Consider the following 144,179-nt stretch of genomic DNA (forward strand, 5'->3'; position numbering starts at 1 on the left):
TATTCACTATCGTCTACTTTAAGCAAAGACAAACGGAGGGATTAGATTAGAGCATTAACTAGTTTAGGATTCTTATTTGTAATGATTTTCTGCTTTTGTCTTCTGTGATGGTAACTAGTATTTTCATAACACTGTCATTTCATTAAACCATACATTTAATGGAATTGCCAGGTAAATACTCGCCTTTAGTTGCACACTTAATTTTTTTTTTTTTTTTTACATGATCTAATACAACTCTTGAAGCCTACAGCAGGCACATTTTTTTTTTTTTTTGCACTTAAAAAATGTTGCCAAACTTGAAAATTTCTTCAGGAACCTCCAACCTCCAAAACTGTATCTTTGTGTGTCTTTCTCTATGTGGGTTTGCTAACACATCACCTTCCAGTGTCCTTTAACCTGCAGGCAGGTATGCTGGACTCTGCAAGCTGTAGTCTGGGCAGACCTTCTGAACCAGCCTGTAGTCTGTGCTGTAGAAGGACACGTAGATGCAGATGACCTGGAAAGGTTTGGAACACATCCAGATGACTTGGCTCTGGGTGTGCTCTTGATCACACGTCTTTGAAGGGTCGTAGTTGCACAGCATCACCTTTTTGTTGCGTTCAGTTTTCTCAGAGTCCACTCTGCAGTTGAACGTCTTCGAGTCTTTGGGGTGGACCACGCTTTGGCGCTCCAAGTCGAACTCCACCTCTTTCATTGGTGGGACGAGGCTGACGGACACGTTGCCAACACCTGTGGAGTTGTGGCGGAAGTAGACACCGAGAGAGCCATTGCCATGATCCACAATCTTCCCCATTATCAGCAAATTCAGTTTGACTGTCTTGATATTTGAATAAAAGTCTCCCCAAATGAATGTCCCCGACCATTTAGACGTTCCATGAACTTTCATGATGGGCTGAAGCTTTATCTTTAATGATGGGTTGGAGTGCGGATGTGAGTTTCCTCCAAGTATTTCCCAAATTCCCTGCTTTGAAAGAGGGACGAAGGGGTTAAGGGGTGACTTGGTGTGCTGAGTCACACTGGACCGAAGCACCGAGTTGTTCTGCTGTGAAGAAGCCTCATGGGCTCTGCGGAGATGAGGTGGTGCTCTCTTGCTGAAAATAAAGTTGCTGTGTGTCTGGCGTAGTCCGAGAACCAACTAGAAAGGTAACCATGGGGTAAAGTTATACACTGACTCCATCAGGAAGAAAACAAAGTGAGTAACAGATATATTACAAGCCAAAACTAAATACTGCAGAAATATTTAGAACTTTACATTTCAGTCTTTGAGAAGCATTTTTAATATGAGTAATCTAACCACTCATAATGTTAAACCTCATACATCAGGTCGTATTTAGGCACTTAAAAATGCAAAGAAAGTCATCATTAGGGTAGTGTATTAAATCTAAAATATGCAGTACTTATATAGTACTTATGCAATAACTTGTTTAATGCTACCATTCGTTTCACTTACCAGACAAAAGGTTCCTTTCAAAAGTACCCAAACAAAGCACTGACTGGCAAACATCTCCATAGTGCATCAATATCAGGAGCCATCCACTGTGTTTTCATTCAGGCAAAGTGGACTTTTGGAAATCCAAACAATCCTTTCCTTAAACTCTTTCCCAGCAGGAAACCTTGTGCATGCTGCTGCTTCCACTCACAGCACACAGACTGGGAGGCTCTCTCAGAGCTCAAGATTTTGACACCCAGTTTTTCTCTCTCTCGTCACTCCTTCCTCACCCGCTCCCCCTTTCAAACACATAAACACATACCCTTCTGTTTGAGAATATGCAGCGTCTGCAGCATCACATTGGATCTGGCCGCCTGTAGTTCCCATCCACTTCTTTCTGTAACTGACAGTCTTCATGCATCATGTTTGGAGTAATAAAAAAAAAAATCAGCACTTGAATGTATTTTTTAACTAATTGTGTTCAGGAAATTGTGTTTATGAACTAACTTAATCCAAGGTGATGCGATACTGGCATCTTGTGGCCAAGAGGTAAGGTGCAGCGGTGATGTTTTACAGTAGGGCTGCATTAACAACCACTAATTTTTATATTTCTTTGTGCAGCAAAATGCACTAAATGTAAAAACTGGAATGCTAACATTTTCATGGTCTTCAATTAACAGATGATGGATACAGAGAGACACTGTAGGTGGAGAAATATGGAGTAACACTAAGCTGAATTAATGTACCCTTTGTAGGGTAAATAAACTTAAAGCGTTTGCTGATTGTCTCTAATTTAATTCAAAACTGAAAAAAAAAATGGGTGTGGAGCCTGAAATTTTTTAAGCTTTTTAGAAAAGTTTTGAGACAAAAAACAAGCGCAGATTAATTTCTCGGCAGTCCATGAGTTAAATATTCAAGGATTATTTGTCATGTGCATCACATTTGCATGCAGTGGAACAAAATTATGTCCTCGGGTCCCAGTGTTGCCCATGTAGTAGTTGTGACATTCAAGTAATTTAAAGAAAATAAATATAAGTAACAATAATATAAAGAAAGTATACACATATATACATGCATACCTTTATAAAACACACAATACATACACCTGTGTGTATGTAAATGCACACGCACACACACATACAAATACACACAATATGTACTATTAAATACTAATGAATGGAATGAAATAGGTCAGGATGTGTAGTGATAGTAGGGGCCCGTGGGCCACAGCAGTGACTGCAAATGACAGCAGCAAAAAGCGTGCTGAATGCATGCAGCATGAATACATGCAGAGTTGTGCAAGAACAGTCCAGCTACACAGCCCCACTAGAGTTCAGCAGACTTACAGCATCAGGGGAGAAGCTGTTCCTCAGACTGGGGGTTCTGCTTTTGATGCTTCTCAGCCTCCTGCATGAGGTGAGGGAAACAAAAAGTGTGTGTACTGGGTGTGCGGGGGTCCTTCAAGATGCAGGTGGCCCTTTTCCTGCATCTGGAGGTGTAAATGTCTATGGTGGTGGAGAAGCTGACTCCAACAGTCCTCTGTGGAGCCTTTACTACCCACTGCAGAGCTTTCTTCTCTGTTGCAGAGCAGCTTCCGTGCCACACAGTTATGCAGGAGACCAGGATGCTCTCCACCACACATCTGTAGAATGAGGAGAGGACTGAGTTTCCGAGTCCAGCATGCTTCAGCCTCCTGAGGAAGTAGACGCGCTGGTGTGCCTTCCTCACCAGACTGGAAGTGTTGTTAGCCCAGGTGAGGTCACTACTTAGGTTAAGGCCCAAGTACCTGTACCTGGGGACCACTTCCACTGCAGATCCTCCAGTGTTCAGGGGGAGGAGGGGGTGTCTGACTCTTCTTAAGTCCATGATCATCTCCTTTGTTTTTTGCCACATTGATGCAGCGATTGTTCTCTCTGCACCAACCCTCTAGGTGTTCCACTTCTTGCCTGTAGCTGGACTTACTATCGGGGTGACAGCTACTGGCCAATAGTTATTCAGGCCTGTCACTGTGGAGCACTCGGGGACCAGGATGATGGTGGCAGTCTAAGCAGGTGGGGACAGTGAAATAGTGTTACCATCCAGTTAATTTATCCGAGTAGGTCTATTTCTAGGGTTTATGGATATATAAATGTTACTCAGAGTATTTAAATGCTGTTGGTTTTGTCTGGAACTCATCCACTTTCACATTTTTACTGCTAACTTTACCAATTATTATATTATTAATATATTTAGCTGATACTAAATGCCATCTGCTGCTTGTCAAAAAGCCTTGAATTCTCAGCCTCAAGCTGTGAACAGCAAGTGAACCATCTGCTCCATTTCTGACATAGAATTCTACCTGTCAGCTGGCATACCTGTTTTGATGTATTAGCTTCAATTTATTACTACAGCTTCAACACACAGTCATGTCTGCATCAGTGGGCACTTCCTGCTGTGGCCACCAGATGCCACCAGATGGCAACATTCAGGTGTCACCAGTTGTGAGTTTGAGAAGCCAGTATTTGTTTTTACTTTTACATTTATAACATTCGTGAGAGCCAAATCAAAATTACCAGCACTGTAAAACAGCATAGATGCAAAGATTTTAGTCAAACAAGGTAATACAGACCAAGTGGCAGTCTATTTTGGAAGGGTCAAAAATTGCAGTTCCCTGGGTGGCCTCCTGAGGCTGACTGCTGCCATGTTAAAATGCTCAACATTAAAGCATAAAAAAGGGGCACATTTATAGAGGGACACAATGAGTTGGGGCTCTAAACTTATGGTTTCTTGATTAATCATGCTTTTGCATACTTCTACGACACTAAGAGAGCAGCTGCTTTTAGGGCTACAACTATTGATTATTTTAGTAATCAAGAATTCTATCGATATTCCATCGATTAATCAAATAAGAAATACTTTTGTCATATTAACAATTCCTTTGCATATTTTAACTTCCTGCCTCTTGCCCTATATCAGCTGGGAAAGGAAGTCTGTCACAGCAACAGAGAACTTTAATGCTGCTAATGCAGGTGAAACGCTCCGCTTACCTGGAGACACCTGAGCACCGCTGAATTTAAACGAAGCATTGAACCAACAAGTTTATGTTGAGCGGTTTTTATAATCAAATTATTCGAGTTACTCGAGGAATTGTTGCAGCCCTAGCTGCTTTGATTGACAAGTGAGAGCTGTTCACTGGGTGTTGCTTCTGCCAGTTCAGGTTGACTTGGATTAGATTAGATTAGATTAGATTAGATTTAACTTTATTATCATTGTACACAAGTATACAATGAAAAGTACATTCCAGAACACCCATCCAAGAAGAATACAAACAAAAGAACAAACAGGGGAGACAGGTGTCTGCGGTCATGCAGCCATTATACAGGCGTTACTGTTCGTTATACAATATTTGTTAGCCGCAGCACCTTTTTTGTTGTGTTAGTACGTCATGAACAATTTTAATAGATAGCCATGCCACTTCCCCCCATAGAATGTGTAGAAATTGGCTGAAATCTGCAGAAAGTGGGCAAAAAAACTGTTTTCACCAGAGTGATGATAATAAAACTGAGTTTGACAGAGAAGGAAACTATACCAGCTGTCCTAACACACAGTAGTGCAGAGAGTCAAGTTTAAACAGGTCTTCCTTACTTATTCAGAAGCTGCCTTATCATGATGTTTCTGAACTGAAGTAAAAGGATTATAAAGTAAGTCACTAAGTAAAGTTTTGTGTATTTAACACTTTTCAAGATAAAGAACACAAAGTGCTTCAAAACAAAGTACTAAAAACATACCATACCATTCCATACCACTTTATTTAAAAAGCACTTTTAAAAAGGGTTGATCAAAGTGCTTTTTAAATCAGTGATGGCATAGTTACCTTGAAAAAGTAATTTGATTACTGATTATCCCTTTAAAAAGTAGGTAAGGCCTTAAGTTCTGGCGGTTCACTCCTCACCAGCGCAGGTTCATTTTGGGCTTGGAAATCCCTGGAAGAGCGGGTCAAATAGACCTTTAGCTTCACAGGCTGCTCACTGTGCTTGTTTTATTTCATGGTACAGGAAATAATAGAAAACAATGTTAGAGAGTTATATACATGATAAAAGCATGTAACAGCACTCAAGTTAAAGATTGTCAAGGATGAAAGGTTGTTATAACTTAAGGTAAAGAAGTCATTCATGGTAAATCAATAAGGCAAAGGATAAGGTTAAAGGCAACATACTGTTTGAGTTACTAATGGTATTTTTATTCTGTACATTGTGTTCACATGCAAGGCAGTTCAATAAAAAGGATTGTGAACCATCAGTTTGAGAGACCATCTTTTCAACCGGGACACTACACAGTCGAAGCTCCAGAAGTGTTTGACAATCATACACCAGTATTGACTTGACATTTTTATGACACACAGGAACAATAAAAACACAATGTAAAGAGCAACAAATGCCGTACACACTGGCGCCATTTTCAGACAGACTTGGTGGACTTTGGTGCTATGACGCCCCTAATACTTACAGAAACATATCTTACTTGAATCCCATTCAAATCTGACAATTCAGCTGTTCTTATTGTTTCTATTCGACCGCATTACCACATTTGTTGGCGAGAAACAGTGTGACTTCAAAATGCACACTCCTCACTCAAGCCATACAGGAGGTGCATGGGAAAGGCAAATCAGGACATTTCGAAACATTCTGCGCTCAACAGCATCATTAAGGACATTCTTTTATGAGGCAATGGCGATTGTGAGCAGCACAATGGTAACATCATGGATGGTACTTCCTTATTTTCACATGCAGTTTACGACACAGGCTCAGTTACTGAACATGCACCAGTCATACACACTTACGTTGTAACCTCCCATACTGCTCATTCTAAGCATGGAAAAACTCAGACTTTGCTGTAAAAGGAAAAGCCCTGCTAAGCAGGACAACTTCATGAGGAGGGTCCTAAGGGAAAAGGGATCAAAGTTTGTTCTGTTTTTTTTTTTTTTTTTTAATACTCAGTCAATAAAACTTAAACTATGTTTCAATTCCAGGGCTTACCTTTATTTTATAAAGAAATGCATTAATACGTGTGTCCTTTCTCAGTAAATGAAACTGAAAACATGACAATGGGAATGTGTGTTTGTTTGTTTTACATTTCTATCAGCATTGTGGTATTTTTGCAGGTATGTGTTCATAAAGCAATTACTGTCACTGCACTGAGTCAACCGAAAGTTGTGATGTTTATAAGTGCGATTACCAGATTTGCTCAGCTGCTGTTTCATCAAATCTGCATACCAGACATTCAGACTCACAAAGTTACCATTTTAATAAAGAAAGATAAACCGAAAGAAAGAAATGCAAAATAATAAGATAAGAGTGCAAACTAAATGTGTTGAATTTATCAATGCAATCAACAAAACACAAGTATGCAGCTTAAAGCAGATAACCTGTAAGCTGGAGAGGAAATGGCATCTCATTAATTTAGAAAATCTTCATTTAGGCTGGAAAAAGAGTTTGTTGCTCTATAAAAAAAGCCCTCCGTAAAGATAGGACATCTTACTATTCATTATTAATTGAAGAAAATAAGAAGACATTCCTGCAGTTTAACTAAGTGATTTGTGTCATCTGGCTTCATTGATAGATAAAGCTGGATATCATCTGCATAATAATGAAAATGTATGCAATGCTCTTTAATAATACTGCCTATGGGAAGCATGTTTAATGTAAATAAAACTGGTCCTAGCACTGAATTAATTAATCTTAGTGTGTGAACAAAGAAGTCACGTAGCTGCGCCACTCCTTAGTCAGTCACGCTATTTGATGTGACTGGATCCCATTGTCTTTTAAGAGATGTTATTTATTTAAGCAACGTAGGGTAATTTCAGTTACCATACAACGGTGTTATAGTAAACCAGTTTCATTCTCTGAATTCTTGTAAAATATTTTCAGCATGATGATTGACTGTGAATGATGGTACACGGTGGTGTGGTGGTTAGTGCTGTTGTTCAAATCCACCTTGGTTGGGTCTTTCTGGGTGGAATTTGTATGTTTTCCTTGTGTCTGGGTGGGTTTTCCCATAGGTGTGGATGGTTGTCTGTCTCTCTGTGTAAACCCTGCAACAAGCTAGTGACCTGTACAGGGTGTCCACTGCATCTCACCCTTTGACAGCTGGGATAGGCTCCAGCCCCCTGTGACCCTAAACATAATAAATGGAAGAGAATGGATGGATTGACTGTTGCTGGGTCTTTGATGGGTGTGTTCTTGAAGAAAAAACCTCGCTGACAAAGTCTTGATGCATAGACAGAGTTTATTGCAAAACAGACAGTGTCAAACAGATGCTACGTGAGACACCTGGGAGAGGAGGCCCAATTTTCCTGACTCCCAGAGAAGAGGGTCAACAAAGGTTATATACTGTTTCCTTCTGGCCAACTCACACATTTCTGATTTCTACCATTTACAGTTATGGAGAACAGCTTCAACTGATCTTCAGGTTGTTTACCGTATGTATGTATGGTCAGTTCCTTATTTGGAGAGATAGCCCACGGAGGGGCTCTATGCTGCATACCTTTGTGGTGATGTCAGTTGGAAGCCTAAACTCAAGGCTTTCATCCTAAAGGAAGAAACCATACTTACATGCAGTTTAACATAGCAGTTTAAGTCATAGTAGATCAGACACCACTCTGTTAAGAAAAAATACCCTGCTGATTTTTTTTTTTTGTTACAATTTTAAAAACATCTTTAAAATAAATTCAAATAATGAAGTTGTTCTGGAAAAACGCTTGAATACACCTACAGTGGCTTGCAAAAGTATTCATACCCCTTGAACTTTTCCATATTTTGGCACATTACAACCACAAACATAAATAGATTTCACTGGAATTTAATGTGAAAGACCTACACAAAGTGGTATACAATTGTGAAGTGGAAAGAAAATTATACATGATTCAAAACATTCAAAACAAGTCTTTTAGGGTATGTCTCCACCAGCTTTGCACATCTAGTGACTGAAATTTTTGCCCATTCTTTTTTGCAAAACAGCTCAAGCTCAGTCAGATTAGATCAAGAGCGTTTGTGAACAGCAGTTTTCAGATCTTGCCACAAATTCTCGTTTGGGTTTAGGTCTGGACTTTGCTGGGCCATTCTAACACATGAATATGTTTTGTTTTAAACCATTCCATTGTAGCCCTGGCTTTATGTTTAGGGTCGTTGTCCTGCCGGAAGGTGAACCTCCGCCCCAGTCTCAAGTCTTTTGCAGACTCCAACAGGTTTTCTTCCAAGATTGTCCTGTTTTTGGCTCCATCCATCTTCCCATCAACTCTGACCAACTTCCCTGTCCCTGCTGAAGAGAAGCAGCCCCAGAGCATGATGCTGCCACCACCATATTTGACAGTGATTTCCATTAATTCATTTTCAGCACATTTTTATTTATGCTTGTTTTTCATCAGTTTCAAGTTATTCCAGTGACCAGTTTTTCTTTATTTAACATAAGGACGGCAACAATTTTGTCCATGTCTGTATCCAAAGGCATAAATGTACAGTTCATGCACAATAAAGGTGTTTAGGCTTTAGTCTTTCACTACATGAAAAATGTTTCCGTCCACACATCTCTGCTTTGTTTGTGTTCTATAAGATGTTTTTTGTTGTTTGTTTCTTATGTCTCTAAAATCACTGCTCATGTCTTATGTCATTGGGATTGCGATAACACAGATCTGAAAGCGCCATACCAGAAAATTTCAAATTCCTTTAATTTTTTTTTTTTTTTTTAACCTTTGGAGTTTCTGTAACTTAATTGATTTATTTAATATTTTTCTTTTGCTCTGGATTAAGGGTTTGACTGGAAATCCAAAGTCAACTCACCACACAGGTTTTCCTTGTCTCTTTAATCCCGGACAGAAGAAGAAGTCATGAGGCTGTGCCACTCCTTGTCTCTCACAGTATTTAATGTAACTAGCTCACATTTTTTTTTTTTTTTAAGAGATGTTATCTATTTAAGCAGTATACGTGCATTTCATTTGTGGCATTTCATTTCTTTTCCTAGTAAACCACAGTTTTATTCACAGAATCACAGTGAATACTGACTGGACAGATGAGACAAAACTGGAGCTTTTTGGCAAGTCACATCAGCTCTATGTTCACAGACAAAAAAAAAAAAAAAAAAGAAGCAAACCAAGAATAGAACACTGTACCTACTGTGAAAAATGGAGGAGGTTTGGTTATGCTCTGGGGCTACTTTGCTGTGTAATGCACAGGGTGTCATGAATCTGTGCAGGGCAGAATGAAATGATACTATAAAGGTCCTCCAACAGAATAATGACCCAAAACACACAGCTGTAAACACCTAAGAATGGCTGAGAACAAAACACTGGACTGTTCTGAGGTGGCCTTCCATGAGCCCTGATCTAAATCCTGTTGAGCATCTGTGGAAGAAACTGAAACCTGCAGGCTGTTCATGGCACGATTCAAACCGGAGACGGCTGGAGCAGTTTGTTCATGAGCAGTCAGCCAAAATACATGTGGATAGATGCAGAAGCCTCATTGAGAGTGCTTGCCTCACAGGATTGTGCAATAAAATATCAAGATCAAGATCAAGATTCTTTGTCTCCCTTGGGAGAACTTTGTCTTGGTTTAAAAAGAAGAAGATGGTACCCCTGCACAATAAAACAAGCAAAAACACCATTAAAATTCAATGAATCCAATAAAGACAATAAAACACAGAAAAATGTACATGGACAACAGAACTGCAAATATAAAACCCATATACAATTTATAAGAAACTATATAATTTTCCATATGTACTCCTCATGTTAGCTTGTTGATTAGCTTAATTGATAAGGATACAAAGGAATGTTTGTACCTGCTGTATTTAAAAAGCAGAACCGTATACCTCCTTCCTAAATTCAGCAGCACATACTCTGTGTGCAGAACATGGGAGCTATCAGTTAAGATGCTATTTGTGCAATAATGGCTCAGTCAAAGAGTTCCTGAAGGTTGGGCGCTTGGGTGGCTTAGTGGTGAAGCCAGCAACCACATACATACACCGCATTGCAGTGCAGGCAGTGCGGGTTTGAGTCCTGGCCTGTTACCAGTTTGCCTGCGTGTCTTCCCCTGTATCTTTCCCCCATTTCCTGTCTCTCTCCACTGCCCATAAAAGCTGCTTGGCCAAAAATGCAAAAGAAAAAAAAAAAAAAAAAAAAAAAAAGAGTTCCTGAAGGTTGGAGGGCGTGTGACCCATGATCTTGCCCGCTGTTTTTATTAGATTACGGATTTGGATTTGGATTTCCAAACCAGCTAGTGAGACCGTACCAGAGAATTGTCTCTATTGTTTCTCTATAAAAAGTTAACATTATATTTTTGCAAATGCTGAATAACCGTAGTCTGCGCAGAAAATGAAGACGCTGATGAATGCTGGCAATGTGTCTGCCAGCTCAAGTTATTGTCAGTGTGAACACCATTTGCATGAGGTCACCTGTTTAATGGCTTTATTGTGTATGATCATGGGGTTCCGGTCACTAACTGATCTGGGTTTCAACAGCATCTCAACAGTCTTGCAGGTGTTTATGTGAAGTTTATGTTTCTCACTCCAGGTCACAAACCTATCCACGGCAACTCTGTGGGTGGAATCACTGGAATCCTTGCTGAGCAGACTGAGAATGACAGTGTCATCGGAAAACTTCACAATGTACTGATTTAACACAGAACTCACACAGTCATTTGTGTACAGGGTACAAAAGAATGGTGAATTGATGCACCCCTGGGGAGCAACAGTGCTGCTTACCAATGTATCTGAAAGAGTAGAATTGATTTTGACTTGCTGCGGCCTGTTGGTGAGGAAAGAGTGTTACCACCTGATTAAAAGGGGGTTTGCATTCATCTGCACCAACTTTTCAAGGAGAATGTGTGGCTGAATGGAGTTAAAAGCTGAGCTAAAATCAACAAACAACATTCTAGTATATGTACCTGGTTTTTCAAGCTGTGCAACTCCTTTGTCTGCCAGTAGTTACTGTGACTAGCTCACATTTTCTTTTAAGAGATGTTATCTATTTTAAGCAGTGTATGCACATTTCATTTGTGGCACTGTTTCCTTTCCTAGTAAACCCTAGTTTTATTCAACTCGATCAACTTCCCTGTCCCTGCTGAAGAGAAGCAGCCCCACAGCATGATGCTGCCACCACCACATTTGACAGTGGGGATGCAGCAGTATTTGTACTGAGGTTAGATTACACACAGGTGGACTTTTTTTAGTCATTAGCAGTCATCAGGCAACTTCTGAATGCAATTGGTTGCACTCAGAGAAAAGGGGGCTGAATACTTTTGCACACCGCACTTTTCAGTATTTTCGTTGTAAAAAATGTTTTGAATCATGTATAATTTTCTTTCCACTTCACAATTGTATACCACTTTGTGTTGGTCTTTCACACTAAATTCCAGTGAAATATATTTATGTTTGTGGCTGTAATGTTACAAAATATGGAAAAGTTCAAGGGGTATGAATACTTTTGCAAGACACTGTAACTGTCACGCTGTTGCCTAATTTGATTCTGCTGCTGTATCGTGCTACAGTCATGTACTCAGAGGAAAGAATCCTGCAATCAGCTGTAAACAACAACCAGATTTGAAAGAATATGTTTTTAATAATTGGGAAGAATCTGTAACAGTGTGGTAACCGAGTGTGATTCATGAAGTAAACTATGCCAGAAAGGATGTTCTTCAGTTATGGCCCACTGTTGATAAAGTAGGAATATACTGTATGTGTGTGAGATTAAGATTCTAAAAAGAGGGCGAGGGAAGTCTTCACTGAAGCTTGGTCCTTTGACAGATCTGAAGTTGTTTATTAAATTGGTGCCTTACTCAGCCTGTTCTTCAAGTGCTATGAGGGCAATATACTGTAATATTCTCATGTGACCATTAATGGGTGAGGTAGCAGGAAATTAAGGTTGGGTGCATTGCGTTAGGCAGTAACTTACTCTAGGCTTTGTACTGAAATTTAATTGGGACATTGTTTTTGAATTGCCATTTAACAGAAGAAGAAGTCATGTTGCTGTGCCGCTCTTTTGTCGGTCACAGTAATTAATGTAACTAGGTCACATTTTCTTTTAAGAGATGTTATCTATTTAAGCAGTGTATGCACATTTCATTTGTGGCACTGTTTCTTTTCCTACTAAACCACAATTTAAGTCTCAGAATCACAGTGAGCACTGTCTGGACAGATGAGACAAAACTGGAGCTTTTTGGCAAGTCACATCAGCTCTATGTTCACAGACAAAAAACAAAAAAGAAGCAAACCAAAAATAGAACACTGTACCTACTGTAGAACATAACCAAGGAGGCTTGGTTATGTTCTGGGGCTACTTTGCTATGCAATGTACATGTGGATGGGTGCAGAAGTCTCATCGAGAGTGCTTGCCTCAGGATTGTGCAATAGAATATTGAGGATACCATAATTTTTGTCCAGGAAAGTTTAATAAGTTTAATTAATTTTCAGCACATTTTTATTTGTGCTTATTTTTGTCAGTTTCAAGTTATTTAATTTAAAATTTTTTTTCCCTCTTGATTAAGGGTTTCACTGGAAACCCAAAGACAAGTCACCACACAGGTTTTCCTTGTCTTTTTATCCCAGGGCATTTGTTTGTGTGTTTTTCTTACAGCTTCTTTCACTTCACTTCTTTCACTTTCTTTGTCATCTATCTTTGGAGATAAATTAATGTAAAAAAAATTATGTGTTGAATTGTGCATGAAATAATTGGATCAATATATAATGACACTGGAAAGGGCTTTCCATTTACCTCTAAAAATAAATAAATGTTTTTAGCTCATAGTCATGTTAATTGTTTGTGCTTGCCAAATGATAAATCATAATTTATTAATCAAATCTTTAGTGTTTAATTTTAGCAACTAATTTACAATGCCATGTTTGATTCTCACATGGATGTAGAGTCATACCTATCCTTTTAGCTAAAGCACTTGTTTTATTAATTAATTATCATCCAGATTTATATTAACATTGCTTTCATTACATGCACCTTGAAATGGTTCCAGTACAAATATTATCACATAAAGACTGCTTACGTTTGTACAGCTAATACTGGACTACACAAAACATTCTTATTGAAATTATTCATTGAGACTTTGTAGTTTTACTTGGATCTGAAGGGACCAAATGAAATTCAACTGGAAATCACACATTTTAAACCCAGTCAAGTTTTGCCTTCAATGTTTGATACATTTTACTTGTTTAGAATTATACAAAGAGATTTATGTAACTGCTGTTTTTGTACAATGTCCCAACGGTTCTTTATTTATCTAGGAAGCCAAAGATCAATTTTTTTATCTTGAAGTTTTTGAGAGTTCCGAGTAAGGAACTCATTATTGTTAAAATCTCTTTACTGGTTTATCCACATACTGTAACAGTTACATAAAAGCTCCGCGGGCAGTCCAGTGTAGGAAGTGTGCAAAAATAATGGCCATTTAAAAGGTAAACTAAAACACAAAGAAATCACATTGCTGTGCCACTCCTTAGTCGGCCACACTATTTGATGTGACCCGGTCACATCTTCTCTGTACCCTGCCTCTCACCCTATGACAACTGGGATAATCCCCAGCCCCTCCGCAATCCTGAACAGAATAAGTGGAAGACAATGGATGGATCGATGGATGGAAATTAGAGGTCATCCAGACCTTTATGTTTTTAAGACAGTCCTGCAGTTTAACTAATTGATGTGTGCAATCTGATTTTATTGATAGATAAAACTGGGTATCATCTGCATAAAAATGAAATTGTTCACAATGCTTTCTAATAATACTGCCTATGGGAACCATGTATAATGTAAGTAAAATTGGTTTTAACACTGAACCTTGTGGAACTCCATAATTATCCTTAGTGTGTGAAGAAGACTCCCCATTGACATGAACAAATTGGAGTCTATCAGATAAATATAATTCAAACCACTGCAGTGCAGTACCTTTAATACCTATAGCAAGCTCTGATCTCTGTAATAAAATGTTATGGTCAACAGTATGGAAAGCTGCACTGAGGTCCAACAGGACAAGCACAGAGATGAGTCCACTGTCAGAGGTTGTAAGAAGATCATTTGTAATCTTCACTAATGCTGTTTCTGTACTGTGATGAATTCTGAAACCTGACTGAGACTCTTCAAGTAAACCGTTCCTCTGCAGATGATCAGTCAGCTGTTTTACAACTACTCTTTCAAGGATTTTGGAGAGAAAAGGAAGGTTGGAGATTGGCCATGGTTGTTGTCAGTGGTACTATGTTAACACAGACCTGAATGCTCCAGGCCAGCAAGATTTGAGAAACTGTGTAACTGTGCAGTAGATTTTGAATTCCTTTAAGGTTTTTTAATAACTTTTTAATATTTTGTAACTTAATTTTGTAATTTTATTTTTGGTCTGGCTTAAGGTTTTCACTGGATATCCAAAGACAACTCCCCACACAGGTTTTCCTTGTCTCTTTATGCCATCTCATGTGTTTTTGTTAGAGCTTCTTTCACTTCTCTTTTTACTTTCTTTTTCAGCTGTCTTTACAGACATTAAACAATAAGAAGGCAACTATAACAGATAACAAAACAACCTGAGAAAACGGAAACCATACCAAGAAAACATAAAACACTGGGCCACCGGCTCAGGACATGACAGTGTAGAACTGTGTTTATGAAATGATTGGATCAATACATAAAGACACTGGAAATGGCTTTCCCTGAACTTCTACAAACAAATATTCTTAGCTCATATTAATGTTAATTGGAGCCTATCCCAGGTGTCATAGTGCTTGAGGCAGTGTACACCCTGTACAGGCCTCATTATTTTTAAAATCTTAATTGATGCAATTGATACTTAAAACATTTTTAGGTTTTTGATCAACTGTTAAAAAAAATATCCTGCTTAGTTTTTTTTTGTTACAATTTTAAAGACATATTCTTTAAAATAACACTCTCATTGATGCCTAAATATCGAGCGTACCATCATTTTTGTCCAGGACAGTTTCATTAGTTTGTTTTTAAAATAATTCTGTTGAACCACAATCGAAAGCAATGTCTGATTTTCATTAATTAATTTTCAGCACATTGTAACTTATTGTTACATTTATTTTTGTTCTGAAAGCACAAAAGTATGTTTCATTGTTACGAGGAAACAAGACAGAAGACATTCTTTGGAATTGTGCCAGTGCTGACAGTACAAAAACTTTCATGCAGGGAGTCCTGCAGCTCCACATGAGAGGAACGTGAGCAGATGTGAGGAGGTAATAAATTATTATGTTTCAATTAAAAATATCTTACCACTTCTCGGGGAGTGTTTATTGAGTCTATTAAATTTTAAGTTTAATAAAATGTTTTTATTTAGTCTGTTACTGTGAGCGTCTTCTGCTCTAATTTTTTTTTTGACAAATTGTGTACATTTATATACACAGATAATGCTTTTAATATTTTTGTCATTTATTTTAATTTATATACGTTTATTCAGCAGGTTTGACTTGGCAGCAATGGCAGGTCAAAGCCTATTTTCTTTGCTGCTTTTGGTGATCATAGGTAAATATTGATTAAACTCAGTCTAATACTTGTTCATTAACCTGCTTTTTAAATGATGTGAGGATTCTCAGATTTCTGTATGTGTTTATTGTATAAGTTAAAACTTGCATTTCACTATAATTTCATCACATTTTCATAAATATGTCTGTGCCCTCATATAAAAAAGTGTCCCAGAGCTATTATGTTGCTTCAAAATGATACCAAATTACCCAATATCAATGGATAAAAATTATATATTGTTGTATTCACTGTTTTCTTATTAATTGCAGCAAGTAGCTTTAAACAATATTTATTTGTGTATGTATGTATTCATTTATCTGTTTTTTGTCATACAGCAGCTCCTGTGGCATCTGGTGAGTTAAAAGACTTCTTAAGTGCTGGATTGTTACAATGAATGGCATTCAACTCAGTATTTATTTGTGTTCATTTATTATAAACTACATTATGTATATAAAGTTTTAAAACATAATTTTACAGGCATATAAAAAAGGTACAGCATACAGTGATCAATGTGTTTGAAGTATAAGACAATAAGACAAATCCTCTTTTTTTCATTCAAGATACTCTCTACCCAATTTCTGGAACAACATACGCTCACTCAGATGATGGAAGTTCTCCTCTTATTGTCCTGCAGCGACCCTTTCTGTATTTTGGACAGTCATATACTCAGATCTATGTGAGTAAATTTTAATTTGGGAAACTAAAAAATCCTTCTTTTTTTTTTCTTTTTTTTAAAGGCTGTTACAAAATGTAGAAGTATAAAATGTTCATGTTGGCAAACCACTTAAAGATCTGAGTTGTAAATGTGCATCAAAGAAAAAGGAAAAATGGATTATGGTATGAAAGGAATAATTTATTTTCAACTTCAACTTTACTTAAATATGATATTAAAGTAATTTTAACTAGGGATAAGAGACAGAGTGCATTTAGGCCCGACCGACATGGACACTGAAAACTACTCACAGGTCTTTACTCACATTGTATTGTCTGAAGGAGTCTCCTTATCATTTCCACCCAACATCTAAATAAATACTTGAATGATTTTGTGCGGTGGGATGTATTTTTTCTAATGACCAACAGGGGGCAACTTTACAAAAGGCCATGGGGCCATTTTTTACTTTGTTTACTGTGGCCATTCATCTATGGCTACAGTAAAAGTTGTCCACATCTGTGGAACATAGGCACACAGCGATAAAATAAAAAATAAATAAATAAAATCACTCTTCAGTCACTTGTCATTCATTTAAAAGGCAGCTGATCAGATAAAGTAAGATGTTAGCATCGATCAGGGCCATTGCCTTGTTGTAAAAGCTGCCCCTTAGTCTATTAGTCTGCACCTTTAGAGCCCTGAATCTCCTATTGGAGGGCAGAAGTTCAAACACCCGGTGTCCTGGGTGTGTGCTGTCTCTCAGCATGCTGTGTGCCCTCATGTAACAAGGGTGTTGTGGAGGTCCTTCAGGTAGGGGAGAGGATTTTCTGGGCATTGTTAATTACCCTCTGTAAAGCCTTCTTGTGTGCCATGGTGCAGCTGTTGAACCACACAGAAATGTAGTAAGTCAGCACACTCTCAGTGGAGCAGTGGTAGAATGCAGTCAGTAGCTCCCTCCTCAGACTGATCCTCCTGAGGACCTTCAGGAAATAGAGATGCTGCTGGGCTTTCTTCCGCTGTTGAGGTGTTAATGTTCTTCCTAAATTTTATAAATTAATACATGTCCATGTTTTTTGGTTGGGGCTTTTAATCTGTTGTTAGGTGGATGCTAGGCAGCATGACTATATCATAGTATATCATGCATAATTACATGTTTGTGGATATAAATTGGATGTTATTGTGAAATAAAAATGATACAATACTTTTTGAAGGGGTTAAAGGGGCATAAACAGTTCTAGCCCATTGGTGTGTGGCTGCTCACATTTCATGGAGAACGCTCATTGGGGCAGTGTCTTGAGCTGTCTTTTATAGGTGCATTTCAAACAATATCCTTTGCAAAAAAGATAAGGAAGGGATGCCTCTGCAGCTTCTCACAGTGATAACATTGCCTCTGTGACTTCACTTCCCAGCATCAAACACAGTGTTCAAGGTTAAGGTGCACTCCTTTGCTGCGACTTATTGCCACACCTGTATAACCTCTAAGAGAAGCAAGCAGAAAAAAGACAGAAAGAAACATACTCTAAAGTAAAGCATGACAAAAGCACAACACTCATATACTTTCACCAAAACAAATAGAGATTTCGAGCATTACAACAAGAATCTTGTTGCATTGATAGTAAAAAATAGGACAAATCATGGGCCCCTTGTGTACCATTTCTCATATCCTTCTTTGAAATCTGCCTGAAGGACAGTGTTGGGTCAATAACAAGTGATCATCACCAGTGAGTGTGCATACCTGCCTGCATTTGGTACCTGCTCTGTTTTGTTTACAAGAGTGTTTTTTTTTTTTTCCCCAGGTAAACAACAATGGACACCTGACCTTTGATGCGCCGTGGTATAGCTATGTACCCCAACAGTTTCCAATGTATGGTCCCAGAGATATCATTGCTCCATTCTGGACAGATTTGGATAACAGAGGAAATGGTGAAATCTACCACAACCAATACACCAGCGGCAGTGTTCTCCAGCAAGCTACACGGGACATTAATCAGTACTTTCCAGGGCTGAATTTTAATGCTAACTGGGTCTTTGTTGCAACATGGTATGAGGTGGCCTATTATCCATTTAGCGGAACAGTAAGTCAGCTCCTTCTGAATTAGGCAATCAATATGATGTATATGTGAATAATGGCAACCCATGATATTATACTTTAAAAACAAGAAGTCTCCTTTTTTCAGCAAACAACATTCCAGGCAGTCTTGATATCTGGTGGCAGGTACTCATTTGTACTGATGAACTACGGGGAAATAGCCCTCACATCTCGTTATATACAGGTTGGAACTGTGAAAAATATAAGCACTGTGGCCATGTCTTACTTCAAGTGAAATGCATTCATATAAATGTACAAATCCAAAAATAATCATGCAGTTATTTTTAACAATGTAAAATCTAATTTTCAGGCTGGATATGACACATTAAATTCTGCTCACCATTTTACCATCCCTGGATCATTTTCAAGCAATGCAACAGGCAGCTTCTCAGATTTTCGCCTCAGCAGCAATGTCAATGTGCCCGGTCGCTGGGCCTTCCGGACAGACTATGGATCAAGAGGTTGTACTTTCAATGGTAAGGCCAGAACTAGAATGTGATTACCATAACTGCTCAATACAAAATTCTATGAAATCTCTACTAAAAAGAGTTACTGACAATCCTCCTCTGTGTTCCTTCATTTTTGCTCTGTGAAAATAACAGAAAACCTAAAAATGAAGAATGTTAAACTGGTAAGAGTGTTTCCAAATTGAAGCAAAAACCTTTAATCTGTCCTTTTTGTATTTTCTACAAAGGTGATCCTGTGCAGCTGGGTGATTCCTTCTGGAGTGACAGGACCTGTGCGCAGAAGTGCACCTGTACCTCAACAGGCCTGCAGTGCCGCAACGAGCCATGCTCCTTTTCACAGATCTGCCAGCCAACTTCTTTCCAGTTCTCATGCCAGACAGTGCAGAGACGCACCTGCACCATAAGTGGTGACCCCCATTACTACACCTTTGACAACACAGTGTTTCACTTTCAGGGCACTTGCACCTACGTTCTCTCTGAACAATGTAATAGTGAACTGCCCTACTACAGAGTAGAGGGCAAGAATGAGCACAGAGGCAGCACTTGGGTCTCTTGGACACGACTGGTCAAAGTGCATGTTTACAATGACACAATTGAGCTTGTGAAAGGACGTCATGGTGAGGCTAAGGTTGGTAACAAGAGCTAAGTTTGTACTTATTGTGATATTTTTTTGTTACGTGTGTGTGTGTTTTAACTGTCTTTATATGCTGGTGTTTTACAGGTTAATGGAAACTTTGCAACCACTCCATTCTCCCTCAGCAATGGCACCGTGCAGGTTTATGAGTCAGGTTTTTCTGTGATTGTCAGCACTGACTTTGGCTTAGTGGTGTCTTATGACACATATAGTTATGTCCAGATCAGCGTGCCCTACACTTACCAGAATGGAACATGTGGCCTTTGTGGAAACTTCAACAATCGCCCTGAAGATGACTTTCAAACCCGCCAGCGCGAGCTTGTGAGCTCTGACGTGGTTTTTGCTAACAGCTGGCAAGCATCAGGGGATGATGAGCCTGGTTGTGAGCCACAGTGTGGAGGTCTGGCCTGTGCTGTATGCACTGCAGAACAGAGAGCATTATACAGTAATACTGCACACTGTGGTATCCTCGAGAGCAGTTCTGGACCTTTTGCTCCTTGCCATCAACAACTTCCTCCACAGACTTTTGCGGAGAGTTGTGTGTATGATCTGTGTGTAGGAGGAGGGTACCAGCCAATTCTGTGTAGAGCCTTAAATGTGTACGCAAGTCAGTGTCGACAAAGTGGTGTCCAGCTACCAAGCTGGAGGAGACCTGGCTTTTGTGGTATGTTAGTGACTTTTTTATGTTACTTCAAAACATGATTTTGGTAAAACACCAATAATCTGAACTGTGTTTTCTCCTCTACCTAGAAATCCCCTGCCCAGCCAACAGCCACTTTGAATCCGAAGGCACAGGATGTCCATCTACCTGTGTCAATCCCAACTCCACCAACAACTGCCCTCTCCCTCCTCAGGAAAGCTGCATCTGCGATTCAGGTTACGTCCTCAGTGGTGGGGTCTGCGTCCCTCATGCTGAGTGTGGCTGCAGCTTTGAGGGCCGCTACTACCGCTCTGGACAAACTGTAATTCTAGATGAAGACTGTGGGAGAAGTTGCAGCTGCAGTTATGGCTCCATGACTTGTCGCTCTCATGGTTGTGGCCCACTTGAATCATGCAGTGTGGAGGATGGAGAAAGAGGGTGCAGACCAAATAGCTATGCAGCATGTTGGATAAGGGGTCCAGGGTCATATCACATGTTTGATGGACTGACATATCAGTATCCTGGGGCATGTCAACTGACACTTTCCAAAGTTACAGGACTTTCCAGTCACCCTCACTTCACGGTGACAGCAGAAAAAGTACCAAGAGGCCAGCAAGGCTTTTCCAATGTGCTAAAGTTTGAAGCAGAAGGGACACAGGTCTCCATTCAGATAGAAATTAATGGCAAAGTTCAGGTAAATCACTGAAATATCTTAAAACAGCCAATGTAGATAAACGTGTTAAAGTGAGTTTAAGCACCCTGGAAAGGCACAACACTTTACAAAAAAGACACAATAAACTTGCTTAGAAGCTAAAGAATCAAGGAGGAACAAATCAGGAATGACCTGATCAGAGTCATACGTAGTTACCACTAATAACTCCTTCTCTGTACAGTAGACAATTATGTGCTCAAAAATGCTTAGGAAATAGGCTACTATATTAATTAATCACTAGGTAGAGATTAATCCATAATTATTTGTACATCATTCTACACTGTTTATTGTAACTGGAATATTACACCAGATGAAATGGACAAGGAAACACTTAAGTACTCTCATTCAGCTTTCCATTGCTGTTTCTATACATCTTGGGATATATTCCCTGTTTTACAGTATACTTAAATTAATAGTGCAAAAACCCGCCCTGTGGGCAATTTATTGCAAGGTCTTCAGTGCTTGTTCTCGTCACTCAGTTATGAAGATACAGCCTATGTTAATTTATCATATTATTCTTCCTTATTTTTTATCTTCATTATATATATCACTGTATATAGTCAGATGGCAAAATGGCTGTTCATAAACAGCAAACAAAAGAATAATGAAAACCTATATCTAGTCTTCTATGCAGGCTAAATGTTCATTGTGCAAGACAAAGGAATCAGCTACAGACACTATTAGTGTTATTATTTGATGAACACTAATTAATGGTATACATGATGACACATTCCAGTTACTCCAAAGTGCAACTGCACTAAAAATTGTTTAGCAAAATGTCTTTACAAACAACAACATACATGTACACATAATGTATATGTGATGCCATCGGTTGTTTTGAGATCACACATATACACACACATACACATAATATATATACTTTGTAAGAATTTGAATGAAGATTTCTTGTTTTTCCCAAAACAAAACAAAACAAAACAAAACAAAACAAAACAAAACAAAACAAAACAAAACAAAACAAAAAAAACATTTTAACACTGCCTGCTTAAATGTCCTATAGGTTGATGGCCAGCTGATCAGGCTGCCTTTCAGCACAGGATCCAATGGAATCCAAATCTTCCACAGCAGCATTTACAGTGTCATCCTTCGCACCTCCTTTGGTGTAACTGTGCAGACTGTCTGGCCTCACTTTGTCCGTATCACTGCTCCCGGCATCTACAATGGTTCACTGGGTGGACTCTGTGGTAACTACAATGGTAATCCACATGATGACTTCCGCACACCCAGTGGCGTCCTTGTCAACAGTTCTCAGGACTTTGGAGACAGCTGGCGAGATGGCTCTCTAGCTGCTTACTGTGTGGAAAGCATAAACCGTAATTCTGTGGCTAATTACAGTTCTAGTGAGTACTGTGGCATTCTCAGCTCACCACATGGGCCATTTGTACCCTGTTGGTCTGTGGTTGAGCCACGGCAGCAGGTGGATGAATGTGTGGAGATCATGAGGGGTTCTAGCAATCCAGCAGCAACTCTGTGTGAGGTCCTACGCGATTATGCACTTATGTGCCAAGAGAAGGGTGTTGCCTTGGGACAATGGAGAAATTCAACTGGCTGTGGTAAGTGCTCACCCCCTTTTTGAATTCATTTTGGACTGACATGTTTTCCAACACCTTTTTTAATTGTATTTGTTTTTTCTCCAGAGCTAACCTGCCCGTCACACAGCCATTATGAACTCTGTGGAACCTCTTGTCCTTCTGCCTGCCCCAGCCTCTCTTTCCCCTTCACCTGTGACACTGTGTGCCAGGAAGGTTGTCAGTGTGACAATGGCTTTGTCCTTAATGGCGACCAATGTGTTCCACCAACAGCCTGTGGATGCTACCACCAAGGACGCTATCGCCAAGCTGGTGAACAGTTCTGGGATGGCGAACAATGTCAGAGCTCATGTACTTGTAATGGCGTTACAGGGAACGTCCAGTGTATTCCCAACTCCTGTGGCCCCGAGGAGTCCTGTCGTGTGGTGGAGGGCGAGTTTGGCTGCCATTCCAATCCTCGTGGCACTTGCTCTGCTTCTGGAGACCCTCACTATCTCACCTTTGATCGGAAGGCCTATGACTTCCAGGGAACCTGCCGCTATGTTCTGGCGACCCTTTGCAATGCCACCGATGGGCTCAATCAGTTTTCTGTGGAAGCTAAGAATGAGGCCTGGAGTGGGTTGCCAGTTTCAATCACAGCTGAAGTTTTTGTGAATGTGTGGGGCTATCAAGTGCACATGTCGAGATACAACCTGGGTAGGGTAGAGGTAAGCTGTACTAATTCTGAACAATTTTTGATTTTTCCATCTTTAAAAACAATACTTAAAGCCACAGATAGTGGCAGATGAGCAAACTAAAATGCAAAGTATTGTTGGGGAATGGCCAACAAGAAACTGCTGTAGAGGAAAGCTAAAGATATTCCCAAAGTAGTTTGGAAGCAGTCATGCCATTACAAAGTTTCCTCACAAGAGGAAGTGAGCTAACATTTTGCATGTATGGGACACTAATACCAATAGTTCTTACATATCAATATTAATAAAGGCTGCATAAAAAATAATATGTCAGTGCAATAAATGAAATATTCTTGTATTTTCTAATTTGTTCTTCCATTATCCATAGGTAAATGGAATAACACAAAATTTACCAATTCTGCTGAATGGAAGTCAAGTATCTATCTTTGCAAGTGGATATCAAACTTTTGTCATTGCTGATTTTGGCCTGAGCGTCATGTACGATGGATCGAGTACAGTTTCTGTCTCTGTGCCTCCAAACTACAGGTATCTGTCATTCATCACAGTTCAAACTCAGCTGTTGCAATGACTCACATACTCACATGTTAAAGGAGTTCAAGGTCTTGGACCACTACACTTTTCTGACATAATTGCAATGTACAGGGTTTTTCTTGGCTCAGAATGGGCTTTTGGGGGTGTAATACAGGACTGATAACCCTGCCTACAGTAAAACCGATGTGTTTTATCATTATCATCATTAGAGGGAAAACATGTGGACTCTGTGGAAACTTCAATGGAAATCCAAACGATGACTTCAACACACCATCTGGAATCACAGTCACATCTCCAAATGAGTTTGGGCAAGCCTGGAAGGTGCCAGGCAACTACACCTGCAGCGATGGCTGTGGCTCCTCCTGTCCACGCTGTGCCAATGAACAGCCTGCCAGAGCTCAGTGTGAGGTGATCCAGGCAGCTGATGGTCCCTTCAGTTTCTGCCACGAGGTGGTGGACCCAGCACCATATTTCAGTGACTGTGTGTTTGACGTATGTGTGTCGGGAAATCAAGGCCATGATCTTTTGTGCAGGGCCCTTGAATCATATGTCATTGCCTGTCAGTCTGCTAATGTTCGAATCTACCCTTGGAGACAGAATACCACCTGCAGTGAGTCAACCAGTCATTGTGTTGTTTATAGAGTATGAAGTGTAAGACAATCAAAGAAGTTTTTTTTTCTAGATATGGGTTAAGTTTAATGATTGATTTTTATTTCTTCTCATTTGTTCAGGACTTGACTGTCCAGCCAACAGCCATTATGAGCTGTGCGGTACTGACTGTCACCACACCTGCACCAGCAGCACCAATGCTACCTGTGAGCAGGCTTGCTCTGAGGGATGTTTTTGTGACGCAGGCTTCTCTAGGAGTGGGCCCATATGTGTCCCTGAGGAAAGATGTGGCTGCCAGTATCATGGATTCTACTATAATGTAAGTTCTACAAAGGCACAATTTTTTTCAGGCCTTAATTTCATAAAAAAATTGAGCAGATAATTGACAATGACAACCCAACAAAAGTAAATGCATTACAATGTGCAGTAGACAACAGTTTAATTATCTCATTCCCATTTCCTCTCAGTAAGCCCTGGTAATGTAGTCTAAACTTATTGTGATCATTTTTCATCCACATGTTACTTTTTCTCACCCAGGCTGGTGAGTCCTTCTGGACAGATGGTTGCTCCCAGAGATGTGAATGTCATGCTCCCAATGACCTGAGATGCTCTGCTGTATCTTGCACTCCTGCACAACAGTGCACCATCAGAAATGGCCAGCTGGGCTGTTACGATGCCATGTCTACCTGCACTGTGTGGGGGGACCCACACTACATCACCTATGATGGAGCACTGGCTCATTTCCAGGGAACTTGCTCCTACATCATCACTGAGAGCACGAGCCATCGCACCAATGAAACCCAGTTTCAGGTCATAGCCACCAACAATCACCGTGGCAACAACCGTGTGTCATTTGTGTCTGCAGTGGACATATACCTCTCAAATCAACCAGAGAGTGTGTACATCAGGATTGGACCCAATAAAAGAATAAAGGTAAATGCTAATCTTTCTCCATTTCTCTCATGTGAACACCTGCACAGCAGGAACTTCCCCACTTCAAATGTGTCTCTCAAATCCCTTGTTCTACTAGGTAAATGGGAGAGAAGTGTCTTTTCCCACCACTGCAGGAACCTTGGCTGAGGTGGTGAGGCAAGGCAGCTACATAGCTGTCAATGCAGGTGACTTGACAGTTCAGTTTGACGGTCAGAGTACTCTGCTGGTCAGAATCGGCCAGAACCGTCAAAACAGAGTCACTGGTATGTGTGGAAACTTTAATGGCAATTCTGCAGATGACAAAGCCTCACCCAATGGCACACTGGCACAAAATGACCATGACTTTGGACAAAGTTGGAAGTCATCGAGAAGCCAAGCAGGGTGAGTTGTTTGAACTTGTTTAGGATATTCTTGTTGAGCCGCACCACCTCACAATTTAATACACATTTTACAAGTTTTGCTTTGCCCTTGAAGATTGACACATTTACACACCACACAACTACATTACAGAGAAGAGTAGTGTTTGATTAGAACTCTTAGATACAACTGAAGCTACTAATTAGGTCTTCATCATCATTTTAACAAATTTTTCAGGATTTGCTTTAATAACGTGGTTAAATTTGTGAATAGGTTTATTTTCACAAAAGCCATCATGAGTTGCTGAACCTCCCTTTATGTTCAACGTCTAACAAGCACGTTCAAATATGACATCAAGGGGTCCCAACCAAGTGTTAAAATCTGACAAACTGGGGGTCAGAGCACCCCTCTTTGTAATAAACAAACTGTCGTGTTGGGAGTTTGAATGTGTAGAGATGTATTGTACATTTTGACAAAATATACAATGTCCCCCCAAGTGTTAAAAATATAATCTTTTCTAGATGTGGATCCACTGACCAAAGAAGTGGCAATGACCTGAATGACTGCACCTTTAGAGAAGAATACTCCCAACTCTGCAGCGTCATCACCAACACCAGCGGCCCATTCAGTGCCTGCCACCTGCACTCTGACCCCCAGCCATTTTTCACTTCCTGCGTCTATGACCTCTGCCTCTACACTCCAGCCAATGGCATGCTGTGTTCTGCTGTCTCAGCCTATGAGAGAACCTGCTCAGTTCTGGAGCTGGACATCCCTGAGTGGCGCTCTGCTTTGCATTGTGGTATGTTTGCACTGGATAATTAAGGGGTGTCTTTAAAGAGCTTTTCATTTGTCAATTTGTCTTGGAAAAGTTTTGCTTTCTTTTAGTTTGACGACTTCTTATAGCATCCCTTTGTTTCTGCAGATGGGTCTGACCCCTGTGAACAGCTGAACTGCACAGAGTATGAGTGGTGCGGTAAGAAGGATGGTATCTATGGCTGTTTCTGTGATGAGCACCACGATCGGCGCAACAATGATAGCTATGGTGAGGGAGCTCCTATTTTTTTTTTTTTCCTATTTAAACACTGTTTTATTTTTAGTTCACTGAAGTAACAAGTTCTTTATATTCCTGTCTTCTTTTTAAACTTGTATTAACAGACTCGACCATCACTTGTGCCAGTAGCTCAGGCACCATGTCTGTGTCCCGCTGTCAGCTATTTGAGGCTGGCTTCCCCTCTGATGTCCTCCACCTCAGAGATGAATCCTGCAACGGGACTCTTCGGGATGGACAACTGGTGTTCCACTTTGACAATGACAACCATCTGTGTGGGACAGCTCTCAGGGTACACTCCACAGACAAAAGTATTATTGATTTTGACTATTATTGCATAAAAAATGATAAATTGCATTTTTTTCTTTTTAATTTAAGAGCAACGGAACACATTTCATGTATGAGAACACCATCCAGGGTAATGTGGATCCTAATGAAGGTCTAATTAGCCGCCAGAGAAGCATCAATCTTCGTTTCTGCTGTGAATACCCTCTGAATCAGGCCCTATCTATGGCTGTGGGCATCAACCCTGTAGAAAGGTGACAATTCCATCTCCTATGCATTATATACAATACTTGAAAGGTTCCTTAACTCCAGCATCAGATTAGATATTAGATTTTTGAATATACCAATATTAGATATAGTTGAGCAACATGTGCACCTCAGATATCTTTTGATAACTTATTTTAAATGCTCATGCTCTATGATCAAGCTACTTAAAATCAAGCGACCTCTTGTACTGGCTCTTATACAGCACTTCTCTGCAGTACTTGAGCATTCTAAGGATTTTATACAACATGCCCCATTCATCCAAACCCTTCAGTATTTTACTGAAGGATATTTTGGCATGAAGTCACATTACATGGGAAAATGACTGACATGACACACGAATCCAAATGTAGGAGGTCATGTAGATTGTTTTGGAACAAGTGACTGATATTGTCGTTCAGACTGGAGGACATACTGAATAGAAACTTGACTGTAATCACAACTGTTTAATTATTTTTTAATGAAAGTTTAATTATTGAGTAGCTGTAGAGGAGAATCAATTCACATTTGGCAGTCAACTTACTTGTGGAATTATTATGTTTTCATAGCATTGTGAGGAAGAAGATCGCAACTGGCAATGGACAGTACCGTATGAGAATGATCCCCTTCCAGGACTCTGGCTTCCAGTTCCCCCTCAGCAGCGACAGAAACATAGAAATGGAAATCGATCAGAGGTTATATGTGGAGGTGCGAGCAGAAGAAGTTGATCAACGCCAGATCTCCACCGTGTTGGACTCCTGCTGGGCCACACCAGTCAACCTGGCAAACTACCCCGTCCGCTGGAATCTCATTGTTGCAGAGTAAGAGAACTTTTGCAACTTTACCTTGTTTTAACACACAGATTTCTTGTTCTTGTTTGCCAAAAACTTGAAAGTAGACACACCTCTCTTCAGTTCCTTCACCCTCTCTTCATAATTAACTCTGCAGCTTTACTTTATAGTCTGGGATATTTAAACTTCTACATCTTTCCCTGTCTTTCAGGTGTCCCAATCAAGCCGATGGTACAGTAGAGCTGATTCAGAATGGCGTCTCCAATGCGGCTCGATTTTCCTTCCGGATGTTTACTTTTACCAACTATTCATCCATTTACATCCACTGCAACGTCCACCTGTGTCTGCTGAGACACAACAATTGCACAGCGGTATGTACCACTGTTTTTATGTCTTATTGTTGGGAGATTATAGTTTATACCCTTATAGCAAAAGAAGCTACTAAACATTTTTTTTCTCCCTGCAGCGCTGTTACCCCGGTTACAACAGGCGAGTTCGGAGGGATGCGGTTTTCCATGACACTGCATCCATCTCACTTGGACCACTTCTTTCAAATAAAGGCAGCAGAGGTACAGTGAATCTCTCATGTCTCCATAATCTTACATTCTTATGGCTGACATAAAGCTTAATATCCATTAAATATAAACTTTGATTCTTCTCTTGCAGACCCAGTGATGCAATCAAGCAGTGGTTTAGGCCAGCTGACACCCCTGGTAGCCCTGCTCGCCAGTGTGCTGCTAGCCAGCTTGCTGGTAGCCCTGCTGGTCAAGCGATTCGCTGCCAAAGCTCCAGTCCACAGACGGCCACAAATTTAGAGATAAAACAAAATGATCCATGCTTTTTAAATCATCTGTTATTCATTTACTTTCAAATAGTACTTTTTATCTGAGTGACCTTTTCCTTGAGATGTCATGGTCCTGGGCTGGTGGCCCAGCATTCTTTTGTGTAGCCTTCTTTTTATACTTTTTAGGTTATGTTCCTTAGTGTTTCTTAGTGTTATATTGTTTTTTGAGTATGTTGTTTAGTTTCCCTTGTTGTTTTTTGTGCATGTTCTCCTTGTCAAGTTTTCAGTCTTAGGTCTGCGTCTGTTATGTTTAGTCAGTTCCTGTTTTTTTTTGACAGTCTCGTGTTCCCTGTGCTTTGTGTTTAGTTTTGCTTCCCCTTTGTCATTAGGTTCATTTGGTTCACCTGTCGCCCCCTGTTGTTTCCACTTGCCCTAATCCCCTTGTGTGTATTTAAGCCCTGAGTCTTCCTTTGTTCATTGTCGTGTCGTCGTCATTGTCTCCCCAGTGTTCCCCTCCTAGCTGTGTGTTTTGGCTTTCTCCCAGGCTTTTGTTTTGCTTTTGTTCTGCCCTGGTTGAGATTTTGGGATTTTGTATCCCTGCAAATAAACCAAGTTTAGTTGAAGTCTGCGTATGTCCTGCAATTGGGTCCTCTCCCTCCACACACAGCCCCTCACCGTGACATGAGGTGTGATTCTGTATTTGTGGTAAGGTGAAAGGTAACTTTGCTTTAAATCAAAAGGGTGAAGTTTAAATCTACTTGTTATATTCATTTTTGTTAAGATTAATCTGTACTTGGGTTTTCTGTGAAGATTTTTATAATTAACTCTATGTAATTTTTAACACAATTATGTGTAATGCAGGGTAAATGAAGAAAATGAAGAGCAAAGCAAACTGGAAGAATGAATACCTTATAAACAATAATCAGACTGTGGCTTTGTACCTGTGTGACACTGCAGTTTAAAGCAAATAAGTGTTGCAATACTCTGTGCAACATGTCATACTAAGAACGCGAGGCACATCCATGAACATTTGCTGATGCAAAATAAACACTTTAAATTCTGCAAGGATTAAATAAGGCATTTTGTGCAAAATATCCTTGTCTCTCACACAACCAACACCACAACATAATAAAGCAATACATGCATTAAAATAAACTGGGGACCTACTGTTTGAGCTCCAACTTAATATCCTTACATGTTATTTCTGCTTTGCTTTATCAGTAATCAAACGTCATAAAAAGTTGACATGCTGGAAAATCATTAAAAAGCTGGTATTTGGTGAGGTTTATCTCACAAATTCTTATCTCTGGCAAGACCTTGCAATAAAACGTGTTCTGTCTGTAAATTCCAGTAAGTGTCACATAGCCATACTTAATCAGGGATTGAAGGAGAAGTTTGTGTGTGTGTGTGTGTGTCAGTCTGACTGACTGTGTCAGTCAGAAAAGGCCAAATTGGGGGTTGTATTTTTTTTTAGCTGTAACACTCATTATTTACATGGATTTTCATTTTTGTAATTAAGATATTTGTACACAATCTGATGTCTCTGCTGTCACGTTTCACAATCAGTGAACATATCAGTGACTCATCTGGTGAAATGCTTTTCCCTATTGATTGTTCACCAAGTTGAACCAACCTCTCCATGTTTACTGAGTTGTGGAAACTTTAAGACATAATGACTTTCTTTGAGAACAAAACAAGGCTTGGCTTAATAACACTTGGATTTTGATAAAAACATTCATCTTTAACTAGTCCAGGGTGCTCCCCTTCTCTTCCTGGACAATAAAAAGATCAAATATCTCATACCTCACCATAAAATGCAAAAACTGTAAAACTGTAAAACTAGTACAACAAACACTATCATAAAAATTCTGAAAAAAACAGGACCATAAAATTAAACATTAAACAAAATAAAACATTAACATGTTAGTGATATAACAATGCAACATTAGTGACATGATAAAATGTAGCTTCTTTTTTACAAGATGTTCTACATGTCCATGCTAACTGTTAGGGTCAAAAATGATCAAAAATACTTTTTGCAATATTGCCACTATTATCACATTTTCATTGTGAGCCTGAGTGGAATCACAAAGAATTAACAATAAAACTTTATTTTCTATTTTTTATTATTATTATTATTTATGCAGATAAAAAAACATGTCATTCTAAGACTCTTATAAAACCCTGATTTGTGCTCAAGATGTGCTAAAAGCATGACAGGAAGAAAGTATCGTGGTCCTGGGTCCTGGACTCAGAGTTTTGAGTTTTGTGGATTTTGAATGTTTGTTCATTATTTGATTTTCTTGCATCTGGAATCTTTAGTTCTTAATTTCTGTTTTGTTTTTTTTTTTTTGTTTTTTTTCACTTTAAATTCTGTTCAGGGTTTGTTGTTGTTGTTGTTGTTTATGTAATTTTTCTGAACTTTCTCCCCTATGTTCTTTTACTGCAAGTGGGGTGTTCTCTAACTGTTAGTGACTTCCTGTTTTATTTTGATTTAAATAAAGGTGTGTTTTCAGTTTATTCTGTTGCCTTCATTGTCTGCATTTGGACTCTCCTCTTGCAAATCCATAACAATAAGGTGCTGCTCTTTGAGATCCACTGGTGATGAGTTAATAAATAGTGCTTGTTTTCTTGCTTTAGGTGTCATTTTATATGTAAATTATTTCCTAAATGGCAACAACCATTTAAGGATTGAGCCACATACCAGTCCTTAACAAAAGTGGTGTGCCATTATGTCTGCTATAATACATGTATAATGCTTGAAATCTCTTCAACGACAAAAGCGGGCATACAGGTAAGAGCACAAACATGAAATCATGCTCTGCAGATGATTAACAGTGAAAAAACTTTTTTTGTGCACTGAAATGGTTTGTTATTGATCCTTCTCATGGCAACATCAAATCTCAGGAAAGTCCCGTTAGTATCTGTGACATGACGTGTTCTTCTGCTGGAAGATCGGTACACTATGGTCAGAAAGGGTCGAACATGGTCAGCAGTGGTGTTTAAACAATGACTGAGAGGCCCAAACTGTGTCAAGATACTATCCTCCACACCAGTACACCACCAGCAGCAGCAAACATTCACTGATTTCTGCTGTGTGTTCAGACGGCAGGAATCAGTGAATGTTTTCTCTTTGTTCTTTCTGCAAAACCTGAGATGTTTCTGAGAATGATTTACTGTGTTCCAGCAGTAACCCATCTGTCAGAGATCAATATCTATGGCTGTTAAAGTTACTGCTTGACTAATAACCACAACGGTAACTTTGGTGGAGTATTAGGTTACATTGTCCAAACTTTATGCTGAGCATTTTTTTACTATTGTGATTAATATTAAAGTACAACAGAAATGACCAATTTATTGATCATGACAAAAAAGTACATTTTCTTTCACCAGTTTAAACCATTAAAGGACAACAAACACAAATGATGAAGCAAGTGAGTCATTCTGTAACTTCCAGTCTTGTTTATGGTTCTGTACCTGCCTTGACTATATAAAGCCTTGTTTCTCCCCTGCAGTCTCAAAAGAATGAGTGAGACTGACAGCCTAAATTAAAATGCTATTAAAAATCCTTGTCAAATTATTTTGCTAGTATTAACCAATCAGATTCATTCAAATTTAGCTCTGTATTTGGGTTATAAATAAGTAAGAAGTTCTCTCTGTTAAATGAAGAGAAGTGATTTGACAGGATGGCAGATCAAATCATGTTTCTTGTGCTCATGGGAATGACAAGTAAGTAATTTTATTTATGTGCCTTTAATAAACTCTATTGTATGTTTATTTTTTGCCTAAGTGATCACTTTTTTGAGTCTGAAATAAAATTATGCATTCTTGGAAAAATTGTCTTCATTTTCTAATATGTATTTTACTCATCTGGTTTTTTGTTTCATGTACAGGTGTAGTGACTGCTCAGGTTGTCAGTAAGTTTGCATCTTTTGAAAACTCTTTCAAGTATAAATAAATATAAGTAAATATAATGTTTTATTTATAGAGTGTGTTTGCAGAATCCTGACTGGGCCTATTATAGGACGATATACAACATCATATTTGTGTTCATTTCTTCATGATCTACCTAATTGCTTCTTAGGACCTCTTTACCCAATATCTGGAACTGCAAGTTCTCTGTCAGATGATGGAAGTTCTCCACAGATTGCCCTGCTAAGACCGTTTCTCTATTTTGGACGGACATATAACAACATTTATGTACGTAAAATTAACATCCACAAAACCATGTACCTTATAGTATGTGTACCATAAAAATGTCAGATTCAATTTACTGTTACTATGTGATTACAACATAAATCTAGTTTGCAAAATCTGATGACAAGAACTATATTATTTTCTTTTTGTTGGTTTGTTCTTTTTTCAGGTCAACCACAATGGACACTTAACATTTAACAGTCCACTGAGTCAAACTTCAAGTCAGAGGTTCCCACAGCGTACCAGAGATGTCATTGCTCCATTCTGGACAGATCTAGACAACAGAAGGAATGGTCAGATCTACTACAACCAATACACGAGTGGCAGTGTTCTGCAGCAAGCTACACAGGACATTAATCAATACTTCCCAGGACTGAATTTTAATGCCAACTGGGTCTTTGTTGCAACATGGTATGAAGTTGCCTATTATCCAACAACTGGAACGGTAAGTCAGCTTCCTAAATTGGGAAATAAATGATGGTGTGTATGTAGGATGTACATGTGTATGTTCATGGCCTACTATCCTAATTCAGGAACAGTAAGTCAATGTAGTCCAGTGTCACCTTCTTGACATACTGTATATAAGGATTTCATACAAAGATTGCCCTTGTATTATTCTAAAAAAGTGGCACCTGCTGACACAAACTCTTCTTTATGGACATGATAAATTTCATAGTAAGAAACAAAACTGTTACCATGGTGCATAATACTAACTGACTAAACTGTGGTCAAGTTAAATTGAAACATCAATTAATAATCTGGAATAATATTTGGAATTAACAGCAATTCACTGAAAGGGAATCCTAACAAAAATAGACATAAATCCAGGAGAGCACTAAAAAAATGTACATATGATAACTAAATTGATATTTTCCAGCGCACTACTGTCCAAGCTGTGTTGATCTCTGGTGGTCAGTACACATTTGTGCTAATGAACTACGGAATAATAGCCTCAACAACGAGAGATGTGCAGGTCAGATCAGCTACATTTAATACACCACATATTTGCTATGAAAACAGCATTCATGAATTCTAAATAAAGCAATCATATTTTCATGACCTGTATTTGCAGGCTGGCTATGATACAATAGACTCCGCTCACTATGTTGTCATCCCTGGATCATTCACTAGTTCTGCAACAGGTAGCAACTCAAATTTTCGCCTTGGCAGCAACGTCAATGAACCTGGTCGTTGGGCTTTCCGGCTAGACAATGGATCAAGAGGCTGTACTTTTAATGGTAAGACCCTAGGATATGGAGAATAATTGCTATTGCAACTTTTATGTTATATATCAATGCAGTGATGTGTATTTGTGAAAGGAAAGGCAAGAATTCTAACTGGACTGTTTAGTCCAGTAAAGCAATGAGGTGAGGATCTTAATGCCAGAATCTCCAACTGTGTTGTGAACTATTGGGATCAAGAACGCAAGGAATTTCAAAGGAAAATTTGGGGAAATCAGCTTCCAAATAATTACAATTACAGAATGAAAACATTATACCCACCTGCTTAAATGATGCTTTGCCCATGAAGGAAACCAGAGGTTTTGAATGTGATGTGCATAGGGGGAGAGAGAAGCTGTTTCCAGCAAAGTGGAGTTAGCCAAAGGGCAGTTTCACATGGATGTATTGCTTCAATGCCTGACCATGTAGTTGGTTGATATGTGCCTGGTCATATACCACAGTTTATTTTCACAGTTGCTAACCAAAGTGATCATTGTGGTGCTGAACTGCACAGGCAACTATCTCACTCTCTTGGCATATTTCCACTGATAATGTGACATGATTGAGTACCACCTGCACCGGTGCTTGAAAAGTTGAACTTTTCTCAATATTTCAACAAAAGTACTGCACGCAAAGCAGCCAGTCAAAGCTGAATGTTGCTGCGGTTTCTCAATACATGAGTGTTGAAGACTTAAACATATAAATATGAATCCTGCACCCGTTTGTACTTTGACTGGTGGCCAGGAATTACTGGGTTGGGTGAAGGCCAACTTGCTGCAGAAGCAATAAATAGTGACTTTTCCTTACACGTTTTCTTTATCCGAGTAGGTTGATGCTGTGCAGTAATGGCTAAATACAGAAGCGATACAATTATCAATGCAGCTGCAACATTTTTTGGATAATTATTGCACAGGATAATAATTCATACTTTTATTGCCCAGCATCATTTTACACATAATGTTATTGTTCTCCAAACTACTGTTCATTCTGCTAAATGATAAAAAATTCTTCTTTACTGTGTGCAATGAAACACTTGTTGCATTATTATTTTAACATAAAACATTTTCCTGAGCCTTTATGAATGTAACCGTGTCTGCATACTTAACTATTAGGCCTAAGGGACATTACCTTTCATTCTATTTAAGGTGATCCTGTGCAGCTGGGTGATTCCTTCTGGAGTGACAGGACCTGTGCACAGAAGTGCACCTGTACCTCAGCAGGCCTGCAGTGCCGCAACGAGCCATGCTCCTTTTCACAAATCTGCCAGCCAGCTTCCTTCCAGTTCTCATGCCAGACAGTGCCAAGAGGAACCTGCACCATAAGTGGTGACCCCCATTACTACACCTTTGACAACACAGTGTTTCACTTTCAGGGCACTTGCACCTACGTTCTCTCTGAACAATGTAATAGTGAACTGCCCTACTACAGAGTAGAGGGCAAGAATGAGCACAGAGGCAGCACTCGGGTCGCTTGGACACGACTGGTCAAAGTGCATGTTTACAATGACACAATTGAGCTTGTAAAAGGACGTCGTGGTGAGGCTAAGGTTGGTAATTTTGACTCTGGTTGAATTCTGCACTTTGTGACCAAATATATTTTTGCTCATAATTGACGCAATGGCTGCTGTTTTGCAGGTTAATGGAAACTTTGCAACCACTCCATTCTCCCTCAGCAACGGAACCGTGCAGGTTTATGAGTCAGGTTTTTCTGTGATTGTCAGCACTGACTTTGGCTTAGTGGTGTCTTATGACACAAGTCATTACGTCCAGATCAGCGTGCCCTACACTTACCAGAATGCAACATGTGGCCTTTGTGGAAACTTCAACAATCACCCTCAAGATGACTTTCAAACCCGCCAGGGGGAGCTTGTGAGCTCTGACGTGGTTTTTGCTAACAGCTGGCAAGCATTGGGGGATGATGAGCCTGGTTGTGAGCCACAGTGTGGAGGTCTGGGCTGTGCTGTATGCACTGCAGAACAGACAGCATTATACAGTAATACTGCACACTGTGGTATCCTCGAGAGCAGTTCTGGACCTTTTGCTCCTTGCCATCAACAACTTCCTCCACAGACCTTTGTGGAGAGTTGTGTGTATGATCTGTGTGTAGGAGGAGGGTACCAGCCCATTCTGTGTCAAGCCTTAAATGTGTACGCAAGTCAGTGTCAACAAAGTGGTGTCCAGCTACCAAGCTGGAGGAGACCTGGCTTTTGTGGTATGTTAGTGACTTTTTTATGTTACTTCAAAACATGATTTTTGTAAAACACCAATAATCTGAACTGTGTTTTCTCCCCTACCTAGAAATCCCCTGCCCAGCCAACAGCCACTTTGAATCCGAAGGCACAGGATGTCCATCTACCTGTGTCAATCCCAACTCCACCAACAACTGCCCTCTCCCTCCTCAGGAAAGCTGCATCTGCGATTCAGGTTACGTCCTCAGTGGTGGGGTCTGCGTCCCTCACGCTGAGTGTGGCTGCAGCTTTGAGGGCCGCTACTACCGCTCTGGACAAACTGTAATTCTAGATGAAGACTGTGGGAGAAGTTGCAGCTGCAGTTATGGCTCCATGACTTGCCGCTCTCATGGTTGTGGCCCACTTGAATCATGCAGTGTGCAGGATGGAGAAAGAGGGTGCAGACCAAATAGCTATGCAGCATGTTGGATAAGGGGTCCAGGGTCATATCATATGTTTGATGGACTGACATATCAGTATCCTGGGGCATGTCAACTGACACTTTCCAAAGTTATGGGACTTTCCAGTCACCCTCACTTCATGGTGACAGCAGAAAAAGTACCAAGAGGCCAGCAAGGTTTTGCACGAATTATAAATTTTGAAGCAGAAGGGATACACGTATCGATTGAGATGGCACGGAACAGTAAAGTTCAGGTAAGTGAATGGACAATAATACAAAAGTTTTAGATTCATTGTTGAACATCTTATACCTTAATTGGTGTACACTGATTGTCACATCTTCATTTAAAAGCATACATTACTGTTTAAATCTTGTAAACTGCAAAGTATGAAACTGAATGATCCCACAGGTTGATGGCCAGCTGATCAGGCTGCCTTTCAGCACAGGATCCAATGGAATCCAAATCTTCCACAGCAGCATTTACAGTGTCATCCTTCGCACCTCCTTTGGTGTAACTGTGCAGACTGTCTGGCCTCACTTTGTCCGTATCACTGCTCCCGGCATCTACAATGGTTCACTGGGTGGACTCTGTGGTAACTACAATGGTAATCCACACGATGACTTCCGCACACCCAATGGTGTCCTGGTCAACAGTTCTCAGGACTTTGGAGACAGCTGGCGAGATGGCTCTCTAGCTGCTTACTGCGTGGAAAGCATGAACAATAATTCTGTGGCTAATTACAGTTCTAGTGAGTACTGTGGCATTCTCAGCTCACCACATGGGCCATTTGTACCCTGTTGGTCTGTGGTTGAGCCACGACAGCAGGTGGATGTATGTGTGGAGATCATGAGGGGTTCTAGCAATCCAGCAGCAACTCTGTGTGAGGTCCTACGCGATTATGCACTTATGTGTCAACAGAAGGGTGTTGCCTTGGGACAATGGAGAAATTCAACTGGCTGTGGTAAGTGCTCACCCCCTTTTTGAATTCATTTTGGACTGACATGTTTTCCAACACCTTTTTTAATTGTATTTGTTTTTTCTCCAGAGCTAATCTGCCCGTCACACAGCCATTATGAACTCTGTGGAACCTCTTGTCCTTCTGCCTGCCCCAGCCTCTCTTTCCCCTTCACCTGTGACACTGTGTGCCAGGAAGGTTGTCAGTGTGACAATGGCTTTATCCTTAATGGCGACCAGTGTGTTCCACCAACATCCTGTGGATGCTATTACCAAGGACGTTATCACCAAGCTGGTGAACAGTTCTGGGATGGCGAACAATGTCTGAGCTTGTGTACCTGTAATGGCGTTACAGGGAACGTTCACTGTATTCCCAACTCCTGTGGCCCCCAGGAGTCCTGTCGTGTGGTGGAGGGCGAGTTTGGCTGCCATCCCAATCCTCATGGCACCTGTTCTGCCTCTGGAGACCCTCACTACATCACCTTTGATCGTAAGGCCTATGACTTCCAAGGAACTTGTCGCTATGTTCTGGCGACCCTTTGCAATGCCACCGATGGGCTCAATCACTTTTCTGTGGAAGCTAAGAATGAACCATTGAATGGGTTGACACTGTCAATAGTAGCTGAAGTTTTTGTGAATGTGTGGGGCTATCAAGTGCACATGTCGAGGGACAGAAGAGGTTTGGTACAAGTAAGTAGTTAAAGATATTTGAATAATTCACTTTCAGATTTATGAAACAATTAACAGCTACAGAAATATTTTAGGAATATTTTTACTGCTGTGAAATTAAAAAAACTTTTAAAAAGTAGAAAAAGTAACTACTGATATTTGCATATATCTTTTAGGTGAATGGAGAAATTAGAAATTTACCTGTTCTATTGAATGAAGGTAATGTGTCTATCTACGCCACTGGATCTCGTATACTTGTCAGCACTAATTTCGGCTTGAGTGTCAACTATAATGGATTTAGTACAGTGTTTATCTCCATACCTCCAAATTACAGGTATACCTCCCATTCATCAAAACTGCAATCATGATTATCTGACATGCTTTAAAAACAGGACAATAAGATGTACTTATGCCATTAACTCATCATTTATCCTTTTGACTCTGAGTATATTTAACTGTTATCATTAATGCAGAGAGAAAACATGTGGACTCTGTGGGAATTTCAATGGAAATCCAAATGATGATTTTCACACTCCATCCGGCATGATAGTCACTACTCCTGATGCGTTTGGGACAGCCTGGAAGGTGCCAGGCAACTACACCTGCAGTGATGGCTGTGGCTCCTCCTGTCCACAATGTACCAATGAACAGCCTGCCAGAGCTCAGTGTGAGGTGATCCAGGCAGCTGATGGCCCCTTCAGTTTCTGCCACGCGGTGGTGGACCCAGCACCATATTTCAATGATTGCGTGTTTGATGTATGTTTGTCAGGAAATCAAGGGCACGATTTCTTGTGCAGGGCCATTGAGTCATATGTTAGTGCCTGCCAGTCTGCTAATGTTCAAATCTACCCTTGGAGAGAGAACAGCACCTGCAGTGAGTCAACCTGTCACTTTACTATTTATATCTATAAGATGCAAGAAATGTGCCAACCATTAACTCAAGATGTGTTTTTTGAACTGATCTGACAATAGCATCTATTCACTGTGTATTAAACTGAAAGTGGTATGTATAACTAATGACATTTGTTTCTTTTCCCACTTATTAAGCACTTGACTGTCCAGCCAACAGCCATTATGAGCTGTGTGGCATTGACTGTGGCCACACCTGTGCCAGTAGCATTGATGAAACCTGTGAGCAGTTCTGCTCTGAGGGATGTTTTTGTAACGAAGGCTTCGTCAAGAGCGGGACCAGGTGTGTCCCAGTGGAAAGCTGTGGCTGCCAACATGATGGATTCTACTATAATGTACGTAACCTACATAGCATTGTAAATATTATGTTTAATTCTGTGGCATATTACTTGGAAATACCTGTGGTAGTTTCTGTCCAATAACCAGGAATCAGGGCTGCAAAATGCAAAACAACCTCTTTCTATTTAATTCCATGTTAATAACCAAAATAAAGCAAACTTCCAGAAGTGTGATGAATACCTGGAAATGTTTAGCCGTTTCTGTGAAATAACCAAGAATCAGGATTGCAAAATGCAAATCTAATTTTCACTGCAATATGTCCTACAATTGAAATTCCAGGACCACAGAAACATTTCGCTATTTTTGCTAAAAAAAAAGTGTCTTTCAATAACAGTATGTTAAGATTGATGCTTTTTGTATCATATGGTGTGGTTCTGCTTTTCTCACCTAGGCCGGTGAGTCCTTCTGGACAGACGGTTGCTCCCAGAGATGTGAATGTCATGCTCCCAATGACCTGAGATGTTCTGCTGCATCTTGCACTCCTGGACAACAGTGCACCATCAGAAATGGCCAGCTGGGCTGTTACGATGCCTTGTCTACCTGCACTGTGTGGGGGGACCCACACTACATCACCTTTGATGGAGCAGTGGCTCATTTCCAGGGAACTTGTTCCTACATCATCGCTGAGAGCACGAGCCATCGCACCAATGAAACCCAGTTTCAGGTCATAGCCACCAACAATCACCGTGGCAACAATCGTGTGTCATTTGTGTCTGCAGTAGATGTATACCTCTCAAATGAACCAGAGAGCGTGTATATCAGGATTGGATCAAACAGAAGAGTAAAGGTAGACTAACTATTACTTTTAAGATGAACAGCATTCTACATTTTTCTGACTTGAACAAAAGTAACAACACACACTTCCTCAAATCTCATCTCTTTCTCTCTTTTTCTAATATCTTGCCCTCTCAGGTAAATGGAAATGATGTGTCTCTTCCCACCACTGTGGGAACTTTAACTGAGGTGGCAAGGCAGGGAAGCTACATAGTGGTTGATGCCTCTGACTTGCTAGTCCAGTTTGATGGTCAGAGCACTTTACTGGTCAGACTGGGCCAAAATCGTCAAAACAGAGTCACTGGGATGTGTGGGAACTTTAACAATGATCCTTCAGATGACAAAGTCCTACCCAATGGCACACTGGCACAAAATGATAATTATTTTGGACACAGCTGGAAGTCACCTACCAGCCAACCAGGGTGAGTTATAATACAAAGCACTACTGGTACTTCAACAGACAGTAGCTGATGGCAGCATGATGTGTCTTTTCTAGATGTGGATCCACTGATGAAGATGGCGATGGACTTAATGACTGCACCTTTAGAGAAGAATACTCCCAACTCTGCAGCGTCATCACCAACACCAGCGGCCCATTCAGTGCCTGTCACCTGCACTCTGACCCCCAGCCATTTTTCACTTCCTGTGTCTATGACCTCTGCCTCTACACTCCTGCCAATGGCATGCTGTGTTCTGCTGTTTCGGCCTATGAGAAAACCTGCTCAGTTCTGGGGCTAGACATCCCTGAGTGGCGCTCTGCTTTGCATTGTGGTATGTTTGTACTTGCCTAATAAGATATGCAATGAGAGAGAAGAAAATAAATTCGAAATCATTGCCATTTGACACCGTGGATGATCCTTTATCCACTGTTTCTGCAGATGAGTCAGACCCCTGTGAACAGCTGAGCTGCACAGAGTACGAGTGGTGTGGTGAGAAGGACGGAGTTTACGGCTGCTTCTGTGATGAACACCACCATCGGCCAAGCAATGAGAGCTATGGTGCGGGCAATTCTACCTAAAACCCTGAGTAATAACTTCTGTGTCATCAGCCTTTCTAGCTTCAGATTACACAGTCAAGTCAACAAATGCATTTCAAGTCAGTATCGATGACTTAGCTTAAACAAATTATGTTGTAACACATAGGCTTGTATTTCTCTCTCCTTCACAGACTCATCCATTACTTGCGTCAGTAGTTCCGGCACCATGTCCCTGTCCCGCTGTCAGCTGTTTGAAGCTGGCTTCCACTCCAGTTCCCTCCATCTTCGAGACGAATCCTGCAAAGGGACTCTTGAGAATGGCCGACTGGTCTTCCGCTTTAACAATGATGACCAGCTGTGTGGGACAACGCTGAGGGTACAATTAGTACATTCAAAGACCTGTTCAGAGCAGCATTTTTGATGGAACTCTAAAATACGCTATTTTGTCTTCTTACTCTTAAGAGCAACGGGACCCATTTCAGTTATGAGAACACCATCAGTGGGGACGTGGACCCTCATGATGGCCTCATTAGTCGGGAGAAGAGCATCCACCTACACTTCTCATGTGACTATCCTCTGGCTCAGGCCCTGTCTATGGATGTGGGCATCAACCCTGTAGAGAGGTGATGACTACAACACCATCTTGCTTACATCCTTCTTACTTTTTTTTTCTTTTTGGTTATATGACATTGTGGTTGTGATTTTTCCAAAGGTACATAGTGTGATGTGCATTCCCTACATTTGTGTTATATATATTTTTGTATAGATATTACTAATGTAACCAAATTCCACATACACTTGACCCACTTATGAATTGTAAATCTGAAAAAAAAAAACGGAAAACTTTTATTTTCCTCATGTTTTTCTGTAGCATCGTGAACAAGAGGCTTCCACCTGGCCTAGGCCGTTATCATTTGAGGATGATACCCTACGAAGACCCTGGCTTCCACTTCCCTTTGACCAGAAATAGAAACCTAGAGATGGAAATAGATGAGAGGTTATTCATTGAGGTGCAGACACAAGGAGTTGATGAGCAACAGATCTCCACTATTCTGGACTCTTGCTGGGCAACGCCTATTAATAATGCCAGCTGCCCAGTCCGCTGGGATCTCATCACTACAGAGTAAAGAAGCTGTTTTTTTTGGTGATGGGTCAACTTCAATTATGTTCATATCTCGGCTAAGTTGTTCACCCACTAACAGTGCAGCTTTAACCTCATGCTGTTACCTAGGTGTCCTAATCCAGCAGATGGCACAGTAGAGCTGGTTCAGAATGGCGTCTCCACTGTAGCCCGTTTCTCCTTCAGGATGTTCACCTTCACCAACTTTTCATCCATCTACCTGCACTGCCAGGTCCATCTGTGTGTTTTGAGACAGAACAACTGCACAGCTGTACGTGCTACTTATGAGTTCTTGTAATTGCACTGGGTGGAAAAAAAAATCATCCTGTATACAACTTATTGCAATGCTTCATCTGCTGTAATCACTCTGTTTCCTGCAGCATTGCTACCCAGGTTACCACACAAGAGTGGCGAGGGATATTCCCTATCATGACCGGGAAGCCATCTCACTGGGACCACTAGTCTTGAACACAGGTAATGTTTTTACAACACTGGCATTCTTGTAGATGATACAGCCTACTGAGCTCCATAATTGGTGGCCTATGATAATTGCATTTATGAGCCAAGCTTGAGTTCACCCTAAATTTTGGTTGTTCTCTAACAGAAAGAAGAATGAAAACAAACAGTTCTCCATGCCTCTTGACATCTCTGGTGATCCTGATAGTCTGTTTGCTGACTGCAAATATTCTAGTCTAGTGAAATCATGCAAATGCAATCATACAGTAAACAGATTACACAGCTGTGCATCAGTCTGTCAGCGCTTATATAACTTAGTTATATAATAACTGATGTAATAACTAAATTTAAAAAGCCTTTGGTGATATATACAGGGGCACAGTAATGGTACAAGTCTGAAAAGTGTATGTTACTGAATATTTGGACATACATCTGCAGAAATGCTTCTCATTTGCTCGGAGTTTGTAATGGCTGCAGGTTTTTTCTGTAACTCTGGAGGGCAGCATCTGATCAAAAACATATATGCATGCTTCTGTTTTCTGCTTTTCACCTTTTTGTATTCAGTTCATGAGTCTTACCTTGAGATGTTTTAATATTGTTACATCATGATTTAGTTGGGGGGGGTATTCGTTATTAGCAAAGATGAAAATGATGAAGAAGAGGGAAATGTGAATGTTTTGTATACTATAGCAAAAAAGAGTCTGGGCTGATTAGCAGTTTTGTTTCTGAAAAATCAGAACATTCTTTCTTTCTTTTTTTTTAATAAAAATTTTATTACCTTGATTTTGAATTCTTTTTTTTATTTTGCAAAGAGGCATCTTCATGTAACTAACAAAGAAGGAAGACTCCATTATATTATCACAATATGTTTTGCATGGGACAAGTAAACAATAACCACAATCCAATCCAAACCATCGCTACAAGACGGTTTCCATTTCACATGAAAGCAACTCTCCATGCTACAAGAGGTCGGGTTTCTCTTTTGTGCTGAGCCTCCTTTGTTGCTCCGAGTGTGGAGACTGACAGAGCTGATTCCTCCTGTATCTTCGTTCGGGTGGGGTGGGCGGTGGGGGAAATTTATCATTGTCAGCCAATATGTCCTCTGTATTATGGGATGAGACCTATAGTAGACATAACACCACTTAACACATACGCACAACATGTAATTTGTCATGTGGTACAGAAAGTTCAAGGAAGGGCTTCATGTCCATTACCAGAACCAGTCCTCACCTGACATATTCAGGTTGTGTTATAGATCATATTCCATGTCTCTTAATTCTAATGTTGTTCATTGGCTCTCATAAAATGATAGTCTACTTAAAAACCCAAAATGTACCCATGTGTTTATGATACTAAGGTACTTAAGGACCAACACCATCTTTATATTTGAGTTGTGGTCATTGTTTGTCAGCTCTGTGTTTCTCATGTAACAGCTTGGTTCCTCTGACAGTGAGCGCTGGGAGGTTAATCCTGTGGTTTATGTGGTATTAAAGTCAATGAGCGAACATGAATGAGAGCGTAAAACAGAAGATCACAACAAACAATACAAAGTTCACGCTGGAACTGATATCAGCAAGTCATTATTTGGCAGACATCTCTTCTTTTCTCTCACTCTAATAAATGTAATGTAATGCTTTGGCTTTTTGGGAGACCATGTGACTAATTTTCACTTGGGACTACAAGGCAGGTTTGGTGAGAAGGTGCATTACACTTTAGGCACTTGCAAATTCCTGAAGGGAATGAGCACACACAGTTTGAAATATAACTTAAAAGCATGCAAAGTTGGGATTGAAGCAAAATTAGAAAGAGCAGGCTTTGAGTGCAGCTGAGGTGATGCAAGCATGAACAAGAATGCTGCATAGAATGGCCGACTGAAAATCTCAGGCCCCCAAAATGTATCCTACTAATATGCTCAAATCTCTTTAATTGCTTCCTGGTTGCTCTCATATCTTCTTTTTCAATCCATTTATCTTTCCTCTTCTTTATGTAATCTATCCTGTACCAAAGTGAATTAACTAAAAGCAGTTTTTGGAACAGATTCAGTCCCACCTACATATGTCAAACTTAACAACATCCACATGCCGAGTCATATCTTATCTTTAATTTGCAAACTGTCATACAATCACTTTATTATGGTCTCCTTTATCACACTCGATAGCTTAAGGAGAAAAAAAAGAATCCAGTAAGCTGCTGAAACAGTAGTGTGCATTTATTTATGGATTTAAACCAGCTTAAACCTGAATTGTTGTTAGAAGCAGAGCTGTGCTTTGATGGGGGAGTTTCCTGAAGGAGGCAGGAGGAAGACGGTGAGAGGAAAAGAGACTGTGGTGGATGAGAGAAGAAGGAAAATATGAGTGACAGCTTGTTGACTTTTACAAGATGCAGTGGGCTCAGTGGGCTAAATTGGATTCCCTTATAAAATCCCCTGTGTGGTGTCTTGGAGGGGTCGGGTAGCGTCCCATCTGATGTTTGACCTTCCCCTATTCCCCGTGTACCTTTCTTCATGCCACCAGCACTGACCACTTATGCACTGCTGCTCACAACATAATTACATCTGAACTTTAGTCCGTTTGTGCTCTTTGCCCCATTTCTGGTTTTCATATTTGCAGTTTCCAAAATGCTTGCAACAAGTACTCGTCTTAATCTTAATTTTGGCGCTTTGTTTGAAGCTAATTTGAAGTTAATTTTTTGTTTTTTTGGATAATTCTACACAAATATTTAATTTAGAACCCCTTTGCATGCTCCTGCAGGCTCAGAAATTGTAGTTTTCTTGTTGTTTACAAGCCTTTTGTTTTGGTAAAACCTTTTCTGAAAAAGAAATAACCAGCTGTTTCTGCCCAGGGTAAATAGGTTTCCCTGGTAAATTCTATACTCCTGAGAAAGTTGGAGAGTCCTGGGACTGAAGTCATGAAATCTGACAAAGCAAAGCATGTGTGAAAAATCAGCACTTTGTAAAGGAAAATATATGTACCGTAACTTTATCCATGCTGTGTTATCTGTGGATTTACTATGACACCTTTACTGTCCTGAAAATTATAAGTCAGAAGTGTGTAAAATATTTTTTATAGTATTTCCCAACATCTTTATTAACAATATCACGTCCAATTCTAATGAGAAAACCAAAAATCCAATCATTGTTTATGGGCCTTTCTTTCCCACTTGTAATTACATTGTATTAGGCCATGTTGCTCCACTGGTGTCACAAAAATCCACTAGATAGAAAATGCTATAATTATGAAATATTCTGTCAGATGACATGCTGTTTCCACCAGCCTTTCATCTGAAATATTAGATCAGGGGTTTACCAGAGGGCTTCCACTTGCCATCTGGTTTTTCTGTCAACTCATGACTACTTCCTTTACTCTTTAAACCTGCACAGATTTGTGTCTTTCTAAAGATTTAAACATGTTTTGTATAGGACATTGGCTTTTTGCCTCACCACTGGCAGTAAATCATATATTTCAGTGTAAAACTTGCATCTTTATTCTTTGAGAAAACCCTTCCTACTCCCACATCTTCCTATTTTCCCAGCTTACACTGTATGGTGCGGCTCAACATTTTAAATACCAATAATGTTCAGGTGTTCAGAATTGCATCTGGCTGCTGGAATTTTATCCTTACTGGATAAAAGCTGATTGAATAGTTTATTTGTTTGTCAGCTCCCCAAAAGTGAAGATGTAACCCAGGTTAACATAGTGTACAGTGTGTCTTAGATGAAAACCTGTTAAACATTTATTATTTTATTATTATTTCATTTAAAAACCATTATAACCATACATTATGCGTGTGTGTGTGTGTGTGTGTGTGTGTGTGTGTGTGTGTGTGTGTGTGTGTGTGTGTGTGTGTGTGTGGCCCATGTGACTGGCAGCAGCCAACCCAGATTCTTTCTGCTCTGTTCTGTTTATTTTAATATTGTGTGTGTTGATGCTGTGGATGGTATTATTGCAGATGTGAATTATTTTGTTGGTTGAACATAAACATTGGGACTATTGAGTACTAACATGGAACCTCAAAAGAAATAGATATTAAAACTGAAGAACCAAAACAGATTTACTGAATATCGAGTTAACTCAAAAGATCAAAAGAACAACCTCGAACAGAACAAACAACAACTTCACCCACTTTAAGTTAATATCTTTTAGTTTAAAAGAACTAATAGACACAGTTGGTGTGTGAGTTTGTGTTTTCTGTCTGTTAAATGTTGCCTTTTTGTTATGTGTAAATAAATTCTTTGCTGGCCAATTTAAACTTATTTCCAGGTCTGTGGTCCTTAAGCATAATATAACTCTGATCTGGAGCATCCAAAATCTTTCCAGAAATGGATGTTCCAGCAAATTCATCTCAAAGTCAGGAGAAAGCCTCTTTTCTCTAAAAAAGAGCATAGTTTAGGTTTGTAAAGCTGAATTTGAACAAACCACAAAACGTCTGGAACAATGTCCTTTCGACAGATGAGATGCTCTACCTACCTAACAAATGACTAAGTGGAGATGCTCTACCCTAGTGCACATCACCACATTTATTTGTGTACTTCCTTCATATGTAAATACATTCTCCATCTATGTAAATACATCAATGTACATAAAATAACATATGTATATAAATTAGGTCTCTGTATATGTAAATATTTAAACTTGACCTTAATCATTCTCCCACCCTAAATCAAGTAGTTCAAGACAATGCAAGTTTAAAAACTTCTCTATTTCGATTTAAAATATTGAAATATATCTAAATGTATTCATTAGTAATATATCACGAATCATTTAACTTCTGTTTATAAGGCTGAAAATGTTATTGTGCACAAACAAGAATGCATGTGTGGAGTTAAAAATTAAAATGCCATTTCTAGTTTTCCAGTAATTTGAGCAGATTATATACAGTCTTTCTGAGCATTTTCAGTGTATTTAAAATGCTTTTATGCTTTGCCTACATACTCCCATAATTAAGTTTACTGCAGGAATTAGAAGGCCAGAGGCTTATGGAGTGAGTGATGGACTTGATGAAGGATAATGACAACTCTCCTGCTTTCCTTTTCCACTGTGTCACCATGTTTGCTTTCCTCCGCCTCGCCCCACTCCAACACGCTTCACTCTTTCCAACAGTGACCATGGGCTGTTTATCGACTTGCTGCTTCTTCCTGTTTGTGGTACTAAGAGGCTGAAATTAGATCTGCATCAGCGAGGATTTGAGATAAATTGGGCAGCGGATCGGTCCAAACTTGATTTGCCCTAGGTTTCGGGGGGAGTGGGAGGGGGTAGTTCTTCATGGTGGACTAGATAAGAACACCAGTCTGACATGGACAAATACAGAGTGAATGCAGGTCTTTTAAGGTGTGGCATAATTAATGAGTCTATATACATATATTATGATAAGATATTATAGAAGCTTCAGAGAGCTTGAAGGTCAATGACAGTCATATATGTGACACTATAACTTACTAGGGAAAGAAATTGGTGCTACTGTTTGGGTTAGGGACTGGCTACCTTTGGCCCAGTCTATGCAAGACCTCATCCATCACTGCAAACTGTCCGTTCCTGTAGTGCCACTGGGCTAGCCCAAATGGCTGCGGCACACAGGGGTATACGACTGCTCCCATTACAGCTCCCAGGAGAGAGGGGTTTGCTCCTTAGCTTCTTTGTACAGTTAGGAAATGGGGTGTGGATCTCACTCTTTTCACCATCCCTCTTTGATCTGACTCCAATTCCAGACAGCTGATACCACAGATGAACTTGACACTCAACTGCTGCCTCTGTAGAAATCTGGAATGGCAAGAGTAAAATGGGATCGAGAGGAGCGGGGCTGAAAGCCAAAGTATCTGCTGTTTTGTGTGCCAGACAGACGCGATGACCCTTTTGGTTAAACTCAGCTGAAGAGGTCACAGCTCATTTTCTGTCACAGTCATCTGTACACGTGTGTTTCAGCATCCTGATGGTCAAACAATGGTGTGGATGAGAGGATGTCTTAACATTAATTTAAATCTTTAAAAACACAATTTAGATATCATTTGGGATGGACAGACATACTCTACATTGTTGGTGATGGTAGATAAAATAACTCTTTATATAGACTACTCAAAAAGTTAACTATTAAAAATTAATTATATGTTAACTGAGATGTATTTATTTAGAAAATATAACCCATATCTAAAGTTAAAATAAAGCAATTAGAGTTGAGATAGGGCTGCTTCCTCCATCACAGTCTTCTCAAAGACTCGTGGCTCTGTGCAGTCCTGTGTAAAACTAAGCACACCCACACTGCTTCCACAGCGATTAAAATGGTAAGTAGCTGTCAGGTGCTACAAATCAAATTCACTTGATTAAGGACTTCCAGCTGCATTTCATCCTGCACCGAGGTGGCATCAGTCTGTGACTGTAGGTGCTATTCCGAAGCACCTCCAGGTCATGCAGTGGGTGTGAGCTATTGCTCACTTTCCTTAGCATCCTCACCCTGACCACCTGCTTAACAGAGTCCAGTTCAGCCCCTACTGTGGAGCTTGCCCTCTTTGTGAGTTTGTCCAGTCTGCACCTGTCTCTAGAACAAGCCTCCCCCCCAGAAGTTTGAACTTCTTCTGGAACAATGTCCTTTGAACAGATGAGACCAAAGTGGAGATGTTTGGTCATAATAAAGCACCACATTTAGCAAAAACTTAGCACCTCATACCAAGCACAGTGGTAGAGGGGTGATGATTTGGGCTGGTTTTGCAGCTATGACTCAGTCAAAGTCCGGACTTCAACCCGACTGAAATGCTGTGGCGGGAGTTTAAGAAAGCTGCGCATAAACAAATCCAGACAAACCTCAATGAACTGAAGCAACGTTGTAAAGACAATGATGTGAGAGACTGATAAAGAGAACGCAATGACTTCAAATTATGACTGCTTGAGATTTTTCTACAACCTATTGAATCATGGGGTTGAGGTTTTCACAGGACTGCAGAGAGTCCTGTGCAAACTTTTCTTTTTCATGTGACTCTGTTTGTGATTAAGTTTCATCAGGTGAGTAAAGATGTAAGAAGATGATTAAAGACCTTGTTTTGACATGGACTGAGCTTGTATATAGCTGCATTTCTCCCAAAGGAATGTTTCAGAATGAACATGGTTTTTGAAACACGGGTGCAACAGATGGGCCCCACCAACATTTTTCACAATTCTCTGCTATTGGCCAACTGATTGGAGCCACCAGCAATCTGCGTTAAATTGAGAAGAAGCCTTTCAAACAGCGGCTACCCAAAAAGTCCCGGAGGATTCATTAGGGAGTTCCCTCATGGTCCTCATTCCCTGTGTTTTGGTCTTTCAATCATTCTCACCTCTGCATTTGTCTCTCTGTGTATGGGCTTAACTAAGCTTATAAAATGTCACAAAGGTGTTTACAGTTTGACCTCAGGCTTCACTCACAATTCGCAAGTTTCTCAATGCAGTCTGCAAGCCTCACACAGACAAGCTACAACATATTCTGCCTCAGGTCAGTGCTAAACTGCTGTTGACCGAATGAGACCCTGTCTGTCATCTCAGACCATGAACATACCTGGAAAATCTACTGCAAAGAAACCCATGTTTTGAGATTCCTCAGTATTTTAGATTATAGTGAGAACTATCTTTCCTTATTAGAAATATTATTTTGAAGAATTTTGAAGGATTTGAGATGCATCCACTGCAGTACAAATGATAGATTTTACATAATTTGAATAGGTGTGGAATCAGGAGTGTTTTCCTCTTGTTTTTCTCATTTTTTATGTTTGCTGTTTCTTGTATAATGGTTTTCTTGATTCACTGGGTGTTATTAAGCTTTCTCTAAGCAAGGTATCAATATCTTCATTGGATATAAACACAGGGATGAAGTACCAAAACCCACAGGCTGTTTCTCTTTCTGGGATGTCTAGATAACTGTGAGAACGGCGTATGTTATACTAGAGATCTGCATTACCTTTTGGAGTACAATAATCGGCTCCACATCCACAGTGCAATATTACATCACTCCTTTATTTAGAAACCATATCAATGTGACATCATGACCATTACTCTATACCTGCATTCACCACAGAGATGGGTGGCTTGGATTGAAACTGAAGCCTGCGTATTGTATGAGGTGCAGAACATCACTGTTTGTCACTGGCTATTCTGAGGACTAATCAGATTTCATGGAGCAGAACCCACAGACATAGTTCCAGTTTCCTGCTTGTTCATATCCAGTCAGTTAGCAGGTTTTGGCCCAGAAGGTATAATGTGTGTCAATTTTTTTGCATTCATTTTCTTTCTTGCAGATGCAACTCTTGTGCCTATACAGTAAATAAAAGATAGGTGGGGGGCACAGCTAGTCTGGCTCCGTTTAAAATGTAATTAAATCTGCCTATCAACACCTCTTAATGACCAACAGGGGGTGACATCTGTGGGCACCCATCCTATAGAAGGCTATGTGAAAACAGCCCTCAGAAGGGACCTCAGCAAACAATTCATGGAGGAATGTTTGCTCTCAGCCACTCATTTTGATCGATTGATCTTTCATACTGTCTATGAATTTCATGTAATTTCACCAGACAAATTTGACTAATATGCTTTAATGGCCCCGCAGTTTGTAATATTTCGGCATGTATGTGTACAATGTTTTGTTGGAATACCTTAGCTGTTGTCCTTGCCCCCCATAATGAAAGCCAACTTACAAACAAAACTTCCATTGCCACAACTCAACAAGTTTTTCTTCTTTCATCTGTCAGAATTTTGTCCCCAGCTACCTTTTTCTTCTTTTTTGCAGTCTGTTTATTTTTTTTGAATATTTTACCTTCATGAATTCTGTCAGGTCTTTAGTTTGTTTTTGGCTGCTTGTTTGCATCATTTCATGATACATTTTTATTGGTTAGTTAGATTTAGGTCTCAGATTGTGAGTGTCAGAAATATGTAGTGTGGGTGTATTTATCTGTGGGTGCTGCATGGCTAACGCTGAACAACTAAAGCTATGGCCGTTTCTTTTATGTTTGTCATCTTTCATCATGTCTTTATCTTTGTCTGGCACTATCAGATTTCAGGGATGAAAAATAAAGAAGTAAATCCAGAGCTTTAGCAGCAGAAGGCTGTACTTTCTGTACTTTGTTTTAGCAAAGTACAGTATACATGTAGCAAAACTGGTACCAGAGTTTATTAGATCTATGTCACACACTGCAGGTTGCACTAAACATTTAAAACTGCTAAAATCTCAACTTTTTAATGTGCTTTTAGAGACGCCCTCACAAGTGTACGGCATACAGTTAATGACAGAGATGTCTCACGGAGAGATATGCTGTGCTTCCTTCTCGAGTTACCTTCTCTGGTGACAGTGAAATAGCAAAAACAGGAAAACTACTTGAAATATTTACCAGCCAAACCTGGCCCTTTGCAAAAAGCTTCCATTGTGCATGACCTGTGGCACATGTACGTGCAAGAGATGACAACAAAGTTGTAGTTGCAATACTGCCTAAAATGCCTAAAAAGGCCCAACCAAAGCCATAGGCCTCCTCATTATGGTTAAAAGCCAAGATCTAGAAAGGTAACACACACAGCAATGCAGTGCAACAGGGAGAAAACACACTGCAATATCAACCAATCTAAACAATCTTTAATAAAGAGACACCTGACAAAAGCTTTTACATTTTCAGAGTGGTTTCTGTTCTACAGTACTTGGTACTTAAAGTATCTCCATGATATGATATGATTTTAAACGGTGATAAAATATGTGAAATTTCATGTTAAGTGGTTGAAAGTTTTGAAGCCATTCTTCTTTCAAACATACAGCTAGTGTGGAGTATCTGTGTCAGTGCAGGTGCAGCTCAGACTTTTGGAGGTATCTCGGCTGTCTCGGTGCGATTGTTTCAGCGCCGTGGATCATTTTTCTGTTATGACATAAAGACTCTGTTGGTTCAGTGACTCACTTGTCAGAAAGCCTTAACAAAAGTATCAAAGGGAGGAAACGTACAAAATATTCACATGATTGTGCGATCAGGCAAGTCAGCTTTCTGAACAATGAGCTCTGACGTTTGTTGCTGTGGCGACAAATAGATAGATTTCCTCTTTCCAAAACAGTTTTCTGTCTAAAATGTCTTCTAATGGCACAGCTGAATGTGGCACCTGGTCAACAGAGAAAACCGGTAATGTTTTAACAGCGTTTCCATCAATCTACGTGACAAACAAATAAATCCTTTTCAGTTCACCACAAAGCCTCTGGAAGGAATGCCTCCCCGTTTATGAGTTTCTGAAAGGCTTTGGATTTTGTTAGTGCTCGCTACTTTGTCACTTCCTGCTTAGCTTTATGATTACCGAAACTGGAATGACTGTGGACAATTAAAGCCAAAGCACGTTTCCCACTTTTAAGATCTATCACCTGCTTCGAGGCCGCAGACATTTTATAGCTTCTCAGTCAACAAGATTCAGTTTGACCTAAGAAAAAGTTAACAGGATGTGAGTGCACTTGATCTCTTTTCAATGAATTTTTAAACAATGCGATATTAATATTCAACGACAGACTTTTCAGTGAGATTGATAAGCAGGTGTAGAGTGCAGAGAAAAGAGAAGGGGGTTTGAGGGGACTCTAAAAAAAGGAGACACTAAATGATGCTGCATTCTCCATAGAGCGGAAAGAGTCGAAAGGAAAGGACTGGAGGAGGGATTGTATAATAGATTGACGTGGAAGGAGGTGAAAAATGGCTCTATTAAAGGCCTAATAGAATTTCCCTTGTTCCCAGTGGAAAACAGAATGGACTCTCCCTCCTTCCCACTTCGCCTCTCCATCCCCTCATCCTTCCATTTGCTCATACCAGAGGCATAATTTCATCACTCTTCACTTAATTGTGTGCGTTGCTGGCAGGGCCCGACTCTCTGTTCCAGCAAACAATGGGCAGGTGGGAGAGGAGGAAGAAGAAGAGCAGAATAATAGAACAGAGTGGGAAACCACAGCACTTCATTTTTATAGATGGACAGCTTGTAAAAGCAATGGGTTACATGGTCCCCTCTGAACAGTCAAGTGTAAACACAGTGGAAAGCTGAGTGAGATCCCTAAGAAATGCTGTCTCATGCAGGATAGACTTACAGTAAGATTAGATTTGAGTATTTACGTAAACATTAGGTATAGTTAACTCATTTTGTCACAGTGCACTTTTTTTCATCTTCCTCATAAAAGTAAATATTTTGGTAGAATCAGAGAAGAGAAAATGGTCTGAAAGCATTTGAGTTGTTAGGAATATTGCATTTCAAACCCACCATGTTCAGCCTTTCATGTATTATTTACAAAATATTATACAAACTGAAACAGACCCTCAATTTCATGCCTATTTGTATCTAAGAAAGAAAGCCAAAAACCCCACTCCACCTCCATTTCCTTGTCAGACACCAACCTTTGACCTTAATGGAGATCAGTCACCTCTCTCCTACTGCTCCACCCAGTACAAGCGTTTTGTTACTTTCAAAGGCCGCACCTTGCGTTTGATCTCCTGTTACAGTCAGCCGTGGCTAAAGAGAACACGTGTGCACTCATCTGGAGAAATCTGCAGAGCTGCTACAGTCCATCGTTTATCATCATGCACGTCTTCCGACTTACTCTGTGAGATGTTCTTCGCTTGATCATAAAGATGAAGATGCTACTGCCCCTTGACCTCATCTCAGTGGATGTAAGAGGCTCACAAGGCACAGAGGCTACAAGATTGAGGTCAAGTATTTAAGGCAGTTCAGTATAACTCTGCAAAACACGTGACATGGGTCATGTATTTTTCAGGCCTTGTAGTGTTGCTGCTGTATTAACATGCAGATATAACATAAACCGATAGGCAGTATAGTAACAGAGGTAGCAGAGTAGTGATTAGCAATATTCACTGTGATGTCAGCATCTTCCATACAAAGTACACACGACCTTAGCAATCTGCTTGTAACCAAAGCAAAAATAAGATTTCCATCATTGTGTTCGGGAATAAATCTTTTTCCCTAGTGACCAGTGGTTGCCAGGGGGTCACTGACCAGTTTCTAGGCCTGTGTGAGTGGGCCTTTAGCAATCAGTTTCACAACGACTGCCACAACCTCTAGCAACCATTTGCAACTGTTTGGGGAAGACACATTTTTTTCCCTTTTGACCAGTGGTTGCCAGATGGTCTTCAGGCCTGTGTCACTGTGGCCTTATTCACTCAACTCTACACAGTCACATGTCTAAAATGGCAGACAAGTTAATGTCACGTGATTAGCAGTTACATGACTGCAAAACAATGCAAACAATTATACTTTAGCGCACAAATGTTTAGAAATCTGCGTCCCAAGCACTAATGGTGCTTCAGACTTCAGCTTAAATTGATTTTTTGTTTATTTGTATTTGTAGTTAAAAATAAACATAATCATTGGAAAATTGGATTAAATAATAAGCACTGGATGTACTGGGAGGCAAGTTTTCTTACCTTTGAACAGCCTCTATATGCTAATCTACAAGCTGCTAATTGTCTCTTTACTAAACAGAGAGATTTAATTTGATCTCAGTCTGAAGGAAAAGAAAATGTTTCTGCTTGAAAGGGAATTACTATATTTTATTTTTTTATTTGTTTTCCTCCTTTTTATTTTACTTCCACTGAGATATGACAGATGGTTCTTCAGAGAGTATATTTGTCATGCTTTTATTTGATTTTCATTGTAAAGGTTTCACAGCCTCACATTTTTGGATGATCCTGAGAGAGCCCTGTTTCCACATTCCCAATTTATTCCACAAGTGACCTGTAGAGTAAATAAGCATGTTATTCTGAGACCAGCCATAAAACGGACCGTAACATGTTGTAAATTAGCCAAGTTAGCAGCACAGCAGGGAGATATAATGCATGAAAATCATCACCTTCTTACTGTATGTTCCCACACTTATAATTATTAGTACTTTAAATTTGCTGTTTCTTCTTTTTTTTGCTCCATGTTTACAGCTTTCTTTAAGTCAGTTACAAGCATGTATTTTTGATTAATCTGTTTTACATTGCAGCAATTTTCCTGCATAGAAACATTCTGATGTTCCCCAAAGAAGGTATAAAAACACAAAGAAAAATTTCCAGCATTTTAACAACAATGGGATTTGATTTACCCAGGGAAAAAATATATTTTTGTTTATCAAATGGTCAGAAATAGAAAATATAGGTAACACAGACTCATGGCTGTTACTATATGGACCACTGATCAACCTATTCCTTAGTTTGCTGGACACATTTACACGTTTTTTCTATTTTTCATCCATTCTTTCCACAGAATGAGCTGTGCGACCAGCAGCTGATAGTTTACCTGAAGATATTAAACATGCATACACACGAACTCTCCTAAGTAGGGGGTCTCTTCAGAGTCGATGTCTTGAGCTGCTCATTGAGAACAGATTTTTTTTTTTTCCCACTAAACATGTAGCCCAAATTCAAGTGGTCACCAAAACACAACATGGCTTATCCCCTTTCACCACTGCATGTCACATCTGCACACATGGTTCTCTTCACACATCGAGCATTCCTCGCTAACGACTCACTGGAGGTTAGCAGGAGTTAGCCAGGCAATGTGTTTTCCATTTGAACCATGGTTCACTTAGAAACTGATCCAGGGCGCTGTCTCAAAACCTGTTGATGCCCTTTGTGATCTAAATAAGAAGAAACAGATTAGGCTGCAGTGAGTAAATACAAAGATTATTGACTATTATATTCAATGTTAACCAGATCGGATATGTGAGGGAACAGGTTTGTCTTTTCCAGTGTATGTAATATACACAGCCTATAAGTAGTAGTACAGTGTTTTACTTTATATACTATATATTAGATACACTACTGCTGCATAGTTCATATTATTATTTTTTCCTGTTTAATATTAGACTGTGAATAATGTAAAGGTTGTGTCAGTATATTATATTTGCAGTCAGGCAAATGATGACAACAACATTTTTGTTGTCATCATTTGCTGACTGCAGATTTTGTAGTGTTGTCATCGTACACCACCACAGTGCTTTTTAAGCAAAACAATCAGGAGTGGCTGAAGTGCATACCTTCAGCTTTAATTCAGGGGTTTTAATGAAAGTATTAACCATTAACGATTTCCATTAACTACAGCCATTTATGTAGACAACATCCCATCTTCATATGCTTGAAAGTAATAAGATGAACTAACATAATTTTAAATATAAGGACTATTTTTGGTATTTAAAAAAAAAACTTTGCAGTTAGTGACTGTCTGAAATCTAAAATTCATGGACATCAACAAATGCTCCCCTTGAGATGCTCTCCTGGGTATTTACTGCAGCCACCTTCAGTTGCTGCTGGTCTGTGCATCTCTCTGCATTCAGTTTTGTATCTAGGCCTTCTTGATTTTGAGTGTAATCTTGTTGTCAAACTTCAGTAACCTTCATGAAGTTGTATCTTGATTGTAGACATTGGTACTGATACACCCACCTCCTCCAGAGTGTACTTGACTTAGTTAGCTGCTGAAAGTTGTTCTTAATTATGGAAATAATTTTGTCATCATGCACTTTAGTTCTCTTCTGTTGTCTTCCAGACCAATTAGTGTTGGTGAGCGTGCCAGTGCATTCCTTGTTGATTTGGCCACTCCTAATATTTTTCCTATTTCTGATTAAAGTTCTTATATCTATAACAGGTGTATTTGGGGTATTCAGCCTATTGATAACCTCCCTCACTTGCACTGATATCTCTTTGGACCTCATATTGAGAGTTCCAGCGGAAAACTGCCAAAGTTCAACACTTAAAATCAACTCCAGATATTTTATCAGATTAATTTGTCATGAAATAACAATGGCGTCATCTGGCCGTCAGTCAATTGTCCAATTACTTTTGAGCCTCTGAACATGAGTAACTATGTATAAAAATGACTGTAATTCCTAAACACTTAATGCAATACTTTTGTTAAACCTCTTGAAATAAAGCTTAAGTTTAGTTGATTTAACATTCACTGTGGTGGCAAAACTACAAAACCTGGGTCTTTGTCCACATACTTATGGAACTGCCTATATTTACTATGTATACAGTATAAGATTATTCTTAAAAAGTAACAATTCTACCTCAAAAAATCCTGTGGAGTTGCAATAATACACTAATAGACTCTACATATACAGTGCATAACCTAAAATAACTATTCACATAGTGGAAAATGTTTGATGCATATACATGTGTATCGTTGTGTAGATAGTTACATACCACTGCTGGTGTTTAACTTTTTAATTTTGCTCTATTTATATTAGATAGCTGTCTTACATGTTATGTTATGCTATGTTATAATCAGTAGAAAGTTTTTTTCCCCCAACAAATACAGTACATCAATTCCAACAAAAGCAATTCATTTTAAGTATAAGCTACACTAATCCATCACAATATTTTCACACTTACCACTGTGGAGGTAAGTCCACAGTGGCATAAAACCAGTGAGAACCAGTGTGCTAGAATGTGTAGTTTCATGCACCATTATTTTACTGTATCACTCACCAGTAAGTCCAGTTGTGTTGACAGGCTGATGGTTTCTATTATGATAGTACCACGTTACCATTTCTGCACTGACCACACACAACACTCATAATTCATGTTGTCAGTCTGATGAATTTAAGTAGGAACTAGTGCAGGCTTTCTTTGCCCCCTTTTCACTCCCTTTGAGCGTTTATCGCTCACTGTGCTGAAACTGTTAAAGCCTCCAGTAATCAGTCTGTCTCATTTGGCTTGAGTTACATGTCAGAAGGACTTTGGTGGCACTAGAGAGAAAATGCACAGGCCTTCTCCTTAGGGTAAAATACAAAACAATCCATTGCTTTTCCAAGATCTAACCATATTAGAGTCATAAACGTGCATACATGAGAGCTCAGTAAAAAGTATTTAACAAATGGATAATGTAGTAAATAATATCTTGTTTGTTCATGCAAATTTCAAGTTAAATGACACAAAAAATAGAAAGTAGACTATAAAAAATATTAATGCCATAGATTTCTGAAATTACCAACCCATATCAATAAATAAATATTAAAATACATAATTCCCCAATCTACTCACATAATTATTTGTCATGTCTTATTTCTTTGAGCACCGGTTTCTAATGTGCATATTTGTGTGTTTGTGTATTGTTGGATTAATACAGAAGATGAATGGCTTTAAGAGCTTTATTATTGGTTTCACTGCTTGTCTGCAGTAAAGTTTTAGCAAATTCACATTAAGTATAGAGCAATATATGTATTCGTATACAAGGGACAATGATTTTCAGATGTGTACAGTTCAGTTATGGTTTTGCTATCAGTCTTGTCAGTATGAGCTACATTACCAGGGCCTTACCCTCCAAAGGCAGCCTTTTAAACACCCGACCACAACCCCCATTTTCACGTTACTGTTAGCCCTTGGAATCAACAAATATTATCCAGGGAAAAGCATCCATATTCAATTGCAGCTTCTGAAATTTTATTGTGTTTACTATCCCATGGTACATTGAACAAAGAGCCTTCAAGGAAGGTCATTCTATTGTGATGGATATTATTGAAGACATCTGTTAAACCAAAGTAATCCCTTTAAGCATCATAAAACCAAAGTAGAGAGGAGGCCCTCCAGTTTCTTGCAGTTGCCAAGAAGAAAATGACTTAATTTAGTAGAGCAAAGTCATATTAAGGCAGTTTTGTGTGATTCACTTTGTTATTGGTCAGGAAAGCTTGTCAGGTCTGAGGCAAAGAGCTTTAACTCTCAGATTAGCCAATGAGCTGGTGCAAATTTTTAAGACATTCAAGACAAATGAGACTTAAATCTCTCTATCAGCCTATTACCCCCTGAAAGATGTGCCTTTATGATATATACCATATGCAGTGCAATACTATATAACCTATACACATGTAATAGTATTTATGAATACTGGTATAACTATCAGCTACTGGAAATTACGTCCAAATGTACAAATGTATAAGGGATGCGTGCTTTTGAATGAAATAGACATTTTAGGAAGGCCAAATGGTTACATATTAATCCAGCTACACTCAGCAGCCAGCCAGGTTAGCTTGGCACAACCCACAATTTTAATCATTAACAATAAAAAGTATCCCAGATTAGCATTTGCATTGTTTATTTTCTAGATAAATGATAGTAATTCAACTTAATTTTGCTCAATGTACAGAAAGACCTAAACTTTAACACAATTACATGCAGCTTATGTCAAATTTAAAACCATCATAAGGAATGCGATTATGTAGGCATGGATATTTTTCTTGATAGATCACTTATTATTTTTTGTTGTGGGTTTTTGTATATTGTATATCATGTTGTAAAGCTAGCATTTTTTAATTATATTTATTGCATTTTAATGTTTTGAGTATATATGGCAGCTGGCTTAGCATGAACTGGAACAGCTAGATTGTTTTGTACTTCTTTCTAGGTATTTGCTTTACACAACCTGCTTTATATTTGGACTATTTTATTCCATGTATTATTGTATATTTAAATGGTTAAAGGATCTACGTTGAACAGAACACACTCTGGGTCAATGCCTGTTTTTAAATGTGCTATAGAAATTGAAGGGACTAGTCTGGTTCTGTCTAAAGATACAGTCAGATGCATAAGCCCCATGTTACACCCCCTACTTGTTATTTTTCAGTTTTTCAGAGGAAGCATTTGTTTTGTTCCAGTCCTTGTAGCTTAATTTATTTTATACTATATAGCAACAACAGTAGTAATGCTCTTTATCTAACTGTGGGCAAGAAAGGGAATAAAGACTTCTCAAAATGTCATATTGTGGCTTTTACATCCCAAATGACATTGCAGCGTATCATAATGTTGTTTCTGGGACTGAACCTGAGGGATACTTGTGGGGTGGTTTTCTAGCAGGACCATTAAAACCTTTTAAATCCTGAACCATATTAAATGTATTTTAAATTTAGTCTTAGTTTAGCAGAACTGAAGGTGAATAATTTATTAATTGTCTCAATGAGGCACTTCCCTTCCCTTCCCTTGCTCCTTTTTTCAACAGCCCTAAAAGTTGTTTACATACACTAGATATTACACAATGACCCCTTCCAGGCTTTAACTAAGATATAATGTAGAAAAAGTCACATTATTTACAATTGAAATCAAGAAAACCAATATTTACAAGTTTGTTTGTTTTGTTTTTTAAAAAGAAGATGCACTATACAAGATACCTAAAAACAAAACATCATCAGACACCTGAAAACACTCCGAGGCATTTGTGATGCCAGAAGTAGATACATTAATTACACATTTAAGTGCTACAATCTATAGAACAAAAACAAAAATAATACCATGTACAGTTGTTATGTGAGAATTAAATACAACAACCCTTACAGAGTAATGAGAATACCTTCATTTAAAGTAACGCTCAGTAAGCTAATGGTTAGTGACAATCTGCATTCAGTAACAGCTGAAGTTGGTGATATATGTGGATTTTATGGAGCAATCCTTCAATTATTTTCCATGAAGAAAAAAAAAAAGAAAAAAGTTGAAGGCCTTAACATAAATATAAGCACAATGTAGAATGTGCTTTGATAAATCCAAACCAAGTTGGCACAACGTAGAGAGACCATAATGCTGTGAATAGATGAATGCATGCTTACGCGTAAACCGTCTAATTAATGCAACTGAAGATTCCTGGGTTTCACCTTTACATTTCAGTAATCCAAAACTTTTCCCCTTCCCCTTGCCTGAATTCATCCCACATCCTTTAATTTATGTCTCCACTGACTCGCCTTTTATCCGAAGGTCATTGTTCCAAACAAAGAAGAAACAAGACACCCCTCTTTTTTTTTCTTCCTCGGTCTTATTAGACTATTTGAAGGATTGTCACTCGCGAAAATCATTGGACTCGATAAACACAGCACCCTTTGTGTTTGGTTAGTTGCAGGGTGCCATAACAGATCAAATATTCATGTAGTAACGCAGTCAATCGAGACATTCTTAAAAATGAAGCAAACAATATTGAAAATCAAGTGATTTTTCTTTTGCTTCCTGGTTGTTTCGTACAGTTTGTATATTGTATGTTTTTGTGGATCACTGGCTGACAATGAGTTGCTACTTTTTGCATGCTGTTTACTGTTAATGTAGCATTTTACTATCTACAGTGCAAATTACAAATTATATCATTTTGAACAATATTAGACACACAGTTATCTAATATTGGCTACTATTAATGACAATTAACAGTATATGGTCCCTTTGTGAGAATACTCCATACCATATATGACAGGATCCGAACAGTTCTGTGCCCTTTGCTATAAATAAGAATGCAAATGCATACATGAGCTACTGTATCTGTGTATGTATTTGTGTATGTATTCGTGTGTGTTTGTGTACAGTACATGCATGCAAGCCTAGATACTGTATTTGCGTATGTATGTCAAGTATGTCTATATCTGGTGTGTGCATTAGCCTGCATATCTACATGTTGTATACATGGTTGTTATGTGAGCTTTGAATTCCACGTCCTTCCCTTTTCTGGGTCAGTATGGAGTCTGTCTGTGAGTTTCTGTGTTATGCAGATAGGTCTGAGCACACAGGCTGGAGTCATGTTGCCTCGGTCAATGACCTGGCCCCACAGTCCACCTAGTTGGCAAAGTCCAGGCAGTTGTTATAGCACTTGTTTGGGGGGGGTGGGGTGAGTCCACAGAAGCAACATAAGATGAAGCTGATACTGAGATAAATTACACGTGTACTGCTGCTACAGCTCCATGTCTTAAATCAAATACAAATATTTAAAAGAACAGTAACAGCTTTTTTTCTGGAAAGAGAACAGTTTCACTTGAAATGCGTCCGAGCATCACTTCCTCAGGTTGTCACATTTGCAAAGATCCAGACACTCACTTGCATGCAGGCCTCATCCAGTAGCAGTAACAGGTTTGAGCCATTTGTCAACTTAAATTTAAACAGTCTAACATGGCACTGAAATAATATAACGTGTGAGCGACTGAGGAAAATGTAGTTCTCTTTGGTAGCATAGATTTGAAAGTACAACACAGCCTTATGAGTGCTATCAGTAATGGGTGCACTGGCTATCTGTGCTGAGTGAAGATAATATTAAAGATGCAGAAGATCAAGCTGGAGGAAGGACAAGAGTCAAGAATGAAAAATACCTTCACTTCAGGCAGGTTGATATCCAGGCTCCAAATGGAATGATTATAGACGTTAAGAGCAAAGTTTGTCAAGACCATTTGTTTACAAATTTGCTGTATGTTTTGTGGATAAATGTGGATTTGGTTTCACATAGCATTATCTAGCTTTCAATGTTTGTCTGATTCCCTGTATTATGCATTGATTTAACATATTTTTCAGGATTCACGGCACTGGATCATCACTGTGACTGGTAGCTTCATAAGGGAATAGCATAGAGGAAGCCATGGAAGAATATTTTAAGGTTTGGGTGTTAACGTTTGAAATCACTGTTAAGCTTAAAAATCACACTACAGAAGTGACTGTCGTTTTTGCGGCACTTGGGCTGAGCACCAGGCTTTGGGCGATGTCTTCACGATTGATCTTACGCAGCGCCGTGCACAGTGCTTCGATGCTGGCGCAGTCCTTTCTCGCCCAGTCCGACAGGAGGGCACAGACCGGATGCTCTTCCTGCTGGAAGGTCGCAATCCGCTCCTCCTCGTATCCAAGAAGGGTCGCCAAGCTGCTCCAGTCGCTGTCGTGCATGTGGTTGCAGTCGTCTCCATCGCTCCCCTTAAACAGCAGCTTCTCCACTTTTTCTCTGGTGTGGAGAGGAAGCAGCAAACAAGGCTCTTCGTCCATGTTGACAACTGCAAAAGGGAAAAAAAAACAAAAAATTTATGCAATTTTATTATTGTATAGTTTAGGCATACAGTATATTGCCTAATGTCACAAAGAACAAAGAAAATATTTTATTCACTTGATGCGGTCCACATAGTAGTGGCAGCTGTGCACAAATAACCACAGGACAGTTCTAATTGAATTACTTTCTAAATATAGTTTTTATGCAGACAGTGCAGTCTTTGTCAATATCAATGTCAAACAATAAGCGCTGATTGATTTTAAATGGATATTAACTAAAGAAAATGCTTCTTGTCCCCAACTTATTCATTTTGCTCTGACAGGTCATGGCTTTAGGGCTCATCACTTTGAGCTGCACATTAATAACTCTGTCAGTGAGAGACTTTACTCCTTAATATTTATAAAGGCTGCGTATCTCAGATGACTTTTGCGGTTTAAGTTAATTCATTGCCCTACAAGCTCTCAGGAGTGCCTCATTAATAAAGTTCCCAAATCCAAAAGCTTGCCAAACTAAAATGACTTCTTTATGGTTGTATGCCTTTACCAGGCAGCCACGCTGCAGTTTGTCCATCCAGACTCATATAATATATGGGGCTGAATAATGGCTAGAAAACATTATGATGTCACTTTGACGTTTAACTTTGTAGAACAAAAAAAAAAGGTAATTTTTTTCAGTGGGGTATTTGTGTGAAATGTCTTATAATTAGCAACAAGTTTATGTAAGGTCACAATGACCTTGACAATATGCTAATTAGTTTATCCTTAAGTCCAAGCAAAGGTTTGATTAGAATTTATGAGAATGGGACCGACAGATGGTTAGTTGGTGCAGAGAGGGAATACCGTTCTACATGATTTGAAAATTGATCACAGGATTTCTTTGGCTGATTTTAAAGTTTTAATTAAGTTTTAGATTGAATAAACCTGTGCAGGCTACAGATATGCTTTACATGAAGTGCAGATTAACTTTTTAGGTGCATAAACAAGAAAAAAAAAGGTTTCTTTGGCCACAGTGCCACAGATTATCATTGTAAGATACCAAACCTAGCTACAATTGTTTTTCCAAATACTATTCTCTAAAACAGGTTTGTCAGGACACGACTGCGCTGCTAAAATAACACCGAAGGTCTGAAGGCGCTGTCGATGTCGTAATCCTTTCCTGCTGATTCGCTACAGTAAGTCTGAAAGGTCATTTCGACGCTGCAGTCGATCAAGCCCGCAGATAGCTCATTCCTGAGGGGAGTTCTTTTTCTTTAGAAAAATAAAGTTCACACTGTTCAGGTGCAGCTTTACACCGAAACCCAAAATTCTGGTTTGCTGTCCATCAGACTTATTCGTAGCTTAGAAGAAACTCGTTACTAGTGGAATTTGGTCGAAGGCAAACACTTGTTGCAATATGTTTCACCCAGTTTAAGCACAATAGTTTGATAAATGAGGGTTACTGTGTTTCCCAGTGTTATGGTAGCAGCCTCTGTGCAGGTATACTGTGGATATAGTGTATGTGTGAGTGTTAACCTGTTTGTGCCTGACTCTGGCCCTGCTGCTCCTGCAGACTTTGGCTGTCCACAGAAATGCCACTGTCACTGTGTAGCTTCTCCCCCTCAGGTGAAGGTGTCTGGTTTTGGTTGGGTGTGCAGTTGTTGGCTCCTTGCTTATTCTGCTTACAGCTATTCCACCTGTATGACAATGAATCAGCAGAGAAACTCAACATTTGCCAATATTATAAATACAGAAAACAGTTTCCCCCTTTAATTAGGTTATGAACCTTTCATATAGGCCTACTGTGTTGTGTGAGTGCGTCCATTGGCTCTCTCCCTAACTCAGGTGGCATCCCTTTTCTCCTATGGAGCCAGTACAGCTACATTGACTTACCAATAGAGCACAAAATCCGAGAAGAGTAAACCAGCTCCAGTGGGCCAGCTTCAGTAGCATGTGGCTTTAACAAACGGTTGGGTTTTTCTTGTTTAGCAGCACTTGGAGCACGCTGATGTCTTTCATTTTTGGTGTCTTTATAGACATCAGTGTTCATCAATCTCTTTAAGCTGAACCTGTTAATATCTTCTTATTAATGTTATTAGTTTTAACCCAGACACATTATTATTAACGCTCCCCTCATCTCCTAGCCGTTTTGGGAGAATGTTACATTCTCAGGTCGACATTTGTTCTATTGCAAATATAAAAATAAAACATACTTTAACAGATCTCCACATAGCACAGGTGAAAGTCATCTTGATTTTGGCCACTTAACAATATGTGGTTGCAAAGTTCTGACTCCACACATTAAAAAAAATACATTGAAGTGCTGTTAGTATGTTTGAGACTCATACTGAAAAACAGAACATACAGAACATTCAAGGACTGTTTTAAAGCAGATGACCTTGGCCAAATTTAATCAGATATGATTTTTGCACATGTCTCCACCTCATTACCACACTGTACACTCCACCTAAAGTGTTTTCTCTTTTCCATCAGCTTTTTAATCACAGGTACAGTAAGGTTAAGTTCTCACCATAACACACATATGTAGAGCAGCAAATAAAGGACTCAAACAGGTGCATTTCTACATTTCTGCACTTGTCAGAGACAAAATGGATTCATAAAATTCTCCCTGGAATCGCTGGGATGAAGCCACATTTTTATGAATGCTAAGTATTTACCCTGTGGTCCAGATTAGAAAGATGAAGATTAGAAATAAATATGACAATAAAAATACGATATATATTATGCTCCTGGGTCATTCAGGGGTAATAAAAGGCTGGAAAATTAAGTGTTACTAAAAAGAAATAGCCGGATGAACATTTTGCAACGAATTAGTTTAATTGGCAACAGGTCAGTCACATGACTGGGTGTAAAAAGAGCATCTTAGAGAGGCAGAGTGTCTCAGAAGGAAAGCTGGGCAGATGTTCACCAATCTGCAAAAACTGTGTCTAGAAATTGTGGAACAAATTCAGAATAATATTCCACAAGGTAAAACTTAACACTGAATATCTCATCACCTACAGTATCTCAAAGTCAAAGATCAGTATTGGATCCCCATTATCTTCGGGCCCTCGATTCAGTTCAGTTCAATTCAGTTTTATTTACATAGTGCCGAATCACAACAGTCACCTCAAGGTGTTTTATATTGTAAAATAAAGACCTGACAACAGTGGTATTAAAAATGCAGGAACACAACGCAACATTTACAGACTGCTGTTAAAAGAGGGGATGCTGCACAGAGGTAAACATGACTCTGTCCTAACTTTCTGAAGCATGTTGCTACCATCAAATTAAAAATGAGTTCATATTTTTTTTCTAAAAATTGTACATTTTCTCCATTTAAACATTTGATATGTTTTCTGTGTTCTACTGTGAATAAAAAGAATGAGATTTTTAAATCACTGCATTTGGTTTTTATTTACACTTTGCACAGCATGCTGACTTTTTTGTCTTTCCACCAGCACTTGAAAAGTCTTCATGCTTATCTGTAAAATGCTCAACTGTAACTTATTTTTGGCTTATAATACAGCAGCTGTGTCTAAACCTGCTTCACCCGTTTTTTGTTCTCACCTCTTGAAGATGATGAAGGCCACAAGGCCGACAACCACAGCTGCCAGGATGGAGCAGTAGATGGGGATGAGTTTATCATTCAGACCCTGGTAGATCCGCTGCTGGGAATTACCATTAGTGGTGGTGGTGGTGGTGATGCTGGTGCTGCTGTCCGCAGGGATCTCTGGTGGGAAATCTTGAAACGTGTAGTCTTCGTAAGTGGCCGCGGAGGGCTCAAAAGTGGAAGTCTCTGTGATATCCGGACCTATTAAGGACAAATAGGAGCAGAGGGAAATTCTTTGAGTTTCTTGAATATGTGAAAATAAAACAACACTGTGCTAACAGGCAAGTTTTTAATTAAGAAATTAAAAGTTTGGTTAAACATTTATTTTTGACCCCTTGGATCATTTACCATTTAAATAGAATAATTGCCAGTTTCAACAGCCACAAATTTCAACAAATTGAAGTAGGCTAAAAGATCTCAAAAAGCAACAGATCCTACCACAATCTAAAGAAACAGCTGAGAAACAAAGTCACTGACATCTATCAATCTGGAAATGGTTACAATGCCATTCCTCAGGTCATTTCTGTTAAACTTTGTAGATTTTAGAATGAATTTTTGCCCCTAGAATTTTCTTGGAGTGTTTGATTGAAAATGGTGCAATATTTGAGAGGATTCTTGAAACCTCAGCAAATTCTTTTAAACTCTTGAAATTTTGTGTTTGATCTGAACAAATAGATTTTTTTGGTACATCAATTTCTTATTTTATCTTGCAATTGAACATTTTTTAACCATTTTTTATAGGCTGTTTTTGAACAGTAAACAGCTTGAAAAAAGGTGAAAACCTAAATGGAAACGACTAGTTACTGGCATTCAATGGGAAAAATGACAAATTTGTAAAATCATTGTCTGAACCAGAAAAGTTTTGGATCATAAAAATATATTTGTAGTTTGTTTACATGTACAGAACAGAGTTCAAAGACAAGACTAAAGTGGAAATTTGTTACCTAGAGCTGGGAGAGCTCTGGGATAGCCCTGTAAAACTGAGTGGAAATGCATTGTGAAATTATAATTCTCTGGAGCACCAAACTCACCTATTCACTGCTGAAATTCAATTATTGATTTAAACAGATTTAACTGTGTGCAGCTTTGCAACAGACAAATGGCAGCAGTCAGCAACAAACACATCCAGGCCAAAGGGTGTTTTTCCATAAATAGCAGCAGATGGACAGACATGAACACTGTTTGATACCCCTTGGACTAGGATATTCACACTGTCCAATATGACTGAAAATGATATGTAAAGTTTAAATATAGCTACAGATATGACCAGTAAATTGGCAGATCACATATTTCCATGTACCTTTTACCATTTTGCTTCTTTCCACCACAGCAAGTGCAACAATAAATACTTCTCATGCTGACAAACAGAACAAGCACTCCAACAACACTTGGTCATACCCCCCCTCCCCAGGGAGCCATTAATGATGGTAAGAGCAAGTTGGTCCATCCAGTTCTCCCCACATTCCTCTGACCATTAGCAGACACATTCGCTCCTCACCGCGGATGCGGAAACCTATCCTCGCCTGTCACTTACTTATAGTTATTCACAGCACTGACAGGAAATCAGCCTGCTGGTTTCCAAGGGTTCTAAATACCTCGGGAGAGCTACTGAGTGCAAGGCAACCATTTTTTACTTATGAGGTGAAAACATTTTTAATGAGAGCTAATTTAGATCGATGTACAGAGCTGCTGTGGGGTTTTAGATGAAGGAAATTTGAGGAGGCACTTTATGGTAATGGAAATTTACTGAACATCCAATCAAGTCATTGTGCTATTTCCACCATTCTTAATCATTAATTTTAGGTCCCAAAGGCTATCAGGAAACAGGCTGCCCTGTAATTCTTGATGCCAGATTCATTTGACATTTGACACACAGCAAATAGTTTGTTTTGTGTGCAGTATTTTTACCATGTTAGGTATTCACAAGTGCTCTGAACGCCTGTTTGTTTTGTTACCTTGTTATTGTTGGTTCTTTGCCAGCGTTGCCTCCTGCTTAGTTCAAAAAGCCGCGTGCTGCTGTTAAGTAAGCTTCCGATGCTTTAACACACTGAACACAGCACAACACACCTTAAAAACCACTTTCCACAACAAGCCGCAACATTCCTGGTCTTCATGCTTTTCTTTCCCATATTTTCTAGCTTCCGTTTGTCACATTTAAAGTCAAAATGGATAAACTGTAAAGAACTTTGCATATATAATGCTTTTTTTTTGTGGCTTTGTGGGGAGTTGCACAATATCCACCTCAAGAAACAGCACTTCCGTCAGCATGAGACAGAGCTGAAACCTAGTTTTATGTCTGCTTGAGGCCCATCATCCATCCAGTTCAATAAGCTTTGGAAAGCCTGGATAATTAGGAAGCCTGTGTGATCATATTATTTTGTCCCTTTAGAGACCGCTGTAAGCGGAACATTGAAAGATGTTAGTGTTGTTGTTACTTCCTTTGTTTATGCGCACTCTTGTGTCCTGTTCATGTGCTCAAGTGCATATAAGAATGACTGAGAGGAGAGGACGAACTGAACTTGTACTGATGTACATGCTCCTTTAATTTTCTTGCAAGCAGATTAAATGATCTTTTCTGGAGAATTGATCGTGTGGCCTGTGGTTTTTGATAAGTTTCTGAATTTATCCAACAGATACAACAGACCTTTATCTGTGGATGAAGTGCCTAAGAAACAGAATGCATATGAAGAGGTGGCGTGAAGAAACACATGCTTTCTTCACACTCATCTGTCAAATTTAATATATGAAATAAAGAATATACAGAAAACTTACTGTAGCTAAATAACAAACTTAAAGCCCAAACACAGTGTTTAACATGACGCCTTTGTCCTGGGTAATCCATGATAGTCTGTGATAATCCATATTTGATGATTTTTTGATTATTGTTATTACCATCCTTAATATTTTAGGTTTTCACATGGATGATGAGCACTCATTTGTGTATGTAGGCAGCACTCTCATGCTGTTGAGTTGTCAGTGGAAAGCAACAATAGCAAGACAAATCCCTTCACTGGCATCATTTTGTTTTCTCTCCCATCTTTTATCAGTTTATTTTCAGTCTTTATATCTCATAAGTAAATAATTTGTCTCACAATTTAAACCGGGGCGTTCTGATACTCTTCCTCCGGTCGCCTGTCATTAAAACTGCAAAAGTTGATAGATGAGAAAATAACAGGCTCAGTCAGTTGTAATATAACAAAACATGTATTATATTTATTGTTAAGCATTATGTGGTTGTCAGCAAAATTACCAGATTTCTCTTGCTGGCTTTGTCTGATAATGATTAACTTGTGACAGGAAATCCAGCCTTTTGTGTATATTAAGCAAGTAAAAAGAACCTGTTGCTCTGTGCCCTTACATGAGTGTAGATACAACAGGACTGCGCATGTAGCTTGTGTTCAAAGGAGTGCGTGTTCATGTGAATGTGTGTGTGTAGGTTACTGAGGCAGCCACACCTGAGCTGAACTAGTCATTCCAGCCACTTGCAGACTCATGCAAACAGGTGTTGCTGCAGTTTCAACACCGTATACTTTAAAGCCTGACTTGTGATTTAGTCACAAAAGACAGGAGGGGCTTTTTTTTTTCTTTCTGTAATTGCATTACTGCAGCAATAACACCTGCAAGTCCCTGCACTACAAAGCCTCAAATGCCTTTTTTTTAAATTAAAGGACATTTTCATATTATTCATTACATCCATCACAATTTTTATAACAAGCACAAACAAAGGAATACCAACAAATACTGCAGAATGCTGTTACTCTTGTTTTGTTGATCTGTTCTTTTCTGTTTTTGCCTTTAGGCCTCGGGCTCACTTCCTACTGTACACAACCCATCTACTCTTTCTGCACACATGCCTTAGACACACCCACAAATGTACAGGGTGTGTGCATGCGTCCTTCTGTGTGTGTGTGCGCGCATGTGCCACTGTGTATGTGTGTGACTGTTCTGCTGCAGAAAGTGATCAGCACTCGTAGAGGTCAACCGGAGAAACCCGAGAGTGCAGAGGAGTAACTCCATCGCTTTTATCGACCAGGCCGCATTCTCAGCATCTGCTCCTATACTCTCGCTAGCGTTCTGCTTCTCTTTCTCTTCTGCAGCTCTCTATTTGCTTTCCAGTGTAATAATCTCATGCTAATGCATCTTCTCTTGTATAGTTTAGCAATCAGTTGCTTTCAATTAGCAGATTTCTACCCTTAATACACAAACAAGTCTTCAAACTAAACAACCAGACCAGTAATTTTTTTCCACCTTTTGAAATGACATATGCAAGTGTTGTTAAAACTGCACAGAAAAGGTTACAGTGAAAGAGTCCACATTAGGAGAGAGGTGGGGTAGAGGTGGCACACTCCCAACTTTTGAATGAAGACTGGAGTCCAATCTTGACTCCCTTTTAAGTTACATATTTAATAGCTATTTATGTTCAGTTTCACTCATGGTTTAATGAGGTCAAGCGCTAAAAACACTTAGTGAGTTTTAGGAAAATTCATGGCTTGGGCTAAAATAAAATCTTCTGCAATGTTTAACACACATTCAAAAGCTCCATTTTCAAAGTTTTGAGGGTGCAAATTTCCACCGAATCTTAAGGTGCGAAAACCAGTATATATTTAATATGCAGTTATTCACACAGTCATAATAACAAGTCACACAAAGAACCACCTGGATTTTTTCTGGGGGAGGGCATTCTCTGATTTTCTTGTAGCTGTTGGTTCAGGTATGCTTCCTTAATAAAAATCATTAATAAGAGCATGTTTTGTGAAGGATTTGAAATGGTTCATTAGACATTGTTAAAGCGGCTAATTATAATTTATAAATCATTAGTGGTCAAGGATTAATAAGTTACACTGATTACACTAAAAATGTGCTTTTACAAAATCCATATCTCTTCAGAGAGTGCAAATCTTTTTATGTCATTTTATCATCTGTGAAGAATTTCAAAACCATAAATTGTAGAAAAGCTTCTTTCACTTCTTTCGCAAACTGACAGAAATATTGCAACAAATGAGCCAACGAAATTACATTCATTTCTCTTTTTATTCCACAATGCAATAATTCAGCTTGAGACAGATTTAAAGATAATATCACTGAGAAAGAGGCTTGGCTTGGCAGAGACACAGTTACCCAGCACATGCAATAAATCCTGACGAGGACAAAAGCTCTCCAAGCAGAACTTTTGGCAATGAAAAGCCGGCACGAGCGAAAGCGCAAGTGTTGTGGTCACCCTTGCCACCAGAATTGCTCACTCATGCCAAAATCACCCCTGAAAGCTTTCCCAGGAATCTTAAGGGCAAATTCCGGAGGGATGGCAGGAAAGTGAGTCATTCCCACACTGGCAGCAAAGAAAAAGACTCAGTCAACTTTAAAACTTCCTTCATTGTTACAATGCTCACACTGTGTGGAGAAGAGACCAAAGGGGTTAAAAAGAGAAGGTCAACTGCGGCCATACAGCCCAGCTCAGAGAGATAGAGGCCTGTAGATGCAAGGAGACCAAGCTATAGAAACACAATGAGTGACTGTGCAATACAAAGACAGTGAATTGTTTAGTCACTGGGGTTGGGGATTCTTCACAGCTACTGATGTGGTGATGCCTTGGATGCAGGAAATCAGGAATGTTGATGGCATTTTTCCCCTTCATTGATTTCCCCCCATTTGTCTCCTGCTCGTTATCTGTCTGTCAAATGCTGACCGGAACCAACTGTTCACTAAGCTCCTCCTTCACAGTAGGACTGTCCAGTCATAGCTTAGCAATCATAAGCTTCATCACTGTAACAGGGGACTTTAATCACACAAACCTGAAGTCTGTGTTACCCAAATTCCACAGAAACATCCATATGGGTACAAGAAATGGAAAAACACTGGACTAGGTCTACACCAACTACAAAGGTGCCTACAAAGTCTGCCCGGCCCCCCGCCCCCCACCTTGAAGAGTCAGACCACCTCGCCTTGTTCTTAAGACCTACATATCAACTCCTCATCATCCTTCTAGTCTGAGGAGACTGAGACCCTGTTTACACGAGAACAGTTTCAGTGGAAACGGTGTTTGAAAAGTAACACATTCAGTCCGAAACATTTCAGAAACAATCTCCGTTTACACGGAAACGCAAGATGTTGAAAATGCTGCAGTTCCCACTGCCGGGCCACAAGTTGGCAGTGTGGATATAGGAGCCGCAACCATAGTGCGCATGTGCCAGTGCCTCCGTTTTCAAAAAGTAGCATTTTTGCTGTACCCCCACTCATGATACAAACTACACACTGAAGTTTACAGATGACACAGCTGTGGTGGGGTTGATAACCAAAAATCATGAGGCAGCCTACAGATCCAGGAAACACAAGGACACAGTACTGTACATGTACAGTCTGGTGATTGCTGGAGAAACAGGTGTTCCCCAAGGTACTTGAAAAAGCTCTGCTGTAAGTCAGAGCATGGACTTGACACTTTGTATCTTACTGGACTTTGCACTTCACACTCAGCATCCACAGTTTATGGACATTGAGGCCTGCATTATTTTATTTTTGTTGCTATTTATATTTATTTCTATTTGTTGTTATTTTCTTGTTTCTGTTCTTGTTTCTCGGTCTTATTTATATGCTTGTGGAATTTATATATTGTTCTCATTTATGCTGCTGTGAAACAGATTTTTGTAGCATGGAAATGTGCAATGACAATAAAGAATTTCTAATAACACAGCACAGGCCTGTCAGTCATTAGGTACCGCCACATGTTGAAGTGATGCAAGTACTCCTCCAGACTTAATATCTGAAGAGTTTAGGGGATTATTATTATTTTGTATTTTTCATTATTAAAAAGCAAAAACACACGAGATGTTAGTATGTCAGCACTGATGCTCCAGCAACTGTGTGGAACCAGGCTGGGCTCAGAAGATCAACAGTGACCCCAGCAAAACACACTATTAAGTCAGTTCTAATACTAAAAGCCTTTTCATTTGTATTGAGAAATTTAAAAGATAAAATATTGCTGGAAAATGTACATAAGAAAACATAAATTCATGTGAAAGATACTTCACTGCAAAGGACAAAGTGTTTTTGTTTGTTACATGTAGTGACACCACATGCAAATTCATCAGAATTTAAGAGTCCCTTCAGCAGATTCATCAGTTTCCCTTCTTTTCTCATTCAGTCTCTCTGTGTTTTCCCTTTCTTTGTTTTCCTCACTGGATTAAACTGGTGTGGCCCTGAGTGCTGTGCATGGTCCTTGTTAGCAGATTGCGCTTTCTGATTTCTGGAGGGCGGCCTGTCAATCGTTAAAGTCAACCAAACTCCGGAAGGAAACAGGCTCCCTCCTCCTGCTCGCCTATCAATACCCGAGTGAACTTGGTCCAATCGCCCCACCTCCCCAACTTTTTGTGCTCTCTCTACTGAAACCATCATCATATGTATTCACGTCTTTAACTTGTTAAATTGTGCTGCTGACTGTCTTGGCCAGAACAACCTTAGTCAAAGTGACTGACTTTTCTCCTGATTAAAAGAGGGTCTCAAAAAGCACACAAACCTTCACCTTTCCACCTATTATCTCGGATGATTAATGTTCTGTCAGTCAGTTCATTGACTCCTCTGCCAGAGGAATCATTGTGACATGTGGGACCTTTGCTGTTTGTTTGTTTGCTATTAAGATTAGAGAAAAACTACCAAGTTATTTTTAACAACCTCAGTAAAAGGGTGGAGCATGGGTAAAGGAAGCACCCCAAAAAATGTGATCTAGTTCTCGATAAGGCATCGACATTGAGAAGGGTGAATGATGTGCTTGCTGGATTACTGCCAGATCTGTGTGTGTGTCTGTGTGTGTGTGTGACTCATGTTCAAGTAACCCTTTGAAGTTTCTTTTTGTGCATGTATGTGCATGAATAATACAACTGCATATGTCCTGCCAAACACAGCTTGTTGCCCTTGCTGCCACAGAACCAGAATCCGAGGCTCTGGCTGATGCATACAGCATGTCCCGTCAGTCCTGACTGCAATCTCAGGGAAGAACAGGGTCATGGAGCAAAACCTCTGTCTCCCACCACCTTGAGGGCTTTTAGCCAAAACCTCAAGCTGATAAGAACAGGCAGTGAGTACTTTATCATGCTCAGTCATTACTCATACAGCTTTAACCAAGGTATAAAAGGGGCCTTGCCAAGTTGCGTTAATGTGGCTGCATTATCTTATTGATGATGCATTTTGAAATCATCCTTCTCTGAGCTTGATGGGCCTTGCCCTGGAACCAATCCTGTTAGCCACATCATATGTCCTCTCCATACTCAAAACACCATCCAAATCTGCGCTCAGCAAAGCAAACCTCTGCATCTCTGACAGGAGTAATTGAAGCCACCCATTCTAGCCGCGTCTCCTTATAGAATCCTAAGTTGCCGTGACAAACATAAACTGCCTGGATTAGTGAATTAAGTGCTACAATAGAGGGATGTTGGCTGTACAAAGTTCAGGACTGTGATAATGATTTGCATTCTTAGTCCCATGCAGGGATTTAGGCAACAAATGTATTTTAATTGAGGTCTAGTGAAAGATTGTGTTTAACATGTCGTGTCTCATCTATAACTAAGCTTAGAAATGCTGTAGGCACTATGAGTAAAATGAGAGAAACAAATGCAACTATTATTCTCATTATATTAATATCAAATTTGGGACTTGAAGGTGAGCTTTTAATTTTCCTACTGCAGTAATGCACATAAGAAGATGTCACCTTGTCCGGATGGTTATCAGTATCAGTTTTAATTAACTTTACTAGCCCCACTGTTGTTGTGACCCCTGAAAGGATTGTGGGGATTTATACCATGTTCCCTTCACATCCCTAGGGGGAACTCATACTGCCTGGTCATTCCACAAACACCCCTGCCACATACAAGACTCCCATGCCCTTTAACCTTTGGCCTTGCTCGCTGGCCTGCAGAAGAGTGGAAGTCATATCACACTTCTTTAGATAAGCATCTTGCCTTTAAATCTTCCCCTCCATGCGTCTACGCTGACAAAGTCTGGTCACTATTACCATGTTTAGCCATCAGAGATAGAAGAAGAGAGTGAGTTTTTCCCCTTAAGACACAAAACATAGCATTAATCCCCTTGGAGCTAGAACTGAAGGAAATTGTATTTCACCCCACATATCAGCTGAGTTTGTATCTTGCTATATTAAACACAGGAGAATGAAAATATAATCCAAACAATAAAGGAGAAAATCCAGTTTTCTCTTTAAGCTATAACCTCCAGTATTATCAAGCTGATGTTCTGGTGCTTCTACCTTGAGTTAAATTATGTCTCCAGTGTCTCGAGTTACAACTTGTCCTTAGTGGTCTGTGTGTTCCACTCATTCCCTCCACCTTCCTGACTTTACCCTTCGGGCCTGTGTCGCTCGACTCCGCAACATTAATGGATGTGGACGTCTGGCAGTGCTACAGATTTGTAAGCACTGATAACACTTCTGCTTCGGTAAAAAGATTACATTAGACATAAAAGGCGGATGATTGGGTTAAAGTGAGGAATAACATATGACAATAAAGCCCATACACAGTGGGTTGTACGTCATTATGCCGGAATCACATTCATCATGATGCATGCTTTGTTTGTTATCTAAAGGATGTTTCTGTATTGGGGCTCTGGCTCCTTGTATCTTGATCTCAGATGAATCATCTCTCCAAACACCACCCTTCCCTTTCAGACCACAAGCTAATTCAAGCTGCCTTAAAGCGTCATCCTCAATGGAAAATGTTTTTAATAGCAGCACGGCACATCAATACATGTTGTCTCTGCATTTGCTTTGCTTTGCCTTATTAAATAACCTTCTCTGTCTATATTTTCTCTGGTTCTTTTAAAGCCTAGCAGACACCGTATGGTTGTTTAGTCTTTTGTGTTGATATTTTTTTTTTTTGTTTGCTTATGTTTTCACACATGGCAGTTTCATGACTGGTCACAGTATTGGGTATTCTGCATTAAATGTTACTTATTTATTGGCCACTCAGCACAGTTCACTGAAAGGGGACATTAACCCCACTCCACTGTCGTTGTTTCCTCATAGACTCAGAGTCAAATATTCCAGCCTGTTTTTTTTTGTTTTTTTTAACTGCAATCTCCTTGTGTCGTTGTGTTTTACTTACATTTTTCCTTGTGTATTTTTTTTTTATAGTTTCTTTTTGTTTTTAGTCAGTTTAACTTCTAACTGACTCCCTATTTTGGGGATTTTTGCCCTTGTGCCTGTCTTGCTCCAGTTTGGTTTGCCACATGTATGACCCATAGCCTTGTACAACCTCAATTCTGACAAAACTCTTCCTACTACAAAGCCATGCTGCTGTAGTAGATACAGTACACTGCATCTGTTGTAGTCTCTTGCTGAAATATGCAAGGCCTTGCCTGAAAAAGACATCATCTGGCTGGGAGCATGTGATGCTTTAAAACCTTTCAGCACTGATGGTGCCTTTCCAGATGTGTAAGTTGCCATTTCCATAGGCACTGATGCACTCCCACACCATCAGAGATGCAGGCTTTTAAGCTGAGTGATGATAACAAGCCAGATGCTCCCTCTCCTCTTTAGTCAGGAGGACACAGTGTCCACGTTTTCATTTCATCTGACCACAGAACAGTTTTCCACTTTGCCTCAGTCCATTTTTAATGAGCTTTTGTCCCAGAGAAGACAGTGGTGTTTCTGGATCATGTTCACACACGGCTTCTTCTTTGCATGACAGAGCTATAACTTGCATTTGTGGATGGGACGGCGAACTGTGTTCACAGACAGTGATTTCTGGAAGTGTTCCTGAGCTCATGCAGTGATTTCCATGACAGAATTACGCCTATTTTTTTAATGCAGTGCCATCTGAAGACCCAAAGATCACAGGCCATCCAATGCTGATTTTCACCGGTCAACTCCCAGTTTGACTTATACAGTGTTGGTCCAGCTTAAACAGACTAATGCAGCAACAGTTAAATCTAAAATTGCACAAATACTCCAGTGGGACACTGCAGTACTCAAGACAAAGCATACATTCTTTGATTAAACAGAAAAACTGTCACAGGCCAATGAGCACCATGAGAGGAGGTACAAAAGGCTCTCTTTAGCCTCAAACTGGCTCTGTGTTCAGCACTGTGATAACAGCATCCTTCACACCACTTTCTCAACAGACTGCTTGGCTGATCAACAGACTCCTTTTATTGTCACCTCACAAAAGCGTTGATTTAATCTGTGAGGCATCAGATCATTGGAATGAGCAGTGACTGCAGTCATACAGAATTCCTGATTTGGAGTGTGATACCCACAGGGTGCAATGATATAAAAGAAATTCAGAGCCCTGTTCAGAGATATGACCTTCTTCTAAACCCTCAACACACAAAGAGTGTGGTCTTTGTGTCCCTCTATGGGATGAGTTGCTGAAGACAACGAGACCAGCTTCACTGTGGCATTTAGGTCGATGGGCTAACAATGTGCATAGTGTTGAAGTGAGATGATCTGATTATGAGGCTGACAAAGTGGATGTCAAGTGCGTTGTACATTTCATTCAGTGTTGGACAGCGAATATGTGCTCACGTTGTCCCATTCACATCGTCTTGACCCTGGGCAACACAGTCCATCACTCAACTTTACTCTGCACAGAAGTTCATGATAAATTTGCTCAGTATTTAGACAAGGTCGCCTCACAAAGCCATTTATTAGAAAAGAAATATCTGAATGGCCTTATCACAAGAACACATCTGTTTGGATTCATTTTCATTTTTCCTTCTAATCTAAAGGAAAACAGTCTCATGGACCCCTCATCCCTCAGCATTAGGCATTCTAAATAATAATCTAAATTTTTTTTTAAACAATCACGAGCGACACATGTAAACTTTTCAGCAATGTGATTGCTCAGAAATAATGTGTTACTTTAGATAACGCACAAACCTAGCTTTTGTCAGGTATCTTGAACCTTTGTTTTTTGTTCCTTATGCAGCTGTAAATGTATAAATGACAATATTTGTAAGTTAGGAAAAAAAAGGCTGAATATTTCCACCAGCCACTTTATTAGGTACACCTTGTTAATACTGGGTTGGACCCATTCTTCATGGCATAGAGTCAACAACATGCTGGAAACACTTATCAGAGATTTTGGTCCATATTGACATGATAGCATCACATAGTTGCTGTGGATTTGTTAGCTGCACATGCATGATGTGAATCTCCCGTTCCACCAAATCCAAAAGGTGATCTACTGGATTGAGATCTGGTGACTGTGGAAGCCATCTGAGTGCACTGAATTCATTGTAATGTTCAAGAAACCAGTCTGAGATGATTTGGGCTTTGTGACATGACATGTTATCCTACTGTAAGCAATCATCAGAAGATGGGTACACTGTGGTCATAAAAGGATGGCCAGCAAGGACACTCAGGAAGTCTGCGGTGATTAAACGATGGTACCAAGTGTGCCAAGAAAATATCCCCCACACCATTACACCACCAGCAGCCTGAACTGTTGATGCATCAGGATATATCACTAAATTTACACTAAATTCTGTCCCTACCATCCAAATATTGCAGCAGAAATTGAGACTCATCAAACCAGGCAACATTGTTCCAATTTTCTCTTGCCCAGTTTTGGTGAGTGCATGTGAATTGCCTCAGTTTCCTGTTCTTCACTGATAGGAGTGATACCCGGTGGGATCTTCTTCTGCTATAGCCAATCTATTTCAAAGTTCAATGTGTTGTGGGTTCTGAGATGCTCTTCTGCATACCTTGGTTGTAACGAGTGGTTATTTGAGTTTCTGTTGCCTTCCTGTCAGCTCAAAGCAGTCTGACCATTCTTCTTTGACCTCTGGCATCACCAAGCCATTTTCACCCAGAGAACTGCCACTCACTGGATATTTTCTCTTTTTCAGACCATTCTCTGTAAACCTTAGAGATGTTTGTGTGGGAAAATCCTTGTAAAGCAAGCAGTTTCTGAAACAACACCAACAACCATGTCATGTTCAAAGTCCCTCAAATCACCTTTCTTCCTCATTCTGCTGCTCAGTTTGGATTTTAGCAGATATTTGTGTTAATGAGTAGTTGAACACGTGTACCAAACAAAAGTGGCCGGTGAGTGTGAACAAAGCTAACAGACTACTGACTTTAGCCTTACATTTTCTGTACACATACACTTCACATGGAACATGAAGTGCATGAAAGGGAGTAAAGAAAGTTACAGTTAAATGAACCTGCACAATCAGTGTATTATATAAAGAAGCACCAAGATCGTTTGTTTTAGAGTACGTCGTGGACCTTTGGGTTTTTTTTTTTTTTGACAGTGCATGCGTGTACACTTTGATCCAGAGGACTTTATAATAAAAATATGAACTACTTTTCTTACCTTGACAAATTGTGTCACTGAAGGGGGTGCAGGCCTTTAATTCCATCTCATCATCGCAAGTACTGCAGGGAATACAGGGATTCCAAGAGCTTTCCTGGTCCGAGTATGTGTCCCCAGTGCAATTCTCACACCCTGTGTCACGGTCATCCTCACAGCGGTACAACATTCCCTGGCCTTCAGGACATTTAGTGCAGGGTTGACACTTCTGTGTGGTTCTATCCAGGTAGTAACCGTAGTTGCACACACAAATGGCGTCAGTGGAGTCAGTGCAGGGAGTTTCCATGCGGAATAGATCTGTACATTGCGTGCAGGGTTGGCATATCTCTGTGTGACTGAAACTTTCTGAGAAGGTTTCACCTAAATAAAAAGAGAAGAAAATTGACAAAGTTTTTATCTGCCAGAAGGATGGCTGGTGTTTGTTTAGCATTCCTCTAAAAGCACATACAGTCTACGAGTTCTGACAAAGTCCAAAAAAAAAGAGAAAAAGAAAATAGTCTTTCAGTTTTGCACATTTATTTGGCCCCTGTAAATAGACTGATGTCAGTCAACAAGGCTGATATTCTCCAGTACCTTGTTACTGATAACACTGACTGATCATTTCAAAGAAGATAAGTATGTATATATAATCTTATTCCCCTGCATCTGAAACCAATCCAGTGCTCTTATTGCCCACATTGTCAGCACTAGTCAAACACTTCAAGTTAGAATGACTTAGTATTCAGCAATATTCAACTAACTGGTGCTGTGATTTGCTCTTGTTGAGAAGATTTCATCTTGTTATCTCAGGATGAGTTTGTTTCATTTACCAAATGTGGATCAAATTTTCTAAAATCAAGCAGTGACACAGGAATTTAGCGATAAGGTTATTTTTCCTGGTGTGTATGTGCATGCAAACAGGTCACTTGGAACAAGAAAAGGTGTTTTTAGAAAATTAACACTTTTGTAAATGCTATGTAGTACAGTATATCTGCAAAATGTCCTAGGACAGATATATCTGCAAAGGACGCAATCAATATTGCATGTTTTATGGAATTGTATTTCGGCTGGATAGAGAACTGGGAAACCCACTAAATTATGCAGCAGACCCATTTGTAAGAGCAGCTTGTGTGTGTGTGTGTGTGTGTGTGTGTGTGTGTGTGTGTGAGAGAGAATAATGTAAGAATTTGTCTGAAATGCTGAAAATATTCTGTATACATTGTGTCAAAAATGTGTATTTATTTTTTATTTCCAGCCTTTTGTGGATTTGCAGTTTGTCCCCGACTAATAAACTAAACAAGTTTAATCAAGAGGTTTTTGTTCAAACAAAATCAATAATCCGTGCCCTGACACTGGAAACTGGAAAAGCATTGTACCAATTTTTTTTGTATTGTACAGAGCAAATATGAAGGTCAGTATATTCCTCTGAAGATGAACAACAGCTGTTGGTTGCAACCCTAAGCTAAGAGGAACTAAACGGCTCTGATAGACATATTTTAATATAAGGCACAGAGATAAACGTTGGCACAGAGTGATTCTGCGCTGTAACATAGGTGATTACATTCACAACTAACTGCTTTGTGAGCAAGATTGTAAAATGTGTAAATTGCAATTATCTGATGTGAAGATATAATTTTAAAGATACTGAATATTTTGGAATCAAAATTCCTAATCCTGGCTTAAAATCATCTTAAATGATTAGGCAATTATAAACATAGTTGCAGATTAATGTAGTTTCAGTTTTCTTTTCTCTTTAAACCAAACTAAAATAAACTAGTCTCTGGTAGGAGACTGAAGGTTTTTGGTATGCGGTCTGCCATGACCCTTTGCAGTTCAGTGTCTGTTAGCATATCAAGTTTTTTGGGCTGCGTCACTGGCCCACCAACCTTGGCAAATGCTCTGATGATGCAGAGATTACAACAGAGATCACGAAAGATAGACACTGACAGGCGGAGAGAAGAAAAGAAGGTCGTGTCATTTGAGAACCAGATGAATCTGTGTGTGCAGTTCTGCCTTAAACTGGTGGTGTCAAATGTGGATCCTTCACATTTTTGTTTAATTATGCCTTCAGAAGTGGACTATTGTCCCTTCTCTTTATGTGGGCCTGTTGATGTCCGGTCATGTAGTGATACCCTACCACCACCCCCACCGCCGCCACCACTCTCCCCCTCACCCCCATTATGTCCTATAACGCCCTCCTTCTCTCAGACTACCCTCACTACCCCCTCCCCATGAGTGCTCTCAGAGCCATTATCATAATGCCATGCATCAATAATGCAAGTCAATACATTAATAACACTAGCCTGCAGCATGGAGAAAAGAGCTAGGGTTGGGGGTTGGTTATGGAGGCGGAGGGATGGGGAGTACAGACAGTCTTTTCCTGGCTCAGCATATCGTATCATAACTTTCACTGCTTGTCTAACACTGAATCCCTTTTCACCACCCATAAAAGGACTCCTGACTTTATCCTCTGTGGCTGCTACTGCGGTGTGTGTGTGTGTGTGTGTGTGTGTGTGTGTGTGTGTGTGTGTGTGTGTGTGTGTGTGTGCACGCGTGCATGTGAGTGTGTGGGAGTTTTCCTGGACATGTTTGTATGTGTGTGTGTGTGTGTGTGTGTGTGTCTGTGTGTGTCTGTGTGTGCGTGTGTGCGAACCATTAACTGCTGGCTGAGAAGTTCACCTTGTCTCCATTCCAGTTGTACAGCTGTACTTGTTCTGTTTCATCTCCACTGATCTGCTCATTCAGCCAAACTCCTCAGTGTGTTTTGACTAGCCATTCTTTTTAGCATTTCTGCCAAGTGCCTGTTAACTAGCCATACTAAATGAAGCCTGCGCCTTATAAACAGATCACTGCAATCAGCTTCTAATAAAAACAGGCAATATGCCTGAAACAACACTTCAGATGATATATGGTAGGAGGAAGCTGATGAAGATCAGGAAATACAATGTTTCTGTTGCCTTCTTTTTTTGTGCATTTCCCAACTAGCTGGCAAGGGGTTCCTGGAGATTGCTGACTGTTGCTAGCCGAGTTTTACTAGCTGAATGGTAGCAAAACTTGAAAAAGTGTGAAGCAAACTTTGAGGACGTTCAAAGTAAATGTGCCTCAGCGCCGCAGACAAGTTTCAAAAAAAGGTGAAACTTTCACATTGAAGATAAACGATCTCCATTTCCAGTTTGTGTCACTCTTTTCAGTATCACTACCACTTGGTGAGCAGTGGGTGAGTGTTTGCAGACAAGGCAATGTGTTCCATGCAAACTACAGGCATGTACAGCAATCCCCTAGCAACCAAAGCAATTGCAAGGAATTTTTCATCCACTGATTGGTGAACACACATTTTTCCCCTAGCGACTAGTGGTTGCCAGGGAGCTACTGACTAGTCTCTAGGCCTGTGTGACTGTAGCTTTAGCGACTGCCACAAACTCCAGCAATCACTCGCAACCGGTTGGGAAACAGACATTTTTCCCGGTGGTTGCCAGATGTTCGGGTTCCAGGCCTGTGTGACTGAGGCCTTATTCACTTAACCCTACACTGTCATGTCAAAAGTGGCAGACAAGTTAACACTGTGTGGTTAGTGGTCATGTGATTGCAAAACCTTGATATCAAATTCATAGTTGACAACCTAAAACTCTAATGCTAACCTGTAAAATCTCCAGTAGCCTAATTTTCTGAATCCCAGCTTACTGCAGACAATGTGCAGTTCACACTGATAATGATGAAAGATTTTGTCAGCCAAAATTCCTAATAATTTTGAATGCTAAATGCTAAAATTCTGTTAGCCAGTTGTAAGCTTTTCTCCTGCTGATGTTTTCAGGTATCCATCCATCCATTTTCTTAACCCTTATCCAGTTCAGGGCTGCAGTGGGGCTGGAGCCTGTGCCAGCTTTTATGGGGCAAGAGGTAAGATACATCGTGGACACAGGGCTAACACAGAGAGACACCCACAGGTAACACAGTGCTGCATAAAAATCAAAACACAGTAAACGGGTATTAAATAAGCACAAGATGGCTATTTATATGATGTAGAGTCATGGTAAAAGTTATAAGGGGAACAATAACATATGGCATATTACACTGTATCGTTATTGATTCAACAAAGTAAGTACACCCCATGATTTAGTGGTTTACAGAGCCACTTTTAGCACCCTTCCAAACAAGCCTTATTTTATTCAGTCTTTTCTTAATTGTACTGTCATGAACTTTTAACACTGAGCACACTGGCTGAGGTCTGCAGAGTCTGAGATTTAGCTCGTCAGGTTTTTGGGTTGTTTTGTTTTTTTTTGCAGTGTCTCTGAGGAAGGGAAACATGGGACCATGCCAGGAGCATGTGAACACACAAAAACTTCCCCTAGTCTAATAATACAGCACAGTCTACACTCTGATCTGACTTTGCTGCCACAGTGGCAAAATATAACAGTGATTAGGCCCTTGCTGCAAATGTTCCAATAAATAACATATTTTTACAAAACAATCTTGTGAAAAGAAAAACAAACACAGGTTCATGTCAGTCCCATAAAAAGGTTACTAAAATATACTAACAGACAGACAGTCTTTTTTATTTGTTTCTTAGCTTTTGCTACTAAATTTGTGGTTCTGGGGCAGGTAAAAAAAAAAAAAAAAAAAGAAACCACCAACCAAACTTTGGTGTATTACCAAGAATTGTTCAAGGTAGTGTGTGGGGAATGACCAAATATTAAAGTAGGAGGTTTGATAGTCGAGCTGTAATCAGGCTGTATTTTCCAACATCATTATGGTGTCATCACATGATGAGATATCTGCTTGGATTTTTTTTTTTTTTTTTTTTGAGCCGGAGCAGAGCTTGTCACCATCTGTTTGTTCACGCCTTACTTGAGCAAGCACTGTAAGACTTATAATTATTATCTTTCAAGACACTTCAAATAACAGTAATTTTAAACAGATAACAGAAGTGTTTTTTAATAGAAACAGAGCAGAAGATAATTTGTGACAAGAAGCAGAACTAAATGCTTTTATGCACAAAAGTAATTTATAAGTTGTAGACCGACTCTTCTCCTGAGAAACACTTACAAACGCATACATCTTCCCAAAGAAGACCCACAATCCTAAATAAATAGATCATCTACATCCACGTTCTCATGACTTCTCTCGTGACCTAAAGGCTGAAGCATTTTGAGTGTGGGCCTCCTTGGCTCATGGGTTACCATCCTCCACTGGCTCAGGGAAGTTTACAACTACTTCCTGGCCTGGTTGCAGAACGGTTAGGGAATTCATACAAGAAAAACTCTGGCTGTAGACCAACCCTGTCCACTGCAGGTCCAAGCTGACCTCAAATTCTAAAGTTCCAAAAACATTTAATGCCATTGCATTTTCCCTATGCTAACAAGTAGAAACACTGAGTCGACTTTAAATGTCTTTTTGAGCTCTTCAGTCATCATTCATACTTCTCGAATCCACTGTGACATAACAGCTTATCTGATGCACTACATATCTTCCACTACAGTTTTTTTTTTTTTTTTTTTCCCTGTGGCAACATTTGGAGCTGTTCCCACTCTTGCATCCTCTCAACATCACTGTCCTCAGAAAGCCTTTCAGTCCAACACAGCCTCTCTCCCTACATGGTAAAGGCCACGAGGCAGGCTGAATGCATCCAGTTTACTTCCAGACATCTAGCTGAATAAGTCTAACATATTAAATGTACATTACATTAAATGTAAACATATCAATAAGTCTATCGCTTTTTGGCATACAACACTGTGGTTTCATAACAGTGATATTCAAATTTCATCCATGCTAACGTTGGGGTCTGTTTTGCTGGGTGATCTAACTGGGAGATTTTGCAGCTGTAGGTTTTCAGTTTGAAACAAAATCAAAATCCTGCTTGGATTCCAGTCAGTCTCTGCTGTGTGTTTATTTCTCACAAGAAAGCATTAGCAAATTAACAAAGCTAGAGTGTAATATTGTAAACAAACAGACTAATTATAATAGTTGGAAGCAGCAGCCAGGTTTGAACAGCCTTAAACCTGCATTTATTCCTAATGACCAGCAGGTGGCATTCATTTGGCTGTAAAGAGAACTCAAATCATAGCAGAAATCAATCCAATTTCTTATTTGATTTATGACCTCTGTAAACCCTTTGCTCATGAGATTACGGTCTCAAATAGCTTAAAAACTTGCTATTGTACCAGCATCGAGCCCTCACACATGACCTCTGGTTTCAAAAAGCTGACATGTCAATGGCAGAAAAGGTCAAGTCAAGGCTTCTAAAGCAAAGTCCACAAACCAGTGAGTGAAGGCATAGCTCCATCTTTCATATACAGTCTATGGGTAAATGGTACTGTTACACATCACCATGTTTGTTTTGTCATTAGGAGCGTGGTAGCTAGCTGAGTGAGATCAATAAAGTCTCAAGAAGTTATGGGTTGCACAGACAGGGCATGAGTCCCACAAGAAATCAGAATATTTGATCAGACCTTGGTGTAGAAAATGTGCACCCCTGTGCCCTAATACAGATGAAAAGTGCCACCGGAGCAAGTCCAGCCTGTGTAGAATCATATGCAATATTTTACTGGGACATAGTTATGGATTAATTCATTTATACGCAACTTTAATGTTGTAGCAAGAGATTATTTTACTTACAAGTACTCTGCTGGAAAATATTAATAAATGTGTATTACTAAACATGCAAAAAAATAAAGCTTTAAAATGGGACAAAAGGGGGCAAAAGCAAAAGAGACACACCCATGCTATACTACTATGAAACAAAATTAAAGAACTTATTTAAGATGTTAATATCCTAATGACAAAATTTAGCTTTCAAAAAACTACAGAAGGCCATAACTGTGCCAGAAATTATTCACTGTTTCACGGTTTAGCAACAGGATGTCGGATTTCTAAATGTAAATTTGAAGGACAATTGCAACTGATTTACAATCCTGCATAAACTACTGTTGGAAAGCATATGAGTGTATGTGTTCACATCACTGTTTTTGTGATACTCACTATCAAGACATGGAGCACAGACAGTCTGTTTGGCCCCACATGGTACGATGACACCGTCGCCGGGCGCACACTGCTGGCAGCATTCTCCATTGGTTGTAAACTGCTTTGACGGACATGTGTCCTTATTGGCCAGAGTCCCAACCTGCCGAATGCCAGCAGCATCGTTAGCAAATGTCATTTACATTCAGCAGGTAAACATGAGATTATCAGTGCAAAAACACATGCAAAATGATTTTACAAAAGGTTTTATGTTTTGTCTCAAGTGAAATCACATTGCGCAACAAGAGCACTTCAAATAAAGAGTGTTTTTCCAGCCACTGGCTGCAAAAGCCATCAGGCAATAAAGAAGCACAAGTATTTCAAAAGAAAGAGCATTAGAAAGAGAAAGCAAACAATACTCTATAAAACAGAAATCCTTTTCACTGTCCGCTTTGGTTTATTTTGGGACGACTAAAACTAGTTTAGTCAAGAGGCCACTGAGGACCCTGCAAGAAAGTGACAAGGAAAAAATCTAAAAAAGCTGTAGATGATTTATGGGAAAGCTACACAAAACTGTGCACGTGCCAGGAACTTTAGCTGTTTCCTCTGCTATTGTGAAATACAAAGTTTTCTTTTACTTCTAAAAGTATTCAAATGAAAAACAAAAAAAATGTGTATTTCGACACATGGGACCTGTAACTCAAGGTCACAAAGAGGTCCTGCTTTTGTTTTTTCAACGATCACATGTAAGACTCATTTTAGCTCTAAGCTGTGCAGGCATTAATAAAGTACCAGCACACAAAATCATCCATCCTCACGATGCTGGTTTTGTCTACATTCTTCAAACAGCAACCTGTTGAGTGCATTATCAAAGCTGCTGAGAGGTAAAGACATTTGTGCGTGCCACTGCTTATGCATAAATGCATGAGTGCGCGCACTTGCGCACTCACGGCTGAGAGTGTGCATGGCCTTTTAATATAATAGCTCAGTCTAATAGCTAAATCGTTGCTTTCTCACACCATCTTCTGCACACATTGACCTCTAAAGCAAACATGGATAAAACCAGCAATTGCCCTCTGACACAGAGATGTCTGTCTTTCATTCTCCCCACATACACGATGGGGGCATTTTTAAGCCGATGAAATTAGGACCTTCTACTGCTGTCTGCAAGTGTATCGCTTGCCTCAGTTGAGAGGTGAAAAGAAAACTGTGTCTTAATAGTGGAATTCTGTACAAGTGCATCTTATCACATAAGCGAGTCAGAATGGCCATTACATTTGTCATGGTAGTTTGAGGATGGGATGGGTGCACGTATATGGGTACGTTGATGGATGGAAAAGTGTGAAGGAGGAGCAATCGCCTGACAGGCGTGAGGGTTCAGGTGTGCGTGGAATGCTACTGACGAGAGAGAGAGTGAAAATCCACAAAACATCAAATGTCCCCTCGAGCACCTCCGCTGAGTCAGCTGGCAGAAGATGTTTGTGAGTGTGTGTGTGTGCGCTTTTACACATGTGGACACACACACACTCCCTTTTGTTCTGAACAGTGTTATGGTTCATTCACCTTCAAGTCTTTGGTATTCAATTTTCCATCCTCTTCATGTTCAAGAATATTTTCAGCCATGTGCAGGAACTTTTTATTTTAAATGTTCCAGGAAAAAATGTCTCATGACAGCTAATCCATCTTTATTCTCATTACATGACAGACTCTGGGAAATAAAGGCAATTCACGTTCACCATTTCAAGCTTCACGCTCAGTTTTACCTGAGTAGTTTCCCTGTGCAGTGATTTCAAGCCTCTAAAATGTTTCACTTTATAGCTTCCTCATAACTTCAATGACCTCGCTCTCTTTTCTTTACCGCAGCACACGCTTTACTTCATGCTCACCTTTCGCAACAACGTAAATCGCATCTGTCACTGCACGCGCTCATCACTCTGCCGCTTCCCCCGAACTGCCCCCTCATTTACTGCACACACCCATCAACTCACGCACATCTGCACAACCACATTAACAAATCTTATATGTGAACAAACCTGTTCCAAAATGTCAAACTGACACCTTTGAAATGGCTCCAAGTTCCAGCATTTTAGTAACTGCGTGTGTCTTTGACCCTATTCTAGCTCCAGGTGAGGGTGCAGCACCAAAATGACTCAAAGACCAAAAACTGAGATTAAAGTGCATCGCTAGTGTCTGCTAGGCTGTGCAAACAGATGAATTAGAGGGCAATGTGATTTCAGCATATGGCTGGAGTAACAGGAAAAAAAAGGATGCACAGAACTGAGCAAGTTGTAGCTTGACTTGCACATCTCTAGATTTTTAGATGGGAATTTGTGGGCTGCACTCTTCAACTTTCGCCAGCCAATTTCCCTGAAGCGGAAAAAAAAAAAAGTAAAAATGCACGCGCGCGCACACACACACACACAAATGAATGCGCAAAAGCATCTGGACACACTACTTCAATGCTCCAACCAATCTTACTAATGCAACAGTCAATTTTCAGTTGGAGGCACTTAACCTCTGGACCTCAGCTGCCAGTACTTGTTAAGCCATTAGAGTTTCACTAAACCAGCCTTCCAATAAGCTGGGCCTAATTTTAATCCTGACATGGATCCTAAACTGCTGTTGGCCCACTTGGTGGCAATGACATTACAGCATATGTCTTCGCAAACAACACTGACTCATCATCTGGTGACGTGAGAGACAACTAGAGAAGAAGTAAGTGAAGTAAGCATAAGGAGAAAGTAAGGGAGGAAAATTGAGGGGGTGGGTAGGCGGGGTGGCTCAGACTCCATCAATATTACATGTGCTGAGCCAGCAGAGGATGCATACACATCAGTGGGAGCAGCTGTCATGTATCAGTGATGCAGCCCGCTCCAAAAACCAAAACCTTGACAAGCTCACGCCACAGACTGATCGAGTCTGTAAAGTGTGACTGCATAGTTTTCATGGATTCCCTTAAGTGGTGGATTTGTCTTCCTTCTCCCACATGTTCATGTTGTCTTTGTCTGCCTCCCTCCCTCTGTGTTTATTTCCATCTCCTGTATCTGCTTGTTTTTTCTTCTTGTGTGTCTGCGTTGCTCGTCTTCCAGGCCTTCACAGTGGTGAGAATCTTTGCATCACCTGGAAATCGCCCTACAGATCATGTTATTAATTTATGTTTACAAGGCATAATTTTACCATCTATTGTCTGTGTTGTAAATCGGCTGCACATCTGCCTGTCCTGGAAGAAGGATCCTTCCTTAGTTTCCCCCATTAAGTTTTTCAGAGGTGAATCTACAGATCATAGAACAGAAGGTGTCCTTCTGTGTGTAGTGCAAAGCCTCTTGAGGCAAATTTGAGATAACTGGCAAACTTTCACAAACTCAGTAAATTCGCCAAAGTCAAACCAAACGCATTGGTGATCCTCCACAGATCCCACTGTGACACTGTTATTGTCCTGCTGTCTGTGGAGCCACATGTAACTGAGAAGGGTGGAACTACAGATCCGCAACTGAGGCTATAGAGTATCAACCTGAATGGCTGTTGCATATATCCATTCTGCTTTACAATGTCAAGCCAGGGCTGCGGGTAGGACAGGTGCAAAGACACGTACATGTGGCGTTTTCCAAGTACCACATCAAAAAGAGTTTAAAGTAATCAATATCACCTTTGATACGGTATGTTTGGGACTTTAAAATCTCACTCAAAGTTAGTGAAAAGTACAGATTTTTCGAAAATTTTCTTCTCAGAAAGTGAAGGGCGTGATAGGTTAGACAAAAAAAAAAAGAGAAAACGTGAAAGAGAGAAAACTTTCCCTCACACGCACCAGTTATTAGCCAGCCTCTCATTGGGCTATTTTGATGCGCGGCTGGGCATGGTTTCTGCGCACAGTGTGACAGGAAAAAATATATCCAGGTGAAGTTCATGGCAAACATTTAACGCCCACGTTGATTATATAAGAGACTACTCACCGCTCCAAGCAGCACTGCTACGAAAACGAAATACACTCTGTATCTTCTTTGCATCTTTCTAGGGAGGTCAACCGTCGGATGCAACGCGGAATGATGCGGATAAGTCTTTGCGCTAAACTCTGCTGCCATTATTGCGCGTCTTTGCGAATCTTTTTGGTTCTGTTGTTGGAGAAAATCTGAACTCTCTAAGTAACTGAGCTCTGTCAGGTGTGTACCGCAGCGGGAGGTCACTCAGTCCGTAAACACTAGCTGCAGACACAATCCACTCGCTGAGACTGACCCATTGGATTCTCGGCTGCGTGCGTTTTTTTTTTTCTTCCTACAGCGTTCATATGGCAGAAGCGCACAGCTCAGCGGCTTCAGGGAAGGACCCATCACCCTCTCCACGCCCACAAAACGCACACACATACACGAACCAGCGCTCTCGCTCTTTAAATGGTTACATTACGTTGTTGTTGTTGTTGTCGAGTCGAAGAAGCCAACTTAATAAAAAACAATAACAGATCGACTCCACATTCTCATTTGAACAACTTCTGAAATTAAGAGATCCATCAGACTGCTGTCTGCGCCCTGCCTAAAAATAGAAGTCACCTCAGTCACACAGGTACACATCCTCTGTGTGCAGCAGCGTGCTGATGCTGAAAAAGAATTATTCAGAATGATGCTTATATCGTAGAATCCTCTATCAAGTCACATGAAAATTATTTTTCTTTCTTTCTGTCTGTCTTTCTTTCTTATTTTTTTTAATCTGACCTATTTAAAACTCATGTTACATTATTTATTATCTTGGGAGAATTGGAATGAGAGGGTTGCTTTTCTCAGAAACACTGGTGCCTTTATGTATCTACTGTTGCAATCTCTGTGGCAAAAAAAAAAAGAAAGAAAAGAAAAAATGATTGATTAAGATCATGACAATACATGTTTAAAGTGCTGTACACAGCAGCACAGGCTCCAATGCTGGCAGAGATGTTTATGGGTTTCTTAAGAAGATGGAATACAAAAAGTCATGTTTGTGCAATATCTCCACTTGCAGAAAATCCCCGAAGCAAAATACATTATATTGTAGCTATCTTGTTCATTTGACTCAACACTTGACAAACTAAAGGGCATTCAACTACCTGTTACTCATGCAATATGATTCCTGGCATTATAATAAAGCACATTATGGAGATTAATTGGGGTTATTATTTTAAGAGTAGTGTGATTCTCAGACTCCTTATGGTATAACATTTTTTAGTTTTAATTTTGTAATATAAATCTGCTTTTAATAAAGAATAAAAGTTGCAATGCCATGCTGTCCCTGCCATGTCAAAGTCTCACTCATCTCCCAGTGTAGGTTTTGATCACAGTATAGGTGAAGCTTGTACTTGAACCCTCTAACTTCACAGTTGCAAAACATTATGTAATGATGATGCAATACGTGCAGATCTGTTCTTGTACTGATTTTAATATCCATGAAGTTTTAAGAAAATGTTATCATCTAATCAGATCTAATCACCCAGTAACATGGCAGCAGCTCAATGCATCTAAGCATGCAAACATGGTCGAAGGTGACCTGGTGAAGTTCAAACTGAGCATCGGAATGGGGAAGAAAGGTCATTTAAGTGACTCTGAAAGTGGTGTGGCTGTTGGGTCCAGGCAGGCTGTTGTTAGTGTTTCAGAACCTGCTGATCTACTGGGATTTTCCCACACAAACATCTCCAGGGTTTGCAGAGAATGGCCCAAAAAAGAGAAAATATCCAGTGAGCGGCAGTTCTCTGGGTGAAAATGCCTTGTTGATGCCTGAGGTATTGTTGCTGTCCATGCCCATCCCTTTATGACTACAGTGTACCCATCTTTTTGTGGCTGCAGGATAACACACCAAGCAGGATAACACACCATGCCTCAAAACTCAAATCACATCGAGCTGGTTTCTTGAACATATCAATGACTCAAATGACCTCCACAGTCACTAGATCTCAACCCAATAGAGCACCTTTGGGATGTAGTGGAACGTGAGAGACACATCGTGGATGTGCAGCTGACAAATCTGCAGCAACTGTTTGACGCTATTATGGACCAAAATCTCTGAGGAATGTTTGCAGCACCTTGTCGAATCTGTGCCACAAAGAAGACAAAAGGTGAGCCAACCCAGTACTAGAATAACTAATGAAGTGGCTCAGACATGACAAGCGTTTATTCCTCTGTGAAGACTGATCTCTACTGTTAAAGCATGGCTGACTCAGTGTGCGTATTGATGATTTTTACAAAATAAAAGTGAGGTATTGTTTCTACCTTAGGCTGTGATTTATATAGAACATGAGGGCAGTGGGGTACATGGGGACAGCAGATGAGGAGAGAGAGGAAGTTGGTTTGCTCTAAGTGATAAATAATGCATGAATGCAAAGAGAGGGAAGTGGGGGGAGAGGGAGAAGCACTGAAACCAACAAAGAAAAAGAACAACCAAAATAGATACATCTAATATACAGCATGACACCTTCAGTTTATGAAGACAATCAGAGCTTGTTTCACCTACAATCAACCAATGAAATGTTTTTATTTTTGTGTTTTTGTGCCAAGATGATATGAAGACCACTTATAATAACAGCACTCAGAGGAAGAACATCTTAACCAGCTGCTTTAATAGGAGATTAGACCTTTCTGTTGGCTATTAAAGAGGGGGCTTAACCCATTGCTAACACTCAGTAGGGGGATTATGAGTTCTTAAGAGTAACATAAATTGTTAAATGATATTTTTGTGCTTTAGTGATATAATTAGTATGTATTTTTGCCACTTGGTTTGTCAAATGTTTAACATTTTTATGAAAATTTTACAGACAATTATCTGAAAACTGAAAGATGTTTTCTAAAACAAATCCAAAGCTGAGATAAAATGCAGATTTCAAGGAGATAGTCAATGGGACAAAGATAAAGTATAATAGAAGCTGTGACGTATTAAGAGTTAATTTATGGTCCTTTTAAATGTGTCACTTTTGTAGTTTTGGTTATTCTTTGTTTTATTCTGAAAGTTTCACTTGCCTTGTGGGTCTATATTTCTTTTAATTGCTGTCTTGGTTTCTTCCCTACCTTTTCCCAGTGGTTTGTTAACTTCTCCACTTAGTTTTCACCTGTGTTCAGTTTGTCCTCAGTGTATTTATAGTCCTGTTGGTCTCCTGTTGTTTTGTCTTCTGTTCAACCACCCTTTTCTCTGTGTTAGTTTCTTGATTTTTTTTCCTCATTTATTCACTGTTCTGGTTGTTGTTGTTTTTATGGTTTTGGACCATTGTTGAATCACCTTGTTTGCCTCAGCTGACAGTTCTTGTACATTTGGTCCCTCATTTTGCATCCAGTAAGTACTGATTTTTAATACTTCTTTCCCTTTAAATCTCTCTTTCATTGTTGCAGAAAAGTTAAAGGGAACTTCAACCAGTCAAGTTCAAATTTGAATGTCTACGTTATTTTTGGAGCAACACTTTGGTTCATCCATCTGTTCAAGTTCACTGGAACAGTAAACAGTTTGTTTCCAGTTTGTCACATGCACAGAGACAAAGATCAAGATTTGCCCTCAGAGAGAGAGAGACAGTTTTTCTGCAGGGCCAGCGAAATGTGGAACAGAATCCTTTTTCTGGAACCTGAGATGGGTCAATGAATGTCTCCTGGACCACCCATCCTCTGACAGATGACAGATGGTGTTACGTGTGTCCTCCTCTAACTCCCAAACAAACACCAGCTCATGCATCTTCTCTATACAATCGCTGCTTTTCTTCACCAACACCACCTGAGTTGAGGAGAGCACCTGTCATTCCTACATTAGCAGCAACACAGAAGCACAAACAGCATGGAGATGAGATCCAGTCTGGTTGCAAGCTTTCCTTCTAATGTACTGTAATAGCTGGAGAGGCATCATATGACGAGCCAAGGAAGCCCTTGAATTACTCTGAGAGCACTCACACCAGTATGGGAGTGATATCAAGTTGTATTTTGAGAAAACCTTCAGAGTGCTGCAGTACTTCCCTGTTACATAGTGTATTCCAGTCTAAATCAACAAAACACCATCATTCTGTGAAACGGGAGTTTTTTTTGAGTCCATACAGATGTTCTTAATTTCATTATGTGCCTGTTCTGGGGATGAAATGATTAATCTTATGTTAAAGTGAACCTTGGAGGGGGCCAGATGGCAACAAACCCAGCTTTTCCCCCCACAGGACCCCCTCATCTGCACTGCATTGATCTGATCTCTCTCTTTATTGTACACCCTCAGTGTGCCCTCTGTTCACTATCTGCCACATCTCATGGAAAAAAGTCAATAAACATCAATTCACTAAACCTTGTGTAAAAATAACTGAAACAAATTTGCTGCCCCCCCCCCCCCCCAACCCTCTCAGCCTACTAACTTCTTTCACTAGACATTCCTCTGAAAACAATTAAGACAAAATATTTCTGTTACCATGAAGTTTACCCAAATTCCTCTAAGAATTCACAATGACTGAATGAAGAAGGTTCATAAACACTTAAATATTCATTACATGGCTGTTCAACTGTGGCCTGACCTGAACCAAGAGGATAACAGGAATTCTGTGTTCTCAGTGACATGATAAAGGTATGTGCACCTTTATCACTGACGACTATGGTTCAGTCTGGCACAAAATCTGTGCATTTAGCACACAGCATTGTTGTTTTCTCTGCTGATGTGCTGAAGAGGGCAGGCGCTGTGGGGAGTTTTGAGGGGGGTTGAATTGGCCTTTGTATTGATCGTATTTGGACAAAGATGAGCCTCAGGCTGATGTCTGTCGATGCAGCCCATTATGCATTCAGACATGAAGCAAATGATGTGCTCACAAGCACAAAAGTAATAATTAAAGTCCCAGGTACAGGTTAGGTTGTACTTTATTCATGATTTTTTTTTTTAATTACCACTTTTTAGAGTTTTATGTAATAAACCCCAATTCAGTGCATAAACTGTATGTTGTAGTTAGGTCTGTAATTTGTTGGCCAAAGACACTTTTTATATAAATAGTTATCTATCTCACTAAAGTGCAGACCTCCTCTTTTTGACAAACATATTGCATTAAACATTTAGGAGTTATAGACATTTTTATACACAGACAAATGACTGTTATGCCTGGCTCATTCAGGACATAACAAAGAACAATTTTCACTAAGTCAATTTATTAATCATAATTCAGGGAAGGCCAGCACGGCGGCATGGAGGGTAGCACTGTTGCATCACCGCAAGAAGGTTCTGGGTTCAAATCCACCATCTGGGCAGGGCTTTTCTGTGTGGAGTTTGCATGTTCTCCCTGTGTCTGTGTGGGTTCACTCTGGTTAATCTGGCTTCCTCCCACAAGAGAACCATCTTGGAAGAAAGCCAGCTTATACAAACTCCTAAGCAGGTGAAGTCATATCCTTCATTACATGGGAGGGTGTTAATTAGGACATGAAAAGAAGGAAGCAACAGGTAAGCCCAACAACCAATGCTGACAAGCTGTTTCATGGTAGGGGAGGTCTGATGCCTTATTATTTCATGACAAATGAAACTGACATCATGGGAGGCCATCATTAGGCTGAAAAACCAAAGTTAACCTATCAGACAGACAGCAAAAACTTTAGAAGTGGCCATATTTATAATCCAGTGGATTCTGAAAAAGAAGGAATTCACTGGCCAACAGCACCAAGAAGGTGCAAACCACTGGTTACACTCAAGAACACAAAGGAAGAATTTGACTCTGACAGAAAGCATCTAAAAGAGCCTGCACAGTTCTTAAAAATATATTTGGACAGATGAAACCAAAATTAACTTGTACCAGAAAGATGGGAAGAGAAAAAGTTGGAGAAGGAGAGAAATTGCTCATGAGCCAAAGCATACCACATCATCTGTCAAACAAGGGGAGGCAATGTTATGGTATGAGCCTGCATGGCTGCCAGTGGAACTGGGTCACTAGTGTTTATTGATGATGTGATTGCTGGTAGAAGCAGCAGGATGAATTCTGAAGTGTACAGGGCTGTACTCTCTGCTCAGATTCAGCCACATGATGCAAAACTGATCAGACAGTGAGCACAGTGCAAATGGATAATGACCCAAAGCATACTGTATCAGCAACCCAAATTTTTCTCAAGGCAGGAAAGTGGGATATTCTTCAATGGCCAAGTTCATCACCTGATTGCAGTGACTTCAGGCAGTGATTGATTGTAAAGGATTGTCATCCAAGTATTAAAAACAACTCTTGATTGATTGTTTGATTTAAAATTTGCTTTGGTAAAGTACAGAGGCAAAGCTGCAAAAAAACTGTGGCTTTGCCTCTGGATTGGCTCATGTATTGTACAGATAAATTACTCTATTGAAAATTTTAATAGTTTTTTGATGCAAAAATAAAATCGTTTTGCCATGTTTTGATTCAATGCCCCATAAGTTCTGCCTGTAAATTACGCACAATTTACAAACAAGATTGTGAGGTTACAAGTAACGTGCGTGCAACAGTGAACTGTTGAACATAAGCAAAAACCACATAGCTGCAATAGTTAGGGTGTCTGATAAGAACCATGCGAAAAACAATGCTGTTGCTCAACCCAGAAAATGACAGTAAGGACTATTTACACAGCTATGCATTAAAAAACGAAAAAAATCACTTCTCACTTGGTGCAGGGATTATATTCACAACTGCTGTTGTAAGACGTCAAGAAGCCAAGCAGAAAGTCGAGAAGAAAACCTCCAAAGCAAAACTGCAAGATTAAACTTTCCCAAAATGTATGGAAGCATTCGTATAGTCTCTCAGTAAGAATGTTTGGATCAGATAGGGTTCAGCGTGTTTGGTTTGGAGCTGAACAGCCGCTGTAATTGCTCTTTGTGAAGTGAGCTGATAAGCGGCTGCAAGGGAGCTGACGTTCATGGCTCGTCTGTAAACGTTTGTCTGCACAAATAATGAATAAAAACATAACTCAGAGTAGCAGGAAAAATATCCCAAACACACTTTAACAGTTAAGCACAAGAAAAATATAAAAAATTTAATGGCCTTTACAGCATTTTAAAGTGGAATCCAGATTTGTGTGAGACAAATATGCTGTTGAGTATTTCATGGATGTAAACACTTTGACCTTTGACCTTTTGAGCCATTCCATTTTGAATGGCTCAAAATGTGTGAAAAGCCTATGAAAGTGCAGGAGAGTTTAAAGTGATCTCAAGTCTGCACTCACAGCAAACATTATCAAACACTGGAACATCACATGGTTTAGCACTCGATGACACGTTGCCTCACATATTTTAGAAGTGCTGCATTTTATCTCACAACACACAGGTTTTTCTGAGCTTGAGTGATCACCATGTTATGTTACCAAAGCGAAATATTATGTGTGTACTGTGTTTGGGTATTATGTGTGGAACATCATCAAAGTTTTTCTTCATGCCCACTTTTTTGGCTTTGAGAATAGCAGAGGCTGAACGGCGCCTGTGGTTCACTGATTGGAGATGGTTTGGCAGAGGAGAGAAAGGGTGGAGCCTTGCAGGTCACAGTGACCTGTTAATGGTGGTAAGACAAGGACCGGAAAATTCCAGTTTGGTCCAGGATCTGAACACCTTCAGGGGTGAGATCGCGGAGTGGAAATTTTCAGAAGGGATGTGCAGATGTAGATTGTAGATTTCTCCCTATGAAATCGAAAGGCCCTGAGGGTTCGAGGCAGTCCGCCTTCTGTTGTGGGGGAGCGCTTTGCTTTTTGTCAATGAGTTTATGAGTTTGTCTTTTCAATAAATTATCCTGCGACTGAACTCTCATCTAAAGTGGTCATTTAGTCACCTTTTGGCTGCAGGTAGGGCTCATTCAAAGGTATAGTTCAGAGAGTAAATCCTCTGTTTCTGAGACAAGATGCAAATATTAAAAATATAATAGAGGTGCCATGACTCTTATTACATTAATATTGCACTTTGGGATCTGTATCTTAAATGTAGTCTAGCTAACCTGCTTGTTTTTAATTATATGCAAGATTTTGATGTCAAGTTCAAATGTAGTTCATGTCTGTTTTTGGAAGAAAAAAAATGCTTGAGTTTGTCCAACTGACCAAAGTGTCATCAATTTAGATGTTAAAAATGTAGCATCAGTAGGTGATGTTTAAATATCTGGTTCACCCAAAATTAATAAGTCAGAGTTTGCGAAGTCACGTGATTTGCATCAACATATTTGAATTTACAGTAGTGGTTTGCAGTAGCCACAATTATCCATAAAATTTTTTTTACAGGAAACTCCTATTTTAAAGATGTCTCTAATATATTAGTAATATCCACACAAGGAATGAGTACTGGTTGTATAAGAACCTGAAGAACCTCACTGATTTCGCCACAGTCACTGCCACTGATGCTGCGATGCCTTAAAGAATGCTGCCCCCTGCTGTGCTGAAGATGAGGATTCTCCATGAAGCTGCTCCTTTTCAGAGGAGAAAGCTGCTGACTGAACCTCTTTGAAGACGTCCTCCTGAATTATTAAAGCACTGGCTACAAATACAATCCAATTTATACATTATTATTGTTTAATGATATTTTGTCGGTATTGGTTTTATCCAGTAAGAAAAAGTTATCTCACTTGAATTATTTTTTTGCTGCAAAATGAGTTTGTCAAGCATACAACACTGTCACTTAATCCTGCAATAATTTGTTGCCATAAGACAGAGTCAGTCTGCTTTCGGACTGATGTCAGTTATTTCTGATAATACAGCAATTAACCATGATAAATCATTTAAATTTATATGTCTGTTGCTGTCTGCATGGACAGAGATTCACATTTAACTATTACATTTGTGCTCAGCAATCTTCCTGTTCTATAGGAATATAACCAAAATACAACAACCAGCTGGCAGCCAGTTGAGTCGAGTCCCCTCGAGTTGTAATCGTTGACAAAGACTTGTTCAGACTGATGGCAACGAGTTGCTAATCTGTCTGCGTTTATAAATTAGCAGTTATCTGCAAACCTTCAACAAACTCTCTGACGGTGATCTCAGTCAGTCCATGTCAGACTGCAACTGTTTGCAGAAACATTGCCTCCTATCAGGAAACCTGTGCAATCACCTTGTGATCAAAAAAGGGGTCATACGTGCGCAACACCTTCAAGCAACCATTTAGTCACCACAAGTTGAAATCAGTCACAGAAAGTGAAAAAATTCAATACAATCACCAAACATACACAGATTTTTTTTAATTAATTCTTTTTTTTATTTTTAGTACCTGCAAGCTGTCCTATTTTTACTGAGCCTATTTTACTCTGACTGAGCCATTAGCTTGCTCTGAATTAGGACGCAGCTTTGTCAACCTAAGTGTGTCCATGTTGGATGGTTTTTCGGTAGCGCCAATTTAATGTAAATTTGCTCAGCTAACAGCATGTCAGGATGGTGGTACATGAGATGGGCCCTCTTCCTTGGGGTATTCTCAGTGTTTCCATTTATTGCATAAATTATTAATTTATTCAATCAATTTATTATTGATTTATTTAAAACATTTTATTGATACAATATTGTCATGCAAAATATCATGATTCTATGCTGTATTGATTTTTCCCCCCTCCCCTACTTTTAAAGTGATACCAGTTTTATTTTTAACCAAAAATGTGTTGCTTTAATAGGAGATACTGAATGAAGTTTGCAAGTAACTAAGAACAAAGTGACCACAGTGTCTTTTCTTATGAATTTTGATTTTCAGATGCAGTCATACCCCACCTGTCCACTAGGTTCCCTTAGTAGGTTTTTGCCCTTCTGCTGATCACCTGCCATCTCTTGTCATCAGTCTCCTGCCAGCACAGCTGCTCCTCAGCTTTAGTATATAGAGAGCAAATAGCTGTCTTCCAGATGCTTTTTTTTTTTTTTTTTTTTTTTACAGATTGTTGCCCAGCTGCGTTTTTTTTCTTCCTGTCTACTTGCTTCGTCCTCTGACCGAGTGTGGCTGATGTCCTGCCTGCCCACCTGTTATCACCTGTAAGATCTGTCTTAAACCAGTACACTTCTTTTCTTTTTTTTTTTTGACTCTTTAAACACTCATTCAAAAGCGTTCAGGCAATTCTTGCCTTTTTCTGTCCTTGCACGAGGACTCCTCTTATGGCCCGTGACCACTTTCTGTGATTGTACTTTGTAGCAGAAACAACACTGAAGGGCTGCGCTTCACGTCTGTTACCATCTGTCAGCAGTTTAAAGAATGCTGTGTGAAAAGCAGTGCAATTAAAGAAAACTGTCACTGTATCAGCAACGTGTCATAAAGTATCCAAGCACATAAAAGCAGTTTCTTTAATATCAGAAGTTGTTTCTTGAACTGTATATAAAAACTGTATATATAAACTGTATATAAAAGATGGATTGATTTCTGAACTTCTTATTTTAGAAGCTTCTAAGTTTGCCTTTTGGTGGCCATGTTTGTTCATTTCTCTCACTAAAACTGAAGTGTAACCTTACTGGATACCTCAGAGCAGGTTATAATTTTTGTCAGATACCCCATTACAAACGCTGCAAAAGGCATGGTTGAGGTCCATATATTAGTAGATGGGGGTGAACAGAAAGCTATTGGTTGTCTGCGCTGTCTGTGCAAGCAATCAATGCAGGGTTTGAAAAAAATCATAAGACTGGGTTGTAAAATAAATAAATACCCCCCCCCCTGCCACATGCACTTGTAAGTTAAATATAGAACAAACCAGTTTTTGAACCAGGGCGTAAACATGTTGACTGAAGTGCAGATTGACTCACTTTTGGAGCCAGCCTCAAGTGGTCACTGGAGGAACAGTTGTTTTTAGCACTTCTACAATGTTGCCACTTAGTTCCAGTGACTGGTTAAAGATAAGTTTTTTCCTCCTGTTGTAACAAAATGTTCAACTACTGTAGACATGTGATATTATTTAAAAACTAAATGTATTCAAGTGCACCATGATCTGAATTCTGGCATGCTGCCACACACACAGTGTGGCTCTACCTCCCTGAGTTTGTTGGTATATTCTCAAACTAGCCCTGCACACATCGCAAACATGTTAGTGCCAGCTGTAGCTACTCTGGGTCATATCACTCCGACTGTTATTGAGTAGCCAATTTATTGAATTTTTAAATGTAATTTAGTTTGGAGTGTTTTTTAACAATTTATTAATCTCTGCCAAGAAGGTTGTGTTTTTGGTGGTGTTTGCATGCGTGTGTGTCATTCTGTCTGTAAACACAATAGCTTGAAAAGTTTTGAATGAATTTTGATAGAACTTTGTAGGAGTGTAGAATAGAGTCATGTTAACAATGCATTCAAATTTGCCTTCCATCCACCAAGGTCTTCAAGGTCAGCTTAATGATTTATTGGTCAAAAATTGACAAAAGGCCTTATAACTTAGACACTGTGACAAGTGTGGTGTGCATTGTCAACATATAGAAAGTATAAGGATTCATGTCACATTTGACCTATGAATTCTCCTTCAGGGTCAATAGATTGAACTGAAGTCCAAAGTGATGATAATGCTCAAAATTTCTTTAATAAAAGTAGAGAAATTTGTGTTTGGTTGATTATTTCTTTGTTGTAACAGCGCTTCTTGGCAATAAATCTTATGCCGTTGCAAAGCCTGTTTATTTCCCCTTAAATTTGTAAGGAAAATGCATTTGTTAAGCAGCAGAGTTGAGCATGTAGGTTGTGCCCATGAAAACATAAATCATATCTTCTCTGCCAGTGACAAACAGCATATTCTGCAATTTATTTATGTATTTTTAAAGTTTAATGGAGTCATTTAAAATGATTCTTACTGCCATTGTTTGTATTGACAACATATGGGCATATGAGGATTGATGTATGAGGAGTCTAAATATCCAATTACTTTGAACCGCTGACCTCTTCTTCAAGGTCAAACTTTCATTAAACATTTTTTATCTTTAAAACTGTGTTTCAGATTCTACCTTCTTTGTTTGTAGTAGCAACATTTAGGAAATGATACTGGTATATGGGGGATTCTAAATATCACATTACAGTTTGCAGCCAAACATCATGTCACATTTGACCTCTGACCTCACTGTTACATTTCACATCTGCCTTTCGTTCGAGTTAGCCCCAAAGTTTGTATCTTTAAAGAAAGTTTTGTCAAAAGAAAAAGAATGAGCTGCCTGGTTAGTTAGAAATATACTGTATTATAATGTTATCTAATAGACTCAGGTTATTCATGTCCATTTATTAACAAATCAGTACCTGTTATCCGTTACCTACTCCTGCATAATGTTTATGTAATCAAAGTAAACATCTGTCATGCTACCCTCATGACAGATGTTTGCTTTGATTACTCTGATTTTAACTGCACTACAAACTTCTTGAAGTACACTTAAAACCAACAAAGAAAACAAAATGAATATATATAAAAATACAACACTGGCATTTGTGCAAAATTTCTAACATTAGAAACGTCCTGTCTCAGAGTGATGCTGAAAAGCTAATTCATGCATTTATTACTTCTAGGCTGGACTATTGTAATTAATTACTATCAGGCTGTCCTAGAAGCTCCCTGAAAAGCCTTCAGCTGATCAAAAATGCTGCAGCGAGAAAGAGAGAGCATATTTCTCCCATATTGGCTTCTCTTCATTGGCTCCCTGTTAAATCCAGAATAGAATTTAAAATCCTTCTTCTCACATACAAGGTCTTGAATAATCAGGCCCCATCTTATCTCAAAGACCTCATAGTACTGTTTCACCCCAACAGAGCACTTCGCTCTCAGACTGCTGGCTTACTTGTGGTTCCTAGGATACTTAAGATTAGAATGGGAGGCAGAGCCTTCAGCTTTCAGGCCCCTCTTCTGTGGAACCAGCTCCCAGCTTGGATTCAGGAGACAGACACCCTCTCTATTTTTAAGATTAGGCTTAAAACTTTCCTTTATGATAAATTTTATAGTTAGGGCTGGATCAGGTGACCCTGAACCATCCCTTAGTTATGCTACAATAGGCCTAGGCTGCTACTCTTTTTATACACCACTCTTCATTTAATCACTAGTCATTATTAATCTCTGGCTCTCTTCCACAGCATGTGTTTTGTCCTGTCTCTCTCCCCTCACCCCCAACCACAGCAGATGACTGCCCCTCTCCTGTTAGAGGGGAGTTTTTCCTTCCCACTGTTGCCAAGTGCTTGCTCATAGAGGGTCATTTTGACTGTTGGGTTTTCTCTGTAATTACTGTAGGGTCTTTACCTTACAATATAAAGTGCCTTGAAGTGACTGTTTGCTGTGATTTGGAGCTATATAAATAAAATTAAATTGAATTGAATTGAATTGAATTGAATTGAATTGAATTGAATTGAATTGAATTGAATTGAATTGAATTGAATTGAATTGAAATGAAAAGAAAAGAAAAGAAAAGAAAAGAAAAGAAAAGAAAGAAAAGAAAAGAAAAGAAAAGAAATGAAAAGAAAAGAAAAGAAAAGAAAAGAAAAGAAAAGAAAAGAAAAGAAAAGAAAAGAAAAGAAAAGAAAAGAAAATAGTGTCCAGAGAGTGAGCTGCTGGTTTGAGGTTTGCACTCTTGAACGCTTCTTGTTTTAGTCTGTAGTCACATCAAAGTTAGAATATCGGCCAAATTTGAATTAACCTCTTGCTCATCCTATTGCTTACTTTTAGTCACATGTAAATGTTGTTAGTATTGTACCCTTTCACCACTGTACTGAAGTCAGTTTTCACTATTTTCACCAGTAAATGCCACTAACTGAAGGATCGAACTGAGTTTTGACTAAAGGCACCCTAGGATGGGTGGCATCTGCTGTTGCCCGCATTAAGGTTCAGTTTACATTTAGTGAAAAATCTCTGCAGACTTATCACACTGAAATTGTTGATACTATAATTATATCTTGTTTGTATCTAAACTGTTATTTATTAGCTGGTTATCTTTTAATGATAAACGAGATGTTTACACAGGAGAAAAAAATAGCTGCCTTCCTATGTCCTTCACAACCTACGACAAGTACTTTCAGCTGCTCCCTTATTTCTCAGGAGTTGCCACAGCAGATTAAACCACATGTTGATTTTACACCGGATGCCCTTCCTGACACAACCCTCCCACTTAACCAAGGCTTGGGACCGGCACTGGGAGTACACTAGCTTGCGACCTATGAGACTTGTGTCTCTTCCTGGTCTTGAACCAGTGGTTTTTCCACCTATGAAGCAAACACATTAACCACAACACCACAGAGCAGGCTGAACCAAACTAACGTTATTAAACTCTGCTTTGTAAATTAATGTTGCATGAAAATTCATAAGCCAGTGCTGGCTTAAAACTGTTTGAAGTTTGTGTATAGTGTATACATGCATAGCTGTGTATAAAGTATTAAAACTGCTGCATGAATCACTGATGCCATTGTTAAACATTTCTGGGAAAAATTTAATTTGATGTTTCCAGATATAATGAAGGATATCAAGCCAAATAATCTAGATAGCTTCAAAGTTATTCTCAGACTGATGACAGATTTAATTTGCATGCAAAATGACACAGTTTTGTGCCTAACAGCACACAAATGCAATAATAGTACAGTAACATGGTATATATTGTGATGCACGGATTTGGGATGCAGTGGTTTCTGACACATGCAGACACCCTTTATTGAGTATATAGTGTGTAGATGAGCATCTCTTTGAATTTTGCATATGCAGACAGGACTGCTGATATTTCTTCATTCACACCAATGGATGTTAATGCAATGCCAGTGAAATTAGACTCAAGGTGACTCCAAACAGCTACATAATGAGGCACAGCGACAGAAGAGAAATGAAAACAATTACTTAACAACATATATATGTTTGCAATATTGTTTGTAAATACAGCATACCTCTGCTATCATCTGTTTTACACTGGTCAATTATTATTATGTTATTAAAAAAAAAAAAACTCTAATTACACTGTGCAGAACCTCTAATTTTTGGACTATGCATACATTTCTTGAAGTCCCCTTTTAAAGATTAGAAGAGTTGAATTTTACCTGATGTTTGCATTGAATATTTGGGACCTGTTCTGTTGTTGGCTGTGAAAAGAAAAGCAGATGAAAGCCAGCTTTGAGCAAACGTTCTACCCCAGTGAAGCTGAAGGTGACCAGCCCCGGCAGAGAAATCTAAGCCCTTGTTGTCTTCCAAACACAGACATTAAATGTGATTAAGATGCGGGTGGGATAATGACACAGTTCAACTAGTTTTCTTACATACCGAGCCACTGTATTCACTATCAATATTATGGGTGAGACCGGAACACATTGCTCTGTTGGATTTGTGCTTCAAGAGAATTGGAGTGCACATATCCATGTGTGTGTGTGCATGCATGTATTAGTCCCACCTATTATTGGGCAGCATGCACACACACATAGGCGCTGAAGGAGCTTTAAAGAGGTGGTGTTTATAAAGTCACGATTTTTTTGCCATTCTGGGGTCAGTCACTTGTAACTGCTGTCACTTTGACCAGTGCCTCCAGGAGGTAAGTGTCACATTTTCTGCTACGACTATGAATAGTATTTGTCCAAAAATACAAGTTAAGCTGTTACTTTAAAGCATGAAAATATGGGAATGGACCATTTCATGAAACCTGCACACTTAGTGTTGGTGTGTGAGAGTCACTGCTGCAGTGGAATGGGTTTGACAGGTTAACGCACGAGGTTCTTTTTCCTCTGTTTTTAAATAAAACTTCAGGAGTAATAATGTGATGCTAACTGTTGAAGAAATTTAGCATTTATTGCAATACAGAATGTGACAATCCCAGTCATGTTGTGACATCTTCTAAAACTGCAGGTCATTTTTTTTAATGCAATACAAACCCAGTGAATTAAATATGTGCATAATGACCAAATCTTCATATCTGGAATTATTTCCATGCCTTTCTGTGTGAGTTTGTGTATTTGTATATTTGTGCATAGCAGTTACACATTTTCATGTTAATTAAGCTAATAAAGCTTCTGACATTTTAATGATCTTTGAGACACTTTACAGAAACTCAAAATATACAGTTTATATTTTGCTAGGAAAACTGGAAATAGGTGCAGTAATTTATAGAAATGTGCAAAGATTGGTGTAAATATAGTATATAAAGCAAAAACAGAGTTTGTACAACTCTGAAGAGCTTTAGAGTCAGTATATGGTGTGACCACCTTTATTCTTCAGCACAGGCAGCTTTCTCCAGGCTTCTTGAAGGACATTCAAAGCTCTTCTTTGGATGTTGGCTGCCTTTTATTATGTTTTCTGTCACTGATCCCACACTGCGTCAATAATGTTGATGTCCAGGCTCTGGGGAGGCCAATCTATGACTGATATTGTTCCACTGTGTGTTGTTCTATCCAAGTATGTGTTTATTGCATTGGCAGTGTGTTTGGGATCATTGTCATGGTGGATCCATGATTTTGTTGGCTATTCTCTACTGTGACCCAAAAGTTTCACATTTGGAGTCATCACTCCATAAGACCTGTTGCCACTGATTTTCAGTCCAGTTCTTGTGTAATTTGGCATACCTCAGCCTTTTCTCCCTGTTTCTGAGGCTTTGGGGAGCAGTAGAAGTGGATCAGTTGAAGGGCAAGATCCAGCTCTCAGGTCCTGTGTCAGGTCTTCTTCTTCTGATGCTGTTCATCTGCTGCAAATAGTTTTTTAGGCATGCCACTTGCTCATTTGCCCTCCACTTGTCAAGTTTACTCAATTTTTTTAAGGATGCACTGCACACTGTGCAAAGTTTTCAGCTTTTTGGAAATCACACTGTTGGTGCAAAAATGCTGTTTTATTCCTGTCAAATTGGATTATCTTTGCAATTTTTTGTAAATTTAGCTAAAGAAATGGGAGCAAATTATGTTTTTTTTTTTTTTTTGCAACAGGCTAGTAGTAACAAAATGCCTAAAGATACAATTTAAAATGTGTTCTTTGCTAAGGTGTCTGTTATGTGTAGTCAACACTGGTTCATCCCTTGAGTTTTATGCCTGAGTGACTCATAGGTCAGTGTTAAGTGGTTTAACAAACAAAAAAAAAGCCAGGGGAAGTATTGCTCAAGACCTTTCACACAGTACTATATCTTGGCAGAAAAATGTTCATGCACCCTGCTCTCACAGCTACCCATATAATGTTACATTTATTTCTTCAACATACAAAGAATCTACAAAAAACACTTAATGAGTCACATATGTGTGCACGCAAACACACACAAGGTTGAGCAGGGGACACCAAAATGCGCTAATTTACAATTTGGCTACTTGCATTTTGTCCCTGAAAGAAAGCAGAGCCCCCACAATGTTACTTATCTACACCCCCCCATACACACACACACACACACACACACACACACACACACACACACACACACACACACATGCTGTGTATTATAAGTACACACATATACATTTTAGACAGTGTCTAGTCAGTCTAATCTTAATTCCACCCCTTTGATCTGTTCTGTTTTGTGTCTGTTACAGCTGCCTAGAACAGAAACCTCAACACTAACCCATTACAGAGTGTAAGGTAAGGGTCACACACACACACACACACACACATGCTGCCTACCCACTTCAGACACTCGACGCATATTGACAGTCCAAACACCAGTGAGCAGCCAATCCTGTGTCACTATTAGCTTCCCCACTGGAAGCTAATAGCTACCCAGAGCTCTGGAGCCTGGTAGATGTTGAGGCAAGAAAACCATGTTTACCTTTTAGACACAAAGTGTCATCTGGCCATCACCTTCCCACATATTCATCCTGTTTGGTGGAGCTAAGAACGCATGCACTATAGAGCAAAGATTATAGAAACCAGAGCAGCTTCCTTTGCAATATTAAAAATAAATAAATAAATCAGGCAACAAGCTGTCAAGCCTTTTTGACTTCACACAGCTGAGTGATGGTCTTAAGACTAAGTAAATCTCATTCCAGTGGCCTATCAGACAAAAAGATGATGCCTTCAGCACTGCAACGTCCAAATACACACTGTATCTTTTTTTAAGTGCATGCATATCCTGAAGAGATCACCTTACTTTTACTTTATGCATTTAATATCACTACGAAGCCCAGAGCAAAGTTTGTGAATCTAGGCCGAAGAGCAATAAGCAGAAAAATGTTCTGAAGGAGATTTCAGTGTGGAACCTCAACACTGCCTCTATTGTATGTGATACAAAAATTGTTGATCTTTGTTTTTGTGACTTGTTGGTGAGTCAAGCTTTGGCTGCTTGGTTGAAGTCACCATACTCAGCTTGAGTATCAGTTTGGGCCACTGGGTCTTTTACTAGCAGACATGTTAGAATTATAGACTGCTGTATGTCAGGAGCACCTATAAACTTATTCTGTGGTGCTGCTTAAACTTGTTCCCTATCATTTTAATCAGTGAAGTGCCAGACCATTTCAACAAGACACTGACATATTTACAGTGGATTGGTTCTTATTTTGGATCAGTTAGTCAACATCTTGCTGAGATGGATTTGAAATGTTATGGTTTGCAACATGATTCCTAAACCTTTTAAAGCTAAGCTAATGTCCATATATGTGCAGTGACCCTTTGCAAACTGCTATATCGCTTTTTTACCTCATTACCTCATATCCTTAATATTAGGCCTGAATATTTAACATTTAATATTTATTTTTAATATTTAAAATAACACATTTTGGAATCATATGGCATGAAAAATATCTCTTTTCTCAACCTTCAAGTAAAACTCTTAGATGAAGGCAAACACACTCATGGTTATGGTTTGTTCAGAGTAATTTGGAAAAATGTAAGCAAAGTTGAAGTGTGATACAAATGAATGAGCTAATATTAATAGCCTGAAAATTTTTTTTAAAAAGCAGTCCAATAAATATATTCAAAAAAAAAAAAACAATGCTAGAAAGAAGAAGCTCCTACATTTGTAGACTACTAAAGATCTAAGATTAGTGAAACCACAGTTGTAGAGTTGCAGGCCTACACCACATGCTCACATGCTATGCTTGAGGGAGGTGCGTGCAGCTCTAAGTCATCTACCTGCCCTGTCCAATATTCACTTGTTGCCTCACAAACACAAAGTATGCTTGCACCTGTCTCCTGTGCTCATGTCAGCAAGCGTGTGTTTCTCTGTGCCTTCAGAGGCGCGTGAAGCTGAAGGATCTAATGAAGGACGAGAAGCAGCAGGGCTACTGGCAGGAGAAGGGCCGATGGGTAGGCTACGAGGAGAACTTCGACCCTCAGGCACAGGTGTGGGTGCCCTCGCACATCTCCTGCCTCACCTTCAGGAGCCTCATCCAGCTCCGACGCAGCATGAGCCCAGGTCAGTGAGCAAAACAAATAAAAACACAAGCAGCATTTTAATTGGTGGAAAGTTTACTGAAGGGCTGTACTTGTATGGGATTTTAATGTGCTTACATTTTACTTGTGTAAACACAAACCCATACTATGTTACACTTCTACTACACTGTAGTATTTTAAAAGGAAAATACTTAAGTGTATACTTATCTTCCAGTTTACTAATTACTTTGAAGATCATTGCAAAATATAATTAACAAATAAGCCATTGCACTTTAAGTATTCAAACTTAGCCAACCTGATGCATGAAACTTTATTCAAATAATGAACGTCACCAAATACTTTCCCAAAATTGTGTTTTCCAAGGAGTGACCATTTTCAACTGCGAGGAGAAGACCCTGACCACCATTGCAGAGAAGATGGTCGGTGAGATGGTTAACAAGAAGGAGATCAGGTCAGGGGATCGGGAAGGAGTGCTGAACGCTCTGCTCCAAAACCGCAGGTGAGACATCACCCAGTGTTGACTCATATACAAATGACTTACATTTAGGCATTCAGCTGGCTATTATCCAAAACTCCAAGTAAAAAAGCAAAGACTTCATGAGCTGGCTGAACAGAATATGTAGCTATTGTGGGGTCCAAACTATAATTATGCGTCATCACCTCTGACCAAGCTGTCTGTTCAAGTCTTTATTAAAGAACAAACGGTGGACACTGTAGTTACTGTTTTGTTTTGTGTTGCCTTTAGTGACACTATACAAAAAAAATTCCCTTTAAAGCCTTTAAAGGTATAGTCTGACATTTGTTGCTGAGAGTTAGATTAAAAAAAGAAACAGTCAGCTTAGATGACAAAACAAGCATAAAAGATCCTCTGTTTAGGGAGACGGCAAAGCTTGTGGTTCCAACCATACAGGGATGGTTGGCAAAGACTACATGGATATGCAGATTATCCATGGAAAACTAGGATTTTTGCTTTTTTTTTTAGGGGGTATTTAAGTAATGAGTATGTTATTTATTTATAACATACTCATGTTATTTATAGATGGTTTTTTCCACCACTAATACAAACAAACAATTTTTTTTTAGATTATTTTCTTGGAAGTTGGAGTCATTAAATCAAAATTTTGAGATAACACAAAATTCTGACTTATGGATGGCAAAATATTTTATTTATTTTCAGTGGCAGAAACAATCAAGAAAATCAGGGGCTGCTAGAAGCTAGCTGTTTATTCATTTATCTGATTAAGTATTAAGTGAATTTAAACTACGGGCTTTTTAAATAAATAAAACAATATTACAACGAGGCTTCAATTAAATAAGAACATTTTGCACTTTCTGCTCTCTTGAGTAATCACCTGTTTGTTGATTGATTGCCAAGCCAGGTATATATACACATGCACTCACTGAACAGAGAACTGTCAGTGAATATTTTACTCTTCTGCCATCGCAGCCATTCGATTATGAGTCACAGAAGCGCTGACATGTTTTTCTCCTTCCAGCCAAAGATCCGACCCAGAAAGCCAAACCTTGACTGATGGGATTGACCTGGAAAAGTTTTCAGTCAAGGAAAGAGTAAGTTTTTCTGCTAATGTAATTTATTCAAGGGCTGCATGATATAGGTGCAACAATGGCAGCATGTTTAAACCTGAAAATGATTTCAGAAAAGTATATTTATTATAAGTCCTGAGAAAGTCCCACTTAAATATAAAGCCTTTTTTCTTTCTGCCTTCCTTTAGACTGATGAATCTGACCATGTTGAGGCCTGCATGGTGCTAGTAGGTAAGCTGCATTTTTCATGTAGCATCTGGAGGACAGTTTTCATGTAAGCATTTTCTTTTTAATAAATATATTTCTTTGACCAGGAACCTTGGAATTTCTGGAGAAGCCCACAGCTGTTTTTGTGCGTCTGAAGGAAGCAGTAGCACTTGACTCAGCACTGGAGGCCCCAGAGCCTGTACGCTTTGTCTTTCTTCTGATTGGCCCCAGCAGCAGTGACATGGACTACCATGAGACTGGCCGTGCTATGGCAGCACTAATGGCTAACAAAGTGAGTTGACTGATACATTAAACAGACAAGACATCTTAGTTATTGCAAATCAGTATTCAAGTTTTTGACCTCTGCTCTTTCAGCAGGTAAAAAGGTAGCAGTGGTGGAGATGACTTTAGAGTGATGTTAGTGAGAAGAAAGCAGCAAAGAAAAACAATGTACTTTTCTTTGATTGTTAAACTGTAGTTATGTTTAAAGAGGCAGAAAATGCTGGAAGTTGGCCAATTTTGGCCCCTGGCCAGTCATTTCAAAATACCATCAAAGTAAATTCACATTTATACGAGCTGAATTTACAATGTACAGTCAGCTGTTATGAACAGAGTTATGTGTGCATAATCTGTGGGCCTAAACTAATATACTGCAAATCTAGGGTAGACCTAAGTCCCATAAGGAGTCGTTTGATCATTGTTGCATGCATTGGCTGCATTTCATCTGTATGATAACAATACGTTGGGTTTTCTTGATTGTGGAGGAGGTGATAGCATTTGTTGAGCAGCAAATAACCACTTTAGTTCTTTTTGCTACTATCTGCCTAAGCTCCAAGTAAAACTTCATACATGCTATTTTTCTTAGTAACAAACTGTATGTTAACAACTTTACTGTACACTAGCATGCACACTGCTTCTACTTCTTGTGAAAGAATGAGGCACTCTCTGGAGCTCAGTGAATTCCAGCGTGGTACCGTGATAGGATGCCAATCAACATCCAACATCAGTGTCTGACCTCACAAATGCACTTCTGGAAGAATGGTAAAAAGTTCCCATAAACAAACTTTGTGGAAAGCCTTCCCAGAAGAGCTGAAGTTGTTATAGCTGCCAAAGGGTGGGCTGGCATTATATTAAACCCCATGGATTAAGAATGGGATGGGTTGCAATTGAGTCCAATTTCAAGAAACTCTATAAAAGAGTCACAATTCTAAAAGAAGGAAGTTTTTGTTTTGTTTTGTTTTTCCAATTTAGTGATTGTCACAACAAATAGAAGACCTGCACTTCCTAATGAAAAAAATAAAATAAGAGAATCCTGCATTCATTGGTCTTCATATCAGTTTCCACTCACTCTCTCCAAGGTGTTTAACCAGGCAGCACTTCAGGCAAAGAACGCTCGAGAACTGACTGATGCCATGGCTGACTTCATGGACTGCAGCATCGTGATCCCACCAACCGAGATCAAGAATGAAGCGATGCTCAGCTCGGTCATCAGCTTTCAGAAGAAACTGCTGCAGGACAGATCGCGCTCCTGTGATCTTCAGCGCCGGGAATCCAAAGCTCGCAGTGGTGAGCGCTATCAGACCCCAAACTTTAAATACCATTTTGCTTAACTTTTAAAAAATAAACACAGCTAAACAGATTATTTGTTTGAAAGTTTTCATCTGAAATGTCTAGTTGATTCAGCTTAGATTTCACACGTTCCCCAGATTCCATAATTTCTGGAACTCCTCCTGAAGATCCCCTTTCTCGTACGGGTCGGCCATTTGGTGGGATGATTCGAGACATAAAGAGGCGCTACCAGTACTACAAGAGTGACCTCACCGATGCTCTAAACGCCCAGGTCCTTGCTGCCATCATATTCATCTACTTTGCTGCCCTGTCTCCCGCCATCACATTTGGAGGACTCCTGGGTTTGTATGACTGTGGTCACATTTTGTACTTCTGTTGTTATTTTGCAGATCCTGTAAATACTTTTTAATCTTTGCCTGCAGCTTATAAGGTAGACAACATGATGGGTGTTCCAGAGCTCCTCATTTCTACCAGCATTCAGGGAATTATATTCTGCTTTGTCGCTGCTCAGCCTGTCCTAGTTATTGGTTTTTCCGGTCCTTTGTTAGTGTTTGAGGAGGCCTTCTATGGAGTGAGTTTAAAAGCCTTTTTATTAACCCTACCAAACTTAAAACTTCATTATTGTCTCTTCTTTTTTTTCTTTTTTTTTTTTGATTGAGTGAATATTTTGCACCATCATTCATAATACTAAATTTAATCGTGATCATGGCAAAAATTCAATTCATTCCTTATTTCCATCATTCAGTTCTGCAAGTCCCAGGACATTGAGTATATCGTTGGGAGAGTTTGGGTCGGAGCGTGGTTGGTCATCATTGTGGTGATCATTGTAGCCTTTGAGGGCAGCTTCCTGGTTCGCTTCATTTCACGATTCACCCAGGAAATCTTCTCCATCCTCATCTCCCTCATCTTCATCTATGAAACTTTTGCCAAACTTGGGAGGGTAAACCATCTTTACTCATGACATAACTTTTTTTGCCAAATATTGTGCACGTTACTCTTATTCCACCTGACCCACTGGGTTTCAGTCATTCCTGAATAATCATCATAAAGTGTCCAAGCCCTTGTCCTGCTGAGAGACAGCGCTGCCATCGGGGAGTGATATAACCATTGAGGGGTGTAGCTCAATGCCAGGACCCAAAGGTTCCCTGCAAAGCATTGCATTTTAATGAGATATTACAATGTTGTTTGACTGATCTTTGAGTGGTTTTATTTTTGTGACTAATAAGTATATAAGTCAAATGTCATAATAAAATGTGAAATATTTCTGTTCTATGATTAAACTGTTGCTGAGTGGTCTTCACCTACGGTCTTCCAACATTTCTTTAGATCTTCAAGGAACATCCACTGATTCTAAATTACGATCACGTGAACACGAGCGCTGAATACCCCTGGCACCCAAAGGTCGAAGAGATTGTGACATATGACAACAGTACCGGCAACAAAACTGTAACTGTCAACGTCATTAAGCCACCTTACCCCAACACAGCCCTGCTCTCTATGTGCCTCATGTTTGGCTGCTTCTTTATTGCTTACTTCCTGCGTCAGTTCAAGAACGGGACATTTCTTCCTGGAAAGGTGAGCTCACGCTCAGGATGTTTCACTCCATTTATGTTATCACGGTTACTTAAATCTAATTAGACTAAAATGAATCAAATAAAAATAAAATAAAATTTTAGTCGTGAATTTACGTTGATGTCTGAAATGTATTTTACAGGTCAGGCGCTTGATCGGTGACTTTGGTGTTCCTATTGCCATTTTCCTCATGACTCTTGTTGACTACAATATTCAGGATACATACACACAGGTTGGCCTGTGATTCTAAGCTACAAAGCCATGCTCAAAATGATTCTTTGCCCTCATAAACATGAAGCAATGATTTTGAGTAAAATGCAACAGAAAATATAAAAAAATCAAATGTTTATTAATCATAAGAAACCTGTGATTGTGTCTCTCATCTCTTCCTCATGCTTTAGGATGATCTCTTTTAATAGCCAGTGTAAACAAGAAGAATGAGTACATAAGACACACTTGGGCATCGGAATAGTTCTTGAAGATAGATCAAAATGTGTCCCCCTGAGACTTTAATCTAATTAAAAAGGTGACGGCTTTTATTTTTCAGAAACTAGTCGTTCCCAGCGGTCTGACAGTGTCCACCCCAGAAAAAAGAGGCTGGTTCATCAACCCTTTTGGAGAGCACAAGCCCTTCCCTGTGTGGCTGATGTTTGCTTCCTGCATCCCATCCCTGCTTGTCTTTATTCTCATCTTTCTGGAGTCTCAGATCACAACGTGAGTCATTAAATCTCAAGTAATGCCACTCACTGGCTTTTTGAACCACAGAAAATGTGGCATTTCCTGGCTTTAATGAATGTTTCCCTTCTTTATGTTTCCGACCAGTCTGATAGTGAGTAAACCTGAGAGGAAGATGGTCAAAGGCTCCGGATTTCACTTTGACTTGCTGGTTTTAGTTGGCATGGGAGGGCTCGGTGCAATGTTTGGTGTGCCGTGGCTCAGTGCTGCCACTGTACGATCTGTCACACATGCCAACGCTCTCACTGTCATGAGCAAAGGACCAAAACCTGTGATAGAGAAAGTGATGGAGCAGAGAATAAGTGGCATTGTGGTGGCCTTACTTGTTGGTAGGTGTTGTCTAATCACCCAGTCATTACTGCAACAGCATATAAAGTGAATTATGTACACTATCCTTTATCATTTACCTGAATGTATGCTTGCATCAAGGTCTGTCAGTCCTCATGGAGCCGATCCTAAAGATGATTCCCATGGCAGCTTTGTTTGGGATCTTCCTCTATATGGGAATCACGTCATTAAATGGTATTCAGCTGTGGGATCGCATGCAGCTTCTTCTCATCCCAAAGAAATATCACCCTGATGAACCCTATGCTACCAGAGTAAGCATCTCATTATTACATGATACATGAGGTCCATGGTGCTAACATAAACAAGGGAAACAGAAACCCTAAAAAGCTCCAGAGATGGCCATGACCTGGATGAACCTGAGAACTTGCACATTTAGTCAAAAAAAATCATCTTATGTGTAAAACAGCTCCGAGTGACCCTCGTGTTATCACTTGAGGAAGTGCAAATGCCACAAACAGGACGTGAATGTGTGTTTAACTGATGTGTGTGTGTGTCTTGGATACAGGTAAGCACAGGTCGAATGCACCTGTACACGGCGATCCAAATTGTGTGTCTTGCACTTTTGTGGCTTGTGAAGTCCAGTCAAGTGTCCTTGGCACTTCCCTTCATTCTCATTCTCACCATCCCCCTGCGCATGTTTATGACCGGACGTCTCTTCACTCAACTGGAAATGAAATGCGTAAGCTGAACATTGTGGAATATTCAGCATTAGACAGTGTGTGGGATAATATGTATGTACGAAACTGTTCTTGTTCATGTGTTTCTGTTTCAGCTGGACGCTGACGATGCCAAAGTGACATTCGAGGAGGAGCCTGGGAAGGATGTATACTGTGAATCTCAGATGCCATTGTAGAATTTTTTTTAATGAAAGGATATTTAGTTTGTATGTGGCTTAAATTTTTACCTCTTAGCACAAAAATGCTTTAAGCATTTTTTTCAAGAAAAATTAGATATAGGCTCTACCTATCTAGTGTAGCTATAGGCAACAGTAATAAATTGTAAACAGCTAAACTGTAAACTTCTGTCACTCAGGTAAATCATTTGCATTACTGAACCCAGAAATATTCTCATTTGCATATTTTTTACAAAAAGAGAATAAATGATGTATGTGCAAGATGTCAAAGAGGCACTGAGAGCTTAAAAACTGAGTGGAAATTTGTAGCTATAAAAGCCATAAGTGTATTTTTTTTCCAAGCAATTGCACAACTGAATGTAGGGAATGAAGAAACACTTAAATTATTTTTTTAAAGATAAATTCTGTATGAAATATTATGTAATATACACTGCTCAAAAAAAAAAAAAATTAAAGGAGCACTTTTTAATCAGAGTATAGATTAAAAAATCAGTACGTGCCATTGCCAGAAGCTTTGCTGTGTCTCCCAGCACTGTCTCAGGAGCATGGAGGAGATTCCAGGGGACAGGCAGTTACTCTAGGAGAGCTGGACAGGGCCATAGAAGGTCTTTAACTCATCAGCAGGACGATATCTGCTCTTTTGTGCAAGGAGGAGATCCCCCACGACACCATCTGTCATCTCATTAGAAGCCTACATTGTCATGGATGCATACAAGCACATTGGAGCCATACAAACTGAGGAGTACCATTTTGATTTACAGGAATGAAATTTCAGCAAAAATAGACGAGCCCGCTGCATCGTTGTTTTTTTTTCACTTTGATTTTCAGGGTGTTTTTGAATTCAGCCATCTGTATGTTGATAATCTCCATTTCCATCGAAAAATGTGGCATCCTTTCATTCCTAACACATTACCCAGTCCACACCAGTATAGATATCCAGCATGATTTTTTTTTCCCCCATTGAGATTTTATGTGTTTTCAAAGTTTTCCTTCAATATTTTTGAGCAGTATAAAATGACGTGTTGATGAATGATGTGTATATACTTTAGCTGGAATGATAGAAGCACTATCACTGGAAAGAAAAAGGACAATACCAGTGAGTGTCAGTACAAGGAGAGACATAATGTTGTGTGTAACGTAATTATATTGTGTGTTCTGTTGCTTTCTTCTTGTCATATGTCTATAAATAAAAACTATCTTCTGTAAGAGCCCTTTGCTTTAATTTTTGTCAGCATTGTTACCTTTTGGTGGAGACAATTCTCCTCAGATTCTCTTATTGACTTCTAACTTTGACATATTTGCATGAATGAACAATTCGTCCATGACACCAGGAAAAGGAGGCATCACCAGGTCTCCAGGTACTGCTGGGTATCAGTGTTTACTTAGAAATCTGTTAGAGATTCAGGTTCCGTTTATTTGTGTATTAGATAGTTATAGTGGAAGGAAACAATCCCAATTCCAAAAAAATGTTGTGATGTTGTGTAAAATGTAAACAAAAACAATGCAATGATATGCAAGTCTTATAAACACACCACAGAACATAAAAAACATATCAACTGTTTAAACTGAGACCTTTACTATTTTAAAACATATTAGCTAATTTTGAATTTGATGGCAACAACATGTCTCTAAAAAGTTGGAATGAAGGCAACAAAAGGCTTGAAAAGTAAGTGGTCTTGAAAGGAAACAGCTGGAGGAACATTTTACAACTAATTCGATTAGTTGTTAACAGGTCAGTGACGTGATTGGGTGCAAAAAGAGCATCTTAGACGAGCAGAGTTTCTCAGAAGTAAAGATGGGCAGAGGTTCACATACCTGCAACTAAACTGCATTGTGGAAAAATTCCTGAATAATGTTCCTCAGAATAAAATTACACAGACTTTGAATGTCTCATCATCTATAATAAATAATAATTAAAAGATTTCAAAAATCTAGAGTAGTCTCTGTGTGTAAGGGATAAAGCTGAAAATCAGTATTGGATGTCTGTGATTTTCAGGGCCTCAGGCAGCACTGTATTAAAAATAGGCAAAATGAAATCACTGCATGAGCTCAGGAACACTTCCAGAAATCATGGTTCTGCATTTCTGATGGTCTGGGGCGTGCATTAGTGCCTATGGAACTATCAGCTTGCACATCTGGAAAGGCGCCATCAATGCTGAAAGGTATATACAGGTTTTAGATCAACATAAAGGCCTTGCATGTTTCAGCAAGACCGTGCTAAACAGCATACTCCAGCTATTGCTACAAGGCTTTGTAGTAGAAGAGTCCAGATGCTGAACTGGCCTGCCTGCTGTGAACTGAAAACATCTGGTGCATCACGAAACAAAAAAACAAAAAACAAAAACAAACAAACAAAAAAAAAAAAACAAAACAAAAAAAAAAAAAAAAATATATATATATATATATATATATATATATATATATATATATATATATATATATATATATATATATATATATATATATAAAACAAAGCAGACCCAAGACTGTTGAGCAGTTAGAATCCATGTCAGACAAGAATGGGGTAACATTACCAAAAGTAAAACAAAAGTTTTTTTTTTTAGATGTGTTGCTGCCCTCATATTCAAAATGACCTTGTAAATTTTCTCAATTTAAACATTTTATATACTTCATAGATTATATAATTTTTGTACAGTATATTTATGTGTTATTTGAATTTTTTGGACCATGTGATTTCGTTATGATTGCATAATGAAAATAAAGAATCTTGATTCTTAGATTCTGATCAACAATCTGCACCAGTTGGTGGCAGTGAGGCACCAAATTTGTGCAATTCTCCTTGAAGAAGACAAAAAAAGCCGTAGAAGAAGAAGAAGGTCACTTTTGATTGGTTGTTGTCGCGGTAGTTTTTTGCTTTCCAAACGTAGAGCATGTGTGTTGTATACGGTAGTGTTGTGTCTTCTGTTTCGTGGCGTTTTTGTTCGACAGCGGCAGTAAGTATATATACCGCTGCTACACAGTGTCACATGGTTTAGTTCTAACCTCTGGACAGTCTGTGTGCAGCTGTTACATCCCAAACCTGCTGAATGAAACGTGCTGTGTTTGAAAAATGAGTCACGCTGACATGGAGGCGGAAGAAGCTGGTGGGTACAAACAATTGTTTCCCCCCCCCCCACTTGTGATAAACTCACAATTAAAGTGTCTTTGCGAGGGTAGTAACTCGCTAATGGCAGTTGGATTTAATGTGCTTTCTGTATATGTGCAGAATGGACCAAGGCAAACGTCCAGAAGCTTCTTGCTGCAATGAAAACCAGCATTCCAGAAAGTGAGAGAACGATCGCTTATAACCGAGGACTGAAAACTCTAGACTGGGAGAAAGTGGCTTTCCCTCCTTTTTCTCCCGAGGAATGTCAACAAAAGTGGAGAGAGATATTTCTGAAGGTGAGCACTTTGTAACTCAACGTGCTTTTAGTAGCTCAGTTTCACTTCTGTTCCTAAATATTTTTAGCATATGTTCAAATGCTCAGTTGTAGTGTTTTATATACCGGTCTTAAAAAAACAGTTAACTTAAACATTGCCTGTTTAAGTCCTAGAGCCAGACTGATCCTGGCTTTGTGGAGCTGACACTTATACTCTGCTCAAAAGGATTAAAGGAGAACTTTGGAAACACATCAGAGGGAAAACCCAGGACCCATTGCGCCAGCATAGGGACTGATGGTGGGTCCAAGGATTTTATCCTGATACCTAATGGCAGTCAGAGTGCTGAATGATGTTAGAGGCAGGATAACATTTTCCACGGCTGCTCCAAACACATGCACGTCTGTCACGTGCTCAGGGTGAACCTGCTCTCCTCTGAAAAGCACAGGGCACCAGTGCACTTGCCACTTCTGATATTCTAAGGCCAAGTGGGCAGTGAGCACAGGGCCCACAGCAGGCTGTTAGGCCCTCAGGCCACCCTCATGAATTCTGTTTCTGATTATTTAGTCAGAGACATTTACACCAGTGGCTTGCTGGAGGTCATCTTGTAGGGCTCTGGCTGTAGTCATCCTGCGCCTCCTTGCACATAGGAGCAGATTTCGGTTCTGCTGATGGGTTAAGGTCTCCTGGAATCTCCTCCATGAACTTGAGACTGTGCTGGGAGACACAGCAAAGCTTCTGGCAATGGCACATATTGATGTGCCATCCTGAGGAGTTGCACTACCTATGCAACCTCTGTAGGGTTGTATACATAGGGTCAGTGTTTATCAGCTTTCCAGCAGTGTTTCCTGGGAAGTTTGTTTTGTTTTGTTTTAAATGGTCATGGCAGCTAATTTAAGAAAATGCAAAAAAAAAAAAAAAGCCTGCTATAAAATGACAAAATATTGTTGAAAAACGATGCACTATGAATATCCTTGTTGTTGCTCAGATGCGGAAGGCTCGCAGCCTCACAGAACTTATTGTTGAAGCTGAAGAAGTCATTTCTGATCCTGTCAAGAACAAAAAGGTAAGCACAGAACAATCTGAACTTCCATACCTCTTTTAGTGAATGGGGGAAAAAAAATGTCATGCGAGTCACTGTGTTTACTAACTCAAATCTTACTGCGAAGACGCTTTCAGTCTTAAGCAGTTGCGAGATCTGAAAGTGACCACTGGTGTGCTGCTCTTTGAGTTCTGGCGTGTGTTAATGTTATACAGGTCAGCTACTGCTCTCTCTCATCTGCTGCTGGTAGCTGGTGAAATGGTGCTTTTGACTGGTCAGCTGGTGCTCTGACTGTTGGCCAGTAAGTCGTTGTTTGGACTGTATCCTGCTGCTCTAAAGTAGACCTTCATATATGGGATGTGTTTTTGTTTTGTTTTTTTTTTTAACTAGGAAAAAATATAATAACACAATAACACTACTCTAATTCAGTATTATTGCTAGAGTGGATTCAGAGAAAAAGAAAAGGCTGCTGTCTTTTGTTCCTCTCTTTTCTGAAGAAATCCATTAATGAACTATGAAACTGGTTGGTCAAGTTTGAAAATAACTACAAATTAACCAGATATGCAGATTTATTTTGTTTATTTATAATGAAGCTGCAATCAGTTTCTCTTATTGGCAGATCACAGCATACCCAGAGGCTGACCACTGAACCCCCAGCAGCTTGTGCCATTTTTTTCTCCGCATCTCTGAGTCTCTTGTGATGCTTGTCAGCTGCATGGCATTAAAGGTGCATTGCTCTGTTGGTTATAATTGCCCTCTATTGAGTATTCACTGTTCTGAAAATTCAGATCCATCCAGCGTTCCTGAAGAGACCCAGGCCCGTAACTGCCATCTATTTCTCTGAAAACTATTCCAAGCTTCAGAAGCAGCATCCAGGGATGAAAAACTCGGGTTTGATGAAGATCGCGATCAAGCAGTTCAAGAAGCTTCCAGATAAAAAGAAGGTACAGTCTGTGAGAGGCTGTCGCTACAACACTGCCTGTTCCCATCATCAGAAAAGCGCACATTTTAAGTAATGAATTATTGACTTTTTCAGGCTCCGTATGTGGATCAATTCAAGAATTCATTTAAAGAATACACTGAAAAGAAGCTGGAAATAAGGTAGAAGATAAACACACGTGCTCTACAGTGTGTACATTTGGAATTTGGCCCAGTAGGCTGCTTGTGCAAAAAAAAAAAAGAAAGTCTAACAGATGTTATATCTTTCAGGAAAAAATATAAAATATCCAATCGGAAGTGCAAAAAAATAAAGTTGGACCCTAAAAAGACCCCAGCTGTGGAGTTGGATAAGGATGATGATTGTCTGCCTCCCAAGCCCCCTGTGTAAGCCACACACACACTACTTGGCTTTATATTCATAGATTTTATGTTCAGTATTCTAAGTGTCTGCATTAGTGTGTCTGATTAGTATGTTCAGTATAAAGATTTGACTGTAGGAATTACACATGGACACAGTTATAGTGTGTTGATCTGAGACTTGTTTTTGTTGCTGTGCTTCTTAAACAAATATAATTTAACACAGGCTCTGCAGCAAACAGAACTTCTCGAACAAATGTGCAGTTTGTCCATAAACTTTGCTGTATAACTGCTTTTCTGGCTGCCTGTGTGGTTGTGTACCCGGAGGACTGTGTTACAGTAACTTGGATTTATATTTAACATAGTTTTAATCACATCTTGCGTCCTGTGAAGAGGCTACTGAGCAGGTTTGTTTGTTTCTGTGTATGTCTTTAGAAGTGGCTATATTTTATTCTGCAAAGAAATGTCAGAGAAGGAGGATGTCCCCAAAAAATCCTGTGTAAGCGAGTGGTCCCAAAGGTGGCGAAATTTAAGTGAAAAAGAGAGGAGAGCATACATCACACGCTGCAAAGAGGTATGAACTTGCTCATTAACTGCTGTAAAACAAAACTCTGAAATCAAGATTATCATGTCAAGTTATGTTAAAAATGTCTTGAAACAGAATTAAACATGTAGCTCATTCGTTTCAGTTGAAGAACCAGTACTCTACTAAGCTGCGTGACTATCTAAAGGTAAGTTCTAAGCCTATAGTTGCAGCATTGCTAACAAATCTCACAGGATTTGTGTGACTGTTGCTGTTATGTTGTGTTCTGTTCTTCAGGGGTTTGAAAAGGACGAGCAGCAGCAGATCCTCCATGAGAATAAACTCAAAATGCCTGTAATGCAAAAGGTGAGAAGTTCATGGCAAGTAAATGGAAAAGGAATTTGATCGAGAAGCAAACGGCAAATGTACAGACACGTGCAAAACTGCAGGTTCCTTTCAATGTAAAAAAGAAACGAGGTTAACTGAAATAAAATGCCTTTAAAAAACTGGATGATGTGGCAGCCTCCAAAGCTTAAACATTAGATACAATATATGGACCAAAGTATTGGGCCTTACCTTTTTGAGGTCAGTGGCGTTTTCAGTCTTGTTGCCACAGGTGTGTAAAATCAAGCATCTAGCCTCGCAGTCTGCTTTTAAAAACATTTGTGAAAGAAGGGGTCGTTCTAAAGGGTGCACCAAATTCAAGTGCGGTACTGTAATAGGATGACACTGTTGCAACAAGTTTGTGAAATTTCTTCCCGCCCAGTTATTCCACGTCAGTTGTAAGTCATCTTATTGCAAAGTGAAAGCATTTAGAAACCACGGCATCTCAGAAACAAAGTGTCAGGCCACACAAAGCTATAGAACGAGGTCCCCGAGTGCTGCGCCACAGTGCATAAAAGTTGGCAAACACGCTGCTGACTCAGTAGCTGCTGAGTTCCAAATTTTTAGCATTAACAGCATCAAAACTGCAGCTTCATGGTTTGAGTTTTTATGGCCAAGCAGCTTCTGGAGGAGTAATGTGTAGGTGGCCCAGGACTTTTGCCCATATAAGGTGAGCACTTTGTAACTCAGCGTGCTTTTAGTAGTTCAATTTCAGTTCTGTCCCTAAATATTATTTAGCAGATTTTCAAATCTTTAGTCGTAATGTTTGATATACGTCGTTTAAAAAATAAATACGTTTTTTTTTATTATTATTTATTATTATTATTATTAATTTAACTTCAACATTGCCTGTTTCAGTGCTAGAACCCAGACCAATCCTGGCTTTGTGGAGCTGACACTTTTTATGCACTGCTCAAAAATATAAAAAAAAACACTTTGGAAACACATCAGATCTCAATGGGAATATCTTACACTGATCTTATACTATCTTATACTGATATACTCAGTAGCCACCAAACTGATCATGCTGAATGATGTTACAGGCAGGATAATGTTCTCCACGGCTCCTCCAGACCCTTTCACGTCTGTCACATGTGCTCAGGGTGAACCTGCTCTCATCTATGAAAAGCACAGGGCACCAGTGGTAGACCTGCCACTTCTGATATTCTAAGGCAAATGCCAGTCAGGCTCCATGGTGCCAGGCAGTGAACATAGAGCAATCTCCTCCATGTGCTTGATACTGTGCTGGGAGACACGGCAGATGTTCTGGCAGTGGCACATATTGATGTGTCATCTTGGAGGAGTTGGACTACCTTTGCAATCTCTATAGGGTCCAGGTATCTCCTCATGCTGCCAGTAGTGACCGAAGCAGCTGGTATTGATTAATGATCCCTTCTGCTACTTAACTGACCAGATCAATATCCCTGATTGATGCTGTACTCTGATTATAAAGTGTTCCTTTTACTTTTTGAGCAGTATATTTAGTAAGTAACTGCAGGCCTTCCAGTGGCCACCTGAGATTGGAGTATGAAATTATCTGACTATTAGTATGGCTTGGTTTAACAGTCAGCACTGCTGCCTCACAGCAAGAATATTCCCAGATCGAACCCACCAGCAGGGTGGAGTAATAAGACTGCCAACACTTTTGGCACATGTTAATAGAACATACATTTTTCTTTAATGCTCAGTTGACGAATTTGAATATAAATTTTGGAGAATTTTAATTTGTTTACTTTTTAGCTATCTGTTGTTGTCTTTTAATATCTTTTTGTTTCTAACTTTTCAGTCATGTAAAGATCAATTCTGTGGCATTGAAACATGTGTTTGTCATAAATCTGCAGATTTCCAATAAAACATACAAGGAATTACTACCTGGCGAGCCCAAGAAGCCATCCACGTGAGTATAACCATCAAATGTCTGCACCTTTGAGGATTCATTTTAACTCACAGTAAATCAAAGGTCAAAGTTGTTTTTTTGTTTTTTTTCCTTTTTTTTTCTTTTCTTCTTTTATCCAGTTGTGCTTATTTAAGTTTCTGGCAAGAACAAATGGAACTTCTGAAAGAGGAGATCCCAAATGTACGAAACCGCTTTGCTGTGGTCAGCAAAATGTGGCACAAACTCTCCATGAAAAAGAAGGAACAGTACAAATTAAAAATACAGGAAAATCTGAAAAAATACTCCATGGAGCTGACGGAGTGGTTTGAGGTAGTAAAATATTTATTCATATGCTTTTTTGTTTGTTTGTTTGTTTTTTAGTTTCAGATCAAAATTAAAATTTTCAACCTATTTTTTTTTTTTCTTAAAGATGCTGACAGCAGATGAGCAGGAGGACTATCGGAAATGTAACCATCATGTGGGTACTTCAAAATTAAATTTCCTTTTTTTTTTTTTTTCCTCTCTCTCTAATAAGATTTTGTCATTCATAAAATACCTGTTCTTGCAGAAATTGCAATTTCTGGATCAGATGCATGTGGAAGTTTATGACAGGGAAGAACTATATTTGAAACAACCATCAGTAAGTCTGAATATTTATACAAGCATAATCACGATATAAATGCAGTTCAGTTATTCACAGGGTTTACTTATGACTCAGATTTTCACATAATGCTAGAATGCTAGTTTTTTTTTTTAAGTTCAAATTTCTTTTGTCACACAGGACTCAGAGGATGAAGCCACTGATAACAGCAGCAGTGATGATGAAGACAAGAACGTACTGGATTTGAATGAGGTTTGTAAACCATTAGACTAGTTTTACTTTATGTTCCTTATTAAATATTAATGCTGCCCATCTAAATATGAACTATCAACTGTTGATCTTCAGGAGGATGATGAGGAGGAAGAGGAAGAAGATGATGTCATGTTTGAGATGTATTTGTGATTCAAATGCACAGTTGAAAGAAAGGCACACATCAGTTTCAGAGGTGATTCTGAATTTGAAGAGATGCAGAAGTCCTCCAGCAGGTGATTTTTTTTTAAATAGCCCAGTCAATGTTGGCCATGCCAGCTGGGTTGTACATCTTTATGTACAATCCTTCAGGATGACAAAACCCTCACAATCTCGGATTAGTTACCATGTAACTGCTGCTTGATTCTAATAAGCAGCACTCTCACAATGTGTGTTCTGTTTGAATGCTGTTCATACTGCACACATCTGATTGTTGCAGGTGATATGATTAATATATCGACTGTACCCATATTTTGCTATTTTTCTACTGTGATCATTAGCATGCATGCATCCCAACAGTACTTCTTTTGCTTTAAAATTTGAGCCATATCTGAGTTTTTAGCCAATTATGGCATACACACTTCATATTGTCATGTCACTTTGTATTTTAACCTGTGTGAAATTGAAAAATAATGAATGAAAAAAAAACTAGCAAAAATAAAGAGGCTACTACTCTGTTTCACAGTGTATATTGCGTTTAACAGGCTTACCTTCATTTGACCGTTTAGAAAAAAATCTTCCCTTCACATACATGGGGTAAAAGCCAGACTTTGGAAGAAGTGCATGTCCTGCAGAGCCAGTCAAATGTGGGACAGGAGGGCAAGGAATAAAAACTAACCATGACTAGAAGATTTACTGTCAATAAGGCTTTCTGATTTTACATGTACTTAAGATACAGTGATGTGATTTAATGGATTTCTTATGGTTTGTTTTTAACCAGCATTTTCTATTGTCACAGACGTTTTACACGTTTCCAATAAATACGCCGAAGCCCGTTTAAATATGTGTTTTAATCTTGATTGCAACTTCCAAGTAACTGGGCTCAAACCTGTGGTTGGGGGAAGTGAAATAAACAGGACAGAGTAACCCTAAGAAAGCAGCGTGGGGAAGCACACAGTCACATGCTGCTGTGGGAGGTAAACACTCAGTCGAAGTTGGTTTAGCAGAGCAGCAGAGGAAGCGCTCGCTCGTGCGAACTCGTGTAGCGATCGATTGCTACTGCCTGATCTCTGTGATGTTAAAGATGGGTGCCTACCGAAACAGGTAAATAAACACAATTAGAAGTATTTGCAGGGCTGAGATTGCTTTATTCTTCGTCAGTGGGCTTTATACGGGGTTACGGGCGTCGTTTATTTCCCCCCCCCTTTCTCACTCGGTGTTTGTACGGGGAGTTGAGAGGCGGACAGCCGCAGTGCAGCAGCAGTGTTGGGGGTTCGGGGAAGAACCTCGCTGCACTCAGATGTTTCTTCAGCAGCAAAGACAAAAAAACAGCCTGTCACAAATAAACGTGTTAAAGAGTTTCTAATTAATGTGACACATTTAGCGTGTTTGGCTAGTATGTGTGTGCCGTTGAGCAGGAGGGGTTCGTGGGTACGATACCGCCTCTCCTATAACCTCTTGGCATTTTCAATTCCTTCAGCAAGCACAGCCTATTCACAGCCACGCTCTTTGTTTTCTTCAGCAAGGTTGGGGCTAAGCTGCTTTGATTAGATGATAATGCTCGGAGCAGCACTGTAGCGTCATGTTTTAGTTGGTCTGCCGTTTTCTTGAGTTGTTGTTTCAGTGCTAGTTGTTCCAAGTTATTGTGATTTGCACTATTCGCAGGTTTTAAACGTGGGAAGGAACTCCCTGGCAGTGTTTAACGTGCAGTTGTAAGTACACGCATCTCATCCCGGGCGTCAAATGTTGGCCACAGACTGATTTGCATTCATTGTTTGCCACACCGTGTTACTAACTGTGTATCCCTCCCGCTGCAGCCCTGTTTTGGCCAATGCTTGCTGCGCTACAGCATGACCACAGCAGTGTCTGCTCATCTGGTAGTTCTGGCAACTGAAAATGGAGGAGGTTTCAATGTCCAGCCTGGACAACAGCAAGCTGGAGGTACGGTGGAGCAGGACCACGGTGTGATGGTGCTTCTGGTAGACTTGGAAATGCAAATTATATGCGCAGACACACATGGCTGAATTACTTGATACAAGAAGACAACACTGTGGGTCTTTCTCTTCCCTGATAGGCCCTAGCGCAGGACATCCTGTCTGACCTGGTGGAGGATGCGTGCCTGGGTCTTTGCTTTGAGGTCCACCGGGCTGTAAAGCAGGGCTATTTTTTCCTGGATGACACGGACCAAGAAAGTATGAGGGACTTTGGTGAGCACAGACTCCTTTTTTTCATTTTTCTCCTTCCTTCAAATAAAGCTGAGTTGTTTCTTCAGTCAAGCCAGTATATACCAGAGAGTAATGGATTCAGGCAATTTAAACATCATGCCATTAAAATATAAAAGAACTGCCTTAATTTCAACTTTCAGAAATTGTGGACCAGCCAGGACTGGATGTGTTTGGCCAGGTGTACAACCAGTGGAAAAACAAGGAGTGTGTATGTCCCAACTGTAGCCGGAGCATCGCTGCCTCACGCTTTGCTCCACACCTGGAGAAATGTCTGGGGATGGGACGTAACAGCAGCCGCATAGCCAACCGCAGGTATGAGAGTAAAGCAGACAGTTACCTCACCACAGCTGATTAGAGACTCAGTCTGAGTGGAAGCTGGTGTAGTCTCAAATGTTTTCAGTATGTTGGACTTTACATCTTCATTATTCTCTTATGAATCTGAAAACCAAGAAAGGTGTTTTTGAGTCTGGCTTTCAAGGAGCCAGACTTCTCATCATTTTTTTTTTTTTTAAGTGATCTTGAGCAATAGTTCATACATTAATTCATTTAAAAGTCCAGGCTTTCTGAAGGGCTTTCAAAGATTTTCTTTGGACATTGGCTGCTTTTTCACTCATTTTCAGATCAGTCCCTGAACCTGACTATTTTCAGAACATGTTTTTGTTTGTTTTGCTGTCTTCGGTGTCTTCACTTAACACTGACCAATGAAACATTCAAACATAAAAAAAGGCACCTTACTCAAGGGATGAACCAGTGTCATGTCTACACATAACAGACAAAAAAAAACCCCCACTGAATTTTATCTTTAGACACTTTGTTACTAGCAGCCTGTTGCAAAACAACACATAATTTTTTCAAGTTTATTTAGTTGAATCTAAAAAATGCAAACGATAACACATTTGACAGACATAAAATAGTATTTTTTTTTAATCAACAAGGTTATTCCCAAAGAACTATGAGAGGAAAAATTGTCATATCTTGGCGTGGTGTGCAGTGTTTCCTCACAAAATTTGAGGAAACCTGACAAGTGCATGACAAAAGAAGAAGTGGCAGATCTTAAAAAACAAAAACTATCTACAGCAGATGAACAATATCCGAGAGTCATGTCCTTAAGAAATAGGAGGAAATCCAGAACTGATCTGACACAGAACCTGAGAGGGTCATCTGGCCCTACTACTGTTTCTACTGTTTTCTGAAGCCTCATCAGAAATGGTCTCAGTGGAAAACACACGGTGGAAAACGATCAGTCACAGATTGGCCTTCCCAGAACCCGGACCTCAATATTATTGAAGCAGTGTGGGGTCATCATGACAGAGACCAGAACAAAAGGCAGCCAACATCCAAAGAAGAGCTTTGAATGTCCTTCAAGAAGCCTGGAGAACTATTACTGAAGACTACTTAATAGAATTACAAGAAGTCTAAGAGAGTTCAGGCTGTGCCGAAGAATAATATTGACTTTTAAGCTAATTAGAATTGTTCAGGCTCTGTTTTTGCTTTATATGCTGCATTTCCATGTATGTTTGCATGTTTCAGTTAATCGTTGCACCTATTTCCCATTTTCCTATAACAAAAGTACAAAAGCACAGTACTGTATATAAACTAAATATACTGTAGGTGTTATGCTGCCTAAGAAAAATGAGTGAATGATGATAATCTTTTGCAATCACTTAGCTGCGGAAACAGAAATCAGTTTCAGCTTGGAATAGGTTTGTTTCATAATCAGACTGTTATTTGCAATGAGTAATGCCCACTCAGTGTGTGTGTGTCATGCTTTGCTCATTCCTCTTTTACAGAATAGTCACTGGTAATAACGCCAACAACAAGTCAGAGAGCGACCAAGAAGATAATGACGACGTCAACGATAACGATTGGTCTTATGGGGCAGAAAAGAAAGGTGACATTCTCGTAGGCCTAGGTTGCACATGTGTGAAATTTCAGTGTGACAAATATTTGTTAAATATGGCTTAAAACTAAAAAAAAAAATCTTTCTTTTACAGCCAAGAAAAGGAAATCTGATAAGGTACTTTTGTTTTTAGCTGGCCTTATACTTCGATTAAATAATTATGTTGGGGATCACTGTTTTACTATCCCCAGCATTCTTCAGTTTATAAAAACACGTGGTACTCATTTGTCCACTCAGACATAAAATATTTTGTCTTTCCACCTCAGAATCCAAACTCGCCAAGAAGATCCAAATCATTCAAGCATAAGAACAGTAAGTGAAAACAAGCTTTCAAACTCCTGCTTGAGCACGTCTGTTTTTCATACTTGGCGTCTGTATGTAATCAAATACTTTAAAGTTACAGTGTGTAAAAATTTCACAGCTCGACGTTAGTAGATTGCAGTCTGTTTTCTTACCCCTCCCAGTTCAAGTGCATAATCCCAGCTGTGGTGGCTGCTGTAGGACAAACATCTTTAAGTCAGCCAAGAGAGAGCAAAAACATTAAATCTAGACTGTATCTCATAATGGCTGTGGCCGGCATGTGTGTTTCTACTACTGTTTGGACCGGATCCGGGTCCTCCCTGGAGGTTTTCCCTATCTGGGTATGCTGTCAGTCCACTGTTCACCTCAGCTGTCAATGCCAGGTGAGAAGTGCCCGCCTTTATTTATGGAAGATGCTGTAAAACTTTGTGAAAGGAGTCCGATATAGGTCGGTGAGTCAGTGAAGCTCACTTCTGACGGATGACAGCGATACTGAGAGGAGTTGATGAGGATATGCTGAACTTTTCTGTCTGCAAGCACTGCTGTTAGCTGCTGTTCGCATACTGTTAGCTTATAACCAGCTGCTGTTGTTGGTTAGCCGGCTCTCATCAGCTGTCTCTGGACAGCTGATGAGAGTTGCATGTCTAATCTGCTGACAATAAGTAATAGCGACAGTATCGGGATAAATAAGCATGTTTGTGCATATTTTCATTCGTTAGAGCCCAGACATCAGTTCAGGTGATGAGGCTTGAGGTCAGGTGGAAGAGGGTGACATGTTATTAAGATGCTGGTCGTGTTGGCTCTTTCCATCGTGTTTTCACTTCTTGGTGAAATGCACCCATTCTCAGATGATTAAAACAAATAGATGTGATCATTTATGTCTTGAGTCTAAAGGTGCAGGCATGAATTTAAATGTCCGTCCACAGGAGGCAAACACCTACAACTTCTCTTCTACCTTTGGTGTACTGCGTATGTGGCCGGTCTCTACCCACATACTTAAAACACGATTAGTCAGAAGAGAGATGTCCTTCCCAGCCACTATATTCAAATATGGTGGGGGAACATGGTGGCTTCCACAACCGGTGCCCCCTCCTATGTATTTGTAATGGATTAATTATTAGTTAATCACTTTGTTTTTAAGACATAATTACTCTATAATCAATGTAAATTTATGAGTACAGTATTTTTTTCTGTTAAATAACCCCCTAAGATTACTGACTGTATCATTTGTAAGGAGATCTTAAAACACAACACAGTTCTGTTACATTTTATTGAAAAATCTGAATCTCCCAATTTAAACATTCGGAGCGACCTGCTGTAGTGACACTGGACGAGTAAGGGAGCAACCAAAATTAGCTTCTTCTAACCTGTCAGTCACATCCATATAGCTGTGATATCTATCTGTGAGCATCTGCTTGGATTCAACAACATGCTGGTAACATTGCAGTCCATATTGACTTGACAGCATCACACAAGTGCTGCAGATTTCTCAGCTGCACATCCATGATGGGAACCTCCCGTTCCACCACATCCCAAAGGTGCTGTATTGGATTGAGATCTGGTGACTGTGGAGGCCATTTGAGTACAGTGAACTCACTGTTATGGTAAAGTAACCAGGTTGAGATGATGTGAGCTTTGTGACTTCATGTGTTATCCTGCTGGAAGCAGTCATCAGAAAATGGGAACACTGTGGTCATAAAGGGATGGACATGGTCAGCAACAGTACTCAGGTAGGCTGCGGCATTTAAACAATGCTCAGTTGGTACTAAGGGGCCCAGGGTGTGCCAAGAAAATATTCCACACACCATTCCACTGCTACCAGCAACCTGAACCATTGATACAAGCAGGATAGATCCATGCTTTCACTTTTACACCAAATTCTGACCTTACCGTATAAATGTCACTCATCTGACCAGGCAACGTATTCCCAACCTTCTCTTGTCCATTTTTGATGAGCCTGTGTGAATTGTAGCCTCAGTTTCCTGTTCTTAGCTGACAGAAGTGGCAACCAATGTGGTTACTGCTGCCACCCATCTCCTTCAAGGTTTGACATGTGCTCAGAGATACTTTTCTGTATACCTTGGTTGTATGAAGTGGTTATTTGAGTTACTTTTGCCTTCTTGTCAGCTCTTTAACAGTCTTACCATTCTGTCAGTATCAACAAGGCATTTTCAACCAGAGAACTGCTGCTCACTAGATTTTTTTTTTTTTTTTTTTTTTTTTCTCTGTAAACCCCGGAGATGGTTGTGGGAAAATCCCAGTAGATAAGCAGTGTCTAAAATAGTCACACCAGCCTGTCTGGCACCAACAACCATGTACATTCAGAGTCACTTAAATGGCCTTTCTTCCCCAATCTGATGCTCAGTTTGAGCTTCATTAAGCCGCCTTGTCTCATGTCTACATGCCTAAGTGCACAGAGTTCTGCTGATTAGAGAACTGCATTAATGAGCAGTTGACGAGGAGCACCAATAAAGTGGCTGAGTGCATATTTTGTAGTTTAAACATACTATATACTCAGATTTTGCTTAGAATCAATAGTTGTTTGGTAATTGAGACACTGAATAATAATGAAACGCAGTAATTTAAATCAGTGTGTGTTTGGATTGAAGGATAAATAAATTGCCCATTATTCCCCTAGGCATGATGGGTCCTAGACGTCGTATGGACAACCAGGAGAGCCCACGCATGCTGATGAAAGACGAGGCATTCTCAATAACGCAAATGCACATTCTCTTACCATTGTGTGTGAACATGCACACAGAGGCACGCTCACGGGACGACCAACAACACTTCACCTTTGGTTCTTCATGTTGTGAAATGAATGGACGTTGATGTTACACCTTTGTGGTGTTTGCTGCTCTGCAGAAGCAGTCCAGAACTCCCCCCTTATACTTGACAGATTTATTTTTATTCAGAAAATCATTGTACCAACACTTTTTTTTTTTTTGTTTTTCAGTTGAAAATGATGAATATCACCAAATATGATTTTCGCTGCACAGATGTAAACTATGTTGTACTTCATTCAGTATTTTCCTTTTCCTAAAATACAGAAATGATTAGACATTAATGTCCTTATATTACCTCACATTTTAAAATCTCATTCTTTAAAAAAAAAAAATAATAATGTCAAAGACAATCATTGCTAATGGTTTGTCTTTTGTTTTCACCTTTCACTCTCAGACTGAGTTCTCAAACAGAATTACAACACAAGCATCGCTGTCGTTCACCTGTGGAAACTTGTTTCAAAATGTTCAGTATATGAACCCCCTAAATGTAGAAGCAGGTATTTGCTGCAGAAAGCAGGTTTCTTCATTTATGTTTCATTTTTGGTGGATAGATTTGTTTTCTAGCATTCGAATATGTCTTTGTATCATGTGTTTACATTGTAAAGGGTTACTTAAGTCCTTGGTGTGTGATGTGATAGTGTAAATATTCTAATAGTTGAATTGCTGCTATCATGGCTCAGTTTGTTTCATCTGTCTAGCATAATAAATGATTTGTTATCTGTCCTGTGGTTTCATACTCATTTTAACAATTAACAGAAATGGTATAAAACAGCAACTAAGTAGATAGAAACAGAGACTAACTGACCAACAGGGGATGCTGTTGATCAAATGATGCTTAACCTACTGGATGTAACATTAAATGTTGCCTTTGTTAGTGTGGTTGCAGGTCATATTAGACAGTTGACAGATGTAAACACAGCTATGTTCAGACAGTTCTTTCTTTTTTTCAGAGTTCATTGTGCCAAGGAGGAGCTGATAATGTCTTTGTGTAACCTTACTAAACTCTGACCTGCAATACAGGCGTGTATGTAGCCCATAGGTCAAAACACTGTTGGTTTACCTTCATGTTGGGACTTAATACACAGCAATGTGCGAACCTTAAATCACCACTTATTTCTTTATAGTTTGCTTCCAATGAGCCAAACGTTTATTCATTTTTACAGTGGTCTTGAGCAATAGTTCTCTAGGCTTTCCAAAGGGCTTTCAAAGTTTTTCTTTGGACATTGGCTGCTTTCTCACTCATTTTCAATCCACTCCTACCTGACCATTTTTAGTGGAAAGATTTCTGTTTGTTTATTAAGCCACTTAACACTTATGTATGTGGAACATTCATCCACAAAAAAGGCAAGGGAAAAGCTCAAGGGTTAAACCAGTGTTTCTACATATAACAGACAATATAGCAAAGAACCAATTTTAAATTGTACCTTTATGTACTTTGTTACTAGCGGCCTGTCATAAAAAATGCATAGTTTGTTCCCATTTCTTTAGTTAAATCTATGAAAAGATAATGCAACATAAAATTGTATTTTCTTAAGGAATGGTAATGCAGTAAAAGTGTACCTGGATATTAACACAATGTGACACTATATGTCATGAATTGGTGAAGCAGTCTGGGATCATCTTGACAGAACAGAATAGAACATCTTTCAGGAAGCCTGGAGAACTTTTCTGAAGATTATTTAAATAAATTACAAGAAAGCTTGCCCAAGAGAGTTCAGGTTTTGTTGAAGAATAAAAGTGATCATATCAAATATCGACTTTCAAACTTCCTAGAACTATGCAAGCTATTTTTGCCTTATATACGGCATTGCTATGTATGTTTGCATATGTTTCTGTAAATTGCCTATTTTCCCTTTTTCCCTGCAAAATATAAGTGAATGAGAGGTGTCCTGAGACTTTTGATCAGTATATTAATGTTTACCAAAACTAATGCGCAGGAGGCAGTGTTACTCTTGAATGGTACTAAAAAGAAATCCGAGTTTTGATCAAGAAACAAAATGGTGCAATTACAAAATTAAGCACCAGTTTCTATAAATGTCACACTTTGAAATCAAGCCACTGAAAATATATACTTTTAGTGGAATACACACACACAAATTCAAACTAACATATTTATGTACTCGCCAAGAAAAGTCTGACGTCGAGGTTAACTTATTAATGAAAATCTGGAACTCCGTAATTTCCGACATCCTGTGAAGGCAGCATGTAGTCTTGAGAATACTTGGTTTAGCTTCAGAGCGTAGACAGTCTGTCTGCTTAAGATACTCCGTCTGTCTTAAGTCAAACGTTATCATGTTTTTCATTTGCCTCACAGTCTAATAGCTGTTAGTTATCGTTTATCTGGCGACGTTCAGTCGTATAGCCAGGGGTGGGAGATGACAACAGCCGCCAGTTGGTGTCCACAAAACGAGCAGTCACTAGGTAGAAGCAAATCCCGGAACTTGAAACGGTAGGAAGCGAGCTAACATTAGCTAGCTTTTTGTTGACAGTGTGCTTGCTGTCAAACCAGAAACCGACCTAAGCAGAAGTAACTGTAGTTAGCTTCCTGTTTTGGGACTTCAGCCTGCCGCGCTTTTATTCGGACCGAATTTCGTTTGAAGTTCCCGTCACTTTTAACCACTTGTGGATCTAGAAGATGGCATCAAGAGGAGGCTTCACGGGTCCTCCGATGAATCCGACTATGAGCCCCATGAATGTTGGACATGCCGCGGGCATGAGGATGCCAGGAATGCCACAGCCTCCGGTGGGATATCCCCGAAGCATGAGCAGCGTTCCCCAGTACCCCCAGGTTGGTTCTGCTTGATTTCTCTGTGTCAAATAATGAATCTGTGGGAAAGGTGAGGGTAACCACCTCGATGTCTTTTCAAGCTTTTCGTTACTTTAGCTGGTTTTAAGAGCCCTGAATTCGTATTTAAATAAAAGTAGGTAATCGGATACAATCATAGGCAAGCGTTAAAATAAAAATAATTAAATAAACGTAAAGCTCATTATTCTTATATATCACCGTGTGGACACTACTTCCGCCTTCGGAGAGGGTATAATTATTTATTGATTAATACCATAGTTGAGTGTAACCTTTTTGTTATGGCGTTAAAAATGATTAATAACAGTAGTGTGACGTTTAATTAAAATTAATACCACTTAACGTTTTGTGCGAGTGTGAAAAAGAGTCACGTGGTTGCCCTTAGCCTCCTGTCAGTTAGCGTGAAAGCAAAAGTTTATCACCACCATCTGCCCCGAGGCAAGCCTGCATACATTATGCCAGTACTGCCACCATCTGCAGCTTCATGTGCCTTGTAGTTAACATGCATCATTGCAGTTGTCTTCGTTTGACAGTTAGAGCCATGCGGGTTCGGACATTTGCTCCTTTGTTCACACCCTGGACAAAGCAAGAGAATTCACACACATTGTTGATACAATTATTTACAGTAGTAAGGTTTTATATCAAGACCTAATAAAAAATTATCTAGTCAGTACTTAAAATATATACAGCCTCAGGTGAGCTACAAAAAAAGAACATATTTACACCAGCACACTCTGTGATTCAGTAGATGGTAGAATCACTTTTAGCAGCAGCAAAGTGAAGTAATCGCTTTCTCTATGACTTTATCAGTCCTTCCCAACATTGTGCACTCTTCATTACAGCATTGCTGGCTTCAATGGGTTTTGCAAGAATTTGTTGATGCACAGCCCTCTTAATGTTCTGCCACAACATTTCAATCGAGGCGAGGTCTGGACTCTGACTGGGTCATTGCAGCACCTTGATTCTTTTTTTTTTTTTCCAGCCATTCTTTTACAGATTTGCTGCTGTGCTTGGGATCTTTGTCCTGCTGCATGACCCAGTTTGGGCTAAGCTTTAACTGTCGGACAGATGGTTTCACATTTGATTCTAGAATACTTTGTTATTCAAGTTTATTGTTGACTCCGTGACTGCAAGGTGTCTGGGTCCTGTGGCTGCAAAGCAAGCCCAAATCATCACCTCACCCCCCCTCCACTGTGCTTTACAGATGGGATGAGGTGTTTGTGCTGATATGCTGTGTTTGGTTTTCACCATACCTGGTGCTGTTATGGCCAAACATCTCCACTTTGGTCTTGTCTGTCCAAAGCAGATTGTTCCAGAAGTCTTGTGGTTTGTTCAGATGCAACTTTGCAAACCTAATCCATGCTGCCATGTTCTTTTTTAGAGAGAAGAGGCTTTTCCCTGGCAACCCTTCAGTTAAGGTTTTTCTGTTTTAACTGAACAGATTCCAGTTATTCAACATGCTAACTGAGGCCTATTGAGTCTCTTTGGTTTTGTTGTAGTTTCTCTGAGCATTGCGCAGTCTACCCTTGTGGTGAATTTGCTGGGATATCCATTCCAGGGATGACTGGCAACTGACTGTCTTGAATGTTTTCCACTTGAGAATAATCTTTCTCACTGTAGAATGGTGGATTCGGATAGATTGATAATGGCCTTATAACCTTTCCCAGATTGATGGGCAGCAACCGTTGTTTCTCTGAGATCATTGCTCATGTCTTTCCTCCTTGGGATTGTGTTAACACACCTGAATGCCCCAGACCAGCAAGCTGCCAAAACATCTGCTTTTATAGAGGCGCTTACACCAGCTGGTGATCAATTAATCAAGTGTATTTGAATAGCAGCACTTGATTGTTACTTACCATCTTATGGAAGAGTAAGGGTGTACTTTTCACACATTTCTTTCCCATTTTGGTTTAGTTTTTTAAAATAAATAATGATAAGGTGCAATATGCCATGTGTTGTAGTTGATCTGAGGTTGTATTTCCATCATTTTAAGACCTGCTAAAGTCTTGATTATTTTTATCATGTCCAGATATATGAATCTTTATAGCTGAAACAGGGTGTAATAGTTTTTTACCATGACTGTACATTGTGTTGCCTGAGTTAAAAATTGCACTGCCATATTAGTTTTTATACTCACAGAAATGCAAAACTTCATAATGAAATGTCACAACTAAAATCTAAATAATCCTATCTGCACAGACAATGCATTGATTTTCTGTCACGTTTTTATTTGCGGATATTATGACTAACAATATTTATGGTACAGCCAAAAACATTGTGGGAGCAATGAAATACAAATTCCTATTATCCTCTTTTTAAAATGAGATCTGGAGAAATTGTTCAGTGAAGTCAGTTTCCCTCCATTTCTCTAGCGCCCCGGGATGCCACCCAGCAGAGTCGGAGGCCCCATGGGGTCAATGGGGGGTCAGCTGCCTGGTCCCTCTTATGGTAGCAGTAGCATTCCCATGCGGGCAGGCATGGGACCCCCAAGCATGGATGTCTCAAGGAAACGGTTTCTTCACCAGCAGCACCACCATCACCAACAACAGCAAGAGGCGCTGGGAGGCCTCAGACGAGGGTAAGAGAGGAGAGGGGACAAAATTTAGGGGGTGGCACTGTCAGTGTCCATCCAGAGCAGCCAAAAAGTACCTTATACCAAGTATCTTATACTTGCCTTTGGCTCGGTCCTTCAATTCTGCTGTTTGGCCTACGTTACCAGGAAACTAGAAGTGCTACATAAGTGCCAGTCCATTGCTAGCCCCTCCTTTGAAGCCAACTTTCTTATAATTGGCTGCCCCTTGTAACAGAAGGCTTGAACAGCAGGTCAGTGCAGCTGTTCAAGTGCTCATAGCCAGAGCTTAGTGGTTGAGATGACCATAATAGAGATATCTGCTCTTACTGACATCATACAGAGAAAAAAAGTAGTAAAAGCTTTTTGAAAGGGAACATTTCAGAAGCCTGAGGTTTAAGCTCCCAGGGATTACTTCCTTGTTGTCACTTTGGCCACGTTTAATATGAGTGTCCACCACTATAAACAGTACATAATACATAAAATGAGGACAAGTATAATAGGCCCACTTTAAAGATGCCAAACCAAATTCAGAGTTTATTTTGTTGACTTCAATGACTCCAGGAAAGTGCTCACTAGAATAAAGACATTTATGTGTAAAAACAGAGCGTATGAATCTGGCTGTACAGCAAACAGATCACTCCAGGGACCTTTCCATTAATATTTTCTAGGGCAAAGTAGTTGGAGTCATCCAGTTATAAAAATGCAGTAAATTTGTCTCGTGGTTTGTTGACATTATCGCAACAGCACTTTTCATTCAGGCCTTTTTCTCCTGTCTGTTTATGAAGTGACAGTACTGTTAAAAGCACTCAGATCACACAGACACGAGGATACCAATATCTCATGACTGGCCTTTGCTTTTAAAGTGGGTATTTTTGACTTCAGACTGTTCCGTGACGCCACACTCATAAATGTGGCCAGCTGTAATGCTTCGTCCACAGTGATTCTTTTGTGTTTTAAGGTTAATTTCATAAAAAAAAAAGTCAGTATCTTAGCATAATCTCAGTCTATAAGGATTAGTGAGTCACAGTGCTACGGGCACATCCTAAATTCTCATTTAATCACATGGAAATGAGGTTTAGTCATCGTGAAGGTGAAGTGTATAATTAAAGAACAAAATCAATTTAATGAAGTCAGTGAGTAAAAACTTGATGCACTCTTTCGGGGGACTTAATTAGCATATTGCATTGGCCAAGATTACATTATCACATTGCAGAGTTTTCCCATAATTAGTAATCAGATTAAATGAAAGAGGTCTTTTACTTGATCTTACATCACATGTTGGTGTGTGGCCAGTTCCTGTGAAATTGGTTGACTGGAGTCACACTTCTGAGGGCAAAAGCTAAAATGATGGCACACACTGAGAAACAGCAGCATGACCCACTTTGAGATATTGTTACAAATCAGATGCAGTTAATGTGTTCTTTCCAGGGTTACAATAGTTTTGGATTTTACATTATAGTTTAGTTTTAGTTAGTTTTTACTTTTTTTTCTCTAATTCAGTTAGTTTTAATTAGTTTTCAGAGTGGTTTTGCTCGTTTTTATTAGTTTTTATTTTTGGTTTCATGCTTAGTTTTAGTTAGTTTCAGTTAGTTTCAGTATTAGTTTTAGTATTTTCATACCTAATCAGGTGCAAGATTCAAGGCGCAAAAGTGACTATTGTGTAATGAAAACTTGACAAAAGATACAGTTTAAAGAAATATAGTCAACAACCAACTGTTCACAAGACATGCTAAATTTGTGTAATATTAAGGACACACATGAGCATAATCAGGGAGAAACAAAGAAAAACATGAACTCCCAAACTCAATAAATTCTACAATAAACTCCACAATAAACTTCAGCATCAGTGCAGCAGATTAATAACGCCTACATGTGGTGTTAAACAAAAACAAACTCTTTGAAGGAGTCAAAGCTCAAATCCAGCTGCATCCTGATGTTCTCACCACCTGAAGCTGCTTCTGTTTTGGAGCTAGCTTGGTTAGATGCTCGCTAATTAAACCTGCAGGGTCTTTGCGGCCTCTGTACACAACCTACAGAAGTTGCCGACCTCATGTCCGCATTTATGCTTGTGTAGCTGGATTGTGTGTGTTAATTACCTTGTGGTCGTGTGCAGGTGTTTGTACTCAAAGAACCTCCATACGGGACTCGGCAGACCGCAGCCATTACTTTGCGGACCAGCGCGGTGAGCGCACGCACATGCGCACTCACACAGTTGTCCTGTGGCGCTCCCAGCTTAAACTCGGAGAGCGGAAACAATGATTTCATATCAATCCACAAGGCTTAAAACCCCCCCCCAAAAAACAAGTAAATGAAAGTAAGTTTATCGATTATTTCAGTTAGTTTTAGTTAGTTTTGTAAACTCACAATTCAGTTTTAATTAGTTACCGTTTTTTTCCTTTTAATTATAGTTTTTATTTATTTCAGTTAACGACAATGTTTTTTCAATTTCAGTTTTCGTTATTTCGTTCGTTTTCGTTAACTATAATAACCCTGGTTCTTTCCAACCAGACCATGTGCGACTCTGGAAATCATTTTCTTTGCTTTTCTTTCTGTGTGATTCAGAGCAAAAAGGCGCAAGATGGCCGACAAGGTTCTGCCACAGAGGGTAGGAAAACCTCAACCCCCCCCGAATCATATTGATATAAATGTTGCCACAGTTGTCTATGTTCATCCAATACTCAACATGCTACTGTTCTCTAGATCCGAGATCTGGTCCCAGAGTCCCAGGCTTACATGGACCTCCTGGCCTTTGAGAGGAAGTTGGACCAGACCATCGCTCGAAAGCGTATGGAGATTCAGGAAGCCATCAAGAAGCCCATTATGGTATCTCTTCTTTATGTGCATTGTCATGTAGTTAAGTCTACTTTAAAATCGTTTTCAGGCTTTGTGAAATGAAACAAATGCTCATTTTAAAAGAAGTCAATAAAACAATCTCAGCTGTGATCTGAGTTCCTGCTGGGTTACTGTGTAAGCAGTTTCCACAGAACAGCAGGACACAGTAAAGTTTGTTCCCACATTGAAACCTGACCTCTATGTTTTCTTGCTGCAATTTTAACTTTTAGCTTTAACAGTGGCAAGAACACTGAGCTTGCTGAGAGGTCTTCACAATAAAAGTGCCTGCAGGAGCAGGAAATAGTCGGTTTGCATTAGCGGTAAATTAATACAGTTATGATACGGCTATAGAGAAGAGTGAACAGTACGACTGATGTGAAATTAAAATGATAACGACTTTTTACTGCACATCCTTCGTTAGGTAGCAATGGGTCTCCTGTTAACAGTGCAAACTAATATAAAAAGATTAAATTGTTGTAAACGCAGTTAATAGCTTGAAACGAAGAGTTGGATTTACATTGTCTTTGTTGGAGAGTCCATTTGACAAGTGAGTTTTGAGCAATTCAATTATTCCCAGAATAATTTGCTTGTACCTCTGAATTACACAGCAAAAGCGCAAGCTCAGGATCTACATTTCCAACACTTACACTCCCAGCAAGCCGAGGGTGAGGAGGCGAGAAGGTGTCCTCCTGGGAGCTGCGAGTCGAAGGCAAACTCCTGGAGGAAGTAAGTGAATAGCGCATATGAGTGCGTTTGCTCTGTTTCACCATTGTCCCAGTGTGGTCTGACTGCAAGTATTTCAGTCTCTCTTATTGTGTTTCTGAAAACTTAAGTTGGCCAGTGTTCCTGGCTCAGACTACGCAGCCAGATGTGTGTTTACAGATTTTCTCATTCCACCCCACAACTGCTTACACACACACACACACACACACACACACACACACACCACACACACACACACACACACACACACACACACACACACAGGCTCAGGATCTCTTTTGAAATACGGAATTGAAACCACTGGCCGTTGCATACCATGAGCTGACTGGCCTCCCCTCCTGCCATCAATTCCAACTTGACTCATTGTGTCATCTGGGGCCACATGAAGGAGGGTTTTTTTTTTTTTGTTTTTTTTCTGTTAAAACTTCTTCTCAGGCTCATGGGTTTAGGCATGTGTAGGAGTATTGCATGGGAGCAACAGAAAAGGGATGTGAGGGAAGGAGTGAAAGGGGTCGTGTTGAGCAAACAGACTCTGACAGGGTTGGGGAGAGGGCGGGAGGGTGCAAACAGCTTTTTCTAGTCTACAGTTTTGTGCTTCACCACCCCCAATGCGGTCAGAGCTAAACAATGCAGCTGCAGACTGACACAGCACAATAAGAATACATGGCTGTCTTGTTGCTCTGTGTTTTCACACTGTTTCATGTTTTCCATCTTCCCAGCCTGGCAAGCAGAAGAGGAAGTTTTCATCTTTCTTCAAAAGCCTGGTGATTGAGCTTGATAAGGAGCTCTATGGGCCTGACAATCACTTAGTAGAGGTATGACATAAACCTTGGATGAAATTTCTTTTGGAATATTGTAGGCACATTGACACCA

The 144,179-nt window shown here is 39.6% G+C and overlaps 7 protein-coding genes across 8 annotated transcripts; 5 read left to right on the plus strand and 2 right to left on the minus strand.

Annotated features, from left to right (window-relative positions):
- Positions 1-342: 342 nt before the first annotated feature.
- On the minus strand, positions 343-1,594 carry LOC115798387 (neurexophilin-1-like). The gene is made up of 2 exons (XM_030755223.1): positions 1,451-1,594; positions 343-1,135 (listed from the first exon to the last, which is right to left on the minus strand). The coding sequence occupies exons 1-2, from the start codon at positions 1,508-1,510 to the stop codon at positions 392-394; spliced, it is 804 nt and encodes a 267-aa protein (XP_030611083.1). The 5' UTR covers positions 1,511-1,594; the 3' UTR covers positions 343-391.
- Positions 1,595-3,109: 1,515 nt separating this feature from the next.
- Positions 3,110-43,794, plus strand: LOC115798403 (IgGFc-binding protein). Its single transcript, XM_030755247.1, has 48 exons — positions 3,110-3,182; positions 10,971-11,065; positions 16,462-16,602; positions 18,372-18,650; positions 18,753-18,848; positions 18,975-19,140; positions 19,359-19,759; positions 19,853-20,429; positions 20,516-21,099; positions 22,136-22,688; positions 22,773-23,371; positions 23,724-23,881; positions 24,097-24,497; positions 24,619-24,815; positions 25,034-25,429; positions 25,527-25,810; positions 26,308-26,585; positions 26,709-26,828; positions 26,942-27,126; positions 27,213-27,373; positions 27,932-28,183; positions 28,365-28,524; positions 28,620-28,722; positions 28,820-28,944; positions 31,892-31,895; positions 32,831-32,854; positions 32,962-33,137; positions 33,304-33,579; positions 34,012-34,107; positions 34,207-34,372; positions 35,500-35,900; positions 35,989-36,565; positions 36,652-37,235; positions 37,391-37,943; positions 38,028-38,626; positions 38,782-38,939; positions 39,079-39,479; positions 39,653-39,849; positions 40,245-40,640; positions 40,766-41,049; positions 41,124-41,398; positions 41,506-41,625; positions 41,795-41,979; positions 42,066-42,226; positions 42,475-42,726; positions 42,835-42,994; positions 43,104-43,197; positions 43,328-43,794. Exons 1-48 carry the CDS (start codon positions 3,110-3,112, stop codon positions 43,417-43,419), a joined length of 12,615 nt encoding a protein of 4,204 aa, XP_030611107.1. The 3' UTR covers positions 43,420-43,794.
- Positions 43,795-59,263: 15,469 nt separating this feature from the next.
- On the minus strand, positions 59,264-91,998 carry LOC115798850 (tumor necrosis factor receptor superfamily member 16-like). The gene is made up of 6 exons (XM_030755833.1): positions 91,675-91,998; positions 87,746-87,887; positions 80,795-81,151; positions 67,436-67,679; positions 65,402-65,562; positions 59,264-63,897 (listed from the first exon to the last, which is right to left on the minus strand). Exons 1-6 carry the CDS (start codon positions 91,801-91,803, stop codon positions 63,554-63,556), a joined length of 1,377 nt encoding a protein of 458 aa, XP_030611693.1. The 5' UTR covers positions 91,804-91,998; the 3' UTR covers positions 59,264-63,553.
- Positions 91,999-110,684: 18,686 nt separating this feature from the next.
- LOC115798186 (band 3 anion exchange protein-like) lies at positions 110,685-118,154 on the plus strand. Its single transcript, XM_030754938.1, has 16 exons — positions 110,685-110,850; positions 111,192-111,327; positions 112,325-112,397; positions 112,562-112,604; positions 112,688-112,872; positions 113,939-114,146; positions 114,287-114,490; positions 114,572-114,720; positions 114,895-115,089; positions 115,476-115,724; positions 115,864-115,953; positions 116,269-116,435; positions 116,544-116,785; positions 116,886-117,055; positions 117,310-117,483; positions 117,577-118,154. Exons 1-16 carry the CDS (start codon positions 110,694-110,696, stop codon positions 117,655-117,657), a joined length of 2,523 nt encoding a protein of 840 aa, XP_030610798.1. The 5' UTR covers positions 110,685-110,693; the 3' UTR covers positions 117,658-118,154.
- Positions 118,155-120,538: 2,384 nt separating this feature from the next.
- On the plus strand, positions 120,539-128,007 carry LOC115798577 (nucleolar transcription factor 1-like). 2 transcript variants are annotated; one of them, XM_030755474.1, is made up of 16 exons: positions 120,539-120,761; positions 120,884-121,059; positions 121,264-121,335; positions 122,024-122,101; positions 122,866-123,021; positions 123,114-123,178; positions 123,287-123,400; positions 123,809-123,947; positions 124,063-124,104; positions 124,194-124,262; positions 126,122-126,177; positions 126,297-126,486; positions 126,587-126,634; positions 126,725-126,796; positions 126,938-127,009; positions 127,103-128,007. In XM_030755474.1, exons 3-16 carry the CDS (start codon positions 121,333-121,335, stop codon positions 127,157-127,159), a joined length of 1,161 nt encoding a protein of 386 aa, XP_030611334.1. In that variant the 5' UTR covers positions 120,539-120,761; positions 120,884-121,059; positions 121,264-121,332; the 3' UTR covers positions 127,160-128,007. The 2 variants fall into 2 exon arrangements, with proteins under 2 accessions (XP_030611334.1, XP_030611333.1); XM_030755473.1 differs by lacking the exon at positions 121,264-121,335.
- A 1,054-nt stretch (positions 128,008-129,061) lies between these two features.
- Positions 129,062-131,610, plus strand: LOC115798560 (ataxin-7-like protein 3). Its single transcript, XM_030755440.1, has 6 exons — positions 129,062-129,106; positions 129,240-129,372; positions 129,531-129,702; positions 131,181-131,281; positions 131,385-131,407; positions 131,557-131,610. Exons 1-6 carry the CDS (start codon positions 129,062-129,064, stop codon positions 131,608-131,610), a joined length of 528 nt encoding a protein of 175 aa, XP_030611300.1.
- Positions 131,611-136,566: 4,956 nt separating this feature from the next.
- Positions 136,567-144,121, plus strand: LOC115798721 (SWI/SNF-related matrix-associated actin-dependent regulator of chromatin subfamily D member 2-like). Its single transcript, XM_030755670.1, has 6 exons — positions 136,567-137,164; positions 139,552-139,757; positions 142,314-142,356; positions 142,452-142,574; positions 143,192-143,309; positions 144,026-144,121. Exons 1-6 carry the CDS (start codon positions 137,012-137,014, stop codon positions 144,076-144,078), a joined length of 696 nt encoding a protein of 231 aa, XP_030611530.1. The 5' UTR covers positions 136,567-137,011; the 3' UTR covers positions 144,079-144,121.
- Positions 144,122-144,179: the final 58 nt, after the last annotated feature.

This window comes from Archocentrus centrarchus, chromosome 19 (genome assembly GCF_007364275.1).
Source record: "Archocentrus centrarchus isolate MPI-CPG fArcCen1 chromosome 19, fArcCen1, whole genome shotgun sequence".
NCBI lineage: Eukaryota > Metazoa > Chordata > Actinopteri > Cichliformes > Cichlidae > Archocentrus > Archocentrus centrarchus.

Excerpts from the sequence above, each read along its gene's own strand:
- LOC115798387 (XM_030755223.1), bottom strand. The coding sequence starts at position 1,510 with ATGGAGATGTTTGCCAGTCAGTGCTTTGTTTGGGTACTTTTGAAAGGA. Across the intron at positions 1,136-1,450 it reads TGAAAGGAACCTTTTGTCTG|TTGGTTCTCGGACTACGCCA; the intron begins GTAAGTGAAACG and ends TTACCTTTCTAG.
- LOC115798403 (XM_030755247.1), top strand. The coding sequence starts at position 3,110 with ATGCTTCAGCCTCCTGAGGAAGTAGACGCGCTGGTGTGCCTTCCTCAC. Across the intron at positions 16,603-18,371 it reads AGTCATATACTCAGATCTAT|GTAAACAACAATGGACACCT; the intron begins GTGAGTAAATTT and ends TTTTTTCCCCAG. Across the intron at positions 37,944-38,027 it reads GAGAAATTCAACTGGCTGTG|AGCTAATCTGCCCGTCACAC; the intron begins GTAAGTGCTCAC and ends TTTTTTCTCCAG.
- LOC115798850 (XM_030755833.1), bottom strand. The coding sequence starts at position 91,803 with ATGGCAGCAGAGTTTAGCGCAAAGACTTATCCGCATCATTCCGCGTTG. Across the intron at positions 87,888-91,674 it reads TAGCAGTGCTGCTTGGAGCG|GTTGGGACTCTGGCCAATAA; the intron begins GTGAGTAGTCTC and ends GGCATTCGGCAG. Across the intron at positions 63,898-65,401 it reads CCAGAGTCAGGCACAAACAG|TTGTCAACATGGACGAAGAG; the intron begins GTTAACACTCAC and ends TCCCTTTTGCAG.
- LOC115798186 (XM_030754938.1), top strand. The coding sequence starts at position 110,694 with ATGAAGGACGAGAAGCAGCAGGGCTACTGGCAGGAGAAGGGCCGATGG. Across the intron at positions 114,147-114,286 it reads GGAATCCAAAGCTCGCAGTG|ATTCCATAATTTCTGGAACT; the intron begins GTGAGCGCTATC and ends CACGTTCCCCAG. Across the intron at positions 115,090-115,475 it reads CTTTTGCCAAACTTGGGAGG|ATCTTCAAGGAACATCCACT; the intron begins GTAAACCATCTT and ends ACATTTCTTTAG.
- LOC115798577 (XM_030755473.1), top strand. The coding sequence starts at position 120,728 with ATGAGTCACGCTGACATGGAGGCGGAAGAAGCTG. Across the intron at positions 121,060-122,023 it reads GGAGAGAGATATTTCTGAAG|ATGCGGAAGGCTCGCAGCCT; the intron begins GTGAGCACTTTG and ends GTTGTTGCTCAG. Across the intron at positions 124,105-124,193 it reads AGCTGCGTGACTATCTAAAG|GGGTTTGAAAAGGACGAGCA; the intron begins GTAAGTTCTAAG and ends TCTGTTCTTCAG.
- LOC115798560 (XM_030755440.1), top strand. The coding sequence starts at position 129,062 with ATGGAGGAGGTTTCAATGTCCAGCCTGGACAACAGCAAGCTGGAG. Across the intron at positions 129,703-131,180 it reads AGCCGCATAGCCAACCGCAG|AATAGTCACTGGTAATAACG; the intron begins GTATGAGAGTAA and ends CCTCTTTTACAG. Across the intron at positions 131,408-131,556 it reads AGAAAAGGAAATCTGATAAG|AATCCAAACTCGCCAAGAAG; the intron begins GTACTTTTGTTT and ends TTTCCACCTCAG.
- LOC115798721 (XM_030755670.1), top strand. The coding sequence starts at position 137,012 with ATGGCATCAAGAGGAGGCTTCACGGGTCCTCCGATGAATCCGACTATG. Across the intron at positions 137,165-139,551 it reads GCGTTCCCCAGTACCCCCAG|CGCCCCGGGATGCCACCCAG; the intron begins GTTGGTTCTGCT and ends CCATTTCTCTAG. Across the intron at positions 142,575-143,191 it reads CCATCAAGAAGCCCATTATG|CAAAAGCGCAAGCTCAGGAT; the intron begins GTATCTCTTCTT and ends TGAATTACACAG.